Here is a 132,233-nt window from a genome sequence, read left to right as displayed (position 1 = left end):
ACTCAATGAAAGAAATCTAGTAGAGCTGCTACAGTATAGTACTCTGTAAAAGATTGTTCAGTTTTGCTGTAGTAATATACTAGTTTATCTCTTACAGCAATAATAGCCTGTGCTATAGCATTATTCCAGACTGAATTTCTTTTTGAGTGATTTAACTACTTCTCAAGATAAGTAAATAAACTGTTATACACTCATCAGACTGACTGCAGTATTGATGTATGAGTGATTGAGACTGTCTTTATTATCTTATAAAACTGAAACAGTAAATCAATTACATATTTCAACTGAGTTCACTTCATATCAGAAAGTTTCAATATCTGAATCTTTTTCTAATCAGAGTGTTATACTCAATGATCAATCATCTGATACAATTGAAGAGTCTGAACAGTTATCTCATATATTAAACTTCATTATATTCTAATATTCTGTATCATATTCAGTAATGTGACTGATTTGTTTATTTATTGAATATCATGAAATTGTTGTTATTATTTAGAGAAGATATAAATTATATTAGCAATGTTTTAAATCTGTGATATTTAAATTATTAGTCAATCTATTCAAAATTAACAGTAGTATTATCAAAAAGCATTATTAAAAAGCAATATTAAAAAGTGTTGTCAAAAAACATTATCTTTTACAAAGTGAATACAAAAGTTACTTGAGTAACTACTTTCATCTTATTCTCATTTCAAGAATCAGTTATCTCATTATTCTTCATCTCAATATTAAGATTCTTTATCAGTGTTTACATTATAAGTTGAATCACATGAGCAATGCAGAGAATATGACCTTGTTTATTATTTCAGAAATACAAAGTCAATTTTTACTTCAAGCTCTTCACTATAGTGTAGTTATTCACAGCATTATCAGTTATAATTGTAAGAAGACTGAGACTAATATCTCAATAGTTATTTTTAATCACAGTCATTAATATCTCTGTTATATAATTCTCAGTATAACTACTGATTAATAATTCAAATTCAATTAATATCTCTTAATAAGTTCAGTTCTCATCAATATAATAACATATAACTCTTATAAATGTAAGATTGTTTATACTAGTTTATACATTCACTGTGAGAGACACTCTTCAATGATTCTTCAACTCTGATTCTAGATATTGTATATTAACTTTATAGTATGTCTTAAGATTGAACTGAAGACAGAATTAATGTGAAATATAAAGATTTAAATTAAGCATTTGAAGAAGTGTTCAGAATTTGAGATTTTCAATTGATTAAAGAGAAAGATTCAGAGATATATACATACAAAGTAATTATTCACAGAAGTTATTAGATGAGAGTTATGAAATCAGAGTACTGATACATGATTATTTTCACATAATTTTCTTCAAATTAGAAAGTTAGCATTATTAAAAATCATTATCTGATAGAGTAATTTATCAGCTTAGTAGTAATTTTCTGATTATTTTTCTTTTATTGTCTGCTGTGGCGGGCTGCGCCCGATCAATCATATAGACTATTCCATTACACTTCATAGATTCTTCCATTCCCGATCGCCGATCCGCGGCCGCTATGAACGCGCGTAGCATACACTCCGATTCTCAGCCACTTCTGATCACTGATCCGCGGCCGCTATGAACGCGTGTAGTGTACACTCTGATTCTCAGCCATTCTCAATCACTGATCCTCAGCTACTACAAACATGTGTATATTCTTCCACCTTGAAGCTCCACCACGTACACCACCACATACGCGTATAAATATTCACCTCAATCACTGATTCTCGCACTTTCTCTTTCTTTCCTTCTCTAACATTTTTATCTTTGTTATATAAGACCTATCTATTATACCGATCTATTCGGCGTAGACCTCTTACATGATAAAAATGTTAGAGAAGGAAAGAAAGAGAAAGTGTGAGAATCAGTGATTGAGATAGATATTTATACATGTATGTGATGGTGTACATGATGAAGCTTCAGAGTGGAAGAATATACACGTGTTTGTAGTGACTGAGAATCGGTGATCAGAAATGGCTGAGAATTGAAGTGTATACTATATGTGTTTATAGCAGCTGTGAATTGATGATCAGAAGTGGCTGAGAATCAGAGCATATGCTACATGTGTTTATAGCAGCTATGAATCAGTGATCAGAAATGAAAGAATCTATGAAGTGTAATGAAATAGTCTATATGATTGATCAGGTACAGTCTGTCACATTAGTTCTCTCTTTCTAAAAGCAGTTTTCATCAGTCAAGAGCTGCTGTTTCAGATAATACAGAACTCAGAGTTCAGATCAGTTGATTATAGTTAACTTATTTCATCAGATATTATCAGCTGTAACTGTGAGATCTCTTATCAAGAATATCTTCAATCTCTCACTTAAGCTCATTATCTTCTTCTATGATATCTGATGACTGTCAGTCAGAAGTCAGCTGAGAAGAAAACAGATCAGTGATAATATAATAAAGCAAGCTTATATGAAATACATTATGAATCTCTGATAATGTGTTAAGATAATAGTTATAGCTATCTAGAACTTCTATTACTTTATATCTGATATGATGATAGTCTAGTGTATAAGATGAATATGTGATTCATATATTTTTAAGATTTAATTATATAAGATCTTCTATCTTATACTACTCTGCAGAATCTTGTTAAATATTTATTTAATCTTCTTAATCTTGTTTCACAGTTGTTATGAAGATCTCTGCTCAGTTATGAGTGTCTCAGAGCTTTATTACTATATTATCAGTGATCTGAATCAGACTGCAGAGATTCAGTATACACTGTGTGATCTCTAAAAGATTTAACACTTTCATGTGATACTTGTATATAAGAAAGAACAGATTTATATCTGTTAAAACAGTATCTTGACTGTTGATAGTGATCTCTACATGTAGAAGAAGATTATATCAATCATCTTATAAATAATTATAGAACTTATAAAGATAATTCTTTACAGTCTGAATTATTCATTCTGATGTATTATCAGTCTCAGAGTGATAGACAGTTAACAGATAGTGTATAATCTTGAGAACTTGATAGATTCTTATTCAGAGAGTACTTATAAATTAATGATTCTGATCTGATACTATCAATCTTGATAATTTATATATCTGATAGAATGAACTCTGTAAGAAGGCTTCAGTGACTTGTTCAGTATTCATCTTATTACAGGATTTCAATATTATATTCTTACTTAGTCAGTCAATGATAATCAGAATATTTCTGCAGTTCTTACTCTCAGATAGATTAATAGTGAAGTTAATTACTATATCTTATCAGATTCTATCAGAGATATTGAGTGATTTCAGTAGATCTTTTCTATGATTCTTTTATAAGATAATAGAAGAATAGTAATTACAGTTTTGAATGAAGTATCTGATACTGTTTAATATCTCAGATCAGTAGAATTCTCAGAAGATCATTCTATACAGTTATTTATAACTCAGATGACTGATTATATATAAATTATATATCTCTTGTATTATCTGAGTGTGTAAGAGTTCAGAGTGAGAGACTCAGTGTCATTCACAGAATTATAAAGTATTATTATTATTAATTAAGCATTCTGAGATATCAGTTCTGATATGTAGTTCTGAGAGAAATCAGAGTGCTTCTTAATATACTACTTTAGTGAGAGTCTGAAAAAGTTCATCAGTCTGAGCTGCTGTATGCCATAGTTTATTATTATTATTATTATTATTCTTCAATTATAGATGTATGCAGTTAGAGACTATGACATCTACCTGAGAACTTTAGTTCTCAGGGTTTTTTCTATGTCTGTAAAGTTAACTATTATACATTCATCAATTTCAGATATGCAAAATCAGAAAATTCCAGCCCAGAATACAAAAACTGTTTACAAATTGCAGTGTTTTAACATCTTTTGATACTTTGAAATCATTTGACAATATCATGACAAAAGAAAAGAGAAAAAGAACACAGTCTCAAAGATAGACACATTAAATAAATAGATAGAAAGAAATTGAAAGAAAAAGATAAAGAAAAAGATAAAGTAAAGAGAGACTATAATAAAACAAATTATTAAAAGAGAGTGTATAGCTGTTTTAACAGACTATATCTGATTAATTTCCTTCTCTTCATACTCAGATAATTCTGAATTTAGCCATTTTCTTATAGCTGCTTGAGTTTCTGATAGAAAGTCTATTAAGTATTTAATTCCTGTCTCAGTTGAGAATAAGAATCTCATATTTAATTGATTTAGATCATACTTCTCTTTCAATCTGGCTCTGAGACTATTGTATAATGCACAGTGCATTACAATATACTCAGAATTCTCATTTGTATTGCAGAATGAGCATTCTATTGAGTCAAATCTATCATCAAATCTTTGTATATAAGATTTGAAATAGCCATGTCCTAGTTTCAGCTGTATTATAGATGAGAATATTTTCTTTTTACATTTAATTGAACAAGATTTCCACTTGGGTTTTGTTTCAAATCTTGAATAATGTATACTCTTCTTTTGTTTCTGCCAGCTTTCATTTCACTTGTCTAAACAAGATTCTTTTATTTTTCTCTTTATAAAAGACCAGGACATAATTTTTTGAATAGATCTGCTTAATTCTGCACTCTTTTTTGCAGCTGAATCAGCCAATTCATTACCATGAATATTCATGTGAGCAGGAACTCAGTGCAGATGAATTATCAGCTTTAATATTCTTCTCTTTTGAATTTTCAAAACAGAGTTTAAGATCAGTTCAAGATTCATTTGATCATTATGAATCTGACTATTTCTAAGTCTTTTTAAAGCAGCTTGACTATCAGAGAATATCCATGCCTCTTTCAAACAATTTCCTCTTTTATGAGATTTTATTTCAATGAGTTTGAAAGCTTTCACTATTGCAAATAGTTCAGTATCAAAGACTTCACATTCAGAGCCTAGATTTCAGAAATCTGAGATAAAATTAATATTATCTTCAGTATAAGCAATGCCTGTGCCTAATCTATTCAAGTTCTCATTTTTTGAGCCATCTGAATAAACCAGAATAGAGTCTTTTATATTGATTGTAGAAATTCTCTTCAAATGCTGTTCATATTCTTTCTCTTTTGATAGTTCACTTATTTGTAAGTCTATAAGAGATTCAAGCTTTTCTCTTCAGAGAGATAACTTCTCATGATCAACTTTTTCAATATTTAAAGAAGAAAATTGATTTTTAATCAGAGAGCATAGTCTGTACAGTTGAGAAGGCATTTTCTTTGAGGAATTATTTTCATTTCAATCAAGAAATCTATTCCAATCCAGTTCATTTCCAGAGTTAATTGATGGAAATGAAGAAGAGACTCTTTCTCTGATTATATGATTTGAGCTCATCTTTACAACTCTCAGAGCATAGTTTATACAGGCCTTTTCAAATCTAATAGCAGGAGGAGGAATTGAAGCTTCAATTTCCATTGCTTTAATAGGAGATGATTTGAATGCTCTCAGAATTCTTCTCAAGACTCTGTTTTACAGACTTTGAAAGAGTTCAGTGAAATTCCCTTGATTATTTCATCAAACTTGAACTTCATAATCAGCTACTGATGTAATACAGGCTATATATAACTGTCTCATAGCCTGAAAGAATAGACCTCTCTCTGTATTTGATAGTCTGATTATGTTGTTCAATAGTCTTTCTGCCTTGACAGTTCTTTGTTGAATGTGATATTTAAAATTCAACTTGGAGTTTAACCATACTTCTAATCATTTAACATTTACACTGGGTTTAATCTCTCTATTTAAAAGAGTTAGAGATAGTTCTTTCTCATTGAGTCTAGAAAAGAAATGAATTAACTCAGTTTTATTCATATCAAATTGAATTTGATTGATATCTGCTCTAACAAAGATTTCCTTTACAGCTTCTTCAATTACTTTCAAATTCTCTTTGATAGTTTTTGAGCTGTAGACTAGACCAATATCATTCACATAACTTGAAGATTGCACTATTCTCATATTTCTATTTTTGAATAGATATGCAGTGTATATTGCAAATAAAATGGGTGAGATTGAAGATCTCTGTGGTACTTCTATTTTTATCTCAGTCTTGTCTTGTTTCATTCCATCAAAGGAGAGTTGTATAATTCTTTTAGACATAAAACAGTTAATTCATTTTATTAGAGAAAGTGGCAGTTTTAATATCTTCAATGTCTGAATTAACTTTGACTTTGAAACATGATCAAATGCTCTCTTTATATCAATAAAAACTGCAGTTGAGACCAGACTCTCATGCTTTGCTATTTGAATATCATGAACAACTGAGAGAACAGTGTCAATTGCAGAACACTGTTTTCTATCTCTCATTTATTCACTGAATAAAAGAGAATCATCTATAGAGCTTATAAAAGATAGTCAAGTAGCTATTATCTTTTCTAAAACCTTTTCTAAACAGTTCAATAGAGATATTACTCTATATGACTTAGGAATTGAAGTTTTTCTATTAGGTTTTGCAAGAATCACTCCAGTGGCTTCTCTTCAGCATTCAGAATGATATTCATTTTTCAAGAGATTGAAAAAGAGCTCAAAATATTCATTCTTTAAGTAGGAATATGTATTTTGAATAATCAAGTGATTAATTGAATCAGGATCTGCAGCAGTTTTAACAGAACTTGAGAAGATAGCTGACTCTAATTCATCTTGTGTAAGATCAGGCCATTCTCAGTCATTTTCATCAATATAGTTGAGAAGTGATATATTCTCTTTCTCTGAATCTGAATCTGAGTCTGATGAGTTCTGAAAGAGAATTCTTATGAAAGCTTGACATTTTTTCTCAAAAGAGTTTGCTGTATATGATTCATTCTGAAACTCATATTCTAAGGCTGAAAGTTTTGCTACACTTCTTGTTTTAGTATAGTTAAAAGCTTTAAAAATTTCCTTCTCTTATGCTTCTTCAAGAAATTTATTTCAGCAGTCTGTTTTAGCTCTTTTGATATCTGAAAAATATTCATTTCTGACAGCTTTGAACTCTTCATCAGATATTACATCATTTTTTCAATCTCTTCTAACAGTAGCTAATTCTTTTCTTTTAGATGAGATATTCTCATTTCATCAAGGTTTTGAATACTCAGAAGATTTTCTTTTTGAAATATTATCTCTAACACTTGTTAGAATAATAGATGTAATAAGCTTCACTCTATTCTTAAGCATTTCATTTGAGATATCTTGACCAGAATTTCAATATAGCTCATTCTGTCTTTCAGATTTTAGCAGTTTTATACTTTCTTCAACTGCTTTTCAATCAGCTTTTTCAAAGTTATACTGATTAGAGAGAAGAGGATTTTCACTCATTTGTTTTTCACTCAGTTCAATATCAAATTGAATAATCTCATGACCTGATCCTGATGTCTCATTTGAATCAATAAACCAGTTTACAAGTCTTCTTTCTATTAGATTTTGTGATATGAAGGTTAGATCTATAATAGACTTCTATTTCATGCCTTTTCTAAAGAATGTTTGTTGATCAGACTTATTAATCAAATCTATTGAATGCTCAAAGGTTCATTCAATCAGATTATCAGCTCTCACTGCTCTCTTGCATTCTGAATTCTATCAGAGATAATGCGCATTGAAATCTTCTGTAATTATAGAGTTTCTTGATAGAGTTATGTTCAGAAATCCTCTATCAATTGTTCAGATATTGTTATTTTCCTTCAATGACTTTTCATTATAGATATTTATGAGCTGTATAGTATCAAACTCATTTTCTTTATCTATAATATCACTCACCAGAATATCAGAGTCAGACATGATATCAAATCTTAGATTAAATTGATATCTTGATCTCTTTCTTCCATAGATCACTACTCTTGACTTTATCTCAGACTTTTGAGGTAAAAAGCAGTAGTAGCTTGAATGAGAAATAACATATTTTTACTCAGCATCAAAATTCAGCTCCTGAAGCAGTATAAAATCAACTTTTTGTTCAAATACAATTTGAAGACAAGAATAAATACAATTTGAGTTTCTATCCACATTATTTTGAATAAATGTGATTTTTGAAGAGTTTTTAAACTTTTTTTATTGTTTTTGTTGTATATTCATACTAAAAGAGAGTAGAGTAGAATCTAATCACTATCATCAGATAGTAGATTATAACTGTTCTGAAAAGTAGGAATCTCAACTGCTTGTATTATATCTAGTTTATCATCAGAGTCATTTCTCAATTCTCTAATCTTAACAGAAGTTTGAGAATTCAAGTTCTATTTACATTTAGCTGGAGAGTTGAAGTTTGAAGACTTAGATAGTTGAGAGTTTCTTCTTTTTGAGCTTGCAGTTGTGAGTTTACTGGCTTGACTCTTCTCTTCAGTTCTAGATTGACTTTGAGCTTCATCTTTTCTCCAGTTCTTTTGAGTTCTAGAAGCAAACATACATTCTTTTGAGCTAGATGCATGTTTTTCTTTGCAATTAGAGCACTTAAGCAGAGTATGTTGATAAATTTCACCTCTTTTTGAGCATGTTTCACATTTATGCTCACTAGTTTTGTGATCTCTGGCACAGAATGCACATTTTGAGTCTCTAAAACATGAGATTGCAAAGTGTCCATATCTTTGACAGTTTGAACACTGTGTTTGAGCTTTGAGATTCATTCTTGAGTCTTTGTATTCATGAACTCTCATTTTCAAATCTGCTACTCTTACTTCAGAGATCTTTGACTGTTCAAGTGTTTTTGTATATACTAGAACAGAGACATTTCTCCTGCTTTGTCTGAACTCAATTGAATTTAGTCATACAGGCTTCTTTCTCAGTTGAATAGAGTTGTATTCTTTCAATTCATTTTTGAGAAGTAGCATTCCTTCTTCACAGTCAAAAATTTCAACTGGAATATCATAAAGAATGAATTTGTCTCACTTTTCATCTCTTTCAGATAGAATTGTTATGTTTAACAAAGATTCTACTGCTGACTTTCAGAGATTCTCATTCTGAATAAGGAATTCAGCACTGAATTCAGGCATTGTAGTCAGAATGATGGAGTTTTCAAAGAATGATAATTCAATTGAAGCTATAACTGGTTTTTGAACTTCAATATCAGTTATCAACTGAGAAAAGAACTGCTGGTTAATTTCATTTCTGATTCTGAAAATGAGATTTGAGTTTAACTTGTTTCTTTGCAGAATGTCCTGATTTGAGACTTTGAGAATAAGTCTTCTATTTCTGGAGATTTGAAAGTTTTTCTCTTTTTACATTTTCTTTTCCACTTTTCTATGAATAGAGGCATGAGCAGTATTCTTCTCAGTTTTCTCAGGATTTTGAGCAGGTTTTGAGACAGCAGATTTAGAGACAGCAGATTTAGAGGCAGCAGATTCAGCTGCTTGAGCATATGTTTTCTTCTGATTCAAAGAAGAAGAAGAAGAAGTAGAAAAGAAAGAAGAGTAAACTGAAGAGTCAGTGATTGTATTAGAAATTTTCAAAGTTTTTTGAACTGTGTTTGAAATTCCAAGTTTGAACTTGATCACTTTCTGTAGTTGTCTAGCCTGAGCATGAAGAATTAACAGAACTTCTTCATTCATCTCACTCAGACACTGCTTTTCAAGAATTTTACTTACTTTTTCAAGTTTCTGTATTTCAAGAACTTGTTGTTTCTCTATCTCTTCTTTCTTTCTTCTCTTCAGAATTTCAATCTCAGGAATAGCATTTGAGAAAGCATCTTTTTTCACATCAACTGAGTGTACTTTTGAACTCATTGTTCTTACTCAATGAAAAGTTGATCAGACTAATTCAATTGAGATATTTATTAAACTCTTTTGAATTGAAAAGTTGGTCAGACTGTTTCAATTAAGAGGTTTCTAAGTCTGTTTTCAATTGAAAAGTTGGTCAGACTATTTCAAAAGAAGAATCACAGACTTTTGTGTATAAAACACCTGATTTTTTTCACACTAGTTCAGTAACTAGGTTAGATTTTTGAAGAGAATCTAATAAACTAAAATTGATTTTTAAGATAAATCAATAAAATCTTTACAATCTCTTTCTTGGGATACAGTGAGGAAAAGTATGATATCAATTAATAGTAAATCAGATAATATGACAGTTTTTGAGAGAAAAACTGACAAAAAATAAATCAATTTTTTGAAGAGAAATTGATTAAAACTATTCAATTTTATTCTAAATTATTCAATTCTCCTCACACAACAGGTGTGCAACTCAAATCAGTTAATAAAGAGTGTAAAAAAGAATTAAGTATTAATGAAAGCTCTTCAGCCACTGAAAAAGTAATTCTTACTTAAAAGAATATGAAATTATGACAGAAAACAACTCTGTTTTTAATTCTTTGTAAGAATATTGTGTAAAACTCAGAGAAAAACACCTTACTTTTTTAAGAGAAGTAAAAAACTATTTCTAAAATCTTTTTTTTGCATTAACTGCTGCAGAAGAATGAGATAGAAACTGCTAAGATATGCACTACTGTATACTCTCTATCAAGACTTTCTCTCTTCAGGGTCTTGATATTATAGAGAATATAAGTCTGTTTCTATATGATAATATAAATATTGTCAGCGGGATGTAGAGGAACTGGTTATTTATATCTCAAAATAGAAGACTTTGTCAATGATTATATCAATATAGAGTTAATTCTCAAATTCAATAGAAACCTAGTGTTGCTGTTCTCAATCCCTTGCAGAATCTATTGAATATTGAGATATTAAAACTAGATTTAATATATCTCACTGTGCAGGGATCAAAGGCTCAGTCAGACCTTGGGGTATACTGATTTTATAGTTGTCGTGTCTGCCGATTATGTATTGAGTACAGTTGCTGAGGTATCTTTTTGTACTTTTCTGTCGGGGATGGGCCAGATTGAGAGGGGTGGTACAAGGGCGAGACTTGGCGTTGATGTCCAGATACACTGAAGACAGACCGCGGAGGTTGCACTTCAGAAGTGGCCGTTGGTTATGTGCTTGATATTATCGCCGAGGTATCTTTTTGTATTTTTCTGCTGGGGATGGGCCAGATTAGGAAGGGCGGTACAACGGTGAGACTTGGCGTTGGTGTTTTGGAACATCAAAGATGGACAGGGTTTTCGCGGAGGTCACTCCTCAGATATCTCCACAACTACAGATCAGGGATCTTCCAAAATCAAGAAGATTGGTGCATATGGCTAGGTCTCTTCACCTTACAATTTGTATGGCACTTTGGCCCGGGGTTGTGGTGTGGTAGGGGAGAACGGGGGATACTCCCACACAGGAGTTTCGAACAACGTCCGGTTCACGTTTGGCTGGATAACTCCACCACCACACAGGGTATGCGGTCGGCGATGGGGTCAGAATGCTCGTATGATCGAGGGCTTTTCGATGGATCTATCGGCGGGTTCTTATTCGAAAAATCGAGCGAGTTCGTGGTGGAGCGGTTGTTATACACATATGCCATAGTTTATTCAGTGTAGAAAAAGTGAAGATATCAATATCAGTTCTAATCAGAGAAGCATGTATAATGTTATGAGTCATTCTATCTTGATTAATTAATATCTTCAGATTCAAGAGCTGATGCTCTCAGTTCATTCAGTAAGTATCTGTTATATCAGATGGCATATCTTACTCTCATTGTAAGAGAGCATCTGTCATTGAGTTCTGACTGCCAGAACAGTAGTATATTGTAAAATGAAAGCGGCTTACTGAATGATAGATGCGATGGTCTGAGTTTCTAAGCTGCTTTCATTTTACAATACACTACTGTTCTGGCAGTCAGAACTCAATGACAGATGCTCTCTTATAACAAGAGTAAGATATGTCATCTGATATAACAGATACTCACTGAATGAACTGAGAGCATCAGCTCTTGAACCTGAAGATATTAATTGATCAAGATAGAACAGCTCACAGCATCATACATGCTTCTCTGATTAGAACTGATATTAATATCTTCACTTTCTCTATACTGAATGAACTATGGCATACAGCAGCTCAGACTGATGAACTTCTTCAGATTCTCACTGAAGCAGTATATCAAGAAGCACTTTAATTTCTCTCAGAACTATGTATCAGAACTGATATCTCAGAATACTCAATCAATAATAATAATATTCTACAATTCTGTAAATAATGCTGAGTTTCTCACTCTGAACTCTTACACACTCAGATAATATAAGAGATATATAATTCATGTATAATCAGTCATCTGAGCTGTGAATAACTGTATAGAATAATCTCTCAAGAATTCTACTGATCTGAGATATTAAACAGTATTAGATACTTTATTCAAAACTGTAATTACTGTTCTTCTATTATCTTATAAAAGAATCATAGAAAAGATCTACTGAAATCACTCAATGTCTCTGATAGAATCTGATAAGATATAGTGATTGACTTCACTATTAATCTATCTGAGAGTAAGAACTGCAGAAATATTCTGATTATTATTGACTGACTAAGTAAGAGTATAATATTAAAATCTTATGATAAGATGAATACTGAACAAGTTGCTGAAGTCTTCTTACAGAGTTCATTCTATCAGATACATGAATTACTGAGATTGATAGTATCAGATTAAAACTGTCAATTCATGAGCATTCTCTGAACAAGAATCTGTTAAATTCTCAAGATTACACATTATCTGTTAACTGTCTATCATCTCAAGACTGATAATGTATTGAAATGAATAATTCAGACTGTAAAGAATTATCTTTATAAGTTCTGTAATCACTTATAAGATAATTGATATGATCTTCTTCTACATGCAGAGATCACTATCAATGATTAAGATACTATTTTAATAGATATAAGTCTGTTCTTTCTTACACACAAGTATCATATAAAAGTATTGAATCTTCTAGAGATTACACAGTGCACACTGAATCTCTGCAGTTCAATTCAGATCACTGATAATATAGTAATAAAGCTTTAAGATATCTATGACTGAGTAGAGATCTTCATGACAATTATAAAATAAGATTAAGAAGATTAAATCAATATTTAACAAGATCTCACAGAGCAGTATAAGATAGAAGATCTTGTATAATTGAATCTCAAGAATATACAAATCACATATTCATCTCATATACTAGACTACTATCACATCAGATATAAAGTGATAGAAGTTCTAGATAGTTATAACTACTATCTTAACATATTACTAGAGATTTATAATATATTTTATATAAGCTTACTCTGTCATATTATCACTGATTTATTTTCTTCTTAGCTGACTTCTGACTGACAGTCATCAGGCATCATAGAAGAAGATAATGAGCTTAAGTGAGAGATTGAAGATATTCTTGATAAGAGATCTTACAGCTGCAGCTGATAATATCTGATGAAATAAGTCAGCTATAATTAACTGATCTGAACTCTGAGTTTCATATTATCTGAAACAGCAGCTCTTGATCAATGAGAACTGCTTCTGAAAAGAGAGAGCTAATATGACAGACTGTGCCTGATCAATTATATAGACTATTTCATTACACTTCATAGATTCTTTCATTTTCAATCACTGATCTGCAGCTGCTATGAACATATGTAGTGTATACTCTGATTCTCAGTCACTTTCAATCATCAATCCACGGCTGCTATGAACATGCATAGTGTACACTCCGATTCTCAGTCATTTCCAATCATCAATTCTCAGCCACTATAAACACGCATATGTGGTTCGGAAGAACGTACGACCGTCGGATAATCACGCGGCCGCTTCCGAACTACTAGCGTACGCATACGAGTGTAAAGGGGCCATAGCATACACTAATTAATTTAGCGTATGAGATTACAATATAAGAAGCCGGCATACGCCTGTAATCATACACTGGCTTAAGCAACCTTTGAATCACATCTGGTAGCATGTCTAAAAACCAGTGAGAAGTGCAGGCTTCTTCAGAGTGTGATAATTTCACCTATGAAGCAATTTGTAGTTATCATGTCAGTGTGGTTCTAGAACATCTCAAAAGATAGTGTATGAAGAGCAGTGAGTGAAAGAGCATCTGATTGATGCTGCTTTGCTTGTTGAGGGAAAACTTCACACCCAGATGAATGCCATGTATGAGATGTGAATGAATGAGATGTGAGAAAGAGAATGGAAGCAGTGAATCAGATTCAAAGAAGTTCACTCTCTACTCAAAAGAAGGATAAAAGAGAGGATGACCACCATCAAAGTTGTACAATGATAACAGAGTGATATAGTGATATAATGATATAGTGATATAATAATACAGCAATATAGTGATATAACAATACAGTGATAATAATAGACATCATACAATCAATGAGAAATCACTGAAATAAATACCTCTTCTAGCTGATATGAACAACACCCTTCTCTGCTACCTGAATCAGAAGGTATGCAGAACCTCTCAGAGAGTTTACTTGAAGCAGTAAGAAAAGCAGCTGAGACTGCTGAACTGGAATTGAAGCTCTGTATGCATATGAGAATTCTAAATGAGATTGAGATCTTGTGTATGCAGTGGCAGGCTGAGACAGAGATCAAACAACAATTGACATTTGCTGCAGACTAAGCATTCACTATGAAGAGCTTCACTGATGCAATCATCATCATCAATAAGAATAGAGAAAACCAGATCTTAGGCCTGCAGCAGAAGATTAAATGTTTACACAGACAGATGACTACACTGAACCTGAAGATTTCACTACAATTGTTCATGACCTCTTCAGAAGTGTACACATCATTGAAGATCACTGTGCAGAATGAGAATCTGAGTATGAAATATATCAAGCTGAGAGATCTGCTGAAGTCACTAAGCTTCAATGATGACTGAAAAAATGATGCTGCAATCAACTGACTAAGTCAGATATGATCATATTATTGAATTGAACATGAACTCACAGACAGACAGTCAACAGAATTTCAACAAGTCTTAAGATCTGCCATGTTTCTACATAGAAAAGTGAAGTCATTATAAATAACTGATGAAAAGATAAATCTCACAGACCTGAAGTGATATTCATTCTCATAAATATGAAATGAGTTTTCCAAGTGAATCTTGCACAACTTTGAGAAAGTGAATGTGTGAGATAAGTGTTATGAACACTTCACTGAGTGTAGACAAGTAAGTGATCTTACATCATATTTCACACACTTCAGCTTATACTATCTTGTGTTGAATGAAGAGCTTTCAACATCTTTCTGTTTACAGATCTTTATTCATGATCTTATATCTGAGTTGAGAGTGGAATGAAAATGCTTAACCTCACAGCCAGACACAGTGAAGGAAGTATATAACATTCTCATCATATGAGAACAAGTAAGTCAATTGTGACAGAAAATACTGCAATCAAGTATGTCTCAGTGAAGAATGAATAATCAGACTTCTATAACATAAGTCACATATCTGAATGTAATGAATCTAGATCTGAATGCTATCACTAAAGCACTGAATCCCCTGAAAAAGAGATTCTCTGAGTGAAAACCTTGGTATTGCAAGCATCAAGCTTGTTTCAACTGCAGATGTCAAAATCATGGTGCAAAAGATTGCACTCAGTGTATGCAGTTAAAAAACTAGCAGAATCAGTGAGCTCAGAGGCACTTGCTGATATTCTATGAAAAGTCTTCAAAGTGAAAGAGATACTCATGTTAGATGACTCTCTGAATTCTGTGAATGCAAAGAAGAAGCAGGCTTCTGACTGAGGTGTGAGTGAGAATAAAGTGAACACTCATCTCAATGCCTTGAGACCCGAAATGTTAATGTATAAGAGACACTTGAGTAAGAATTGAGAGATGGCTGCAAAAGTGTTAGTGAACACAGAAGCTTTGACATAATATATTAATAATTATATAATCTGAAGATTGAAAGAAGTTTGCTGAGTGAAGAATCCCTGATGCATAAGATTATCTGATAACTGATATTTGATATCACCTGCAAAAGTAAGAGTTCCCTTGCACTTCAGAGAATGATCTTGCTATATTTGAGCATGAGAGCTGCAGAATGTGGAATACAATCTTATTCTTGAACTTGATTGATTTCAAAGGTTCAATCCGCAGATTCAATGATGTACATGTCATATGCAGTTGACTGATAGGAAGAAAATGGTTCATACAATTCTATCAACTGATATGAGAAGAACATTTCACACCCCTGATATAGAAGGGTTAAATCTGCTTATACATTAACAAGCAAAGAGAATGATTCACAAGACCTCATCTGAAAGCATTCTGTATGTTATACAGGACCCGGAAGTGGAGGAAATCAAGATAAAAGATATGTGGGAGAATAAGTGTATGAAGAAGCTTCTGAAGAAGTATGAGAAGGTCTTCTGAACAGATCTTTCACCAGAATTGCTGCTGAAACAAGGATTTGTACATGAGATTGACATGAGGGATGCAAAACCAGTCAACCAGAATGCATACCCTCTGTCACAAATGCATCTTGAAGAACAGAAGTGTCAGATCACAGACCTTCTAGAATGTGATCTCATACAATCCTCATCAAGCACATGAGGCTTTCCAGTCCTATTCATGAAAAAGATAAGTGAAGAGTGACAGATGTGTATCAATTATTGAGCACTCAACAAGCTAATAATCAAGAATAAATATTCACTGTCACAGATCCAACAATAGTTGAATACAGTTGAAAATGCCTGATATCTATTAAAGATTGATCTTCTCTCAGAATACTGGCAGATCTGTGTAGATGAACTGTCAGTCCTGTGAACTGTGTTTAATATGCAATGAGAGAAGTTTAAATTCCTAGCAATGTTATTTGATCTGATAAATACATCTGTCATCTTCTAAATAATGATGAATACAATTCTTCATAAATAGAATGAAACCTCATGCCTTGTATACCTTGATGACATCCTAGTCTTTTTAAACTCATATAATGAACATCTGAAGTATCTTGATAAAGTGCTTACAACTCTGGCAGAGCATAAGCTCTATGCCAAATCAATCAAGTGTGTGTTTGAAATGAAAGAGTTGAAGTTCATGAGATATGTAGTGAGTAGTAACTGTATACACCTCATCTCAGAGAAATTGAATGTCATAGTGAATTGACCGCAGCTGAGAAATGTACATCATGTATAACAGTTTCTTGAGTTGATCTCATACTACTGCAGGTTCATCAAGAATTTCAAATGAATATCTGCATCACTCTCAGATCTCTTAAGAGAAATGAATGCAAATCTGTGAAAGAAGAAGTTTTGTTTAATCATCTGAAATGCTGTGTGTGAAGAGGCTTTTCTCACACTGAGAGAATGTGTAACAACATCCTCAGTGCTTATTCAATCAGATTATGATAAATCTTTCTACATTGAGATGAATGCATTTAAATGAGCTATCAGAGACGCCCTTCTACAGATGAGTAAGAATGACAAGCTGCACCTGATGATATATGATGGTAGGAAACTATTGAGCATTGAGCTCAATTACTCAGTGTATGAAAAGGAATTACTAGTGATCAAGCATGCACTGACATTGTAGAATAGATATATTGATAATGAGCATATAACAATGATGATCATGGATCATGAAAGCCTTGTCTATCTATAATTAATAATAAAACCTTTCAAATGTTTAGCATGTTGAATCTCAGAGTTCTAAGTGTACAATCTCCATATCAAATACTGAAAGGGATTGAACACAGTGATGTTGAATGCAATCAGTCACAGACTCAATTTCATGAGTGAGAGTTCTGTGAACCAGGCACAAGGAATGTTCACATTAAACATGCTGAGAGAATGCAAGAAATCAGAATGAGTGAACATCATGATCTCTCACTTGAAGAATGACAAGATGTTGAATGATAAGTGTCTCATAAAAATAGTAGAAGAGATGCTTCTGAACTTCAAGCTGAGGAAATTGAAAAATGATGTTGTGCTTTATCATGATCTAGAATACACAGAAGCTCTCTATCTAGAATCTTCATTTAGATGTGACTTGATGACTTATATGCACAAGGAATTCAGTCACTTAGAAAGCCCTGAACTTATGAATGTACTTGAATCAAGAGCATACTGGCCAAGCATGACTGAGAATATCCAGGCATACACTCACAAGTGCCTGAATTACCAGGTTGCAAAAGAATCTAAGAAAGAGTTGAAACATAAGAAAGTATAACATCAGATGAAATGTACAATACAACTGTTCAAATGATGAGAGGTGAATCTCATAGACATATTACTGTGAACATCAAATGGAAATTGATGAATAATCACTGCTATTGATTACACTACTGGCTGGCCAGTCATGAAAGCAGTTTCAGAGGTAACAGAGAAGATGATAGCAAAGTTCCTACACAATGAGATCTATATCAACTATGAAATGCCATGTGAGATTCTAACTGATAACAGTGTGAACCTTGTGAGAGAAGCAGTGAGACATTTCATGAGCCAGTTACAGACAAGACATTGTAGAACAACATTATATCATTCATGAATGAACAGGAAGATGAAATGCTTGAATGGAATCTTGAGCAACATGCTGACAAAATATCTAGTGAGCAAGTCTATGAGACTATGAAATGAATATCTCAGGCAGGCGCTGTTGACCACACGAATTCGACAGCATGCAGTCTTCAAGCATTCATCATTCTACCTGTTGTATGAATTGCATCCGCGCATCCCGGAGAATGCTTCAGAAAAGATGAGAGAGAGAGCAGTTGCAGATGCAGCAGAAACAACAGTTGTGAACACAGCAGAAACAGCAGTTGCAGATGCAACAGTCACAGACACAGAACCAAGATTGAAAGAGATCAGCCATGCATGTGCAAAAGCTAATGAGTTACTCCTGAACTGAGCAATTCAATTGAAAAGAATATGAGACTCACTTGTTAAGAAATCAAGTCTCAAGATGGAAACATGAGTTCTCATATGCAATGAGAGTTCTGAGAAGTTTCAACCTAGATGGTTTGAGCTATATAAGATACTCAAATCACATTCTCTGAGAACATACACATTGAAAGAATCAGAGAAATGAGTCTTACATAACTTAATCAATAATTCACAACTTATAAAAGTAAAGATGCAAGATCTGAGTGAATTATGATCATCTACAGCACTATCATCAGCATTGAAAAAGAAGAGACTTATAATTGAAAAGTCTCACGAAGTAAGAGAAATCATAGACACTTATGAACCAGATAATCTCACTTATTTCAATCTTTCCATGATTACAAGGAAAGAATGAGAAGAAATGAAGAAATCAGATGAATATCACACTTCAATAAGTGATGAGACTGTAGCTGATTGTACAATAATGCACTGCAGATAGCAGATGTAACACAGTAAAGAACAGTCTCAAAGCAGCAGACTTACACATGAGTCAGATCACAGAAGAAAAAGAAATTCAGAGTTGAATTTGACTGTTTACACCAGTTCAATTGCAGAGATCACAGAGAATGAACTATCTAAAACATTCACAGATGCATGAGATCAAGTCATCTCAACTTCTGAGAATGCTCAGAGATCAGGCAAGGTTAGTTTTGATAAGCTGTTCACTGTAGTGATCTGAGTGAGCAAAGAGAGACAGTATAATGCATGAGACAGAATCATAAAAAGTTGAAAGCTGCTGAACCTAGTCATCAAATGCTGTACTATATAGAGATTGTGTAAGAGTAGTGACTAGCAGATAGAGAAAAAGTGTAAGAAAAGAAATAATAAATTGATTATCAACTGTAAGAGTTGACTGCAAAAGACAAATATTATCATACACATCTCATTCATTTTCATATGTTATATGTTTAATCTATTTTCAATGCCACATCATCTGAAAAATGTCAAAAATAAAGAAAATCTCAAAACTTGAGATCTGCAAGAGATTTGAGGGCTGCAAGCTGCTCTCATAATAATACTATGCACATCTTCAATTTCTCTACTACTCTGCATATAACATTAATGTCATTTATCACAAGATTGGCTGAAATGTCAATATAGAAATATGTATGTGTACATGTAGAGAAATTGAAGAAGAGCACAGAACCCACAAGACCAGGAGTCAGGGCAGAGAAAGCAGAGATAGAAGAAATGAAAGAAGAAGATGCAGGATCGGACGAATGACAGAAGCCATCTGAGACTGAATGCTTACAATCTGATGTGTGCATGACCTTTCCTGCAGAAGAGGGAGAAGAAGTAACAGAAGAAGCTTGAGAGCAGGAGGGAATAGTCTCAGTGATGTTGTCATCTTTGATTAAAATGACCTCTGGCACCAGAGCAACTAAGAACTATTGTTAGTGTATAAAATCACAAAAATAGAGGTAACAATTACTGAACAAACACTCACTGACCTTAGAATTGTACGCACAATTACAACATGCATGAGACTTCTCAGAAAGAGAGAGAGAGACACAGAGAAATGCAGGAAGCAGAACACAGCATGTGAATAGCTCATTTTCATGACAACATCTCAGACAAGGTGTATGAGTCTCACACTCACAGATGTAAAAGAGTATGACATCCGCATTTCTGTTCCTGAAAACACAGATATCTTTTGCCTGCATCACAAAGTCAGATAACAGATGCCAGAGAATAGGTCAATACAGATCTATCATTTCAAAGAAATTCATCAGAGCAGATGTTCCTGCAATATTAAACTTTACAGTTGTAAAAAGTTTCTTAGTATCTGTGAATATCATGACTTCATACACAGCAAAACTCATAATGATTTTTCCTAAGAACAGGAAAATCAGTGTCAGAAAGAAAAAGATGAAAAAAGAAAAAGACTTATAATCTTGATACTGTTGAAGAGAGAAGTGATTCTCTGAGATGAACAGACAATTATCTCATCATGAATATTTAAAATGAATGTAATAATCAGTGTTCACAACTGAACTTCAGATAGTTATGTCATACACTGTCTTCATGTAATAAATTGTTCTAGAGGTCAGTAAGAAAGATGAGAGTGTATACACTGAGAAATGTGATTCACTGAGCCTATGCAACATCTCCTTGAAATGAGGAGAGCTAGTAAGAAAGACAGAGATAATAAAACCAGAAGTAGCAGAAGTAGAGGTCACAGAAACAGAGGTAGTAGAAGTGAGAGAATCAGACACAGGGACAAGTGTAGAAGATTGAGAAGAAGCAGCAGAGAAAGAAGCAGTAGAAGGGACAGAAAGAGATGCTGAAGACCTGACTATATATGACACAGACAATTTCTTCATTATTGTGTCCTTCAAGTTCTCAATCAATGATTCAACACTGGGTTCACTATCATCAGTGAATGCAGATCTGTCAATGCATGATAATTCTACACAAATAAAAACAAACATATCAGTATCTGTGTCTATGCAAAATCATGTCAGAAAACATGATTAGAAACCTGCTGAGAAGAGAAACAGTCAGAGATGTATAAGAAGATGAAGAAAATGTGTCATCATTCATAGTAATACATTGTTCTGACAATTGTTAGAAGATAAACAAGTTCTGATCATATTTCACAATGTGTTACACTTACTGCTAATGAACTGCTCAGTATGAGCACTATGATAACACTTGTTATAAGAATGAGAGGCCATTGTCAGAAATGTATACAATGTGATAGATGAACAGATTGAAAGAGTTGAACAGAAGAAGAAGTAGAAATCTTGAATGAGATGATAATGTTCAATGATGATGATGATGATGAAGATGATTAAAGAATGAGAAAAGTTAGTGAATAAGTGATGTAATATAGTGAAAGTTTCTTTGTGAGAGTGTATGTGAAATGCTAGCTGAATCAGGGATAGGTCACATGATCGCGAAACACTAGTAGCGAGCTAATCTGCATGAAGCTAGGGTGTATGACATGGTCACGTGAGCGTGACTGAATCTGGTGAGAAAGGATGTGATTCAAAAGAACATATGACTGTCAGATAATCATGCGGCCGCTTCCGAACTACTAGTGTACACATATGAGTGTAAAGGGGCCATAGTGTACGCTAATTAATTTAGCGTATGAGATTACAATATAAGAAGCCGGCGTACGCCTGTAATCGTACGCTGGCTTAAGCAACCTTTGAATCACACATATATTCTTTCACTCTGAAGCTTCACCATGTACACCATTACATACGCGTATAAATATTCATCTCAATCACTGATTCTCGCACTTTCTCTTTCTTTTCTTCTCTAACGTTTTTATCTTTGTTATATAAAACCTATCTATTATACTAATCTATTCAGTGTAGGTCTCTTACATCTGCATTCTGATAACTTCAGATGTTAGAAAATTTCTTCAGAGCTATAATCAGTTCATAATGAATATTTCTGAATAAAGTTACAGTGATTGCAGTAGAGAGATAACTCTTCAGTAATCTGCAATGTAATCTGTTGATAATTATTTCATAGTTCATCTCAATATTTGTGTTGAGTTTTTCATAAATTTCATGACCTGAAATCAGATGTGAAGAATGAAGTGATTATTTATCATGATTGAAAAAGAGCATTCTGTGTTGAATTGTAAACAATGTAGACTTTGTGATTTATAGTAATTTCTTAAAGAGTTTGTGAATCTTCAATAAAAGTAAAAGAAGTGAAAGAAGTGAATTCAGAAAACATGATAATAATTTAAGAAAGATAATAATTTATTTTCAATAACTAATCACTGATGTGTGTAAGAAGAATTAATATAAGAGAAAATAATCTTGTTTCTTAGCTTAGTTATAATTTTAGTACTAACTCAGATTGAATATCATTGATATATAAAAGTAAATAAACAATCTTGATTAATCTCTGTCATATTTCTTAAAATATATTAATATTGTGAAAGAGAGTGTTATCAAATTATGTTATCAGATAATATCATTAAAAATATATTAATATTATAAATATCAATGTTGAAAAAATGTTGATACTTATACATTATAGTGATTTATGAATCATGATAGTTAAATATATATACATATATATATATATCATTTCTGACTTGATTACAACTTGTACAATAATTTTTGAAAACTTAAAATCAATTTTAATTATTAATAATTAAAAACTTAAACTTATAACTAACTAATATAAAAAGAAAAAAATCTACTCTTTCTCTTTCTTATTCTTCTTATTATTCTTTACAATTCACTTTTTATTCTTCTTCTTCTTCTTCTTCTTCTCATCTGAGATAATAATCATCTCAAAATCTCTCTTCACTGCCTTCTCAGAGAAGAGTTCTCACTACTTTCTCTCAGTCAGATTAATCTACATCTCAAAATCCTGCATTTTCTGATCTACTGTCTCAGGTTTCATCTCAGTGATAAGCAGATTAACATGCTCAGAGAGTAGAGCTGTCTTCTTAATATTCTGAATCATGAAGTGTATTCAAGATCTGAATAAGGTCTTAATTCTCTTCTTCTCTGCCAGCTTCTGCTAATTAATTAGAGAACAGAAGTATTATTAAAAATTATTATCTCTTAATAAATAAAAAACTTATCAGTTTTAACTTCTTTATCTCTTACTTTAACACTCTCTTAATCTTCTTCTGTTATCACTTATTTACAGTAACACTCTTCTTCTCTCTCTCTCTCTTTATCTTAAACTTAAATCATTCTCAGAACTTCTTCTGATCTTATCACTACTGTATAAGACTCTTCACTATCTTCTTCTTCAATCTCTTACAGGCAGTATCATTCATATTATTTCTATACTTAGTTCAGTTTAAATCTATCAGAAGTATTACTTAAAATTGTTATTATTCTACTCTCTTATAAAGCCTCTTCAAGGTATTATAATATGTCTTATAATCTGTCTTCTCTTACTTGAATATCTTCTTCTTCTCTTTCTTCAATCTGTGACAGTGCTCACGCGCCTTGGTGATCCTCAGGACCGCAGAATATTTGAAGAGAGATGACATGATTAGTTTCAGTGAGTATTGAAAAGAGATAAAGATAGAAGAGACAGTCAGAAATAATATAATAATAATAATAATAATAATAATAATGATAATGATAATGATAGTGATGATAGTAATAATATTAATGATGATAATAATAATAATAATAATAATAATAATAATGATGATAATGATGAAAGAGAGAGTGTATTGAAATATATTACTAACTTATTAAATATAAAGAGATAAAGAAAATATTAACAGCTTTCAGAGATATACAGAAACAGCTATAGTATTGCATAGTAACATTATCTTCATTCAATATATACAGTGTTGATATTCTTTATATGCAGTTATTATATAATCTATATCAGAAATATATGCAGAAAACAGATCTTTATTGCTAGAGAGAATAATTGCAGTGATTCTCTATTTTCATATTATAAAGATAAGTTATTCTCATTTCTTTCTTCTCTCTTTTCTCTTCTTCTTCAACTCACTACTAAGTTCAAGCCAGTATGAAAACTATTAAAACACTCTTAGAAACTCTTAAATTAAAGAGTATAGATTAATCAAATTTTAAATACAGAAGAATTAAATTATATTTAATATTACTAATTATTCATCTCTTCTTAATAAAATCACAGTCATATCTAGACTGACCGTGTGATCATGTCTGAAACCAGAATCGGATTTTTTGATAATCTCATTATCAATTCAACTGATCTTATTACACAGTTTTAATATTAGATAGTAGTTTCATACTGTCTCAGTGAGACTTACTGTCTACTCTTATCATATTTTTTAAATGAGATCATGATTTTCACTTCTTAATTTAAATTATTTTTATTGCTTTAAATGACTTTAAATCTTATTTAAGCATTATCAAAAAGTGTTACTTTTTAAAAAATTAAAAATAGTCTAAAAAAAACCTTAAAATGTCTAAAAATAGTAACTTTATGCTAAGAATGAGACTAAATGAGATCAAATGAGATCACTTTCTCATTTTTTTCAAGTCATGGTCTCATTTTAAAATCTGATATATAGTCACTTTGCATGTTTTTTTGATAGTCAGTCTCAGCGGGATTCACGCCAAGAAATGTATGAGATCAGATTAAATGAGATTAAATGTGAAATTCATAATCTCAGTAGTCAGTCTAGTCACATCTTTCTCTTCTTCTCTTAAATGAAACATGATCTGTGAAAAGTGAGTATTATATCAGATTATAATGATTAATACAGTCTCAGTATGCAGAGCTGTATACACACAGCACATGCTAAACTGAGAGACTGTGTGAGTTATAAATCAGTGTCAGTATCTCAGAAAGAGTCATACAGTATAAGAAAGCTGCAACTCTCAGTTATATACACAGAGAGTGAATTATTACAGTAAGTGTATATACATTGCATAAAAGTAACACTTTTTAATAATACTTAGTCTCTAATATTATGAAAATAGAGTCTCTCTGTGAGATCTGTTTTTATCAGAAGTCAGAGAATCTTATATTTCTTAAGATTATCTTCACTCATCTTATCTGTGAAATCAATGAGAGAAATTATTAATTTCAGTGTTCTACTCTTAATATTATTCAAGTGACAGCAGAGTTCACTCTGATCACACTTTTTAAGTGTATGTTTTCTAAATATTCATATTTATACAGATATATACTGATTATTTATTAGATAATGTTAAGATAATAACTTATCACAGCTGTGTTACTTTTACTGTGAGAAATACACAGTTAGTGATAAATATTATAAAGACTCTGAGAAGTAAGTATTTTAAAAGTGCTGCAGCTCTGTGATCTTGATTTTTTTTATTTTTATTTTTTATTTTTTTCTTTTTCTTTTCTTTTTTTTTCTTTCTCTTTTTTTTTTATTTATTCTGATTTTTTCTTGTTTTTATTTTGTTTTTTATTTTTTATTTTTTTTTTGTATTTTATATTTTTTTTATAATTAAAATTATATGAATTATGATCTGTGTTTAGAAAAGTAATAATATTTAATAATACTCTCTATTGAATTTTCAACAAATGAGTACTATGTTATGATATTATGTAAGTGAGAAGTGATTTCATAATTTCATTTAATATTATTCTCAATAATAAAATCAGAATGAAAATGTAACTAAGAATTTAAACATATTCTTTATTCAGAACTAGATTTTTATTTAAAAAGTGAATCTGAGATCTTTAATATTTGAAATAATGTGATTTGAGATTAATGTAATAAATATAAATTATGATCAGAAGTAATACTTTTAGATAATATAATAATTATAAAGTTTAATTCTGATCTCAGATATAATTACATAGTTAGTCTAACTATAATACTGTGTCTATACTTATATTTAAAAGTTTCATATTATTATTAGATATAATTATATCAATTATTAAATATGTAATTGTATTCTTATATATCTGAGTGTTAGAACTCTCAGATCTTTCATTAATATTCTCTTATAAAATCTTTATTACAGAGTCAGAGTGACTGATGAGTAAGCTTCTATTTAAAAACTCAGTGTCTGCTTAACTGTGTTTTCTCTTTCTTATATGTTATTATATGTTCAGATATCTCTTAATAAATAATTATTTCTGATGAGAAGATAATGTATAAATAATTATTTTCTAATAAGAAGACAATGAATGTTTTTATAGTGTAAGAGATTTACACTGAATAGATCAGTATAATATTGATAGATCTTATATAACAAAGATAAAAATGTTAGAGAAGAAAAGAAAGAGAAAGTGTGAGAATTGATGATCAAGGTGAATATTTATACGCGTATGTGGTGGTGTATGTGGTGGAGCTTCGGGGTGGAAGAATATACGCGCGTTCGTAGCAGCCGAGGATCAGTGATCGAGAATGGCTGAGAATCGGAGCGTATGCTGAATCTGTGAAGTGTAATGAAATAGTCTATATGATTGATCAGAGTGGCGGCCGAGGATCGGCGATCGAGAATGGCCGAGAATCGGAGCGTACATGAAATCTGTGAAGTGTAACAGAATAGTCTATATGATTGATCAGGCGCAGCCCGTCACAGTAATGAAACTATCAAAAAATCTAGTTCTAGTCTCAGACACGGTCACACAGTCAGTCTAGATATATCAATCTTGATTGATTAGTAAACTGATGATATCTTCATCTATACTCAGTTTCACAAGCATTTTTATTCTTCATAATGAGTAGAGAGTGAGATTGAAAGTATTAAAATATATAGAAGCATCTAGACTGACTGTCAGAATCATGAATTTCACATTTGATCTCATTTAATCTGATCTCATACATTTCTTGGCATGAATCCTGCTGAGACTGACTATCAAAAAAACATGTAAAGTGACTATATATCAGATCTTAAAATGAAATCATGACTTAAAAAAAATAAGAAAGTAATCTCATTTAATCTCATTTAGTTTCATTCTTAGTATAAAGTTACTATTTTTAGACATTTTAAGATTTTTTTTAGACTATTTTTAATTTTTTAAAAAGTAACACTTTTTGATAATACTTAAATGAGATTTAAAGTCATTTAAAGTAATAAAAATAATTTAAATTGAGAAGTGAAAATCATGATCTCATTTGAAAAATGTGATAAGAGTAGACAGTAAGTTTTACTGAAACAGTATGAAACTACTATCTAATGTTAAAATCATGTAATGAGATCAGTCAAATTGATAATAAGACTATTAAAAAATCTGATCCTGGTTTCAGACACAGTTATACAGTCAGTTTAGAAGCATCTAAGCATTCTTTCAGTGCTTTTATATTTAATTCTGTAAATGTTGAAATTATATGAGTTCTTTGTTAAGTTAATCATTGAATTTCTTTGTATTAAAGTTATTAAGTTACATGCATATCAGCTATCTATTACTGTTGTAATTTTAACATTACTCAGAGTCACTGTAATATCACTTCTATACTCACATTTAAGAGTTCTTTTATATTGTTATTAGACATGTCATTCATTGAGTGTATAATATCTATGAAATCTTGAAGAAGTATAATTATATGAATATCTCATATATCTGAGATTAGACTGGCCGCTAAGATCATGAATTTCATATTTAATTTCATTTGATCTGATCTCATACATTTCTTGGCATGAATTCTGCTAAGACTGACTATCAAAAAAACATGTAAAGTAACTATATATCAGATCTTAAAATGAAATCATGACTTGAAAAAAATAAGAAAGTAATTTCATTTAATCTCATTTAGTCTCATTCTTGGCATAAAGTTACTATTTTTAGACTATTTTTAATTTTTTAAAAAGTAACACTTTTTGATAACACTCAAATGAGATTTAAAGTCATTTAAAGCAATAAAAATAATTGAAATTGAGAAGTGAAAATTATGATCTCATTTGAAAAATGTGATAAGAGTAGACAGTAAGTCTCACTGAAACAGTATGAAATCACTATCTAATGTTAAAACTGTGTAATGAAATCAGTTAAATTGATAATAAGACTATTAAAAAATCTGATTCTGATCTCAGACACAGTCACACAGTCAGTCTATCTAAGATGTTAGAACTCTCAGATCTTTTACTGATATTCTCTTATAAGATCTTACTCTCTTTATAAGATCTTGTTACAGAGTCAGAGTGACTGATAAGTAAGCTTCTATCTGAGAACTCAGTGTTTACTTAACTGTTTAACTGTTTCTCTATTTCTTATATATTGTTATATATTCAGATATCTCAATGAGTAATCATTTCTAATAAGAAGATAATATATGAATAATCATTTCTAATAAGAAGATAGTGAATATTTTTCTAGTATAAGAGATCTATGCTGAATAGATCAGTATAATATATAGATTCTATATAATAAAGAGAAAAATATTAGAGAAGAAAAAGAAAGAGAAAGTGTAAGAATCAGTGATTAAAGTAAATATTTATACACATATGTAATAATGTATACAGTGAAGCTTCAAGATGAAAGAATCTATATATATTCATAGCAGCTAAGAATCAGTGATTAAGAATGACTGAGAATCAGAGTCTATATATTCAAGAATGAAGCAGTTAAAATCTGTGAAGTGTAATAGAATAGTCTATATAATTAATCAAGCACAGCCTGTCACAACTATGTATATTATTATATACATGTATAAATATTCACTCTAATTGCTGATTCTCATACTTTCTCTTTCTTTTCTTCTTTAATATTTTTCACTTTTATATTATAAGATCTATATATTATACTGATCTATTCAGTGTAAACTTCTATATTATCTTTTCTTCTTTATTTTAAATATTATCTTCAGATATTTTATCTGCTGATCTGATATTAATAATTATCTTATCTGAATAATAAATACTTAAGTATTTATTATTCTCATCATGAGAATCAGCTTTATTAAACTGTTAAGTAGATCAGAAACTTGACCTGACTATATCAGAAGCTATATTCAAATCAGCTTTAAATTAAGAGAGTGTTTCAGAGTATTTATTAATGAAGCTATTAAATGCTTCAGAAAAATATTCACTGATAGAGTATAAGTATAAAGCTCCAGTGGCTGAATGGTTAATGCGGCCACCAAGTAGCGCCTTGGCGTGAGAAACCAAGGTGTGTGAGTTCGAAACCCGCAGGGGATACATTAAATCCGGAACTCAAGCACCTCAGGTTTCTAATAAATACAGAGGTGTATAAATTGCTTCAATAAAATCACTCTATGTTCCTGAACTGAGAAGTTATTATCACATGTATTTAATTGTCACTTCTTTGTATTTCCTATGTTCTTGTTATCTTGACATGGTCTCAACACCTGTATTTCCTTCTGTATAATCAACACTTAGCCTGTATTTAACATTATGCAAGGACTCATCATAAGCTTCACTTGCATATGAGTATAATGAAAGAATAATAATAATAATAATAATAGTATAAGTATAAAGAATTATTATTAACTGAATCAGTGAGTTAAATATAAGATTATAAATATATATATAAGTAAGATTATAATAAATCTATTATTTTAATATTTATTTATTAAATTCTTATTAATATTATTCTCTTTTTCTTACTTTTTTTTTTTTATAATATAATGTGTTTTCTATAAGTTAAGTAAGTAGTAGTATTATTAATTAATAAGATTTTAAACATATTAATACTGATAGAATAAGACAATTTTAACATCTGATAAGTGTATTAAATGAAGTAGTAGTTAAAATAATAATTATATTAATAAGAAATTCTGAATTAGCAGTAATTTTACACAAAACAGATCTCATAACCTGTAAAAGATGTAAAGCTTACTTGATTGAAAATGTTACTAGCTTATGAGAAGTTATATAATAAAAGAATTAGTAAGTCAGATTATATAATCTGATATTTTTCACATTATTTCTGTTATCTCAGTAAGCTCAGATACTTCTTCAGATATTCATTGCTGTTTTAACACTGAATTAATGATTATATTATAAGCTAATCTCAAATAAGTAATAAGCTAACTTAAATAGTAAAATCAGATTATATAAGTGATAATATCTTACAAAGTATCTGAGAAGAAACAGTTTCTAATTATTAATAATATAGAAAGAATTTACTCAGTACTCTGAGTATGAAAGAGAATTTCAACTTAACTTCATAGATTCATCATTTCTATATTATCTTGAAATCTTAGAATAATAATGTTCTTATAATGTATCTGATTTTTATATTTATATTTCAAGTTCTTAGAATAGAAGTATTATCTCAAAGTTGATCAGTGTGTTTTTGAACACAGGAATTTTAATTCAATTTCTCATACAAAAAAAAGCTCTTAGAAATTCTGAGATCAAAAAATATAATCATTTTCAAGAGTATATATCTATCTTAAATATAGATTTTTTTGAAATATTAAAGAAATATTTCTATTCTTCTTCTCTTTAGCTATAAGCTAAGGTGATTTTCAAATCTCAAAGATATGTGAATATATAGTAATAGAAAGTCAAAGTTAAAGAATCTGAAAAATCCTTGTAAATCTCAGGAATCTTCATTGAAGATGAAACCATTTCTTCTCAGATCCTCTGGCGAGGATTGCTCTGAGCACATGACTTGTATCAAAAGTAGGTTAGTGTCATGCTGGATTAACTAGTTAATAATAATGCTGCAACCTGTTCAAACCGAGCCAGAGGTCTGAGCCCGCTGAGATAACATTTCTGAAAAGAATGATTCATTTTCAGATTTTTTGATGCTTGGTCCTGAAGACCAGACTAAATAGAATCAAATGTGAAATTCATGATCCCGCCGGCCAGTCTATCCACAGCTTATTCACCATTATATTAAGATTTACAATTCAGTGATGGTGTCACTGACTGGCACAGTTGAACAACCATAACCCGGTTGTATAATAAGCCCGGACATGCTAGCTTGATCCAACCTGTTGTATTTTTCACCAACTTTTTGCACCGCTCCTGGAACTCTGCCAGTACTGCTTTTGTGCACCCTGCTTCCCCGGAACTTCGGGGGTACATGGGAATCGTCCCTGCACGGTTCCAGGCACACAAGGAAGAGAAGAGTGAATAAACTAGAATTTATTTTGTACGGAATAAAAAAATATTTTTTTAAGAAAGACGTTTGTAGCCTTCAAGCATGAGTAAGGCACCAACCATCCTCCCTAAATGAATTAAATAAATGACAACAATCAAGAAAAATACAATTCCAAGAAAATATTATCAAATTCTCCCAACCAGCCCCAACGCCGAGTCTCACCCAGGGCTAAAATCCCCAAAAAAAAAGAGAATACACATAAAGCCATCCCGTGGGAGAATAAATAAAAGAAAAAGACGTAAAAAGAATACAGAATCCAACCAACATTCTCCCAGGCTGTCTGTAACACCACCATAAGAATCGAAATCCCAAGTACCCAAACCACCGCTCCCTAAACACCATTTTGCGCATTCTGCTGCTGCACACCTACCCCAACCATCTTCCGCAATTCATACTCCTTCGTAAACTCACGACTCAGCGAACCTAGATCCTTGACAAGTTCGTGGCAGGCTGTGATGACGGCTTCCTTAGGTGTGATTTGACCATCGGTTTGTACGCGCAAGATGAATTTGGGGACTAGGGGATGTGGGACCTGCGGCGATATTAATATACGTTAATTTCATAACAATGATTGTTCAAAGGCAATAGAAGACCTGGGGGCGCGGAGAGGGAATATATATCTACATAGATGAACAACATACCTTATAGCCTGAGAAAAGAACGTGGGAGCTATTAATGAGACGCGAGCGGATCATGTTGCCAAGAGTGTGGTCTTCTTTGTGGAAGGTGAAAATAGCGGTGGACGGGATACCTGATGGGCAAATAAAATAGTTGAGTCACGTCGATTAGCCATCGCTATTCTGTGGGATGAATATAACAATGGGGTGGGAAGGAAAAGGCAAAAAGAGACTCACGGGTATCCACCTCAACCTCGACCTTCTTCTCACCCGGGAGAAGAACGAAGGATTCAAATCTACGCGCGAAGTAGAGTGTTAGCTTCAATAACGCGATGTTCGAGAATAACATGAACAGAATATCAAAGACATAGAAGTGTATCTAGCCAAGACTAGCAACCGAAAACGTAGAAAAAGGAGAAGGATCCGAGTGCAAAACGTGAAATTGACAGCAGAGCAGAGCAAGCCACCCGAACCTAGGCACCATATCCAGATGCGGACGGACTTTGGTCTTGCATGGGTTGTGACGGTAACTAGCCGCCGAGGAGTCGAAGAACGTCATGGCGCGTTCCCGCTCTGGATCAAGCGTTTTGTGGTGTTGGGTTTCCATCATGAACGCTTAGGGCCGATAAAGCTATTGAAAGAGATGAACGAAGAATGAAATTCGGGATATGAGGGGGACTCAGGGCTGAGGATAGAACAGAGCAATGATATAAGAGAGCATAACAGATGCGCGGGAGGTAATAAAAGGGGATAATGCAGACATGGAGACGAAGGAGAGGAAGGAGGGATGACAAGACACAGGACACAAACAGGCTCTTTTTGCTGGCTGGGCAACTATGATGGATCCTCCAGCAGCATCGAGCAGAAAGTTGAGAAAAAGATGGAATGTTTCATTCATTCCTCTCCAACTGCATGCTTGTATTCTTGCTCTGTGTGCTTCTCTGTTTTTTCTGTCTCCTCTGTTTCCTCTGCTGCTTTCTCATGTTTCTTTCAACCACAAGCAGAAAAGTATGTTGAACATGACATGAGCTGGGTCTGTTCAAGGGGAAAAAAATATAGAAATATCTCACCTTTCAGGGGCATTCATCTTGAATCAGAGCAGTTGCAGCCAGAAATATTCCCAGATGACGACACACCTCCTGGTGCAAACAGTAACAAAAGTATAGATAAAACCACTCTGCTTGGGGCTGTTTGTCAAGAACAGTTCAGGAACTTCCCCTCCCCTCTTCTTTTATGTGTGTAAGTAATGGGGGTGAGTGTAGAATACAAAAAGAAAGCACCTCCTGCTTCAAAGAAAACAGAAATGCGGGTATCCAAAAACATACAAAGAAAATGAAAAGGAAAGTAAGAGGTGGATTTCAAACCAGAAGAGTGAAATGGATGAAAAGCGAAAATGAAGAATGTAGGGCGTATTCAAGAAGGGAGGAATACGTTACTGCAGCACGGTACATTAAAAGTGGAATAACACGGCCGGGGTATAGCTATTGTATAAAATGTCTTAATATTATCAATTTGATATCGAGTTGAAGTTTCTCTCTGCGGCTCTGGATGCGGCGAAATTGCAGATCACGTGGGGTGACTAATTTGGAGCTCCACAGAGACTTCTTGACACTCGGATTAATATATTCTCCGTATTAAGTTACTAGCTGAAGCATAATTACGTCTTTTGATTTCCCTCGGCCGACCCGCAGCTTCAATATTTCCCCTTTAGGAAATTCGGATTCCAGAAGCAGAATAGATACTGTGATCTGTGATACCTATCTATGTAACAAAACATCTCACAGGACGGAAGAAAAAGGGCTCTCTTTCTCCAATCTTAAAGTTGCTTGGATACGAACACTTCTATCTAACATTGGTCAATTGGCAAAGATCCATTTGCTCCCCAGTTAAGAGCCCGGCCTAGATCCGGAACCAACCAGCAGGGCCACCGCCTCAGCTGCAGGCCGCCCCGCTCATTGAGTTCCCGATCATCGTGGAGCGTGAAGAGTTGAGTCAGAGACCCCCGGGGCATCCGTATTATTAATACCATTATCAATCGCTGACTGAACGGCAGAAGCATCCGAACGTTGCTCCCTCTGCTCTCCTCCCCTGCGATATGCCCCACACTTAAACACGTTCCAATACTCCATGAGGGCGCCGAAGTGTATATAAACGGGGCACGCGTCCGCTCTCCCCGGTTTCCAGTCTACACGTATCAAAACCCCTACATAAAACGCAGGCTTCATACCAGAGACCAATACAACGAAACCGAAGAAACCAAAACAAAGGGAAGTGATACTTTTACTCGACTATCTAACATGCCGACCCTTCAAGACCTCCACCCCACCCTCCCCGCCAACTGCCCCGCTATAATTAGCGCGCCAATGCTCTTCATCGCCTCCCCCAACCTGGCCATCTCCGTTACCCGTGCCGGAGGCCTCGGCTTCATCGGCGCCGGCTTCGACGTCTCCAAGCTGGAGAGCCTCCTCACCCAAGCCGCCGAGCTCGCCTCGGCCTCCTCCTCCCCACCCATCCCCAACTATAACAAAGACGACCCCGCCACCTCCCCGATCCCCATCGGCGTCGGCCTGCTAAGCTGGGGGCGCAAGCCTCGACCAGGCCCTCCCCATCCTCGCCAAACACACCCCGGCCGCCCTCTGGCTCTTCGCCGCCCACGACCCAGACCCCGCAGCCAACTACGCAGCCTGGGCGCGCGAGGTGCGCCGCGCCACGAACAACCGCACCCGCATCTGGATCCAAGTCGGCTCCGTCGCCGACGCGCTCGAGGTGGCCGACAAGGCCCAGCCGGACGTGCTGGTCGTGCAAGGCAGCGATGCGGGCGGCCACGGCCTAGCGCGCAGCGCGAGCATCGTCGCGCTCGTGCCGGAGGTGAAAGACGCGTTGACGCGGGCTGGGCATGGGGGGATACCCCTGGTGGCGGCGGGTGGGATCGCGGACGGGCGAGGAGTGGCGGCGGCGCTGTGCCTGGGCGCTGCGGGGGTGGTGATGGGGACGCGGTTCCTGGCGTGTGCGGAGGCGGCGGTGGCGCGGGGGTACCAGGCGGAGGTGTTGCGGGTTGAGGATGGCGGGGTGAACACGGCGCGGACGACGGTGTATGATACCGTGCGCGGGTATAATGAGTGGCCTGCCCGGTATGATGGGCGCGGGGTGGTGAATGACACGCTGCGGGATAATGAGGCTGGGATGGATGATGCGGAGAATCAGCGGTTGTATAAGGAGGAGATGGCGAAGGGGGATGAAGGGTGGGGGCCTAAGGGTCGTATGACGACGTATGCGGGGACTGGGATTGGGTTGGTCAGGGAGGTTAAGAGTGCGGAGGAGATTGTGAAGGGGGTGGTGACGGAGGCGAGGGGGATTTTGGAAAGGGTTAGGGGGAGGTTGTAAACCCTGAATTTGCTAGCTATTAACTAACTATATTTAATCATCATGACGCATTTATGCATGTGTCTGTTCGTGTGTTGTCGGAGCTGTGAATAATTCCAATTATAATTACCTATAGTTATGTATATGATGATATATATGATCCAAATTAAGAGGAAAATGAAGCAGAGAAAATAAGCAATGCCATCTTCAGAAAGCCAAAAATAAATAAATGGAATAAAATACGCAGCAATCGAACGACAAAACAACAATCCCTTATTGTATAATTCCCTCAACAACGAAATCAGCAAGCAACCAGGAACAGAAAATAAACCCAAATTGACGAAAAACGGAGAGGTACCAGAAAGGAAACCAAGATCCGTGCACAAACTGAAAGAAGGGGGGGAGAGCATAATTACACCAAGATGTCATTCGCAGCAAAGCGAAAGAAAAATAACATAAAAATCAAGGAGGGCGCAGAGAACGAAGACACCAAGCAAGCTAGATCATCCCAAACGCGCAAGAAAGGGATATTAAATAGGTACGTAAGTTATGTGTGTATGTGTGTGTGAAGGGGATAGATGTAAAGCAGAAGATCAAAATCCAAGGTGGGTAGGCAACGTAGGTAATGCAGGTAACTCAGCTTCGTCCTCATGGAAATACACCACTCCTTTTTGTCTTTTCTCCCGCATCCATTCACCAGCTTGTACTTATCCGCCCGTTCGTGATTATTCTCCCGATACCTCACATTGCAAGCCATGCCATATCATCACGTACCATTGTCGCATCCACCACATATTCATTCCCCATTCCAATTCCAATCACGGGGAATTCGGCCCTGAACCAGGAAACAAATCCCCCAACCCTAACCCAGACGAGCCTGTCTTCTTAAACCGCCACCCACTCTTTTTCTTCTCCCGATTCTTCATCATCTCCGCCCAGGCCGCTTCCTCCTCCTCATCATCATCATCATCGTGATGATCTTCATCCTTCCCACCTTGCCCACCGTTCACACTCGCATTCGTACTAGCCCTCAGCCCGCTAACAGGCCTTAACCCACCGACCACATTCGATCCCTCTGTCGCCACCCGCGGCAGGTGATACGGCTGCTGCATACCCATGCCATTGCCACCGATGTTTGAAGTGAGAGACATCTTCCGCGACTCCGCATCCGCCCACGGCCGCAGCGTCGAGGCGGTGAACGTCGACGAACGCGCCATCGCGTTGTCCTGCGGGGGCTGTTGCATTGTCGAGACGGGGCGGTAGCGGCTTGCTGTGCCGACGTTGCTGCGCTCGGAGGGGGCGACGGAGGGGGTGTAGCCGGGTCCTGGTCCCGGGCCTAGGTGTGGGTGTTGCTGTGGGAGGAAGGAGGATTGTCTGTTATTCCATTTGGGGTCAAGGAGGCTGAGGGTTCTATGGTCGACTTGTGGGGGCCCTTGCGGCTGGGGTTGGTTGAAGTTGAGGTTTGAGAGCATGGAGATGGGGCGGGCCATGGATGGTCCGTTAGGTGGGGTAGAGTTATGAGAGCCAAGACCCATATTCAGTGGCATTTGCATGCCCTGCATCTGCATCATGGATTGCATCCATTGGATCTGCGTCTGCATCATCTGGGTCATCTGCGACATCTGGTCCGGTTGGCCGAACCCTGGCGGTTGGCCTGGTGGAGCGCCAGGAACGTTCAAGAACTGTTGTTGCTGGGGAAGAGGCATGGTATTATTGTGCTGTCCGTTCAGATTCATACCGAGCAAGCTTCCTGGGGGCGCATCATATGGACGAACCGCATTCGGGCTCCCTCGTCTCATCGCCTTGGCGCGCTCTTCATTTGCGATTACTCCCACTAGTCCGCCGGGGGGGAAGCCAGGCGGTGCGCCGTAGACAGATGGAGTCCCTCCACCCATGGCCAGGGATTCCCGGTGCGATGGGTTAACAAGACCAGCGCCGATGTTATATGGATCGCGGGGAAGATTTCGTGCAAATACTGGTAAGCTAGTGCGACCTGTTTGCGTTCCTGCTGTAGGTTCAGCGGCAACGGAGGGCGGGCCTTGAGCGAACGATAGCATCGATGCACGAAGATTAGGATTTGAGATCGACGGGGTGAGATGTCCCGGTGGTCGAGTTTTATTTGGGAAGCCGTGCGCCGCAAGAATGGCAAGAGGAATATCATCATCGTCCTCTCCATCGCTGACTTTCCCGTTGGTCGTGGGCTCTGGTGCCAGGAAGGAGCTCCGGTTTAGATTGTTCAACGAAGCTGCACGGGCTTTGTCCACACCATTCTGGTCCGAATCGAGTGGTTTTATTGTCTCTCCCGTAACCTTCATCATTTGCTGTCTGTAGACTGACAGATGAGCTTCCTGCTTCTTCCTTTGCTTCGCCGCCTCGCGAGCCTTCTCCACCTCATCCTCTTCTTCCTCGTCATAATGATCACTATCGTCATCCGAATGGTGGGTGTCGGAAGCGTTACTATTCTTCCTCGTCATTTCTTTCTGCTGTCGATACCGTTCAAACTGAGCCGGAGTCATGACTTTCGTGGGTAGCTGCCTCTCGGAGTTGTTGGCATTCTCCTCGTATCGTTCAGCCAGACTGGCCTCGGCAGCTAATGCAGCTGCGAGGTGGGATTCTTCGTCTTGTAGAACTGGTCGGCGGGTGATTTGTTTCACGTTATTACGCTGCTGCAGTCTGTTCTCCGAGAACGGTAGAGGATCAGGAAAGTCACCGTCAGGTGAGAATTCGGCGGTCATCCGTCTGTGTGCAGATACTGCATTTTTAACGATCTTTGCGTCCTCATCTTCCACCGCAGCATTCCGGTCAAGCTGTACGGTGTTTCTATAGAACCTAGAGGTTGAACCAGTGTTGTATGTCGGCGAAAGACTGCCGTTAGTGTTCGGCTGCACCGAGGTTCTTACTCGAGAGGCGGGCGGGCGGGATATGATATCATCGTCTTCCCTACTCATTAGGCCGTCTCGTGAATTCTGACTTTCATTTGTGCGCGGGGAGGGTTCAACATCTTTAGAGGGAACAATTCGGAGAGGAGTGGGATGGTTCTGAGTGTCATTTGTAGGTAGTGGCGGAAGTGCTGATGCGGACCCCTATTTTTGGCCGATTTATGTATTAGCACTCTAGCGATCAACCAAATAAATAAAATAAATAAATAAAAAGGATAAAACAAAGAGAAAACCCACCCGGCCAAGCGGACTTGGTGACAATGGTTCTTTCTGGACTTCCTTCTCCTTGTCAAATCCATCAAACATATTCCCGAAACTTAACGAGTCACCCATATCCAATTCTGTATCTGGTAACCTGTGGGGAGTGGCAGTACTCGTAGTACTGGTAGTCGGCGCACGTTCTCTGGCAGTCGCAGTCCCCCTAGATCGAGGTGTGGTGGCCTCCAGGCGTTGTAGCGACTTGGAAGAAGAGGATTTGGTTCCGAAGGAGAATGTCCGACCAGCCGATCGAAAAGAGAAGAAGGAAGAGTCATGCACGGGGGGGGGGGGAACATCTTGGATGGGGATATCGGTGGAGCTGGGTAAGGTAGAGGAGGAACTAAACTTGGCGGAGGAAGCAGAGCTATCGTACAAACGACCGGTCGAGGCAGAATTGTTAGTGCCTCTGCTTCCACTTAAACCAGTCAATTTCGTGACTTGTGCTCCTCCACCACGTAAGGGATCGCTGGGATTCGGGTTGACATACCGGTTGTCCACGGGAGAGGGATGGTCTATGTTTGCAAAAATGTTATTTGCGTAGGGGTCCTCCGACAGACGTTTATTATGGCTGCTGTTGCTGGTACTGGAGTTCAGAGTGGTGGATCCATCGAGGGACTTTCTAGCAGCACCAGGACGCTCAAAGACCCTGAACGAGGGCTGGGGCGTCTCATCCAAGGCTTCCAAGGCATTTCCAGAAGATTTCCGCCGAGCAAAGCCCTTGGGGAGCTTGATCGGCATGGAGAAAAAGGGATCCGGAAATGCAAGTACAACAACAACACAACAACAACGGCGGCTCTCTTGAGGTCCTGGATGGCCTTTTGGGGTGGCTTGGAGTTGTAGATCTATCTATCCTTCGTTCCTGGTTCCCAACTCAATTCGCTTGGGACAGGGTCAACAACCCACGCCCGGGACAATAAGAAAGTTACTTTATCACCACGACATGGAACAAAGAGAGCACTGTCAAGAGGGGAATCTATGCACAAAGGTATAATAATAGCAATGGCTGTTAGATAGAAATGTACCGGTTAGAAATGTAAGGGTTGAGAAATATTAAAAATAGAAACAGACAAACAAGAAAAAAAAAAAAAGAAAAAGAAAAAAGAAACCGCACAAAACGTAGGTGTTAACGAGGACTTCGAGAATATGCCAGCTTATTTTTATTTCTTTTTATTTTTTTTTTAGGGAGAGAGAGAAGAGAAGGATGATAGAGAAAGTCAACAGCATCGTCTATACACACCTCTTATCAATCTTATTTATTGCTGCCCTCCCAGCAGACACAGACCCAGCACCAAAAATAACAAGACAACCAGCTTCCCACAGGTATTCACGTGCCTGCAATGTACACAGTCAGATGAACAGGTCTGCAATGTAGCAAAGCTTTGTTGCACACGGATGAGGGAAGAAGGTAGGACGAGGGCGCCGATCGAAGAGTCGAGGGAGTCGAGTTGGGGAGGGGACGATTTATTTGGCTTCGTGTACCTGCGAAAGATCGTGATTGGGGGAACGCCAGCAGCCAATGGGAGGGAATGAGAGGGTGAATTAAGAATGAATATACACAGAGAGAAGAGGGGATACGGATGGAGGGAATGAAGGAGAGATGAAGATGAAGATGAAGATGAAGATGAAGATGAAGATGAAGATGAAGATGAAGAGGAGAAGTGAAGAAGTCGGAGAGCAGGTTGGCGATGTTTGTCTTTCGCAGGCGATGCTTCTGGCCCGATCGATCCTGCAGCGGCGGCGGCAAAAGGGCTGGCTTAGCTGGACAGTGCACAACAGATAAGTTTGGAATTGAAGGCTGAAATAAATAAAATAAATAAAATCAAATAATCAAATAATCAAATAATCAAAATAATCAAAATAATCAAAATAATCCAACAAATCGGTGAATTCAATCAATCCATCCGCGTGTAAATGTTTTATATAAAATTTATGAAGGTCCTCTCCTGCCTTTTCTCTCTCTCTCTCTCTCTCTCTCTCTCTCTCTCTCTCTCTCTCTTCTTCTGCATCATCTCTTCTTCTTCTTGTTCCTCTACAAGGTGGCGATGTCTCTGCCCAGTCGAGCTGCCGCCGTCCCTCTCATCGCCGACTAGGCTCCATCTAGCCCCGTCCGCTAAGCAGGGCCAGCACCACGCTACCAGCATCCTGCACCATGGCAGCGTAACTCCTCGATTCCTGGCTTGATGACTCTCTATATTATTCCAACCGAGTTCCCCACCCACCACAGAGAGACACAAACCATATCCAGAGACATCAGTATCCGCGCAACCCTCCCTCCGATGAGAATATGATCGCCGGGCCGGGCTGTCTCAGAAAAATACTCTGGTTCTCGTCCTCGCTGAGCCTCCCATCCCATCCATCCATCCTCTCCTCGACAAATCGGTTGGTGGGTGCTCCGGCTACTGCAGTCACGTGTTCCCCATTCCAACCTCGCTAGCTCGATTAATATAAATAGATTGCATAACTACGTAGTTAGTTAGTGTAGTGACACTAAAAGGTTATTATTATTACACAATCGCCCGCAAGCTGCTTACTTCATCTCGTGGTCATTCCATTTCATAACTGGGTTAACAAAAATGCCCACCCTTTAGCTTCTGTTCATTCGAGAAATTCACGCGCCATGGGTCGCTCGCTGATGCGGCAGTGACCGGAGATGATGGACTTCCTTGGCTCCTCCTCTTTCGCAAAGCAAACCGCGTCAGAAACACCTTCCAACCCACACTGAGGTTGCCGCGCATTCACCAGATTTCGGTACCGACCCGCGACCCGAGCCAGTCAAGTTTGAACATTAAGACTTAAGCTCATCGTCAAGTTCGGTCCTTGTGTGGTAGTTGAAGAAACCCTATGCCTTCATATGCTGCGAAAAACCGTTCCCGAGAAAGTCCCTGTTCCAGAGGTGCACAGCTAGAGAGTGGAAGAGGGTCGCGTGCTTATTTACATGGAGCTTATTCACGGAGAAACCTTGCATGATCGATGGGATCATCCAGTGACCAAGGGGAAACATTGATTTGTGCTCAACTGAAGGCGATCATTGCGGTGCTGCGGCAGCTTCAGCCAGGCCCTTCAGACTCATTCATTCATTGGCATGTGTTGGATGCCAGGAAATCTATATCACCCAATTTGCCTTTGTTTACTGACAAAAAGTTGTTGGATCCATTACTGGTCGACTTTTACTTGACTGTGTCTTTGAGGCGATGCCATCAGCTGGGCTGTTCATGACTGGTTTTCCACACCACACTGCCTCAACAGAAACTCCCCGGTTAATTGAAATACAATGACCCCTATCGAGAGTTTTGCCTGATGGTGGAACAATCATGCTCACTTACGGAGACTTGCACCGCGGCAACATCATAATTTCCCGCACAGATCCGCCGCGTGTCATGGGCGGTACTCAACTCAACAGTGGATGGTATCCCGACTATTGGGAGTATTGCAAGGCTCTATACCCGTCTCATTATAATGGGGATTGGCGCAATACCTGGATACCAAGAATCGTGGAACAGTATCCAGAAGAATTTACTGCGTTCTCGGAATATGTCATGCAGATAGGAGCTATATGAGTAGAAGTGAGAGAGGGTAAGAAAGAGCAGGTGGCTGAAAGACAGCTTGATCGCCTACGTAATACTCCAGCTTCCCAACAAATGTCCTGAACTGATGAGAAGCATCCATGAAGAAATACTAGCAAAGCACAACGACATCTAGCCGTGCACACTTGATCACTGAAGCCCTCCATGGGATGCTGGTACTAGATGTACTGCACAATCTGGATTGCCCCGTGGTCCAGGTACTGAAGGTGAACAAGGCGATGAACATATTCCATCATCCGCTTCTGGCATTGTTGGCTGGTTGTCTAGGATATCTAGAATTAACACCCTGCGGCAAGACTAGAGACTAACAAGATAGGGAAACAAGCGCTCACGGCGAGGGGGCCCTGGGTAGGAAAAAGTAACAGGACCTCATGCTTGAGAAACAAGAACCCCGATGTCGACACATTTAGCTGGCAAGCACACTTGAGTTGAATCACCAAAGAATCGATGACCAAGAAAACTTTTTTATTGTTCATTGAAACAATTACTGCACAGATTGAAGAGGACAAAGGGTGATTGACTCCGATGGTGTCTCAAGTCCCCAGGAAGCGCTAGATGCGAGGATTCGGGGGTAGTGGTGTCCTCCGGGAAAAAAAAAAAAAAAAAAAAAAAAAAAAAAAAAAAAAAAAAAAAATGAGAAAACAGATGACTGACCACTACGCTTTAAAATTAGGCACCTCTCAGTGGTGATATTCTGGGCAACTAAGAATCTAACTGATTGGCCGAGCACTCATATTAAGGTATTCTGTCCTCTGACATTGAGAGAATGGCCAAAAATTTTGTGGCATATAGATCATCAATCGCGATTGCAATTTATTTTATATATTCGAGTCTCTCATACATGGAGTGAAGAGCAGGGTAAGGAACAGAAGGGCTATATTGATTATTGATGGATGGAAGTACTAATAATATTGAATTTCTTAGTTATCAATCAGGATTCTTTCTTACATTCAAGAGAGTGATGTTTGAAAAGAAGAGGGATGGTCGTTGATATTTTGATGAAATATAACGCTACATTTATTGATTGATTGGAGAAGAAGGAATTGTTTGAAACAGGAAACACAGATTTCTTATTGGAAAGTGGATCAGAAAAAAAAAAACAATTCTTAGTTATACATCAATGATGATGAAATTCCATGAGGAAGTAAGTAACAGGCTAACAACATAACATAAACATAGCATCACAGATGGGCATACATGCATACATGAGGACGAACATACAAACATACAAACACAGATCTCATACTCATCTCATCTCACACATGATTTCACAAAGTACAATCTCACTCATCCACAGGCAAAATTCAACGATAGTACCCGTCAATCATCATCGGAATCCCAAGCTTCTGGTGAATCCTCCTCTTCAAATGCCACCACAGCGAGCGCCTGAACCGCAGCCCCCATTTCCGCACTAGGCGGTCAAACGGTTCGTATTTGTCTCTGTCCTCGCGGACGCTGTCATAATACACCGGGTCCGTGATCAGATGCCCGACCGCCATTCCGAACTCACCCGTCTCGAGCACCGGAAGCCCCGCGGGGAGGAGTGTGTCCCAGTCTTCTTCGCTTTGCTTTTCGATCTCGGCGGCGGTCATGGGCTTGTTCTCATCCGATGGAAAGGTGGAGGCGGAGAGAGAGCCAGAGGTAGAGCGAGCGGTAAAGCCGGAGATGGAGCCAGAGGTAGAGGCAGGAGTAGAGGCGGGGGTAGGCGCAGGGGCACAGGCAAATGCGGAGACAGCGTCATATTCCAACCGGCGTCGCCTCGCCGCCGCGTTCAAGCAGACACCCACATAGTGCATGTCGCGCAGGACGTTCGAGCTCTGCCGGTTCAGGAACTCGGGGTACTCCTGGATGATGCGGCAGATTTCCTTCTCGAAGACGGACTTGCAGCCATCGCGGGCCCATTCGCGCAGCGTCTCGCGCCGCATGAGGTCTGCCGTCCTGCTGCCGTCCGCGTACGTCCAGAGCAGCGAGTGCATCCAGTAATATTCAAACGCGTTTCTGCGCTCCAGGTCGGCGCGAGCGGATAGTCTTGATTTGTCGCTGGCTCTGCCTTTGCCTTTGACTTTGAATTTGTCTTTGAGGGACTTGGCTTTGGGTTTGGCTTCGGCGTTGCCGCCTGCGTTGGCGCTCTCGCGCTCGCGCTCGCGCTCGCGGTTGCTATCGCGAACCAGCTTGATCAACCCGTCGATGACGTACCAGTCCATCAACTCCGTGAATTCCTCAGAGTAGGTCTCGACGCGCAGAGCCTTGAGGTTGGGCAGCGTGCAGAAGGGGAGGATGGGGACGTCATAGTCATGTTGACAGGTGGAGCGGGCAGGCGCAGGAGTGTAAGCCGTGCTCGGCCAATCGAGCGTATCGATCCAGTTCTGGCCGTCACTCTCGCGCTCCAGCAGGCGGATGAGCAGACTCTTGATCTGCGTGCCGCCGCGGAACAGGCTGACGAGGTTGCGTACTTTCTGCCACAGGCAGAAGAGCTCGCCCACGTCGTTCGGGTCCGGCGAAGGGATGTTGACGATCACTTGGTCGAACTTGTGGAATGCCATGCTGCCGAAACCGCGCGTTTTGGCGCTGGCGACGCTCTTCAGGGTCCAAGACACAGGCGGGCTTGGGCAGTCCGCTCCACCATGGTCGAGGAGCCGATGTTTGCGTCTGAAGGAGACGGTGCAGAGATCGGCAGTGGGGCGGTAGACTGGGTCGATATCGAACTCCAGCGTACCGCGTCGGTGGATCACCTCATCGATCTCGTCGTGCAAGAAGTGGCTTGCACGGAGGATGCTGAGATCGGTATTGGAGTTGCTCATGTCTTGAGCAGGGGTTGGGACCAGTTCAGCCCAGATCTTCTCGCGCAGCTCGTAGGGCAAGCGCGCGAACAAGCCGAGGTTTGGCATGGTGGCCATGTTTCCGACTTGGATGTTTTTTATTGCTGTACTGAAGTGTACAGTGGATAGTGGATGCTGACGGTGCTTTCAGAGTTCACTTTCAAAATGTTTGTGGATAGCCGATTCGTGGAGTAGCCTTAAATGCTCTTGAGGCCTGGTTGGGGAGATTGTCTTGTTGTGAAGTAGCAAAGCTTCTTTTTATTTATTTTTTTATGGCAAGCAGGCAGTTCAGTTCTATGAGCAGGCTGGTTTGTATGTAGGCTGGTGGAAGGAAAGCTTATCTGATCAAAACTTATGTCTCAGCAGGACAAGAAGCAAGAAGCTTAAAGCAGAATATATGGAGTGGGTTGTAAGATGGAAGAAGAAGAGGGAGCAGACGAGCAGCCGGGAGAGCATTTATATAGCCCGCCGTGGAGTCTATTGCCCCAGGGCTCCATGACTTACCATTGGAATGACGCAAAAATTAAATGTCGAGGAGAGTTCTATATAGATTTAAGCTTGATGGCGTCTGGGGAAGCCGTTGGGCTCCGAAAGCTTCCCCTTAAAGTTACCGAGTTTTGGGCAACTTTATTCTGTTTCCCCCTACGAATTCTCGCAGGGAAAGGAGCAACGACTGGATCCTGCTGGACAGCTCATTCCCCTTCTGGAGCAAACCCGAAGCATGTTGTATTTAGCCTTGCGAAGTACGTTTCTATCGAGGAATATGCAGTCGCCGCTCCCCTAATCGGGATATACAAGGCCGATGATATGCAGGAGAGTGTTTAAGACTATCTAGCCAGTTCGGGCATGTATAGCTGTCAGGTTTCTTATTTCCTCCAGTTCCCTGGACGGTTCAGGGAACGTACTGCCAGATGGGTGGCAATCAGATTGCCCCCGACAGAAATGTCGACATTTTTGTTCCTGTGGCAGAGTGCACACTCCGAGGGCCCCTGGCGGGCAACACAGGTTGGTATAGTAGGAAATGAGATCGCGAGAGATGAGAGAATGGGCAGACGGAACGAGGAAATGAACGATGGGCGGGGAGTAGGAGGGATATATTATCAGTAGAAACGAGTAGAGTAGTGTAGTGTAGTATATCATGCTATATTAACTCCTGCTAGAGCTGTTTTCATCGAAAGAGCGCCATATCCTATACAAAAAAAAAAGAGCCATCTCAACCGCTCCAATGAAGGCCACAGCCCCAGATATCGCACCCAGATAGCCCAAGTAAGGCAAGACATCGACGCTCAGGTAGCAGGAGTAGATGCTGTAACTAGCAGAGTAGGTAGACCGTGTCGTGTCGCTATGGTCAACGTCGAGACATCCTGGTGAAGAAGCCCGCTTCGTCTGCACCCATACGTCTGGTTGTAGAACCCCGGGTAGCCGTGCACGGCTCGATATTGGGGCATTTGGGTTTCTAGGCGCTATAGGAAGTCGTAGCTAGTGAAAGAGTCGCTGTCAGCGAGCTGGCGATCGTATTTCGTGCTGATGCCAGTCATTTTGACCTGCGTATGGCTGTTCGAAGAGAGCGGAGAGACGACGGACGGTATTTTTGCGTCCATTAATGGTGGGATTGAATAGAGGGTGCCTCTCCAAGAGTTGTATATACGATCTTTCGCGGCTATCTAATAACACCCGATATAGTAGGCAGTTTTGACGGGCTTACCCTTGAGGTTGTCGCGGCGTGTTGCTGGAAAACCACCACCGGCGTACTTAGGGAAGCAGCGATCTGAGCTGTCGATGAATGAGCAGGCGATAGGTATAGCCTAGAGAGAACGAAGGGATAGTGAGATAGGCTGCGATGGGATAGGGGACGCGCAGTGGGATTGATACAGGCAAAGTTAGGCCCATGTGGAGTGGGATAGCATAGGACACATCCATCCCACAAAAGGGCGAGGGTCAGTCGCTATACATGCTCGGATAGTCGCCAACGATCCCCATCTGCCTCGAGAAGGATGGAGCGTCCACTCCCCTTATCAGGCCTTCACAACAATCCCGCCTTCGTTTGAGAGATGGATGGTACAAAGCTTATATCTATATGTCTGGCTTTTACTCGGCTGAGATGCAGTCTTACGCGCCTCATCATCCCCAATGCAGGAAATGGGAAAGGTATACAGCCAGGTGGGGTCTACTTGCAAGGGATACCGTATAACGCCGCAGCGCGATTGCATGGTCTCAAGACACTGATAGCTACCACACTCTAGGCTATACCAGAAGTGAATGGTATGAATGGACAAGGTCACTTCTGGCGATAACACTAAAGGACAAGCAACGTTTTCCCGGCAAGCATCTGAACGTAGGGTTGGGTATCAAAAGTATTAAACTTGGTAGAATGAGGATAGAAAAAGAACAAGGAAATGGGAAAAACCTGCGAGAGGAGAGGCTCGGAAGACCTTCTCTGGCTTATTTCAATGTAAAAGAATATCATAAGAATCCTAGCAGCTTCGGACGATACATTGATTCATCACTAGGTATTCCAGAATACACAACCTCGAAACATAGCTCATACCGAATACTAGGCAGCGCAGGTAGATCGAATGCACGCACTTACACGCTAGCATATCTTCAAAACATTTGGTCAATAACCTTCATACTATCTTGCTGCAGCGCTGTATGGTGCGCATTCAACCCCCCAATAAGCGCCACGCCAGGCGGAATTCTAACGTCTCGAATGCCAAAGCAAGCAAACGCAATAACCTTCCTTAGGGCAGGACAGGACTTGAAGATGGAAAGAACAAGAAAATCATCCGCAGACGTGTGGAACGACATGTCGAACTCTTTCAAACAGGGGTATTTGTTATGAGTTGCGTCGAAGACGGCAGACATTGACTCGTGCGAAATGTGTCGGCAGGAACAGATGTTGAGCTTTTCGAGGAATTTCCCGGAGTGGTCCATGAGCGCTTGAAAGCCAGCCGAGGCTAGGCCGATGGGGGTTTCGGGGCCGTCGGGATTCTTGTTATCCACATCACGAGTGCTGGAAAGATCCACGTTGGTGAGAGGCGGGTTATCCCAATCCGTGAAGAGGCGAGCGTAGGCTGCATCGGTGCAGATGCAGTTGTCCGCGAAGCGCAGTTTTGAAAGCCTCTTGCAGCGTTGATGAATCATGTCCAAAACGGTGTCGTCGGCGTTTTTGAAGCCGCTGAGCGATAAGGTCTTCAGATTAGGCCCGAGTTTGTCGACTACCACCAGCAGTGCTTCGGAGGATGTCTCTTTGAGCAATTCCAAGGATAAGTGCTCTAATTTCGGGAGTTTTGAGATTGAGCTGAGCGCATCGTTGCCCAGCAGCCAACAGGTTTTTAGCTTCAGGCGGCGTAAGTTCGTACAATGTTCAACCATCACAGCTATCGACTCGTCATCCAACGAGTAGTCCAAGTTGGATAATTTGAGGCTTTCAAGTTTCGAGCCATATGCTTTGAACAATTTCTGCCAGCCTTCATTTGAGATGAGGTTGGATGCGTCAAGATGGATATGTTTGACGTTTTTATTGTGGCCCATCATGTACTCGAGCTGTTTATCTTTTAATTGACCAGCAAAGCGAAGATTGACCCTTTCGAGGAATGGCATGGTAGCGAATATCTTTTGAAAATCATTCTCTTCCAGTTCTGTGGCCCTGTTAGCTAAGTTTTCTATACTCTTTCTTTTCTTTTCTTTTCACTCCTTATACTCTTAATTATAGGAGAAAACGTACTGCCAGAGTCATATATATCAATGACAGTGACGTCACCTCGGAGGAACAGGTCAACCGTTAAAGAAGTCAATGCCCGTCGTTTGGACAAAATGTGGCTAAGCCTCAAGACAAGATCAGGAGGGAGGTCACCAAACTCCTCGATATCTTCGATGTGATTGGCAACTTGCTATATGGTACCACATAAATCAATCTACCAGCCCTGTGGCAAGAAACACGGAGAAAAAAATGGTGCACCAGCATACCTTAATGCAAGCCTCAACAAGGCTCGGAGCGCCAAGCTGTACAATACCATCCAGGATCTTGCTAACATTTTGACGTCGGCCCCGTTTATTCTTATTAGCAAGGGTCTTTCTGCTTTGCTGGTCCCGGAGATCCTCCCGTTTCGAACAAGGGGCGCAGAGAAGACCACCCTTTGCGCCTGCTTTAGAATATGTAGTAACGGTGAAGCGACTTTTGCAATACTCGCAGTTCTCAAGTTGGCCAGGAAGCGCGTTACCCGATTTCCTCCCGCTGACCATGGAATTGAAGATTCTTGCATCGTCATTTCGCATGCCTTGCGCTTTCTTCTGCTTCGCGGCGTTCATAGCCTTAAGCGTGGCCTGTGACTTGCGTTTCCTTGTCTTTGCGCTCTCCACGGGAACATCGGGCATTTCTTCATCTTGCTCGGCACCTGCCTGGCTGTTGTTATTGTTGTCTCCAGTGTCATTTGTTTGCTGTTCATCTTGTTGGCGGGCTTCCCTCAGGCGCTGCTCGTAGTTATTGCGGATTTCTGCCGCAGAGATATTGTTGGACTATGGTAGGGGAAAATCAGCTAACCTGTCTTCCAAGTACAGTACATGTCTAGAAACAGATACAATCAGATATGGGTAGAACATACCGCTAGGAAATCTGTCAAGGCAGAATGTCTTCATAAGAAACGGTGAAGTTAGTAATTAATTGGCTCCGGGTGCTGGTCGGGTCAAGGAGTCTATTGTAACCACTTACGGCCCCCGGATATTTGAACGTTGTGGTCTTCGCGCCCTTCAAGCTGTTAGCAACCATTACCAGTGATCTCATTAAGCACATCACCAGTCAGAGGAGTCACATACATGTTGAAAACCGGTGATTAATATCCAGTATTTGCTGTTCTAAGTCTCCTGTCGTCAGGTCGGTGTCTGCCCCTGTCTGAAAGGGGTTTAATTGAAATACTCCCTGCACGTGACTTCGTGCCTCGTGTTCCTCGACCACAACGCGTTGCTTCGGGAACGAATTCAGGCAGCCACGGTGTCTCAAATTGGTCTATTTACGCTCCTTTTTTGTGCTAGATCTATCTGTCTAGTGCAATTAGAAGGAGAGTCGCTGGCGCCGGTACGGTGAGTCATTGGATAGTTCGTATTCAGGTTGTTGCGGACGGGAGGAGAACGAACCAGGTCTTGCCAGTGGAGCAAGCTTCCATTCTGGCCAACTTTGTAGACAGGAGGCTTGCCAAACCTTCGTCTGTCAGATTTCAAGGGGTGAGCGTGAGCCAAGAACACCACCACGGAGACGAGCCTGATTAACACAAGGTCGTGTTGTTATTGAGAAGGTGGATAGATTTCTCAGCGGTTGAAGCCAGTCGTTTCCCCTTTATTCACCTTGCACTGCAGAAGTGGAGATTTTCATCCATACTCGAACGCTTTCAGTTTACAGACCTCCGCGGTACACCGAGCCTTCGAAGCAGTCTCGGCTTCACATTGACAATTCAGCCTCATCCTTAATTCTGTGGACCTGTTGGTGGACGTCATGGCCAACGACCGTCCGCCTAAGGGGGGCATGCCCTTAGGCCTGGCTACAAGTGAGTTCAAGTTTTTGACTTTTTCACGATATGTGCACAGCTAATCATCTGGCAATGTTATTAGATAAATACTCAACCTCATTGAGAAAAAGAGGCCCAAGCCAACAAAGTCGATCCTCCTTGAACCTCTCTGTTGCGGACTCCGCTGCTAGCGAGAGTGACGACTCCATTAACGAACTCCTGAAAGCCCCTCGCAAGCGAGCGAAAGTATCAGATCATGATCGAACCAACGATAATACCAGCAGGCCAGCGGTCATGGTTGCAGTCTCGATAGGACATAAGCCCTCATTTGGCTCCCCTTCATCCTCAACGGATGCAGGTGGAACGAGCACCACAACCGGAGACTCTACTCCTGCGACAACCGCAAATGTTACCCCAGCAGAGCCTATCAACCCTATCAAAAGACGTGTGAACGCAACAGCCCGTTTTCAACAACTGCGGTCAAGTGCATTTGGTTTGATGAGAGGCTCAGGGGGTGCAAAAGGTGCTCCCAATTCTACAAGTACAGATGCTTCACCCGACGAAAGCGCAGATGAAGCCCTCGCTCGTGCCCTTCAAGCGGAAGAGTACGGTGACTCTAACTTGGACGAACCGACATACTCCCTCGATAGTAACCAAACTTTGCGGCCAAGATTAAACGCTACCCGTTTAACTCGAGGAAGGGCTACTCAGCGACCTCTTACGCTGGCCTCGAACCACGTTCATGCGAATATGAGTAGCGCAATACGGAGCGACACTATCCCTGACAGTGAAGAATCTTCTCTGTCGGAACTAGATTCTGATCTAGCCAGTCCAGATATCAGTGACTCTGAAATTGAAAGTGCTTTAAGTGACGAAGATTCCAGTGACGAAGACTCCAGTGATGGGGATTCCGCCCGTAGGACCACCAGACCCCTACGACGTGTAGTTATAGCTCCAAGGCATCGCCGCGTTCTGATTCGGCCGCGGAACGCTGAAGAAGCGCGATTAACTCCACGAGTAAGGAGTTACCTTCCCACATGGAGTCTCGTTTCCAAGCTGACCAAGATATAGGCTCTCAGGGAACGAAGGAAACTCGAGCAACAGCATCCAATTATCCAAACGATGTGGGACGATCTTAAAAGTGCCCCTTTGATAACTCCTACTCCAGCCGCACAGCCATCCGGCATTTCTCGAAACTTGAAATCGTTTCAGCTGGAAGGCTTGAATTGGATGATACAGCAAGAAAAGTCACAGTGGAAGGGCGGGCTCCTCGGCGATGAGATGGGAATGGGAAAAACAATCCAAGCAGTCTCCCTGTTGATGTCTGACTACCCTGTTGGCAAGCCTTCGTTGGTCATCGTGCCCCCGGTTGCTCTGATGCAATGGCAGTCGGAGATCGAAGTACGTTTAAACCTCCAGACCCCTTGCCCGATCCCTGCTAACGTTGGGCTTTGCTCTAGCAATACACGGATGGTAAATTGAAAGTACTTATCCACCACGGTTCTAACTCGAAGGTCAAAAATCTTTCAGCAAAGGAGCTGATGGCCTACGACGTGATCATGATATCATGTAAGCGCTGTTCATCACCTGCAAGGATTTCTTTTCGTTGCTGATTATTTTTGATAAGATGCTGGGCTTGAGTCCATGCACCGAAAGGAGGTAAAAGGATGGAAGAGAAACGATGGTCTCGTGAAGGAAGATAGTATGTGCTCTGAAGCCCCTGAATCTTCTCATCGGAGTACACATCCTTACAGGTTTAGGTGTCATTCATTCTATTCACTATCATCGCCTGATTCTCGATGAAGCTCATAGTATTAAGGTAAGGAGTCTCCTTGTAATAAGATATCTCGAGTCTTATGACCCGCTAACTTTACCCCAAGCAACGTACCACTAGTGTAGCAAGAGCTTGTTTTGCATTGAAGTCAACCTACAAATGGTGCCTTTCTGGTACTCCAGTTCAGAATCGAATTGGAGAGTTCTTCTCACTTCTGCGGTTCTTGGAAGTCAAGCCATTTGCATGCTACTTTTGCAAGATGTGTCCATGTCAGGAATTGCATTGGTCCCAAGATGCAGAAAAGAGATGTACACATTGTCGCCATAGGTACTTTACTCCAAACCCTTTCATCATAAGCATGTTCGGAATTCTAACATCTCGCAGTGGCTTCAGTCATGTTTCCATCTTCAACCAGGAAATTCTCAATCCAAGTAGGTTATTTCGATCCTTGGAGAAGGTACTGGCTAACATACTTCAAGTCACCGAGTCAAGACATCCCGCAGATCGGAAGGCTGGCCTTGAAAAATTGAGATTCATAACCGACAGGATTATGCTCCGTCGAGTTAAACAAGATCATACAGCCTCGATGGAGCTCCCACCCAAGCGGTATGATAATAACGGAGCCAATCTTAATTATACCTACAACCGGTCGCTAACATGTGCATAATTTAAGGGTTATCCTTCATAACGAATTCTTTGGAGAAATCGAACGCGACTTTTCCTCTAGCATTATGACGAATACTGTTCGGCAATTTGACACATACGTCAGTCGAGGCGTTATGCTCAACAACTACGCGAATATTTTCGGTCTCATCATGCAGATGCGCCAAGTTGCAAATCACCCCGACCTGATTTTGAAGAAACATGCTGAAGGTGGTCAAAACGTCCTTGTTTGCGGCATCTGCGATGAACCGGCGGAAGAACCAATACGGTCTCGTTGTCGCCATGAATTCTGCCGACAATGTGCCAAGGACTACATTCGCTCCTTTGAAGATGGACGAGAACCCGACTGTCCACGCTGTCATATCCCGCTTTCTATCGACTTCGAGCAGCCTGATATTGAACAAGAGGAGGATCAGGTCAAGAAAAACTCCATAATCAACCGCATCAAAATGGAAAACTGGACGTCATCGACGAAGATCGAAATGCTGGTCTACGATCTCTTCAAGCTCCGCAGCAAGAAACAGACGCACAAGTCTATTGTCTTCTCTCAGTTTACGTCCATGCTCCAGCTGGTTGAGTGGCGTCTGCGGCGGGTGGGGTTTAACACGGTCATGCTAGACGGAAGTATGACGCCAGCCCAGCGCCAGAAATCCATCGAGCATTTCATGAATAATGTCGATGTTGAGGTGTTCCTCGTTTCTCTTAAAGCCGGAGGCGTCGCGTTGAACCTTACAGAAGCATCGAGAGTCTTCATTGTTGACCCGTATGTATTTCCCGTCGCACCCCGATATTAGTACGCTGCCTTTGCTAACAAATTCTCCCTTTTCTCTAGATGGTGGAACCCAGCTGCAGAATGGCAGAGCGCAGATCGATGTCACCGGATCGGCCAGCGGCGGCCGTGTGTGATAACCCGGCTCTGCATCGAGGATTCAGTGGAATCGCGCATGGTCCTACTCCAGGAAAAGAAAGCCAATATGATTCGGGGTACGATTAATAAGGACCAAAGCGAGGCGCTGGAGAAGTTGACGCCGGAGGATATGCAGTTCCTGTTCCGGGGAACTTGAATGGTATACCCCAATTCTGCGCTGCGTTTAAACCATGGTGTTATTGGAATGAGGTAGTTTGGGATGGATATATGTTCAAAGTAACCTTGATCTTTCTTTTCTTGATTTGCATTTAGCTAGCTATACCATTGTTAGGGTATTCAGCCCATTCATTCGTTATTACATTGCAGTTCTCCAACATCACGCGGGCAATAGCAAGCTGCTTTGCGAATCCTCGCGCGCAGCATGGCTTTCTAGCTCCATGCCGATGAAGGCGGAGTTGACATGTTTCCACAGCACGGGTTCATCGTCATCATGAGGCGTGCTTGCTATTGCGACTGGTTTGGCACGGCGATGCTGTTGCTGTAAATGGCTAGTAGCGGGGTTATGTGAGTTCGAGTCTTGTTTTGCGCGTGTGGTGCGGAAGGCGGTGAGGAGGACTGTAAGGCTTTTTTCTCCTGGTTGGGGGTTGGCGCGGGACCGGTGGACGGAGGTTGGCGTGCTTTGGAAGGCGGACTGGTTGTCGATTAGGAGGAGGGTGTGGTGGGAAGGGAGGGGGTTGAGCATGATGGATGTTCTTTTGGCTTTCTCTCTGCCTAGTTATTTATTTATTGATCATTTAATTTATTTATGTAGAACTCCCTCCGGAAGTCATCTGGGGAAATTTTTATCAGCACCAGACTAAACTAATACGGAAAGATGTCTATATGTCAAAGTGAGCCGCGATCTTCAAGGTCGAGGCTGAAGGAGCTGTTGAACTCGGCATCCAATTTTGCAACTGCGATAGTTACATACCAGACAGATTCTGGGGTAGAAATCCTTTTTTTATACGTATATATCTTTCTAGCCATTGATTTACTCTCCATGCAGGTTTCATTCACCACCGCAAAAGTTTTTGTCTTATACAGCCTGTCTCCTTAATTCTTAAAATAGCGTGCAATTGGCATATATATATATATATATTAGGTTGTAGGGGGGGGGAGGAACAGAAAAAGCCCGTTACTTATCGCTCCCTTCCCATTGGAATGTATAGAGCGGCCATCCTTGGAAATTTATTGTGCTGGACACTGATTCCTCTCATCTTATCTTCAGCAACTTCCATTCACCATCATATATCATATGGAGGGGTCCAATTATCTCAGCGGGCTCAGACTCTCTGGCTCGGTTTGAACGGGTTGCAGCATTATTATTAACTAGTTAATCCGGCATGACACTAACCTACTTTTGATACAAGTCATGTGCTCAGAGCAATCCTCACCAGAGGGTCTGAGAAGAAATGATTCTATCTTCAATGAAGATTTTCAAGATTTACAAGGATTTTTCAGATTCTTCAACTTTGACTTTCTATTACTATATATTCATATATCTTTAAGATTTGAAAATCACCTTAGCTTATGACTAAAGAGAAGAAGAATAGAAATATTTCTTTAATATTTTAAAAAAATCTATATTTAAGATAGATGTATACTCTTGAAAATAATCATATTTTTTGATCTCAGAATTTCTAAGAGCTTTTTTTTATATGAGAAATTGAATTAAAATTCCTGTGTTCAAAAACACACTGATTAACTTTGAGATGATACTTCTATTCTAAGAACTTGAGATATGAATATAAAAATCAGATACATCATGAGAACATTGTTATTCTAAGGTTTCAAGATAATATAGAAATGATGAATTTATGAAGTTAAGTTGAAATTCTCTTCTATACTCAGAGTACTGAGCAAATCCTTTTCATATTGTTAATAATCAGGAACTGTTTCTTCTCAGATGCTTCACAAGATATCATCACTCACATGATCTGATTTTACTATTTGGGTTAGCTTATTGCTTATTTGAGGTTAGCTCATGACATAATCATCAATCCAGTGTTAAAACAGCAATGAATATCTGGAGAAGCGTCTGAGCTTGCTGAGATAAGGGTCCAACGGGTAAATACAAGAAAGATGGAGACCGAATCACGTGGCGGCGGGCGGAAACGGTCGGCCCACAGGGAACAAAACTTTATATAAGAGTAGTATTAAAATAATTAATATAATAACTCTTTTATAAAATAAACTATCAAATTTATAAGAAACTACAGAAATAGTTGATTTAGAATATAATCAATCTGTATATCAAATAGCTTCATTGAGTGATAAATTGACTAAATATTGTGAGTATCCCCTCGTCAGGGAGCGAGGCCTCAAATAGCGTATTTTTCTGCCCAATTATTGACTACTTATTGGCTAGAAGTCGCTATGTAATTCAGCTTGCCTATTGGCCATATCAAGGCGGTAAGGCACGACGAGGGATGAGATATACGGAGTAGTAATATTGAGATGGCAAGACTCCCAAATGTGAGGGTCCAACCAGAGGTTGCAAGTGAGCAGTAACTTACAAATCATCTAGGGCCCGGTTATGATACCTACATAGTATTATATTATTCTGTGGAACTTGATATACGCCGCGTATAGGGTAGACCGCGGCATCGAAAGGACCAACCCGTGAAATCTTCTGATAGGAATTGTTAGGCGAACGCCCGTCTCAAATCCAACCGTTAGGAGAATTATTCCATAGGTTGAGAGAGCTCAACAAGCCATCATTATTGGAAATATCGCATACGGCGCCATCTCGCTTCTCTGAAACCCATCCATCCTCAATTCTGCCAGAGTACTCCGTAGAGTACAATGGTCGCTTTTATCCAAGGAAACGGGTTTCAATATGCTGCTAAACGAATCCAATGAGGTTGTTGGTTTTCCAAGCGGTGTCAACAACTCGCGGGGCGCCGGGAGCAGGCAAGCCACCGCTATATACTCCGACGGGTGGTCTTTTTGGCCTAGTGGTTAGAGCCCAGACCTGGTAGCTTATAATCATGACAATTCGGCTGGCTTCGTGCAGACTTCAGTTGCCCAGAGGTTGTGGGTTCAACAGCTGACAAGGACAGACAGGGTTGCATTCCTGAATCCTTGGGGTTTAACGAGGCGTGGCTTGACTTAGCAGCATGGCAGCTTGGCGGCTTCTGGGATGCTACGGCTGGTTAGTGGACACTGGACTGACTGCCTTCCTTAGGGGCTGCGTGTCCTGGAGCCTAGGCGTCTGGGCTTGGGATGTGCCCTATGATAGGGGGAGGCAGTTCTAACGGTATGCCCCGGGGCGCCGGGAGCAGGAGCAGGCAAGCCACCACTATTAAGGATGGGTGGTGGGCGCAGCTGGCAAAGGAGCCAGCCGTCTTATGATCTTTTTAACCTAGTGGCTAGAGTCTGGGTGGCAGCTAATAACCATGACAGTATTTATAGCAGTTAAATTGATACTGTGTACAGAGTACAGCTAAAAAACATATCAGATATTTGAATTCATGAAATTTGAAGCTTTAGAGTGGACAAAAGGTATCTTACTATGTAAATTTATATAATTTAGTAAGAATAATGAATAGATTGAATATTTTAATATTGAGCCTGAGATCTTATTCTTTATTAAAATATATACAGAAATCATTGTATCAACTGATTATTCCATTTTGAAGAGAGAGATAAAGTAGATTTGAAAATAATCATATTGATGGTGAATAACATTGAGATGGTGAACTCTTGTATGAGAGTATTAAGTAAAAGAGGTTTGCAAGGTAAGTGGTAGCTTACAAATCATCTATTCTTTTTTGCAACCATGTTCGGCTTCGAAAACTTAAACCCGTTCAAAAGATACGTCCGTAACCAGGCCTTCCTAGCAAAAAAAGAAACCAGAACCGGAGAAAAGAAAAAAGAAAAGAAGAAAAGAAGAAAAGAAGGAAGAAGGAAGAAGAAAGAGGAAAGAAGAAAGAAGAAAAGAAATAGAAAAAGAAAAAGAGGATATGGCGTTCTTCTTGACAGTCGGCATGCCGGGCGGCGGTACCAAAGTTTCCACCCGCGCAACCGCCGCTCTCCCGCCTCTGAAGATGGAGACCTAGATCCACCTGTTCCCCTCCGAAGCTGAAGCAACAACGGATAACTGAGCAAGCAAAACATTGCTCTTGTTTTGGCAAGCGGTTATTTCGCCTAATGGAAGGCAGGCATACCATAACTACACAGTAGTCAGGAGGATCGATCAATGATAAATAGCTCTAATCCTTGTCCCTGGTGGCTGGTGCCACTCAGCTTCCAGCTTCTCGAAACCTTATTGTTCTCTTCCGCCCCTTTTTTGGCAGCAGAGCAGGCAATGTTTGTAAGCGAGGCCGTGGGGGCAAGTTCCGCCATAAGCTTTGAAGAATCATCGGAGCAGACGCAGTGCAGTAGTGAGAAAGAAAGGACTGGTTATAATAATACGAGACTTAAACGGGAGACAAAACAGCCACTCCAAACTCGATCGCAATGACCGATCAGATACAGCACGCCCCCTAGTTCATACCTAGGCTTGGAGATTTGATGCGCCTCTCCTCGGATAATAAAGTTCGCATTAGGCGAAAAAAAGAAAATAGGAAAAAGAAAGGAAAAGAAGAAGACTGATGCCAGTGCACATGCTAGTACGGAGTAGTTAGTTATTTGAACCGGTAAAAGAAAGCCATTATTGTTTCAATTCCTCCTCCAAAGAATCCTACTGGCGGGGGGGCGCTTGATTCGTTGATTCGCGGGCTGTCCACCCCCCTCCCGCCATGGCTTATGGCTATGGTTTATGGTTTACGCTGCATAGTAGTTAAGCTGACCCCTAAATTACACCAGTGTTACAGGCCTCTTGGCCTGCATTACCGATATCATCGTATTATTTATCGGGTTCAAACTTTCTCTCGTCCCATGTCACACTAGGCAGAGTTTCCGACCCCCGGATCCCGGCACTGTTAGTGTTGGTTTTCATTGTTTATCACCGAATATCCCGATCGATCTCTTGCCTTGATTCTCCAGGCAAGGAATTGAGGAGGAGATGGAGATGAGAACTGCACATAATCCAGCTCTGTTTCATGTTCTCTTTCTGATATCACGTGACTTTCTTTACCCTTACATGATGGCTACCTACTTCCAAGTTCTGTCGAGCTTCTTTTGCCTGCTCTTTTTTTTTAACCTGCGGAACAGCGGACATATAGATGCGCCCGTCACGCCAGGCATGGGCATCTGCGTATTATTATTATTATTATTATTATTATTATTATTATTATTATTATTATTATTATTATTATTATTATTATTATTTTATTATCATTATTATTGTCGTTGTTGTTGTTATTGTTGTCGTTGCGCAGTGGCCTTGGACGCCAGATGAGGTGGTTGGATGATCATGATTGGGCATTTATGATTCGCATCGCACACTACCACCACACTAATTTAGTATAACTAGGGAAAGATATGAAGTTTGTTTACTTTCTGGGTTTGCCTGCTCGCAGTGGCCTAACTGTTTTGTACCTTCTCACGCCAAATAGGTGCAGCGGTACGTTAGCCCCAACGTCAGCAAGCATCATACAAACACGGGATATATGAGAGCAAAGATGACGAGAAGGCTGCTTCAGCTCTCGACGGTGGAAAGCTTAAAATATTCCAGACCAGCTCCGTCTGATTCCCCCAGATTTCCACTCTTACTCAATTCCTCTCTTGTCCCCCACCACCCGAAACTTGAACCCACAGCAGCGGCTAAGAAGCCCCTTTTCCGCTCCCGTTGCAATACAGAGTACTAAAAAAGCCAACGCCTCCCACCCGCTGGACACGGGTCGGGTAACACTCGGAACAAGTCCCCCCACTCTCTGGCTCCGCTTGCACAAGGTCGTGCTGATTCTGGCGAGCTTTGGCGTAATAGTAAGAAAAGATGGCTTGAAACCCGCTTGGCCCCAGTGTCAGCAAAACTCGACCCAGCTGGGTGAGAGCCCGCGTTATATATCTCATGGAAGAGAACCGTTTATTTCTTCGTCTTTTTTTGCCTTTGGAATGGGTCTCTTCTTTTCCCCCGCAATCCTTAGCAGCGATCTTCGATGTGATTTGAAACATAGCTGAAATTCTAATGTTCATGATTGAAGAGCTGCCAGTCCCTTTTTACTTCGCTCGACTTGATTGACTGATTGACTGACCGACCGACTGCCTGACGCACCGCTTTCTTTCCACTCCCATTTGTTTGTTGTTTGATTCCTCTGGCTGCCAGAAAGCGAGCGAGCATTTATTCGTCGCCATGAATGCCGCAGACAAACTCAAAGAGGACCTGCCGGTCGCCATGGCCATGGCGGCCTTCGTGGGCATTTCGTGGTACATCGGTGCGGAATTGAATATCCGACTGTTCTTAATCTTCAAGTACGTTCCCGCTGCCTCTAAATAAGAAATTAAAAAATTAAAAAAAGGGAAAGAAAAAGAAAAGAAAAGGCCATTTTTGGGTCTAATGATCAACATTGAGCTGGTGCTGGTGCTGATACTGTACCAAAAAAAACAATAGGCGAAAACGTGGGCTGTACTTCTGGAGCTGCTGTCTCTGCTCCTGGGGCGTTATCCTCCAATCACTACTTATCATCTTGGTTGATTTTGGCGTGCTGCGGCATATGTGGGTGGCAATGGCGCTTATCTATGCCACCTGGTGGCTCATGGTTGTGCCGCAGGCTGTGGTTCTCTACTCGCGGCTCCATCTCGTCATCTGGAATCGGAAGCATCTTCGATACGTGCTGTACATGATTATCTTTACTGTGATATTTATCTCGATCCCAACGATGCTTCTTGGAATCTTTGCTGTTAGTTCTTTTCTTCTTTTTCTTTTCTTACTCTATTTTTCTCTATCACTTGCTTCAATTGAAACACCCGTTGGTAAATGATTGAAATCGAGCTAACTATGACCAAACAGCAAGCCGGCGGGAATCCAACCGTTTTACGCGTAAACGCAGTCTGGGACCGCATCCAAGTCAGCATCTTCTTCGTCGAGGAAACAATCATCTCCATCCTGTATGTTATAGAGACTCGCCGTCGCCTTGAAAACCTGCGGACCCTTGGCGAGCGCCATAACACCATCTACCAAGTCATGCACCACCTCATCTACACCAACCTCTTGGTCATCTGCCTCGACATATCCCTCCTCGGCCTCTCCTACTCGAAGCACTTCTACATCCAAGCCGCCTACAAGCCGTGCGTCTACGGCCTCAAACTGCGCGTCGAGTTCTCCATCCTCAACCGCCTCATCTCCTCCCTGCAGAGTTCCACACACCTCTTCTCTACAACGGCACCCTCCTCCCATCCGCATGCGCCTATTCGCAGCCCCGAATCGAGGATGCCCGCTCAGCGTTCTCTAAAACCAGACGAAATGACGCTGGACACTCTCAGCTTCGAACCCAGCGCGTCCAGGTCAACTTGAACCCCGACCAGGCTATTATTGGTCGATACGAACAATTTGAGGCTAACGCTCTAACGACGCCTCCATGGAATGTTAGACCAAGGGAGCGGGGGCTCTAATCCCCATCCGGATTGCTCCGAACGACCGGTTCAGCTCTCTCCATGCGTATCGAATAGTAAAAAGGTCGGCATGATACATCGTTACTTGGAGATGAAAGCCAACAGCATTCAATTAAATACGAATCGATGGAAGCTAGTGCTGAAGCTCAGTTGCAAAATCATCTTTCGTGACAACTTTACAAATACCTAATGGGATTCTTCTCGTTAACCTACTCCCCTCCCACCACCCCCCTATCCATACCACCACCACAAGCAATCAAAGCGAGGGCCACCTTCTCAACCACCCCCTCTACCCCTGCAGCAGCAGGCAACTGGGAGCGTAACCTCCCGGCCCCAAGCAACAACAACACAAGCAACGACCACAAAAACAACAACGACAACAACAACATCATCGACACGATAATGCCAAGAAGGGAAAAAGTGCCCAAGAGCAAGCTGTCAAACGCAACAACAGTAACAGCAGCAAAAACAACAACAACCCGCAATTCCCAAAGCTCAGCTTCGAGGCGCTGGGATTGAGCGGGAGCATGAAGATATTTTGTTCTGGGGCTGGTGGGGACACTGGGCAAGATGGAGACTTGGTTCTGGTACAAGGCGATTTGGGGGTGGTGGAGGGGGAGCGTGGATGAGGAAGGGACTGATGGGGACAAGGAGAAGGAGAAGGGATCAAGCCTAGATATGGAATATGGATTTTCTTTAATGTCTAACACGGTAAAGAGGGAAATATGGAAGTAGGGGTAGTTTGGGGGGATATATTGCCTCCGTACCACGGCAATTTGGGTGAACTGTATGATCAGTGTAACGTCTATATTTTCTCTAGAATATTTAGGATAGATAAAAAGAATAGATATGAATTTAATTTATGAGACTATCAACCAATCACCTCCATTTCTCGTCCGTCTGAATGGCGAACGCACCTAAACTTAAAACTTTGTTTGGTATGGCTCAAGATATTTAAATAGTTAAATATTTCAAAAATCGATCCGCCCTGAGTGCGTGGCAGAGTCAGTGTCACCAACAAATCTCCATTGATTGTTATTATCATTGTTATGATCATTATTGTCAAATGTTTGAAAATGGACGGAAGAAATAATAACTACGACGCACAATCGCCGAGAGACTGCCAGGCGCAGCTGTCATGTTGTGTATCGTCGATGTCTCAGCTGTCTGTCCCCAGCCTTGTCACTCTCTCGTCAACTCACGGTTTTTTATTATATTTTTATTATCCCTTCCTTCTCTCCCTATGTATTTCCCTCTCTTTCTTAAATAATACTTAATTAAACGCCGTTCCCATACTGTTCCTCTGAGTCCTGTGTCTATGTGTGTGTGTGTGTTTGTGTGTTGTTTCATGTTATAAGCTATACTACTACCCCATGTTGGCATCAGGTCAGGCAGACAACGCATCCATCCCACCAAACCAAGTTGAATAAAACAACCCGCAGTTCATGACCACAATTACCACCACATCCTTGAAGAACACCACCGCCACTGCCTCCCTGTTGGGCGGGATCCCCTCGACGTCCATGATTTCAACAGCAGAAAACCCGGCGACGACGACGACGACGACGATAGACTGTCCGAGCTGCGGCTATGATGTGCGCTTGGCCGACGATGATGCCCAGCAGCGCATCATCTCCGAGCTGGAGGCGCAGGTTAGGTTTTTGAACAAGAGGGCTGCGGAGACGGGTAGGTTATTTCTATCACTATAATTCTTTCTCTGTGCTTTTGATAACTCACCCATGGTCTTCTCGCAGCGGACAAACTCGCCGACTACGAAGATGAAATCCGCTTCCTCCGCTCTAAGGCAAACAACGCCGCAACCGCAACCGCAACTACGGCGCTCACAATCCCCCCAACAACACCCACCCTCCCCTCTTCTCATACGGCAGATCCCTCCATAACCTCCCAACCTCACCAGCAACAACAACAGCAGCAGCAGACTGCCACTCCACCCCCTCAATCCCGCCTAGGCACCTTCGCCTCCCTCCTCCCCTACGGCCGGCGCAACGCCCCAACCCCCCCTACCCCCCCTCCCGCGCCAAACCGCTCCCCAAACCGCTCCCCAAGCCCCACCAGCCCCACCAGCACCACCACAACCTCCCCCCTCCCATCCACCGCCAGCACCAGCACCAGCACCCCCACCGCCCTCCAAAACGCCCTAACCCGCGAACAAGCCCTGCGCAAAGAAGCCGAGTCGCGCCTCACCCAAGCCACCTCCGAGCTGGAAGAGCTCACCGCGCAACTCTTCAGCCAGGCGAACGAGATGGTGGCGCAGGAGCGCAAGGCGCGCGCGAAGCTGGAGGAGCGGGTGGAGGTGCTTGAGCGGCGGGATGGGGAGAAGCGGCGGCGCCTGGAGAGGCTAGAGAAGGCGATTGAGAGGGTAGATCGGGTTAGGGGGATTGTGGGAGGTGCGTAGGAAAGGGAAAGGAAATGGGAAAAAGGGGGGGGGGGCGGTGTTGGCGTTTGTTTTTCGTCTTGGGATGTATATTTCTGGATGGACGGGTATTATGACACATGTTTTTGAAATATTTATTAATGAGTGCTATTTGCATGACGGACGATATTTTTATTCTTTAATGGCTTAGCTAACCCCCTATTGCACTTTTTTAGGAGTATTGTATGTACACTATACTATGTATGCATTTATAGCGGTTTGGTATGGGATTTTGCGTTTCCACGTTCTTATCTACGTACGCAAGAGGAAGATATTTAATTTTGGAGAGTTTGTCTGTTCTTTCAATCCTCAGATCTTTACCTATAGTTGATATGCTCATACTTTCAAAATTGCCGAAGAATTTACCAAAGAAAGACTCTCCATTGGATAGTGAGAGCGTGGGAGGAGGCAAAAGGGAAAAAACAAACATAATCATGCTATGGGGGACATGACAAAGAAATCAAGTAGTTCGATTTATGTGGGTATCTTGCTATAAATGAACAATGGTATAGAATCATGAATTGGGAAATGAGGAACCGGATGGGTAGGTTATCAAATCCATATGGAAAGACGCGGAAATAGTTAACTAATACATCAGTGCGTGAATAGAATAGGGGATGGAGGGGAAAAGAGGCTAGGCCCGGATTGCATTCAGGAAAGGGGGAATGGGGGAACATGCTAAGATATAACCTGGTGCGGGAAGAATGCAATGCGATGTTGATATATGGAAGTATTAGGAAAAGCAGAAATGACGAACACAATGGGTATATAATACAGGGGCAAATTATGCCGAGATAGCAACGCCAACTATGCATGTACGCAATAGAACTAAACAAATGTAGTGGGGAAGAAAAAAAAGGAAGAGAGTCGAATCGAACTTAACCGCTCACGAGGTTGCCCCATCCGTTTCATTTCCACTCTTCCAAAAGGCATACTTGCCCTGCGCGGGGTCCGCATTCATCGACCACACCCATGCACACAGTGCGCCTAGCAGCCCAGCGGCCCCGATTAGAACCGGCCGCAGACGCGCACCACCTCTAGTCCGCCTTTGGGCCGACGACGAATCCGATGGTCGCCGCAGGATCCCGGAGGCAAACGTGGGCAACTTAGCCCTGATCGACGGAAAGATTCCACTACCCGACCTACTACGGCTGCTGCCGTTGCCATTACCAGACACCGTCTTCCCAATCTCCGCCCGTTCGACCTCGACGTCAATCTCAGCGATGATACGGCTGCAATGTCGGAAAATGTTGACCGCCTCAACGATGATTTGTGCCCGTTCAGAGACGGAGAGGAGATTCGAGGCGGAATGAAGCCGTGCTTTAAATTCTTGTTTTATCCCCTCGTCGTCGTACAGGTCTTTGTCGTCGCGGTGGAAAAACCAGAAAGTGAGCCCGTTCGGGATCCCGCTATCGCCGTCGCCATGCTCAGTGGATTCCGGGTTAGTCTTCCAGAAATCATGGCCCCCCGCTGCGAGTTTCGTGCGGATTCGACGTCCCCCGTTGAGCAGTATTAAATACATTATCCATGCGTAAACCATGATTAGGTGAGGGTGTTCCGCTGTGGCGGATTTGATGTGGGCTGCAAAGGCCGTTGCGGCGTTGCCGTACGCATCGTCATCATCATCCTTGTTGTTCGATGAATAGTTGTCCCTAGGGGTATCCTGGCCTGAATCCTCCGTACCGGACGACCAACCCAATGCACGCAAATCCGATCGCAACTTCTCGCTGCGTAGCAGCTCGGGGATATATAACTGGCTCAAGATGCTTCTGATTCTGCCTCTGTCGTCATTTACGAACGAATCCAGAATCTCATATTCATCTGGGCTGCTGGTGCTGCTGACGGATGGTAACTGAGATAACTGAGAAAGCCAGGCTTCTTCAAAGGCGAAGTATATTTCTGCAAAACGGGATATTCCAAACGCGTAGAGCGCTGGCGTATCAGTGCGGGGGGGAAGGCATAGCGGGACGCGCTTGGCAACCAGGCTGCCAAACGAGGTGTGATGGTCCCTGTTGGGGTGTATTAGCTTGATCCATCTTTGAGCAAGGCAAGGAGACTTTTATGGTGATTGGGTTGGAGCCTGTGAAGTATATAACGGCCCCCTCATAAACGACAGCCTTTACCTGATTGCGTCGAATATCTCCTTTGAAAGATCCTCCATAGCCCCCTTGTATAAAATGGCAGACAGCGGTGATAAATCAACCAGGTCGGCTTTTCTAGTATAATAGTTGCGCAGGCGAAAGTCTTTAGACAAAGGTAGAAATCTCTTGTTCAGCATTTTTAGATCCAGCATTCCCTTTAAGCATGAAACATTGGTCAATACGCACGGATAAACAAACGAGGTAGACTGCTCTTTTATAGCAATAGGAGAATAGGTATTCCACTATTATATCCAAGCACATGACCAACATCATGTGTTTAAGCGTGTTGCTTCCAAGGTTCAAGCGCACGGCTACCTGGTTGTTTGTATGGCAGTTACCACCGATGACTAGTTTCGCTGGTAACTGGAGGCATCAGGTCATTAGTTGTGGGCGAGAAAGGTGGTTTTTTCTAATCGTCATATCGTCATATCGTCTCTCAAATGACAGATGGTACAAGATCACAACTGCTGGATGTACCAGCTGCGATATTGTCCATATAAATAGAATACGGAAGAGGCCAGGAGCATCTTGACTGTGACCTGTTGGGTGAGGATTCTGGGCACATGATCGAGGATCTCATGGCTGCACTTCTCGCGACTGACACTGCCATTTTCGTGCTTCATCAGTGGCTGATTGATGAATTTGAATCCCCTAGCGCTACATAAGAGCATTTATCCAATGCAGATATCGCACCCAGCCGTCGTGTTGAAGACTGGTTGGTTGAACATGGTTGATCGAAACTGTCGATAGCCGAATCTGGTATATATCACGTGATATTTTCCCAAAGAGGAAATCAGGGTTCGGGAGATAAAAACCCTAGTTCCCAAGTCTCGCTTAGCGAGCCAACTAGCGCCGGAATTCCACTCTGGCTGGAAAATCCAGAGAAGAACGTCGTTGAAAACGTCCGCCATCGATCGCAATCACCCTTCGACGACACCCGCCCACGACCAGCTTCGGGACCGCATAATACCGCCAAGGTACGTTTCCTCATCAATTTCTAAGCCATCTAGGGGTTTGGAATGGCATCTAACAAGCTATTGTTGAACAGATGGTCGCCGCAAAGAAGCATATCCCGATCGTGAAGAAGCGTATGTACCCCCCAGTTTCCTCCCAGGACCGTTTAAGGAATCGCTATGTTTGTTGGTTATGGAGTTGGAATTGCGTTTGGGGGAAATGGATGTGGATGCAGGGGAATCTTGTGCGAGGAAGAGACGATTGAATTGCTGGAAAACAGTTGAACAGAGGGAGTGTTGTAGAAGGAGTACAAAGGCTGATTTAAAGGATTTCCGGGGATACAGACAAGAAGCGCTTCAACCGCCACCAGTCAGACCGCTTCAAGTGCGTCGACCCGTCATGGCGGAAACCTAAAGGTATCGACAGCCGTGTCCGCAGACGGTTCAGCGGCCAGGCTGCTATGCCAAAGGTACGATTTGCCCGCCCCCGGCTCAGACTGGCGAACATCGCCTTCCGGTCAATCAGGGACAAAGCAAGAATGAAAGAAAGATATCATCAGCGTTGGAGAGATTGGGTTCATCAAACCACCGACTGACAATTGGCGACTTGGAAAACCACATCATAGATCGGTTATGGAAGCAACAAGAAAACCAGACATATGACCCCCTCCGGCCACAAGGTCTTCCTCGTTCAGAACCCCAAGGATGTCGAGCTTCTGTTGATGCACAACCGGACCTACGCTGCTGAGTATGTTGAAACCCAACACCTGCATCGGAATTTTCAATATCGACCCTCGAATTAATACTAACACTCTCCCGTTCCTTTCAGGATCGGCCACGCTGTTTCGTCAGGAAAGAGAATCGACATCATCGCCAAGGCCAAGGCACTCGGTGTCAAGGTCACCAACCCCAAGGGCAGACTCACCACTGAGTCGTAGTCATGTTTTGTTTTCTTTTTCTTTTTCCGTTTTACGTTTATGTCTGGGGTCCGAAAGGCTTGGGATTTGGCGAAAGCATTATTTGATAAATAAAATAGCCGTTGAAAATCCTTATTTGAAAATTTAAACAACAAAAAAGGAAATAATTAACGGAAATGAAAACTGTTATTTTACTTTGTCCCCCTGTGTTTGCCGGCTGCGTATTCATTTTTGTCGTGGTTTTCCTGCTATTTTTATCGCTGGACTTCTGCGGTTCACAACGGTTTTCTCCAGACCAATCGACATCGTGTAGGGAAACCTAAATTCTTGAACAGTCCCGAGTCATACTCACCGTCGATTTACTGTGTAGTGCCTCTTCACACTCTTCTCCACTGGCGCTTATCCAAGCTGTCGTCTGCATCTAATTGCACAGGGTTAACGGGGTATCAGTATCCTCCCAGGGTATTGGGAACTGGAAGGAAGCAATCTCAGATACCCCCATCCCCAGCTGTCTTTCAGATCAACTTGTTGACTTCACACTCTAGCTAGCACACACCTGCTGTAGCTATGTACAACTGCCGGGTTGGCCGTCTCCCACCAATCACCACTTACTAGCAAAACTTTACTAGGAGTGGTGTAAGAGAACACAGCAACTCCTCCTCGCAAAACACAACTCTTAGGATTATTCAGAAGGCCCTGTTCACATCTTTTTCCTACTTCTCAGCATGCTGCACCAACCTTTGTGCGTGAGACGTGGACAAGGGGTCCCCACGATAGCATCCAAATAATTTCTTACCGACCGAACTCTTGGACTCTTGAGATCATTTCAGCGCAAAGCAGAGCGCCGGAGAACTTTTCAAGGTCTTCGTTTATTCACTGGCCATCATTCTGCTAAGGCAATATGACCCCTAGATTTATAATATCCCACTCCAATGTTCACAGGGGGGGTTGGTGGAGGGGGTTGGTCCGGTTCCAATGTGTGCTGCTGCCAGTAGTACTAGTATCTTATTTAAATGCCCTTTTATACATTATTATCCCTCTCCTTGGATTTCTTATGAACACATCTAAACCAAACATATCTACGAGAGCGCGCAAATTTCATAATCCCAGCCTGAGGAATGGGTATTCGTTGCGACACCTACGATTAAGAACAAGGATTGCATGAGAACTGCTAGATGCGTTAGACGATTATACGTCCAGTTCTAAATTAGCAGCGGGAGGCTACGTAGCTCCTAGCCAGCCAGGAAATATCCCATGCCCGCGACTTTTGGAGGATGGAATGCAAAGCTCTCTAGTGCATGGGTAGTTTTTCTCCCCGCTTTCATCATTATTCGGAAAAGCTTCTGTTTCTTTATGTTAGAATAAATGGGGGTGAAAAGAATGGGAGTACTTAAAAATGTGGTTTGGTACAAATATATATATATATTGATAAAACACACCATATTATATTCTGAGTCTCATGTTAAATATATTCCGATCCATTCCAACAAATTCATTAAATTTGAAATCCAATCCTGCCCCATTCTTTCCCCTAACCACACTCAACGGTTACCCAGAAAATGATACGGAAGGGCTAGATAATTTGGCAATATCTGTTCAGTTGATATAACGGACATTCTATGCGGATCTGCGGCGGTGGAGGCAAGCATATTTGGTCAAATGGCGGGCGCACGTAGGAGGGAAGTTTTTTATAAAGGAAGAGGCCCTTTTTGCAGGACATGATATTCCCCAAGGTATAGAATAATTGAAGACGGTGCCCACCTGGATGAGAAAGTCATTTTCCCTTCAGATACCCCAATATTCATAGTAGTAGTGATAATCGCTCGTACTCATCGGGCACTCGGGTCGGGACTGTCCCTATATTTCCCGGCCAATGGGACATGATATTGTGCGAGGGAAAGAGAGAGATCTACAAAACTATACAAGACGTGGTTGGGTTGGCGGAAGCCTTCAAGTTTCGGTCGTCTGATCATGATGTCATGGTCTCCATATTTAAGCTATTTATGGGTCCTGCACGCTAAGAAAAGCTTATCTGGAGCCCTGCGCTGCGTCATGTCCCGGCAATGTGTATGTATACCGATGTTCCCGGTACAACGCCTGTAGGGGTGGTAGTTTCATGCCATTGTTCTACTTCCATCCATGGGATGGTGAAGATACGCGAGGTTTGGATCCCGCCGGCCCCTGAGCCGCTAGGTTCATATTTTGGCTTTGAGGGATGAAGCAAACTCTGAGCGCTCCAGGGGAACATCAGTAGAGCTGCCATCTGCTCCATCTTATAACTCCATTGATGCAATTCCATCCATTCCTTGAATTGGTCTTGTGGAGCAAATTATTCAAATATAATCTATCCCCGAAATGCACAATGTTCCCTGTTTCAACTTCCATTCTTTTTCCCTTCTGTATCGGTCTCTTCAAGGCTTCATCCAAAGTCTCCCGCTGTACTGTCCTATATCTCCTTATCTCTTTTCCCGTCGTTTCCCCTCCCCGCACTTCCGTATTTTCAAACGAAAAATCCCTTAATATTATCACAGCTCTCTTTTCTTGATTTTACCTCCCCTCCCTTTGACCCAGCTCGAGTTGTCTTAACTAGCACTGGCCTCCTTTAACGGCGTATATTCGTCATGGTATCGCCGACGTATGCAGGCATGAGCGGGAAGAAGCTTTCCCTAGCAGGTTCAACCGTCGCCACCATGGCTTTTTTGCTATTCGGATATGACCGTATGTTATATGGTCGATTCTGGAAATTGACTGTGCGGAGCACTAGCTAACAGCAATCCATCAGAGGGCGTCAAGCATCCCGGATCCGGCATTCAACAATATGTATGCCGCCACCAAGGACAATAGCACATTGCAGGCCACCGTGCATACGGTATATGAAGTTGGTACGTACCACAAGAGTTCGCTCAAGCTGCACGGAAGAAATCACAAAACTAATACCGGATATAGGGTGTCTCCTAGGTGCGGTTGTCGCACTCTTCATCGTCGATCGGCTCGGTCGTCGTTGGATGATCATATCCGGTGCGATAATTATGATTCTCGGCGTGATTATTCAAGTTACTGCAATCGAAGACAAGGTTCCACTCGTGCAGTTTATCATCGGCCGTGTCGTCACTGGAGTTGGAAATGGAATTACCCATATACCATCCCCACCAACCAGGCTGAATGTTCCAAGTCCCATAACCGCGGGTTGTTGATCTGTATTGAGTGTGGCGTCATTCCCATCGGCACAGCAATTGCCTATTGGATTGACTTCGGGGCGCGTTATGGACCCTAAGACTTGCTCTGGAGATTCCTTATTGCATTCCAGGTCGTTTGTCGTTGTTGGCGTTTTCATTATAATCGGCATGTTTTATCTTCCCGACTCACCCCGTTATCTTATCTCCAAGGACAAGGTTGAAGGTGAAAGGGTACTTGCTGCCCTTGCGGGCACAGAGATTGACGACCCTGCCACCTAGCTGCAAAAGAATCTGGTCATCTATTCGATTAAATAGAGACTAAGTGAAGCTCTTTCCCCTCTGCTGCGCCTCCACTCACAAACCGACCAAAACATTAGTCCAGGTGCCACGAAAGCAGGTTACAAAGATCTTCTCATTGAGGGCAGGACTCAGCACTTCTGTCGCATGGTTGTGGGTTCCGATGTAACGCCGTCATTTACTATCTTCCAGCATTGTGAGAAGAGTCCCTCAACCAGTCGCATGACTTTGCATTGTTGATCGGTGGCGTTAATATGATTGTCTATTCCATTTTTTTTTTGCGACGTTCTCATGGTTCTTCATTGAGAAAATAGGGCGTCGCAAGCTCTTCCTTGCAGGGAGTTTCGGTCTATGCGCTGCCATGGTCATCGTATTCGCATGTCTTATCCCCGGAGATGACCAAACCGCCAAGGGCGCAATATTTGGCTTCTTCATGTACATGTGTTTCTTTGGTGCAACTTGGCTGCCTCTCCCTTGGTTATACCCTGCCGAACTTTTGCCCGGACACGAGCCAAATCCAACGTCATTTCCACCTGCAATAACTGGCTTTTCAATTTTATAGTCGTCATGATGACGCCAGTCATGGTGGTCCGTATCGGATGGCGGGCATATCCCTTCTTCAGTGCATGGAACGCTATTCTCATACCATTCATCTGGTTCTTTTACCCAGAAACTGCAGGTCGGAGCTTGGAGGAAATCAACCACATCTTCGCCAAGGGATATGTCGAGAAGATGAATTACGTCAAGGTCGCAAAGGCATTGCCTAAACTGACGGATGAAGGGGTTGATAGGAAGGCTAAAGAATATAGACTGGCTCGGCACAATCTCAGATATGAAAATGTTAAGCAAGGAAGCCTTTCAAGTTGGGCAGGTTGTTATGTCGTAACGGTAGAGAGCGCGTTCACATGGTCCCATTCTATACCCTGTGAACTAGATTATTGTTGTTGTTATTGTTATTGTTTCTGCTTTGGATATTGATGGGCTTCTCCGTATATTGGAGGAAATTTGGGAATAGCGGAGTGAAAATTACCATTAGACATAGATTTTATGATCTTATTGCGTGTTAAAAATATTCTATACCTCTCAGGTATCGTTACTGAGAAACATTCCATATTGAAAATTTCACAGCACTAGGACGGTGGGAACCTGACCAGCAGGTCCATTATCGACGCCCGACAACATATATCGAGCGGGAGTCCAAAGTGGAACCGGAGGAGGAATCCTCTACCTAACTCCATCTGGCAATTGAGCATAAAAATTGTGTTCTCCGGCATGGGGTAGGCCCGGACGCAGGATGAACAGCATGGAAATGAAGAAGATGGCGAAGTTGAAGGCGGAGATCACCACCATTCGCGAAGTACCAGTATTACCGCTCTTGCACGTGCTGTGCTGGAGGAGGAAAGTATTAGGATGCCAACACTGGAGAAAAATATTTTGATAGATATGCGCATTTTTATATAGTGGGCATGGTATCTGAAATAGTCGTAATCCAACTAGCCACAGCCTATTGATCCATCTCACGATATCCCCTTACGAAACAGCAGCACTTGTTTCGGCTCTAGTAGTAGCAATATCAATATCACCTCCATTCTCCTTCATCTGCTGCTCCTTCATATTCTTATCGATCAGCTCAGTCACGTTCACAGCGCCTAACCCCTCAACCAATGCCGAATCCCCATGCTGCCCTTTCCCAACAACTTCCTCTTCCTCATCATCCACCCAATCTGGTACAGTGGTAGGACCCTCCATGCCCTCGGGGGGCAGTGCCCAGCCAGGCATTTTACTCTTATACTTCCATGCACCAGTGACATCCGCATATGACACCGCATGCAGGAAAATTCCCAGTTCATGTACACCGGGATCGGTGTATAAATCCGTTCCGCATATCTCGCATTGCTTCCCGTTCATCTTCTCCCCCTTGCGTTTCAAATAGTCATTAACCATAACTTCATGTTCCTTGGCTAACAGCTCATCCACAACGGCAGGGTCGTTCTTGGAGACTGATTCAGGTGGTGGTGTTTGGAATGTTTGGTAACTGAGTGAGTCGGCGGGTTCGGTTTTACCCATTTTGGACAGCCGGTATATTATCTGCTCGTCGTTTTCTCCCGTTGCGTCTGCCTTTCCAAGGCTGTGGCCAAAGACTCGCCGGTTGGAATAAATTGGGTCATTGGTTATTGGATGGCCTAGGTATTGAAGGTGGACGCGAAGCTGGTGGGTGCGGCCAGTCAGTGGCAGGCAGTGAACGATACTATAGCCCTCTTCGTCTAAGCTCATAGGAATAGGGGTGGTTGCTCCTGTGGGGGTATCGGTCGGCGAATCGCTGATGTTCATTTGATCTGGTAGTGTTGCGGGAGGCGTTGCCGGTCCGGTTGACGAACCCGAGGTTTTCTCTGCTTGCTTATGCGGCGGATAATATGCAATTCTCCGGAATTTTGTTCTCGCTTCCTTTCCTGAAGCTCTTGCACGGTTTAAGCCCAGAATCGGACTGATTTTCAACATAGGTTGATCACACAACACAACGCCATCCGGGAACTTCCCTTTCACGCGTGCCACATATTCCTTGCGCACAGTGCGCGATCGGAGCTTTTCGCCAATCTGTTCTGCACCCTTGGGGTGTTTGCCGATAAACATCACCCCCGAGGTCAACCTATCCAGACGATTGCAGGGATACGGAACCCAACCATTTCCACGCTCCGCCTTCATTATCTCGAGAACTGAATTATAATTGTATCTCCCCGCAGGGTGTACAGGAACGCCCGCCGGTTTATCGATCACAATCATGTCATTGTCCTCGTGGATTATGCCGATCGGTTGACTGGTGACAGGCGGCTCGTGTCTGTGGAGTGTGTGCGAAATGACGTCCCCATTTTGGATCTTCGTATCTATTGAAACGGCCTTCCCGTTTATGCATACAGCCCCGTCTTCAATGGCTTTTTGCTGAAGATTGCAAGTTAGTACGATTTGCGGTATTTCTGAAGTGAAGGGTCGTTTAAACAAGACCCCAACAAGATTTGAGTCGCACTTATCAACATACATAATACTCCCTCGGCCTATCTCTAAACTCTGCTCCAAAGACATCTAACAGTCCTCGACCCCGCCACCTTTCTTTACAAAATGTATTATACGTGTAGTGGTATGGGGCAACTCTGCGCAAGCCTCCTTCGATGTAGTAAGGCCTAGGTAAAGGATCACAGGGTGTCACCACCACATCCGGAGGTGGTTCGAATTCTTCCTTCTTTTCCACAGGAGATGGGTGATCAACAGTTGTCAGGGCCATACTGGTAGTCGTAGGATATCGACCCCGCCGAGCCAGGCAGCCCAGAGCGCGCGGATAGGGCGCCACGGAAGTTGAAGGTATTTCGTTGGGAATATGAAAGAAAAGTAGAGGAGAGGAAGCAATTGAGACAAGGTAACGAATAAACGTGTGAACGAGCCAGCTGGGATGTATTCAGTATGGTGCAATGAGAAAGGAGAATGAACCATAGACAAAAGCATCAGAAAATACAACGGAGAAATATACTTCCGAGTTAATTGTCAAAATAAGGTTATCATGTGATCTTCGCGTCGATCAATCTTATCTTATCTATCAACCACAGAACAACCGAGGCGAGACAACGCCAAATTCCCGTTTGATAGCGCTCAGTTTATACAGCATTCGATACTCCATGGATTCGTATCATTTCATTGTACTTCGCTGTCGAAATCATAAACTATCTTTTCGTGAAGAGGAGCCGTAACAATGGCCCCGACGGAGCTAGAACTCAAGAAGCGCCGAACGAGAAAGGAGTATTTATTCCACTTAGAATATCGAACAAGATGGTGAGTACATCTCCATATAACTAGTTATCTTAATTCTGCCCGTTATCAACTCAGAGAAATTCAATTGCGTTTTGATTGGGATTAGGGGAGGAGATAAGCAGATAAAAACAAACCCCACACGATCCTACACTACTACTGCATACTAATTATTTTGAATGTTAGGTCCGACAACGATATGTACGCCCACCTAAACAATAGCATATACGCCTTTCTCATCGACTCTATTGTAAATACCTATCTAATAAACCACTGTGGGCTGGATCCTTTCTCTACTCGCTCTTCTACTCCTCCTCGCCCCTCATCCTCCAGCACCTCAAGTTCCACTCCTGCAGCCCGACCTTCCCAAATCGGCCTCGTCGTCTCCTCATATTGTGACTATTTTGCTTCCGTTTCGTTTCCAGATGTCCTAGACCTAGGCCTGCGCGTTATCAAACTTGGCAGTTCAAGCGCGATGTATGAAGTTGGCATTTTCCGCCGCGGGGAAGAGACTGTTAAAGCTGTCGGTGGATTTACGCACGTGTTTGTTGAGAAGGAGCCTGAAGTGAAGACCGGGGGCGGAGGTGGAGGTAGAGCGTCTAGGAAAGGAATGGATGGAAGGATTCGAAGCGGCCTGGAGAAGTTGATGATAAATGATGTGGCAGGATCATCAAAGCTCTGATGGCTTGGCCAAGTGAAGCGCTGTGTGGTTTGATGTAATTATACCCCTGGGCTGAAAGTGGGATATAGAAGTTTTGGCGTATGGTAATGTAATATCATATTGATACCAAAAATGGCTACATGTAAATCAATTGAAGTTAGCGATATCAACGACATTTAATACTCCTGTCTATGTATATCTATCTGCCTTTGTTGCGGCAGTCATCTACAATTTAAAGCCACCCATCGGCCTTGCGACCATGCAAGGCCCTTTGGATAAATTGTTTCCGTTTAGCTTTATCACAATAACTAACACCTAATTCCCCGGATTTGAAACGCAAAGGTATCTTATCTATTCACACTATCGTCCATAATCTAATTCTGATGTCCAAACAAAAACAAAACGAGACGGGTGCAAATGCCTCGTCTACGGAAATGCCATTGCCTGCCAGCTTCGCAAGAAAGTCAGTCAACTCGATGTTAACGTAATAATATCCTTCTATCTATAGTAGTAAAAAAACATGTATGTAAACGGATGAGTCAGATTTGGGTCATAGCGGTAAAGACAATCGTTCGTCATCATCATAACAAAATGAGTCGTTATAACATCACACACTGTCCCTTATCTCGAGAGGCTGGAAACCAACTTTCTTGTCTTCCTGTATAGAGAGGCACACAATCCAACGTGTCGTTGTGGTGGGCCGGGGTTATCGTAGCCGAAGCAAGGGAAAGAAATAAGCACGAGACGAAAAGAAAACCGGGTATTTTGGAATATCAAGCTTCCAACACTACACTGGGTATAGGTTATGCTGGCGTTCGGTAGAAACTTCTAGCGATATCCAGCGACCAAAGATTTTTTTATAACAAATGAAAGCAAGAAATATGATATGCGATTCCGGAGCTGATTAGACTGGTAAAGACAAGGCGTGCCTTTACTGTGTCGTACACTGTGCCTGTCCTCCCTCCTCTTCATCTTCATCCTCCCAGGCTGCACCTCCCTGGCTATCTTTGGATCCGAACTCCTCAGGGTTCGCTTTTGGATCATACTCGACATCATCTACTGTCTCAGCCTGGATGGCAGGGCCTGGTCCGGGAAGAATATCGCGCAGCTTTGCAAGGGCTGCGGGGTCTGAAGCCCACCCATCCTCTGGGAACTTGATTTGGACGGCCAAATACAAATCGCCTCTCGAATCAGTCTTTTTAAAAGGCATGCCCTCCCCTGGGACTTTGAGGACTTGATTAGGTCTCAAAACAGCGCCTTCTGTTTTAGGATGGGTGATTTCGATCCCTCTTCCATCGAGGTGCTTCAGCACTACGCGGGAAAAGCCGCAAAGCGCCTCAGCTAGCGTGATTTGAATCTCGGCCATTAGATCCGCACCGGCTCGTCGGAACGTTTCGTGCTCGATTTCCTCCAAGTGGAATATAATATCTCCTGGTTCTGTGTTTGGAAATTGGTCTCCCTCTCCCTCTAATACGATCTTGTCACCTTGTCTGCAAAATTTTGTTAGTAAACAAGGGTTTTAATGGTGCGGAGACGAAGGGCAAGAGTCAAAACGTACTTCGCGCCACGAGGAATATATATTTCGAGCAGCTTGCGCTCTTCTGTGACTTGTTTCCCCTTGCATTTCTTGCATTTGTCCTTCGGCTGAAAGAAGCTCCCGGAGCCTTCACACACCTTACATTCCGCCATGGCCTGAGTGACCATGCCCGGCCCAACTTGGACAAGTGTTTCCTTGTACCCTATGATTTGAAAAGTGATATTAGCGACTACATCGTCCTGCTCAGAAGAATGCCAGGATGTCTTACCAGCGCCCCCGCAAGTAGAACATTGTTTTGGTGTGGCCCTTTCTTTTCCACCTTTCCCTTTACATAGACTGCAGATGACATTTTTCGTGCTTGAAAATTTGACGGTTCGACCCTTGTATAAGTCTTCCAAACTCACTGAGTACTCTTGTACCTCGTTTTGACCCTTTCTTGGCCTGCTAGGTCTTGGCCCGCCAAATCCCGGCATGCCTCCTCCCATGTTCATTCCCCCGCCAAACATCGATGCGAGGAGGTCATCGAGATCGGGGCCGCCTTGCATACCAGCCCGTCCCGACCCGTCAAACGCTGACATTCCATGAGTGTCGTAGATGTGCCTTTTCTCATCGTCATAGAGGATATCGTAAGCCTGGCTCACGGCTTTAAAGCGTACTTCGGCCGCCTCTCTTTCATCTGGAGAGACCTTATCAGGATGGTGGGCGAGGGCTGCCTATGGGAAGAGATAGACATGTCCATTAGTTTCAGATGCACGGACAGCCTTTGAGCGTGAACCTCGTAGCTGCATACCTTTCGATAAGCCTTCCGTATTTCCTCTTTCGTTGCAGATTTGTCGATGTTCAAAACATCTGGCCTGGTTTAGTTTCGATGTCCATTACGCATGCTAAAGAATCGGTGCGAAAACTCACTGTATAAATCCGTCTCACCGTCGGCGAAATCCACTATTGCTGCGGAGTCAGTGAAATCGGTCAGGGGAGAGATATTTAAGAAGTACTTCATATGCTACGAGGTAAACAACAGTAACATAAATAGCGGAGGTAACCCACTTGTTGGTGCACCGGAAAAGGACTGTTCTCTTTGGTCTTCTGGGATAAAAAGGATATTTATACGGCTAAACGAGCGACTTGAAAACGTAGTAGACAAGCAAAATATGAGTGCCTCGTGCAAGTGATGACGGCGTTGAGTTGATAGTTGGAAAAAGTACGGAAAAAAATAAAAATAAAAAATCAGAGTTTTGGCGGCGGCGGCAAGATTTTCCTCGTCAACCCAAACACCCGACAGAATCTTGTGAATATTTAAATGAATGCGGTGCTGAAAACCCGAGTTCTATCCCACCCACAGGACTAAAATTTGGAAATTTCCTTAATTATTTATTCTAAATACACGGATGATTCAATATTGAGGGTCCGAGCGTTCTTTTGCACTCTATTTTTTTTTTGCATTGAAACTTCCATCGCGGACGATGAGACCGCGATATCGGCCAAAACTGACGATTCCGCCCTGCACATTCTGCGGCGCAAGTTTCTCTACAACAGCAGCCCGCCGTGCGCGGAAACCAAGCAAACTACTACCAGATTCCCCAGCGCGTACTCGTTTTGCCCCATCTCCTACGGGATACCTCCACCTTGGCTCCCTGCGGACGGCTTTGTTCAACTACCTTCTCTCGAAGAGAACAGGCGGCCAGTTCCTTTTGCGGATAGAGGATACGGATCAGGTTGGTTCTTATATAAGGCCTAGACGGATTTTAAGAAGGTCAACTTGTGCTAATTGTCGAAGAAAAGGACAATTGCTGGCGCTGAACAACGGTTGTACGAAGATTTACAATGGGCTGGGCTTCAATGGGATGAGGGTATGGCTCTATCTTGCTAGGAAAGGAAAGATAGCCTACAATGCTAATGACAGTATATAGGCCCTATTGTCGGCGGCCCCTATGGTCCGTACAAGCAGGTATGCTACTTCTCGCCAATTGATATGGTATGGTCGACAGCAGTTATTAATTAGTGAAATCGAGTCTAGTCCGAACGCACATCATTGGGAATATACACAGAAGAGATTCGCAAGCTTCTATCTACGAAAAATGCGTACAGATGCTTTTGCTCCCAGGAACGGCTCGATACTCTCGCCAGGCATCGGAATGAGCTGGGACTTCCACCTGGGTATGACGGAACGTGCAGGGGAATATCACCAGAGGAGGCTGAAGAACGCGCGCATAATGGGGAACCGAACGTTGTTCGTTTGCGTGTGACAGGACCATTCCCTATGTTCACAGATCTCGTATTTGGGAAAACCGGTCAGAATCAGACTGCGGGCTCTGGTCGGCTCCGCAGCCAGCAGAGTGACCCTATTTTACTCAAATCAGATGGATATCCAACATACCACCTAGCCAATGTTGTTGACGACCACTATATGAAGATATCGCATGTTATTCGGGGCACGGTAGGATGTTTATCCTCTTCGATTGAGATATATTTGCTAACAATCCATTCGTCCAGGAATGGATGGCCTCGACTCCTTTACATGTTGCGTTGTATAACGCTTTTGGATGGGAGCCACCAGCATTTGGACACGTCCCGCTCCTAACCGAAAAAAGTGGACAGAAGCTTAGCAAGCGTAACGTCGACATCGACATCTCGTTCTTCAGGGACAAAGAGGAAATTTTCCCGGAAGCGCTGGACAACTTCGCTGCGTTACTGGGCTGGTCACATTCTCGAAAGTCTGACATTTTCAGCTTGAAAGATCTGGAGCAAAGTGTAAGAATATTAAGCCTACCTGTTCAAAGTCCTCTCCCCCTTAAATACTAAGGAGCATATCATAGTTTGACCTCAAACTCACGAAAGGAAATACCATCGTCTCCTTCGAAAAATTGTGGTTCCTACAAAGTGCACATGCGCAGCGATATGCGGCTGAAGGAGGTCCTGAAGCCGAGTCCATGGTCGATCGAATTGAAAAGGCCGTGAGAACACAGCTCACAGATGAACAACTGTACGTTCCCGCATCTCAGTTCACATGTTCATACATTCTTCGATCCATCCCATATGCGGATAGCCAACCCCGTAGTTAAAACCACACTGACACCCACTCCACAGCTCCCCCTTGCTAAAACACCATACCCTCCGCGAACACATCGCCTCCATAGTGCGGGAGGGCGGAGCGCGCGGCTATACAAACGCATCAAAATTCATCGAAGAGAATAGGTCCTTCTTCGCCGCATCCCTCAACCGACCTCCCTATATTCCCACCACTCCATCTCCACCCAAAAATAAAGCTCAACCCGAAACTGAGACCGAAACTTCCACCATAATCCCTCCCACCATCACCCCAATCGCAGACCTCCACACCGCCGCCGCAGCTCTCTGCCTAGTCCCCGATGAGCACTGGACCACAGAAACCCACAAGCGAAACATATCCTACCTCCTCAGCGATATCCCAGCTCAACCAGCTTCATCTTCCTCAACTACCACTACCACTACCACTACCACTACCACTCCCCCACCACCACCACGAACATCCGCCGTCGCCGCCGAAAAGCAATTCCGCAAAGACCTCTATCACTACCTCCGCTGGGCATTATCTGGCGGAGCGCCGGGGATAAACATCCCAGCAACGATGGCGATACTAGGCCGGGATGAATGTGTCCGGAGACTGCGGGAGGCAAGGGAGTTGACTATGCCCGTGCAGCACGAGGGTGAGAGTTTGGCTGGTGGACAGGGTGGAAAACTCCCAGGGGGTGATTGGTGCACGTTGAAGGCGCAAGGCTTAATTAAATAGTGAGGTTCATAGCGGCCGGTGCTATCTACCTATTTATGTATGTATATATCCTATATAACTATTATATCATTGCTATTTTGGTAATGTATAGACGGCATTTCGATTTATTCGCTACTACGGGGAACATCTTCTTCCTATCCATACGTATAGGGTATAGAGAGAGCATCACAAACAATACTCTTCTACCTGAATCTACACAGCAGTTACTATTCCTTTGCGCAGTTCCGGATGGATAAACAAAAATGGGAACTTATGTATAATGAATTTGAATTTTTGAAAAGCTGTCAAAGCCAAATCCAGATTATACATAAAAAGTCAATGAAAACGAAGATTAAAACAACAAATAATAACAACCAAAGAATATGAATATCGACGACGATAAAAGCCCACAATATTGGAAAATAGAAAGATGGAAAAATACTCGTAAGACAATAATATACTCAAAACAAAGCACGTGGGCCGGGTTGTCAAAACAAAGAAAACGAAAATCAGTAGTGGGCGAGATGGAAAAGCACAAATATAAAGGCCACAAAACCAGACAAAAGAAGACAGGGCGAATGCAAAACCAGAATGCAGCAGAGCTAACCAACAAACATTAAAAGCTCAGGCAAAAAACCATTACAAAATACAACCCAACTCCGAAAACTTGCTCAAAACGGACAAATACAAAATCGCGAACGAGTGGAAAGAAGGAGGAAAGAGGGCCTCACCGGAGGGAGTGAGGGAAAGAAATAATGCCCAAAATAATAGGGAACCTGCGCGTCAGAAGCACATCTGTCAAAATGGGGAGCAAGGCCACGAACAGATAAAATAGACAAGCCCTATGGGGAGACTGGGTAGGAGAAAGGGGATAATATACAAGACGTTGTTGACGAGTAACGGAACGGGAAGCCATATTCTCATCATGAGCATAAATTCCGCCGAAGTTAGTCAAGAGTGTCTTATTTTAGTTACCAAAGAAAAAAAGCATCCCCAGCCGGCTTCATCAAGGCGTTTTCACATCGGAAGGCATATATCGAAGGAACTCGTTTCAACATCAGGGCATGATGTAGCCATTCGTTAATAAGTCTCCATGTCGTCAGTCCATCCATCGCTGCCAGCGACTCTCATAACCTGGCCGTTCCCCTCACTGTATTGCTCTTCCATGCCGACGCCACGAATCCCCTTGGCCTTTTTTCCAGCCATGGAGTCTGTGGCTCCACTGTGCAAATCGTGCCCTGGCCACTTACCCTGAGTGGCTCTCAATTTGGCGTAATAAACGTCTGTGGCGTCAATCTCGGGCTCAGACTCACTGTCGTATGTTTCCCAATTTTCAGACCCTGATGTGGCAGTTTGTATAGTGGAAGTATTCGATATTTGTCGACTAGCTGGTCGTGGAGGAGGGCCCATTGGCTCATGCTGATGCGGTTGTTGCATATAAGGTTTCGGTTGATGCTGCAGCTGCGGCTGTGATTGTTGCCTTTGATGGTTGTAATAGTTTGGATTTTGGACACTGGCAGCTGGGTTGAAGGACTGTGCCATGGAAAGCGATGAGCCGGGCCTGTAATGGGACATTGAAGAGCTCAGGTAGGAGCGCTGGTTTCGATCATCGTAAACGTCCTCTGGTGTGATTGACCTCACATAGGAGTTTGATAATGACAAAGCGTCGTTGCCATGTTCCGCGTCTGCATAGAATGAGTTCTGGGGGGTTTCCTGCCGCACAGAGGCATTGAGGTCTCGCATCTTGGGAGGAGGAGCACGCGGAGGTGGCATCTTGCTACGGGCGCTTGAGGAGAAAGACTGAGGTGGACGGCGATCGGGTGAGTTATTTCCATGTGGCATATTTGCAAGAGGAGCGCGGGATGGAATTTTCGTAGGTGACTTATTACCGTTTCCGGCGGCTGGGTTCTGGGCATTGCGTTTCAGGGTACCACTCCTCGTGGGAGTCTTCGCATGGGAAGGAGGCTGTGACCCTCTTACAGATCCTCCACCGCGCATCGAAGATGGTGGTCTCACTGAGTTTGCACGGCTGTGTTGAGGCGGCCCACATGGCGTTTTTGATCGTGGTGGGATTTTCGCTGGCGCGGGAGGGGCGATTTCATCAAGATATCGCTCTCCGTGAACGAGGAACGGCCTCCCATACTCGTCTTCCCATTGTTCGAGGACTCTGCGCAGCTCTGTCTCGACTTTTGGTAGCTCTTTCGCGATCTTCTTTCTCATCTTCTCTTCCCTTAGAAGCCTGGTGGGATCTCGGCGTTCACCCTTATTGCCGCGAGCCATGAGCCGAGAGGCATCTTGGCTAGAAGCCGCAAGGCTATCACGTTCATGCACAAGAGTGCGGTGCTTCTCGATGAGTTCAAGCGTGGGGGCACGTTGCTCTCTTAGTACTTCGAGACGTTCGATTTCTGCTTCGTGTGCGGCGAGTAGGGCATCGCTGTAGACATCTGAAAAAGCAGGCGTAAAATCAAGCATCTCTTCCTCAGAATAGTATAAACCATCCCAAAGTTCCTGGAGCCGGCAACGAGCATCTTCTACGAACAGGTGAAGGTTTTGCCTTTTCAACTCATTCAAGCGGCTCAGTTCATCTTCAAACTCATTGATCACCCTGAGGCCACATCCACGATTTGCGGCTCGGAAACCTTTCCTATCTCCTTCCTCAACACCTAGGCGATCCCATAAGGATTCGACCGCAGTCCGCAATTCGTTGAGTTTCCGCTCGCGCCCGCGCTTTTCGTCAATTAATTTATCCCGTCTTTCCCGTAGTGACGAAAGGTCTGATTCGTGCAATCCTAGCTGTTCTGGCGATTCGCGATAGTATTCAACAATGGACGGTTCAGTTTGTGCTTGAGGAGTGCCTAGCTCCGCCCAGAGCTTTACTATTTCTTCCGAAATATTCTGGACTACTTGAACACGACGAGTATATTCTTCATAAACCCTGGTGAATTCATTGTCGAGGGCTGACGCATATGATGGCGAGAGGTCAAAGGTGGGAGGAATAGAAGAACCGTCGGTGGTTGGAGGGAGCGGGACCTTCACGAATGATGGCTCAAGGTGAGAGGAATATGACTCAAGTGCTTGGACGAGTTCTGAAGGAACAAAAGAAAAAAGCTATCAGTTACTGCTAGATGAACAACTAATTAGGAGAAACTCACTTTTTATTTGCTCAAATCTTTCGCGATGTAATTTGCTTATGATAGTATATTTCTCCTTCAACACCTTTAGACAGCGATTGAGCGGAAAAGTAACACGAAGATCTCCGCCATCTATCTGATGATCATGTTTAGTGGAGTCATCTAGTGATGCTTCCATTTGTTTTATCAATTGAATTGTCTGTTGTGCCTCATCAATCATGTCACTTTTCTCACTATTTGACAAACAATTAGTAGGAGCGCACAAGGCATATTTTACCGTGGTCTCTTACCAATTGACGCGCCTTAAATGGCTCTGGAGGGTGTCTGATAGGGACGCGAAAAGCTATACAAGCATATATTAGCACCAATCATCCTGTGGCTGATTTGAATACAACTTGCTCACCTCTTGTTCTCGTGACTCGCGATCATGGCTAGGGACGCCTATCTCGTCAAATAGCCCATGTAATTGACTGACGATCGAAGTGACCTGAGTGGTCAGGTAGCCTGTGTCTATGGCCATTGCCATGAAGCAGCCTTATGGCGACCCCGCGCAACAGATACCAGTCGCAAATAAAGAGGAAAAAAAAAAGTCGCCCTTAGATGACTCGTTTCGTGAGGACGAAAACAGCAGAGTAGCGGTTCTTATGCGGATGTTGGAGTTTGAGAAAACGTTTTAACGAAAGCGCAAATGAAAAACGACAGTGAACGAGAAACTCAATGGCACCGCGATAAGGAATCGTGTTCATGTTCAGCACAAATGCGACATAATACGGAGGAGAAGGGCGACCTCCAGTCTGTCTGGAACTGCGGATGGCGGAGATGGAAAGTGGCTCGGTTTGACCTTATCCGTTTGACCAAGCTTGGATGCGGCGCATTTGTTGACGCTGCGAATCGTTGGCACGACAACCGCTGACTAAGTTAGTTTACCGTCTTCGTTCTGCGGAGCGCCCCACGTCACGTGACTGATACCTCATCGAATCGTTTGCTTCCTCTCATACAATTGCGCAGCTCAAGTCCAACATCATTTATTTATCAAGCTTCATTTTTTTCAGGAACCAGCTATTATTTTATTTAAATCCAGTATATCATGATTAATTGATTGAAAATATTAGTTGCCTCGTTCTCCAACAACCTCGTAACGATATAGTGGCATTGTCAGGCTACTCTTGCAATAACTCTCTGCCCACCCACCATGGAGGCAGCCAGGCAAGCTTGGGGTATGTTCTCCCGTATATCCATTCACAATGACTTGAAACAGCAGTAACAAGAAAATATAACAATCCTTAAGAGCTTGAAAACTCCCTTCAGCTCATTGACCCACACCGCGATGCGCTCTACAACTACGACCCCGCCGCCCATTCCGCCCTCACAGCTCAAAGGCCCTGGTCAAAGGACCCGCATTACTTTAAACACATCCGCATCTCTGCCGTCGCATTGCTAAAAATGGTCATGCACGCGCGCTCCGGCGGGAGCATAGAAGTCATGGGCCTAATGCAAGGCTACATCGCCGCCAACACCTTCATCGTCACCGACGCCTTCCGCCTTCCAGTCGAGGGAACGGAAACCCGCGTCAATGCCCAGGAAGAGGCAAATGAGTATATGGTCACCTATCTACAGGCATGTCGGGATTCGGGGCGACATGAGAATGCCATTGGTTGGTATCACAGCCACCCGGGCTATGGGTGTTGGCTGTCAGGCATCGACGTCTCGACACAAGATACCCAGCAGAAATATTCCGATCCTTTTGTGGCCGTTGTGATAGACCCCGATCGCACGATCTCGGCCGGCAAAGTTGAGATTGGCGCCTTCAGGACGTTTCCGAAGGACTATACGCCGCCTAAGAACGAGCATGAGGACGACGACGAGTACCAGAGCATCCCGTTGCATAAGGTGGAAGATTTCGGCGCGCATGCTGCCCAATACTACTCACTAGAGGTCTCGCATTTCAAGAGCACGCTTGATACCAAAATACTTTCGTTGCTGTGGAATAAGTACTGGGTTGCGACGATTAGCCAGAGTCCGCTGTTTACAAATCGCGAGTATGGGAGCAAGCAGATTCAGGACCTGGGGCAGAAGATGAAGAAATCTACTTGGCACATTGATCATAATTCGTCGCGGGGTGGTGGGGGTGGCGGCGCTGCGTTACTAGTGAAAGACCAGCAGCTGGATAAGGTGGTTAAGGAGGGACAGCGGATTGTGGGCGACGAGCTGAATGGGCTTATGGCTGCTGAGATTAAGAAGGCGTTGTTCTATGGCGTGGGACAGGGTAAAACGAAAAGCGCCTCAGATGAACAGGCACTGGAGGCGTAGCGTTTGTTCAAGACTTATTTCCCTCTTTACAGTGCCACCTATTTTATGACTCGCATTTTTCCATACCAGTTTTGTTCTGCATGTAACGCATGTCTGCGCTTGCTCTAATGACAACTTAACGCCATGACAATAGAGTTGAAAATGTTCTTTTCTGCTCAGAGGTCCCTTTCATGCTATTAGTTTGGTCAGGGTTTTCTTAATATATCCATCACAGGTGGGAATTTAACTTCTCTTGTTCGACTGAACGAACATGCATCAGCTTCAGGGTGTAGAGGCAGAGCCTTATGGACCGGCTACCCCATAAAACCTACGGAAAAGAAGAACCTCTTTGATATTCATTCATTCATTCCATTCATCTCGACTTTTCTTTTCAGCTATCTAATTAGCTAACGCTTTCAATATAACATCACATTAAAGCCCTTTTCCCGTCTCAAGGTATACATCAATCAATAATCAAATCTTCAACGAAAACAATGCTAGTTTCACACATATATAACCCCGCCCATTTATTTATTACAAAAAAAAAAAAAAAAAAAAAAAAAAAAAAAAAAAAAAAAAAGGACAATCGTATAAAAGGGAATATAATTTAAGGAGAGTAGGACGCTAGAAAGAGTGAGAAAAACGCAAACATGAGTGAAAACCTTTGGCATACACCGGAGAGTATATAGAGAGGCGTCAATCAGAAAGTAGAAAGTAGATCGTACCATGTCATTTCAAAGAACAGAAGAGAGGCATGAATGGCATTTCACATCATGCGGCACATAGTTATATTAGCCTGATGTTTGGGCGCGGGCGCGGGTGCAGACGCAAGGAAGGAAATCCTGGACCATAGGCATCGCAATAGGCCGTCCATGATTCTAGACGTATACGTATTCTCGACAGCACTATGTATATCGAGAAATTGCCATTTCTAACAAATTGGCTTGAGAGTGAACAACTCATTGCTCCTTACGCCACGTGTTGGCGCCTGTGTTGGTCCCTGATGGTGGAGGGGATGGCAGGGGCGTGACTGGCGAGGAGGAAAGGGGTATCGCAGTTGTGAGGGGTCTAGGAGAGCTGATAGAAAAGGACCTATCATCATCACCTCTCTGCCTCTGCCCGGACGATATCTGGACCCCGTCCTTTTCGCTCTCCCTTTCCCCAGGCGAACACAGACCATCCTCGTCTTTCCTCGGGCTGATCGAGACCTGTATCGTGGTAGTTTTCGACGAGGTATCCGGCGACTTGAGCTCCTGATTATGTTGCGTTTGTCCGGGGTGTTCCACAGTGTCAGCGGCTTCCGCGGCGGTTATCGAGCTTTGGCGGGAAAGTGTCTCGCCTCCGTAGTGGAATGGGGGGAAAAGGTTTGGGAATAGCATGGAAAGTGGCGTGCGGAGCATGGGCAGGCATGCGCAAATTATAGAGGTGTTGGCCTCGACCAGCGCCCACAGCAAAGCGCTAACTGTGTCTGTACTCCGGTCATGGGCTTTTGAGCCGCCGATAATGGTTGTCATGCGTATTATTGATATTATGCAGACGCTGTTTTGTGGGAAGTGGCGGTTAGAAATACTAATAATGATATGTCTTTCTTTTATCTCGGTTTTCCCTGGATGAACCAAAAGGGGAAATAGTAAAAAGGAGTTTATGCTCACAATATTCCCAGAGCAAAAATGCCCATTAAGGCATATTTCTGTCGGGGAGGAAGACGTAATCTATGAATTACCGGCATAGGAAGAAGAAGAGTGACAATATCGCTGCTTGATGTTGAAATTGCATTTGCAAACCAATGAGCTGTAATGTTTATGCATTTGCCTGGGATTGCCATGTCGAAGTTTTTCTCGACGGGTCTGCATTCGAGAAGGTTTGCCACGACAGAGGCGATGAAGTAGAGAACGACAAATGTGAAGACGATGTTGACTGAAATTTGAAATTTGCGCGTGGCGAAGAGGCGCCGGTATAGGAGGAGAATCGACATTTTACTGAAATTCAAGGTGAATTTGTAGCCGAGTTGCACGGCCCAAAACAACTAGATAGTCTATTTGTTAACTCTACTCTTATTCCATTTCATTTTCAAACCCTTCATTTGGATCCGAACTTGTGAAATTAAAAGCTCACCTTCATAGATACCATCTGCTCATATGTTGTCAGCTCATCCCACGGTTTCCCGTAGCCGTAAGCAATACCTAGCATCAGGTTAGTGTCCATTGATCTTATGAAGGCCATCCGCGCATAATTGACGCCTACCAACAAGCGGGAAAGTATTCATTGCAATGCAACAAATCTATCCATTAAAATCAATCAGCATTCGAATGGTTGAGATTTCTCTGTGGTAGGCAACGCAACGACAGCAGTATAGTAGAGAACGCCAGTTTGGAATAGAGGATCGGTAGCACAGACGAAAAAAGAGCCCTGTACTTACTATAGCAGCAATAATACAATAATCGTCCCATACCAAAACTCTAGCCAACTTTAGGCGGAAGTAGATACGATTGACGACCAGGAGGATAGCGATACTGGGCAGCAGGAGAAGCGGAACGACAACATTGGTCATCCCGGCGTGGAATGTCTGATCCCGCCGAGTGAGCTCATGAAGCTCACTTAGGGGAGCCATTCCGACGTAGCTGGAGTCTGGAATGGATGCTCCTTATATAAATGGTGAGCGGCGAGAGGTCGGGGATAGGGGGAGGTTTGTACCACGAGCGACCAATGGCTTTGACAAACTGCGGATGATGAGCGGACAAGAGGGAAAGCAGAACGTGTAAAAATCCTGCACGAACAATACGGGTCTTCTCAAGTTGCTCACAGTTGCGATGCCAATTACCTCACATCAAACAATAAGAGGTATATATAATAGGGAGATAGTTGCTACGGCCAGAAGGGTTAAGTGAGGAGGGCGGAATGGATGGCTGCTTAAGCAACACTGGAGTAACGTAACCGTCAAAACACAACGCTCAATGCTTGCTATGGCTGGGTGGAAACCACGACAGTGAAGATGCAAGAACTGACAGAGAAGATAGAAAAACACACAAATAGAGCTTGAATTAGCCGCGGATGCCGCCGAACTCGACGAGCGAAGGAGATCAAAGCGACCTTATATAGAAGGCTGCTGAAGAGGCTTCACCATTCCTAGCAGCAATGCTAGGCTCCGGGTGTCAGATGCACCATTAGACGCCATACCGTGGAGCAAGGGCATGTAATGTACATCATTATGTGTGAATGTGCAGAATGAAAAGACCGTGCAGAAAAGGTCTCAGAAAAGGGATAATAATACTGACATCGTCTTCAACGACGCAAACGACCTGCAACGTCCGCAGGAGATCCAAAATCCGATATATATATACATATATATATAATCGCACACCAGCCATAACCATGTCCCTCCCTCTTTTTTCCCCTTTAATCATGAATGAACCGAAAAAAATAAAAATGAAAAAAGAAAAGAAAAGAAAGGGAGGGAGGGGGAGAGAATAGAGCAACCACACAGCCCATCGTCCAAAACAAGGACCAGTCACTTCCATAATTCACCATGTAATCCGTAGGCTGCGAACGATCGCCTCCTCTCCAACAGCTTGGGCGAACCAGAAAATCACCCGTTCACTGGCAGTTGACAGATTGACAGATTGACAGCAGTCCGGATCCCGGAGAAAGAACAGGGAGACCCATGATTGAACGAACATGTCGAAACAAAAAGAAAAGAAAGAATAAAAACCAAGCTTTAGCCACTGTTCCGCCTGCCCACTCTTCTGTCAACGAGACAGGCAAGAATTATGTCAGTCTATACAGCGGTGCCATGGACGCTGGACGGAAAAGGGTGTCACCGTGAATGGATCGACCATTTCAGTAGAACGCCGCCGGAAAGCCAGTCTGGTCATTGCGCATTCTTTCTGGAATCCTGGGCGCCCGTTTCTTAGGAAACCCCACAGCGCCCGCAGAATCTAGTTGCTGCTTCCTGGATGATATAAAAATAAATAAGTGCTATGAACATGCACGTATGAATATGCACGTATGGGGGATGGCTTGGGAATATATCAAATGTGGGGACATATCCGGCGTCCGCTTCCTGATGTCCCGCTCAGAAAAATGGGCAAGAAGTAAATGCTACTGAGTATGGGACGGCAACTATCTGACTAAGAAACGAGTCTGCCTGCCTGATTGCCTGTTACTTGGGAGGCATTTAATTCTGCCTGGATAGAATGTGCTGCACAAAGAAAGGCAACAGGCAGACATGCACGAGCAGAACAGGATGAAAGATGCGGATTGGCAAGGGGACGCAGGCAAATCAATCATCTGCTTTGTTGACAGAACAAAGAGGTGAGCTTTTTGGAAATATAGAGATTTCATTGGTTTGTTGGTAGCAAGGCTCCATGGAGAGGTCAAGGCAGCTCGTAACAATTTGGAAATGATAGACGTTCCGTCGAAGTGGCCTAAAAGAGAATCCGGTGGAGTTGGCCAAGTGGGTCTTGTCCAGCTAAGGTTAAGCACAGAAATTAAGCTTATTTGTGGCAGCGGGACTCCACTCCACCAAGATGTTCTTCGATGCGATCAACATTACATTACATATATCTGCCAGACTACCCTGGGTACCTCTTCAATATCAAAACGAAAGAACCACTACACCGAGCACCCGATGCGAGTTATCCATATCTCGATCCCCATCATGGGGAATAAGAATCATGGCCACACAGTTCTACCAGGCCTCCAGCCAATTTCCACACATCATTTGAAAGGCACAGCTCAAAACAGGACCCCCCTGTATAACATCACCCTCCCACTGACTTAACAATTTTGACCCAGCAATTTATGAATAGAACAAAGTATATTTCGACCATGTCTGGATATTATGCGTTATATGTATATACACAAGTTAACCAAAGCTGAAAATCAGAGAGCATTGATGTACAGTGCATACATACATGGCACATGAGCTACGTATACCACACGGCGCACCGTGAGCCCCTTTTCTGGGCGTCTTTGTCTTCATCATGCTGGGCCGTTGTGATCATTGAGATTTTCTCGAACAAGCCGCTTAAGAGGATCGATATGATATCGCAGAATAGACCACATCTCAATCAGGAACAAAAGATGTACACTCGAAACCAACCATTTGCTGACCGCAGTCCTTCAGGTTCCAGATATGGGGACCACCCAATGGTAACACTAAGCAAGTCCGTAGGGCTTCCAGCCAGAACGGCGTAATTGGACTTCTAAACATCCAAAATATCCAAGACCTGCTCTTCTTTAGGAAATGACTTCTCCAGCATATCTATCTTGCGGCTCAACCTTGACGCGTTCGCAGAAAAAGAATAAATATCACAGTGTGTAACGACAAAGCTCTCCCTTTCCCAGCGAGATCCTCCCGTCCTGCTCTATTTCACTTCCAGTAACTCGCAAGCACCCAAAGCAAACCCAACACGACTATCCCAACAGCAATCTTCCCTCCCCTCCGCTCCCCCTCCACCAAATACCCCCGCCCCCCAACCATCGTACTCATTACTCCATAAACCCCGGCAAGCGGCCAAATGGTCCACACCCACCCCGTTAGACGCCCCAGCAGGCCCCCTTCCCCCTGCCCTGCCGCCTGCCCCTGCTTCTTAACCCTAACCTTCTCATAAACGTCCGGCAAATAAGTGGCTCCATACTTCTCGCGCAGGCCCTCATACCACTGCCGATCGTAGATATCCCAAAACTCCTCCTCCGTGTAATACGTGTGCGCGTAGAGCCACTTTGTCCCGCGCAGCGCGCGCACCTTCTGTTCGATTGCGCGATTAACCTTGACGAAGGCGGCCGTCGTGGACGGGCCAGGACACCAAAGGCCGACGTTTATTTGCATTTCGTCGGACTGTGGCGCCGCCGCCGCCGACGACGACGAAGATTCCGACGCCGAATGTAGTACCCACTTCGGATGCATTGAGCCAAAATCCGTTCCCTGCCCCCGCCCCCGCTCCCTCCTCTGTAGCCGCAGCGGACACAGCCAGAGCGGGAAACACTCCCCAACCCGATCCCCCACCCCTTCCTCCCGGCGGACAAACTCCACAAACTCCTCCGCGGCCGCACCATGCGGCAGCGCCAGGTCCTGGATGATATACCTCTGCGCAAAGCCGCTGCGGTGCAGGGCGTGGTACATGACTCTGGTATGCATGAAGCCGTCGAGGAGCCAGCGCATGGACGCCGTGAAGGGCACGCGGAAGTATTTGAACGCGTAGAACCCGGTCCAGAAGGCGCCACGGTCGTAGCGGAAGAGGTAGTCTGTCAGCGGGACTGTTTCGATGATGATGGGGCCCGCTGCCGTCGTCGTCGTCGTCGACGGCGGCTGCGGCTGCGGCGGTGGTGATTTCGCCACTACTTCCTCCGCATGGAGATAGAACCACGGGTCGTGCGCGCGCGTGAAGCGCTGGATGCGCCCGTCGGGCGCGGTGATGGCATCCGTCAGCCGGCCCGCGACCACCACGCCCCTATCGGCGCTGAAGAGGATGGCGTCGACGTAGTCCACCTCGCCGGGCGGGCGGGCGGCCTGGGCCCGCACGGTCTCGACGGCGTCGTGCACGCTGGACACAGGCCAGTATGAAACCTCGACGAAGGCGCGCGCGTCGATGAGCTGCAGCTCGAGCAGGGTGGTGATGCCCAGCGTGCCCATCGTGCCCGCGGCGCCGTGGAAGAGATCCTCCGCGTCCGCGTCCCCTGCGAGCTGCTTCCCACTTCCACTTCCCACACCAGCTGCTGCTGCTGCTGCTGCTGATGATGATGATGATGATGATGAAGAGGAGGCAACAACAACGGCCCCATCCCCCTTGACAACCTCCACCCACCGCACCGTCTCATGAAACATCCCATACCGAAACGAGCTGCTCTCCCCGCCCATCCCCGCAAACCCGCCACCGACCGTAATGCCCGGAAACTCCATGACGACCGGCGGCACCAGCCCCGCCTCCAGCGTCGCCGCCACGAGCGCATCCATGGGCACGTTCGGCTCGACGAGCGCGGTGCGGGCGAGCCGGTCGATGCGCAGCACGCGGTTGAGTGAGCTGGTGTCGACGAGCCGGTCGCGCTGGAAGGAGGTGGGGCGGGTGGTGTTTGTGGAGCCGTGGTAGATGCGGAAGGGGGTGCGGGTGGAGTGGAAGCGGCGGACTTGGGCGGAGATGGCGGCGACGGCGGCGTTGTGCTCGTCCATTTTCTTTGTTATTGTCGTTGTATACGTTTTTATATAGAATATTTTCTCTTTTCTCTTTTCTCTTTTCTTTTCTTTTCTTTTATTTTTATTTTTTTTTTTTTTTTGCCGTCTACTTTCTATTTATTTTAAATACCTTCAGGACCCCCATTGGTAATATCCCATGGATATGCGGCGGAACGTTCGTCGTTCGTCAGGGTGTCGTCAAGCTTCCCCTGCTAGAGGATACCTTGGAGGCACGATTAAGACACAAACAACTCAGCCCCAGACGCAGGCGGCAGTCCCTCCCAGCTCACTTGCAACCGAAGTAAAGAACTAGTTAATGTACAGCTGAAATCAGCTCCGATTATTATGTAGTGCTGTTCTGTTCAATGCCAGCCATTCCCGCGGCCAGGGCGATAACTGGTAACATAACATGGAGAAAAGGGACAGAAATGACGGCATACACCCCCGCAAGAAAGCTAACCTAGGTATTATTACGCAAACACTTACCCAGATGCCCAGTTAAAGGTGGAACAAGCAAAACAAAGCAAAGCAAGCAAATCAAACCAGAGTTTTCGTGCATTAAGTTAAAGCAGCCAAACCAGCCAAGCGAGCAAGAGGCCACCAGCAGCAGCCTTCAAGATTCGCTGCCATTATAATCATTACATGGTCTCATCAATACGGAGTAGAGGAGGATTGCTGATGTTCACCATATTCCATAGCATAAGCAATATCAATAAAATGCATTGAACTCAAAATAGACTAGTTATATAGTACATGGCATCCTACTTAGCAAAAAACCAATAATAATAATAATCAAAAACGTAATCAGTAAAAAAAAAGAGAAAATAAACAGTAAAGGAAAAAGGAGCTTCTATATATAATATAGTAGAGGCCCCCCCACGCAGGTAACTAAAGATCATATAACAAAAACCAAAATACTCGCTCGATAAAAATCAAAAAAAGTCAAAACGCAACAAACAAACAAAACATAAGCTCGCATCAATGACAAAAGAAATACAAAAAAAAAAAAACAGAAAAAAAATAGCTACGTGCCCTGGATTAGTAGTAGTAGTGCTCAAAACATCACAAAACAAAGGCGACCGAAACTATTATGCACACACGGATGGCAATTTGGATTTGGGAGAGGAGAAGGACTTGGGAGATATAGGGAAAAAAAAGACTTAACACAAAAAACATAACCGCACGCGAAAAAAGCAAGGTGGGATAGATGGGTAATAATAGGTAAGGTAAGTAGGTAGGTAGGTAGGTATGGTAGATGGTAGGTAGATGGGGAGGAGATTCGGGCTGACCGCTTTGACTCTAAAATAGAACGTGACTCGGACGAAACATAAAAAAGATCGAGGAAATGGAAAAAAGCAAAAATTTAACAAACGAGTGTGGGTTTCTCCATAACCAATATGGACGAATAGTTGGGATAAGATCGAAGCAAGTAAGAGAGGGGAGGGAGGAGTAGGGGGAAATGGGGCAATGAATGACTCTGAGCAACGATTGACAAGAAGACAAAAAAGCAGTGTTATCAGCTGAATGAAGCAACAAAACACTGCACGACCACGAAACAAAAAGGCTAGCAATACCAGATTAATGCAAAAAATTGCCGAAGATGATGATCAATGGAGGTATCAAGGCAAAAAAAAAAAAAAAAAAAAAAAAAAAAAAAAAAAAAAAAAAAAAAAAAAAAAAAGGCGTATATATAAGAAGAGAAGAAAGGGGGATAAAAAAAACACTAAAAATTAAAGGGTTCTCGGAGAGGGATGAGCAAAAAGGGGGGAGAGATAGAAACACGCAGGACCAGCCGGTGTAAACATGCTGTCTATGCCAACAGCCCATCAACAAAGTAAAACCAACCAGACCGGACTCCTGGGTGCTCTCTTTAAAAACTAAATAGATAAAGGGATCAGTATGGAAGAAGACTCAAAAACAAAAAAGACGCAGAAACACGCAACAAAACCAGAAAATAAAAAAAATGAAGTAAAAAAGTCCCAATAACGGGGGGTAAGGAACGGGCAAATCCGTGGAGAATGCAGTGAGATGCTTTGGAAATCTGATCACCCAAATACAAATAAGACGTCTAGTTTCCGATGCGAAAAACACCTTACCAACCTCCGTTTGCCTTACCCTTACCTGTCCCCGAAACCTTTTCCACAGTTCCCGTATATAAAATGTCTCCCAATGGTTTCACAAAACATAACGAACAATGCGATTTAAAGAAAGCGAGAACAAAGAAAAAAAGTGGTCGAAAAATTTGTAGATTCGCGAGCGGTTGCTATGCCACTTCTGAATCTAAAAACCCGTGCCAAAAAAAAATAAAAATAAAAATAAAAAATAAAAAAATAAAAAAATAATAAATAATTCGTGCAAGTATAGAGTCCGAGAATCCGGTGAACACCGCAGTGCCCACCGGAAGTATAAGGAAAGGAAGTCCAAAAAGGTAATTAAAACAGCGGTATGCGGTTGGATATATGCACGAATAAAACCGAGAGTTAAAATGAGCAAAACGAGGGTAAAGAAGTCCGAAGAGTCAGTTCGGTCGGCGTCGATTAATATGCTGTTCCAACACTTGCAAGGCCTTGTGTGGGCATGGGGTCCAGTGTGTGTTCCGAACTGCTGGTCACCATTGAATCCTCATATCCCACCAAAGCCTGCGAGTGAAGCTTGAAGGACTCGCCCATGAGCTTGGTGATCCTGTTGAAGCAAGTAATTAGCAACTGCCACGTTAAAAACCAAGGGATAAAAATTAAAAACCCGAACTTACCCCCAAACGACTACGCCGTCCAGTATGTTGCCCCACACACGGGCGACCGTAGAGCTGAGATTCGACCCGCAGGCATCAACAGCATCATCATCGAAGAGATTCCGCACTTTGTTGTAGATAGCCATCTCAGCTTCAGTGGCCTGTTCGTCGTCATGTTCCAGACGGTAGAGCCAAAGGCTTAGAATCACCATCATATCCAAACCACAGAGAGGGTGTTCCACACTCCAATTAGTTGCGGAAGTTTTCGCAACCCAATTGATGCCTTGAATGGCAGCTATTTCAATGCATTCAAAGCATTGTTGGATGACCTTGTTCATCTCTTGGGATCGTTTGACTTTCTCACGGGCGACAGTCATGGCAGCGGCAACTTCGTAGGACGAATGGTATCGAAGGGCCTCTTGTATCGACTTCAAATCAACTTCAAGTCGAGCACGAGTATTCCGATAAACAGCCATTGAATTGAAGATTAGCGGGTGGCTGTTTTGCGGGGTACTGAGTGGAGGAGCGATCGTTTCAGGTTCACACAGCTCAAGCGAGCTCTCCCAAGTTTCGATCGCAAGTCGTAGCCTAAATTCGGTTACAACATCTTGAAGAGCCTGGAAGCTGCGTTTGTGGGACCAGACTTGGAGGAAAAGAGCATTGATCATTACGCGAGTAGCAAATGCGCTGTATCTTAAGGATTCGCCACGGAAAAGGCTATCATGGGCTTCTCGGACTGTGACAGGAGGCGAGGCTGAGTTCAGGCTTCGGCGCCACGCATCTTCATTCGATATCTCGAGGTTCCACATTGACTCTGAAGAGGGAAGCTCCAAGGATTCAATCTCATCGAAGCTAATAGCTGGTGTATGATTGAACGTAAGTGTCAGCATTCCGAAGAAGATATACACAGCGTAGTAAGTTCGTCGGCAACCTTCATCCTCGATCCATTGCTCGCGGGTTGGTCGTGCGCCTTCTCGAGCATCTATACGAAGTTTCAACTGGTAACGATTACCCGCAACCATCTAGATAAAGAACGATTAGCAAAAACAAACAACGAAGATTAGTAGGGAGGGGGGAAGAAAGAAAGTAGCTTTACATTAGCAAGCAGACTCTTGATCGAACAGGTCCATTCTAGACCTTTCGGATCACCACTCCAGCTCTCGAAGATCATATTCAACAGAGTGCTTTGCATTGCCCAGAGGGGACATTTTCTCGAATCGAAATTCTCTTTATGTTGCAGGAACTGATTAACAAGAACCTTTGATCCAATATGAAGCATGAAGGCATGCTCGCGTTCAAAAGTGTATAGGGCGCCAATGGACAGCACAGCAAGAAGCAATGGCGGCGAAACCTTGGATGGAGAGAAGGACTCCTGATGCAGGAACGGTAGATGATGATGATAGAGATTGAAATACGTAGTCAAATACCGATTTAGAGCAGCTGTTGACGGTAGTTGGAAGGTATCAGGGAGAGAACCAACGGCGTCATTACTCTTGACATGTTCAATAATCGCATCTCGCTCAGCGTCGTTTGCAATTTGGGGAGATCTGGGTTGCTTTAAGGGTTGGCTTGGACCAGGCGATCGACGATAGTTTACCGGGGACAAGGGGCCAGTCATCGAAGGGAACGGTGAAAGAGCATTGGGCGTCGAGTTGCCCGAAACCGGGAGAGAGTTGACCAGCGAATGTAATGCAGGTGTCAGGCCGTCGGTACCCATGGCATGTCTGTCGAGAGAGGATCTGTGGTGATGGTTGCGATTGGAGTCTTGGGATGTGAGGCTTGACGATATCGAATGCGACTTGATATCTGGCGTCGACATGAAAGCATCCCAGGGCATCTGGGGCAAGGTCGCGTTACCGGACAGATATGCAACGGAAGGCTCGAGAATGACGGCACGATCGGGGGAAAAGGTATCGCGACTATCGTCACCATGGTTTTGGTTGGTGGCTGCCGCAGCGGCCTTGTGTTGGAAGTCTGTCATTAACATCGCAGCAGTTTCAATGTCAACCATACCGTCGCTGCTTGCCTCAATCTGTCCCAGAGCGGCAGGGTCTATTGTGATGGACGGCTTCGATGGAGCATTTGATGTTGTTGACGCTTTTTGTCCACCACGTCGACGGCCCTCCGTTACAAGCGGAATACCCCCATCCTTAGCATGGACTGTTCGGTCATGTCGAAGGAGCAGATCCCTTCGAACAAAGGTGCTCCGACATTTTAAGCATTTGAAAGGTCGTTCTTTGGTATCTGCGTGGGTGATATATTGTCAGTTTATTTCCGATATATTAAGCTGCACTAGGCAGGCGAGGGTCCGGGTAAAGATATAGGATATTGAAGCATGATAAGGATTGAGAGTGTGTCCTTAAGAAGAACAAAGAATAGGTTCAGTTGCGGTGGAAGGAACCCCGACACCGTTGTTCCCGAAAGGGGAAAAAAACACACAAAAAAAAGGGAGCGCAAGCTGCCTCAGATATGCCAGACAGAACAAGAATATTTTAAAAAAAAAAAAAAAACCCAACGTACGTGATCGTTCATGGCGACTGCGATGTTCACTTCTGCTGAAAGCACGATTGCAGAACTGGCACTTATATTTCTTCTCTGGAGCAGCCGTAGCTTTCTTCGCTGGCGGGTTACTACTCGAGGCGGTGGGGGCCATGGCTCTGATTCTTTTTCTCTTCTCAACAGAGCGTATATGAAAAGGGCAGGACGACGGCGGCAGAGGAGGCGGAGGCGGGAGGATGGATATATGGATATTAAAGGCAGGACGAGAGGGACGGGAGGTCTACCGGTCGTTCTGCGCTTTCACACCGTGTCTGGAGCGGGCGGGATGGTAATAGAGGGGGGGATGGTAGAGATTGTCGGAAACCAATCATTCCTTGGGGTCTGCACTGCGGGAGAAAAAATATATATATTCGAATTCGATAGGATAGCGAGTGGAATAAGTATGATGATGGGTTTGCTTTGTTGGGCTTTAAGGATAGATAATGAATAAATAAATATAAAAGTAAAATAAAATAAAATAAAGAATAATCAAATAACCGACGGGTCCAGCCACGGGCTGATTTTGTCCCCGATGATGAGAGAAGCGGAGGGAGAACCAGAAGAAAGCAAAGTCAGAATAAGAGTGAGGAGTTTTTCTCGATTTCCTTTTTTTTATGGGTTTAGTTTCTCAGATGTTGAAATCGAGAGCAGTAAAATGCAGCAAAAGACACGCGGATGATGATGATGATGATGGGGGGGGGGGGGGAAGGGGGCTGACTGATTAGGGGGAGGAGGGGGAAGGGGGAAGGGAGGGGGGTTAAGGTAAATATAAATTATGGGCAACACCAGCAATAAGATGCAAAGGGGTGGTGGTAGGGAGGAAGTGATATATAGCGAAATATCGGAGGGGAAGATATGTTGAATGGAGACAGGAACAGATAGATGGAGTATGGGGAAAGGAGGGGAGGAGGAGGGGGATAATGGAGAATGGAAAGAAGAAGAAGAAGAAAAGAAGAAGACGAGAAAAGAGGAGAGGAAGAGGAAGAGGAAGGGCCAAAAATAATAATAATAATAATAATAATAATAATAATAATAATTTAATAACGACTGGACCAAGGCGCGGGAATGTGGGCGAGAGAGCCGTGGAAGTCGTGGCTGCAAGGCATTTGATGCGGCAACAAAAACGGAGAGGGAGCAAACAACCACCACCATACCATACTCCTCCATACTCCGTACTGTAACACGTACTATCTATCAACGAGGGGCTTCGCGTCTCCTCCTTCTTTCAGTCTTTCTTTCTTTCTTTCACTTTTGCCAGCGCAGTCAGCCAGCCAAAGTAAAAAAAAAAAGGGGTGGGGGAGCAGCCATTGGCGTGTTGTGAATGTGCTACTGCCACTGCCCAGACCACCAACCGCCACGACCCGACCGCCTTCCAACCACCCCCGCCGCCGGCCCCGCGCCGCCGCCATTTTGCCAGGTCGATGGCTACAATGCCTGCGCGACACAACACACACACAACAATCCCTGGACAAACCGCCCCATACCGTACTATTACGCGGCGTAGGTATGGTATTATTCTTTGCGGGCTGTTTAAAAAGTATTTTAAATATAATGTCATACCCATACATACATGGATAGGATAACATGCACTCCCGTTATGGGAAATAGATCATCCCTTTCAAAGACTATCACATCACAGCCCGCAAGCATCACTTCCCACGAATTAAATACCCACGCTAGCCCTGGCCCCACAACGCTTGCGCACTCCAGCTGTTTCGGCTCCCCGGGGCCTTCTGCCACGGCCCAGTCCAGAATAGGGCATAGGCGTCCTTTGAGGCAGGCCCCCCCAGTCCCCGTTTGGGGGCACAGCGGACAGCGATTTGAAAGCCACAGGCCCGCATTTGGGATCGGGTTGGTACTGTACGGAGTACCGAGTAACATTGGAAAACTGCCTTGGTATGATATTCTTGCTTCCTTACCGATTTATTAATTATTTCCACTCACCGACGACCACCGCACAATACACACACGTATCTTGAACCCCTCAACCACCAAGGCAGTTAAAATAATAATAATAATAATAATAACTTAGAAGGAGGGGAGGTAGCCAATACCTCCCTCTGATAAATTCTTAATCAGCCCTCACACTCACACCACCCACCTCGTAATAAATAAATAAATAAATAAATAATAATGACATATAACGAATGAGCAAGGAGTACGCAACCCAAATACATGTTGCGGTTGGTGGTTGGCTACAGCCCACCAGCTCACCAGTCACTCATCCCGGGGGCCCCGCCGTCTGTCGCCAACAACACACATTCCACGCGCCCTCCCTTGCCCCTCTTCGCCCCTCAGAAAAAAGAAACCGTTAAAGAGAACCCTGGTGGGCACTTTGGCAGTGAGTGAGTGGGAAGGGGGGTAGTTAAGTTGGCACTTGGCAGCTCCAAGCCCACCTCATTCAACTCATTCTCCAAGACTTTCTCCAAACCCCTCGGTCGTTGTCGGTGTCGTTGCGTTGTCTGCTTTGTTGGTTGATCACTCACGGCCGAATGCCGCTAAACGTAATAATAATATTAATATTAAATAGCAACATGGGTCGTTCCAAATGTTGTTTATGTTTTTTTTTTTTTTTTTTTTTTTTTTTTTTTTTTTTTTTTTTTTTTTTTTTTCCCCTTTGGCCGTTTTGAAGGGGGGATTTATATTCTTTTTAATTCTTCAACATTCATTCTCTGGCTGGCCAGGTTTCTCTCCCTTTTCCTTGTTCTGTTGTCCAATAATACGGAGTACCGGGTTTTTTATATACAGCGTGCTTTATATGTACGGTGATTACCCACAAATGAAAGAAGTAAAACAAAAAGCACTCTCTTTCTTTCTTCCCTTTCACTCTGAGAATAATTTTAAAATGCCGGCTGCCTCCTGTCTCTCCCAACCTGTTTGTTTGAATAAATAAATAAAATAATAATAATAAGCAAAAACCGCCCCTCTCCCACCTGTTATTATTGCTATTGTAATCTAGGAAAGTACCCTGTTTGTATTTATTTCCTGCCAGGGTCTTTTTTTTTCTTTGTGTTTTTTTTTTTTTTTTTTTTTTTTTTTTTTTTTTTCTGGGCCTTTCTTTCACACCCCCCTCCCCTAGCAGAAAAGACAGAGAGGGGCAATTTCCCACTCAACAAGCTAGCCCAATAACACCCTCGCGAATAACCCATAGTTAACCCAGCGCTAGTCCGCGCCGTTTCGAAAATAAAAAATTAATAGTAACAGGTTTTTATTTATTCCCAGGAGGATTGACGCGTCCTTGCTTTCGTGCGGTGTTGCGGTGATACATGTACGGAGTACATACATACATTCCCATTATTCCCTAGGTCGCCACTACACTACACTACTACACTACACACTACATTACACTACGGACGGTGAACCCTGTAGGAAATGGGGAAGCGGGAAAGTGGAGCGCGAACTAAATCTCCCAGCAACCAGCCGGCTGGGGACCGGAAGGTAAGCTCAAAACCCCTCCGGGGACCCGGGGGGGGGGCAGTACGCTGTAACTGCGTAGTAGTTATGTAAAGCCCCGCGAGGGTGAGGAGGCACTGCCTGAGAGGGAGGGGGGTTATCGGGAGAAGAATCTCACAGAATGTTCTTTCTGATAATGTAGTTAATAATAACTTAATTGCTGCTTGTTAACTTAGCCTGTAATAAGCTGCTCAGGAGAGGGAGAGGTTTGGTTTTGAATGGTTCGGGTATTACAGCTGGTTGTATTAATTATATTATTATTTGAGAGTTGGGAGGATTTTACCTATGTATGAACAATGGAACGTCTCGGCTTGGCTGGCTTCATCCCATCCCATCCCCAGAAAGGAAGTGCTCACCAGCCTCAGAGAGAGACTGTGAGCCATACTATTCATTATTATTCATCCTACATTTCTCGCCACGGGCCGAGTCGGGAATTGAATGAGGGGCCACTCAATGTGGCAGATACATATATATACTCAGTCAGCTGAGGATAGTCAGAGAAGACCATCAGACAAACTCGCAGAATCAATTGAATTGCACACACTCACCACTCACTCCTCCCTTCCATCAAGCAACTGGAAAACATAATATTACAAGATCTATCTATCTATCTGTAGGGGGATCCATCTACATTGTTACTACTACAGGGTACGCAGCGTACATTATTATTACATCTTCTTCTACGGAGTACTCCTTGTTTTATTACATCTCATTGACCGCCTTCTCCCATTCCATCCATCCATCCATCCATCCATCCATCCATCCCTCTATCTCTATCATAAACCACATATTCCGTAGTACAGTACATACATACATACATACATACATACGTACATACGTACATACGTACTCCATAATCTCTCATTATTAGTCGAATCGCTGGCGTGAAGGGAGGGGCGAAACTACTTCCCGCCGTTCGCTGTGAAAATTCACAATTCATGAAAATGATTGGTATCCAGCAACCTGCACCAACCGCCTCACCTTTTCACCTCTCTCTCACTCTCATGAGAATAATGTGACTCCAGATTTAAGCCAGTGGTTTGGCTGTGAATTCTGCATGTTATTTTTTAATTTTTTAATTTTTTAATTTTTAATTTTAATTTTAATTTTAATTTTAATTTATTCTTTCGTGTAATGCACATTTTGATGAAAACACACAAACAAATATGCATAACATAACCCCACCAGTCAGGCCAGTTCACTCTCTTTCATTCCTCGCTCATTGACTCCCAACTGGCCAGTTATGAAATTCCTTCTTGCAAATCATATTTATTATTGTTATTATTCTCACCAGATGGGATGTCACTCAGCTCAGTCAGATCTCCAACTTTAATTCTTGCTTTTTTTAATTACTAGTTAACTACTAGATTATATACGACTGAATCATTTTTGGCGGCGATTCGAGACAAGCTGGCTGACAATTCCCACAAAAGAACAAACAATTTTTTTTTCAAAAAAAAGAGTTTATCCTGGCGGGGACGGAGATCTGCAATATCGGCAACCACCAATAAAAAAACATGAAAAAAAGACCAACGCAGCACACAACAGAAGATAACTTCCAGGTTCCTGTACATACATTGAACTATCTTCTTTTTTTTTCTTTTTTTTTTTTGGCTCTTCTCCAATCCCCCTCCATCCGGCTCTCCCTCCTTCCCTCCCGCCCGCCCGCCCGCTTGCCGAACCAGGCAGCAGGGGAGGAGAAGGAACCCCCCCTGAGGCCCTGGCACTGGCAGAGAAACATCGGCCCCACCCACAATAAAATGATGGAACAGTGGAAATTCTCCGTTCGATTCTCTGGATATACGCTGTAATAATGGATCTATTCCAGCCTGTCTACGGAGTACTCTAAAAACATTACATATTATTAATAAGTAATCCAGTAGTACGTAACTAACTACTTCTGTCAAAGGCTTCTTGAGAAAAGAGTTCTCCATGCCATGCATGCCCCTCCAGCCAAGTTGCCGGACTTTACAGAAAGAAAAAAGAAAAAAAAAAAGGAAAGAAAAAGAAAAAGAAAAAGAAAAGAAGATCAACATCATTAAAAACCCAAGCTAAAAATCAGACTGGAGCAAGACAAAGATCCCGGCCAACATGCCAGCCTGCCAGGTGGCAACTCCGTACCTGAACAGAAAAATGGGCTTATTCATGACTGCATGCCACTAAAAACTTATCCTAGGCTTCCCTTAATAAAGAGAGATGGTTTCCACAGTTTTAGCTTAACTAAGTCACCTAACTCACTAGCTAGCCAGCTGTTCCCTGAGGTGTCCTTCCTTGAATCCTTGGGGGGACCCGGGGGGCGGCCAGTGCAGTGGCCAGCCGGCGGGCGCGCGACGACACATCAGCAAAACTAGTTAAGTTACCGAGTTTCGACGCGGGCTTTAACATAAAAGAAATACTATTTCTTATTATTTATAGTATTATTAAAGAATAACGTTGCATACAGAAACAACCAACTCAACTGTTGCCCGGGTCTTCTTCACCGCCGCTTCTGGGTTGTTCCAAAAAGGCGGAGAGATGCTTGAGAAGTTAGAATGGAGAAAAAACGACACCGCACAGAGAGGCGGGACGAGTTGGGTATGGAAGTTGCCAGCGGGGTCGTCGTCGCGACCGGCTTGAGAATTATTATATTGTTATGACTGTTATTACTATTGTCTAGGGTGGGTATAGCTGCTCGGTTATGTATTTTTTTTTTTTTTTTATCATCGAACGAATGCGAGTTTTGAAGAGAAGAGAGCTGAAGAAGAAGAAGAAGAAGGAGAGGGTTTTTTTCCCGATGTATCTAGATGGAATGGCGGGGCATTGTGAATCGTTGGTTAAATGAAGATTGGATAGTTACGTATGCATGCGAGCGATGCGGCCGCGATGAAGGAAGACCCCCTTCAATAATCGTAAAGACTTTCTAACCACTGCTTATTACTATATTTCTTTTTTAACTACATACAAAATCTAGATCTTTCTCTTTTGCTTTTTTCCCTCTCAATGGGCTTTTCCTCACAGTTAACAATATACTCCGTATAATAATAATAAAACCCACACAAAGAAAAAAATCCCAAAATCGCCCACCACCCCACCCACCAGGGCCACCACCAGGGCCACCACACCACCACACCGCAACAACAACAACAACAACAATCACCCCCCACCAGCCCACCATTCCAACCCACCAGCTTCCTACGCTGCGTACGCAGTATGTTACTACTACTGGACAGCCCATCAAACTATCCTAGCTAGCATGATACTAACCAAACCTCCCACTAGCCCCGAACTCAACTGCTGCCACCGTGAATTCCAACCAAGGTTTCTTGGAAACCTCCAAATCCCGAACTAAAACTCTCTTAAAAAAAAAAAAGAATCCTTGTGCTGGGTGGGGTGGTTTTCCGTAAAAACCACGGAAGGATTTCAGGAACAGGAACAGGAAGAAGGAAGAGGGGGAGGCCAACAAGTTCCCCGGAAACGAGTTGGGGGGGTAGGGGGGTAGAAGAGGGGAATCCACAACATTCTGGTCTGGGCCCTGACTTTTTTTTTTTTTATCGTTTCGAGGCGAATCTTATTTAGTCTGAAAGAATTGAATGGAACGGAATCATCAAAGAAGGGCCCCTTGCCTTGATCTGCTGCAGTCGGAGAAATAGAATTGCTTTTGAGAGGAATTTATTCTTGATATGCGCTGTAGGTACGGTACTCAGGAGACATACGAAACTGGTTACTCAGCTCAAATCAGATGGTCTCAAAGTTATTATGCTTTACTTTACTTCTTCAATTTTTCTTCTACGTACTTTCTCTTAATTCTCTTGCTTATCCCTAATCATGGGAAGCTTGTGCTTATGTTCCATTTTAACATTACTCTCTCAAGATATCAAACAGTGACGCTTGTGACAAACAGACAAAAGCTAAAGAAAAATTTCAAATACTACAGACTCTGTGATAACAAATTGAGAGAGAACAGAGAAAACAAACTCAAGGCTGAATTTCAGAGCAAGGAGTTATGGGTGGCCAGTCAGAGAGATTCATCCTCATATTCACCAGGGAGAGAGGGGGGGGGGATTTGAATAATAAAAAATGAGCAACACCAGGAGAACAACATATCATACCATATTTCAATGATCAGAACACTTGAACACACACACACACAAACCCCCTGCAGCCCCATTCACGCCAACCCTTCCTCTCTGCTCTTAACAACCTCCTTACTCATCTTATACCCCGCATCATTACCATCGATAATATTCTTCTCCTCCAACCCACTCAGCAGATCAAGCACAGAGTCCCGACAGCTATACCCCCCAGGGTATCCATGACCGGGGGGGGTAGCCGCAGTTTTGGCAAACGGCGGCAATCGCGCTGATCTCTATGGTATCCACGTCCACGTCGCACGGGTGGACCATCGCCGAGAGATTCAGCAGCTTGTAGGCGTCGAGGTTTTTTTTCCATCTCGAAGAAGCGGTAGTTGCCTGCGCAGCCCGCCGTTGGCCTGGAGAATGAACTTCTCTGCCTCGCTGGGCCCGTCGACGATGAAGAGCAGCCAGTGCGTGGAGACGCCGGTGTCCTTGTCCCCTTGTAGATGGCGGCGTTCAGCCCGGCGGTTGCAGGCATGTTTGTTTGAGAGTCGCCAATCAAAGCCTTGTTGGAGGGTAGGCAGGTCCTTAGAGCCCCGGGGGGGGGGGGGGGGGGAAAGGGGGGGTGATAAGTAAATACCGTCGAGATGGTGCGGTTGCGAGTGCTGCGCCGCACGTACACGGATATTGTATCAAAGGCGAGGAGGCTGCGCCAGACAGAATTACATAAATGAGCCGTCAGTCTGACATTCGAGAAAAACCGAGAGCGTCGAGAGAGATACTTCCACATAGATCCAGGAGGTTTTGACAAGCCTTTATAGAACCATTTACTAAGGGTTACGAAACAAAGGAGCTAGGGTTTTCATTCGGGCGAACGAACAGTCCCCTCTGGCGATACGCTGGACAGCCTTGTGAGAAAACCTTCCAACAATCAAGCATTCGTGTCAATTTAGGGTCGTGCATACATATCCAATTGCGTAAATCGTTAAGCGTACCTTCCATGTTCCCTGCCGAGTTCGCGATGTTTCAGCGCTTCTGTCCTCGGAACTACTCGCATCCAACCAAACCGGCATTATCTCTCTTCTCCAAAGTGGGGGAGGGGTTAAAGTAAATACCCCTTGTGAGAGTTCTTCGGGGGGGGGAGGGATATCCGGGTCCCTCTGCAAGGACAATATAGTAATGTGCATGTGTGAGAGAAGGCTCATTGATTATTCGTTTGCCCGTCCCGTACTCTATACGTCTGAAGAAATTGTTTCCATAGGAAACTCCAAAATCGAGTTGCGGAGACTTTCACGAACCAATGCCAGAAATGGTCACTTTAGCAAGCTTGTACACAGTCAGTCCACCGCGAGATCTGGGGCTGGCTCCAGGTTCAGTGATTTTGCTATGTCCGCTGTCATATCCATAACTCTACTGTTGGTCAGTTACATTAGCTAAAGGTAATGCCAACTCCGAGTCAGGTGTAGGATGGGGTTTTTTTTTTTTTTTCGTCGATTGCATCGATTCCACTTTGGGAGGAAAGAGTCAGCTGGTCTTGAGTGGCAGCGAGAGCAAAGAAATTTAGCCTGTTGAGGGAGGGAGGATCTTCTATGATTTAGAGGTCTTGTGAGATCCACGGAGTAAGTAGAGGAGAAGTGTAGACTCTGCCCAGGTTAGAAAATAGAAAATTTAGAAAGACTGTTTGCTGGACATGGAGTTTTGAAGGACCCGCTTCCTTCTGTTCTCCACCACCAACAAATCATCACTTGGTTAACTATCACATGTCTAATCCCGAGGAACATATTCTGGGCAAGCACTTTGGCACAAGAAGCACGATAGCCCAAGAAGCCCTGTTAGTTGGACACAAACCAAACAATCTAAAATCATACCAAAAATAATTCGGTTGGCTCATAGCAAAGCCCATCGCGCCTTGAATTGAAACTGCTTCCGCGAGTTCACCTGTTCGGGGAGGCTTTTAGATGTTGACGGGGATACCATTCAGGCATTCACAGACTATCCGTGTCTGGGTTTGGGGCCATCTGTAGCCCCAGGTTTGCGGAGTTTTGTTTGGGTATTTTGCCTCCAGCTTGGGAATATTCCCAGGCGCCCCCTGAGCAGCTGAAGTCCCCCTTTTAAGCTACAAATACCCAGAGCTTAGACAGAGATAGCGCCGGTCACCCAGGATTGGTCTCACAACTCTTTCAATGTTAGTTTCAGAGTGTCTAATTGAAGAGCAGCTCCATCAGAATCCACAGAAAGCATCATGTGTCATGAGTATGTGGGTGCAGAGCCAGCCAAACTAGTTGATTAGGTATTATCAATGGAGTGATGGTTGGCTGTTAATCATCAGTTAGTCTGTTCTGTTCAGCAACAGAGAGAGAAAAACTTACAGATTGCACATCAGTTCATAATCTCCAGATATAGTATTCAGTGCAACAGGGCTCTTTCAGTTCAAGAGAGCCAGTAACTTGTGATCTTATCTTGACAGGCACTTTCATTCTCAGAGCATCAGTTGCAGTTGAGCAGCAGGAGTGTATGTAATTTTTGATTATGTGGAAAATGTTAATTTCAACAATCATTATCTCTTTCTTCCTCAATGTGGAGTCTGGTCTGATTAGAAGAGTCAGTACTGCATTTCAGAATGTTCTCAAGAATGGATTTTTCTTTTTACCATGCACTTACCTGAACTTGACAAGGGAATGTCTAGATCTATGAAGAGTATTATTGCTCACATCAGATGTCTTCCCATTCATCAAAGTGGCAATACAGGGAGAGGGTAATAACAGGCCTATATATGCAGATAGCCATGTTTGTATCCCGATAGCAAGCAACATTCTATGGATAAATTTTCCATACTGGGACCTGTGTGAGCAATGTGCTATAAACCCCTAGATGTAGATAGAGATGCCTTTGACACCTGGGATCTTGGAAATGTTTTTTCTCAAAACAAAGTACTGTAAACTGGTTAGCATGGCCCATAGATCATATAAGAAGCGCAGGAGTGATATTCTTACCCCTATGTGAAGCAGCACCGGTAGATTAGATTGACTGCCTGCCAGCGGAGCGGGAGAGCGAAGGGAAGGCGGAGCGGAGTTTCAAGGGCATCGATCATTCGATCCTGTTTCGGCAAATTTGGGAGTTAATTACGACTCTGCCGTTCAAATTTGGCCCTTCTCATTCCACAGGTGTGTCGCATGTCTCAATCGATAGATATTATCCATGTTAAGTCATCTCATGGGCGCAAGACTTTGCCTGAGAAACAAGGGCGTGGAAAGGCCGGGAGGCGGGGGATATATCCGACCTGATGGCTCTCCCCTTTCTACTCTTAATTCATCACTAAATAATTACATATCCATAATAAAAGACAAGCAAGCCAAGTATATCCACCTATACATGGCAATCCACCTAGGTAGATTCATAGGCGAGGGCACGAAGTTGATAGTGTCAATCCGGGGTTACTGGAAACTGCCCCCTTTAACTCCGGTGGGGGCTTAATAAATTGCTGGCGGTATGGTATAACTACGGGAGTACCTAGAATTTTCTGGAAAGCTCACATCTTCTTTGAACAATTCGGGGTAAGGGATAGAATGGGCAGAGACTCGAGAAGAAAGACGCTCGTTAGTGCGACGAAATTTCGATCGAATTAGGTTTAACTAACGAGCCGAATTTTCTCCAAATATACGGGATAATTTTATTTTCCTTTCTTTTCCTTCTATTGAATTTCTATACGGAGTAATCCATGTTTTTGTGGCGCTTCTTATTTTATTTTTATTTTATTTAGTTTGTTTTAGCTGCTTGAGCAGGCTCATTTAACTACCCCAGTTTCTCGTGAGATGCAACTCTCCCGGGGACACAGGCAGGAAAAGATAAAAAAAGTCTTACAGCTCACACAACTTTTCAAAATTCCACGGCGTAATTTTGGTCTGTGAAAACTAACTACGTTCTTCTCTGCTCCGTAATTTCTGCTCCAAATGCACTGCGAAGGAAGTCGGTCTGTCGCATGCCACTCGTAACTATTATTGAATCACGTCACATCGCGGAATCCTAATCTGCAGGTGCAGCAGCAAAGCAACAAATGAGAAATCTTGAAAAGTGCGGCAGGGGCTTGGTGTTTTCTTCTCTCTCCCCCAATTCTTGGGCGAATAGATTGCGTCGCTTTACACAGAAAAAAGCCCGCCAAGGATACATAAAGTGAAGATTGGTTGCAATAATAAAATGCTGGAGGCTCCGGACCCTCCGCCAAAGCCACCTGTTTCAAAAGGCCCTAAAGAAGACAATGCGCAGCCTTGACAGCGGGCAATATTTTATTTCTGCACGTGTGGATATCGATGTTCAAAACATATTCCAAGGCTTTGTTTGGTTAGCTAGCCACAGCAAACTTTTTCGGGAGAAATCTGATGGAGCACATCTAATTGACATCAGATACAGCTCATTGTACAGTACAATGACGAATGAATATGTCCTCCGTATGCACAGAGGATATGCTCAGGGGGAGAAATATGCCAAAGTGGTAAAACTAAAAAAATAAAGCGAAAAAAAATACCCCGTCCTCCACCCGGCCTGGATGGAGGTAATTCATGCAGACCGCTTCCTCCCGTTCCATTTCTGTACTTAAAAAGCAGAAAGGAAGATCAAACAGCAAAGTTGGAAACTCCACATGTGTACTATGTACTCTATAAGGAGCAAAGAAACCCAAATCTATGGAAGAGTCCAACACACCTCTAGTCTAAAAAAGTTACATATTCTACCTCAGTCCATGCAATTTGGTGGGCCGCGGCCTTATTCTAGCTCCGGTTGCTCGCAGATCCGCTCTGTATTTCTCCATTATGTACCCCAGAGGTACCCGACGGGATTTGTAGGAGAGGGGAGGATCTGTTGGGTTGAACCATAGCCAACTCGCTCCGGCCACCGTCCGTTATTCAGGAACCGGAACAGCGGTTGTTTACAATGTTTAGGCGACGTGACGTTAGGCTAGAAGTGAGGCTAGTTAGGTATCCTACTGCTACGCTACCATATCATATAGCGGCGGTCGGCACAGGTTGGTGCAGAGAGACGTTACATTCGGGTCTGCCGAAGCTGCAGCAATGGATAAGATGAAGGGGGAATACATAACTCGTGGAAGAGGCATGTTTTGGCATGCCGTTTTTTTTTTTTTTTTTAGAGAGAGGAAATATGGGGAATCGAGAACGAGTTTCATGTCGAGTGAATACGGGCCTCGGCGCATGCACGGTGGCTGCATACGAGGCGGCGACGGCTGCAGGGCGGCAAGACTCGGGAGATGGTTGGCAAGGATTATACGTACTGATTGATATCTTTTCCTGTGAATAGCCGTTGATACTCCGCGTTTACATATGACAGCCGCATATGTACTATATGTATGAAGTTAACGACATCAATGTGCGGAAAGGCAATAATAATAATAACCCGCGGGCTGGAACACAACGTCGGGAGTTTTATTTTTTATTTTTTATTTTTTATTTTTTTTTTTTTGCCCTGGATGTAGCGCAAAACGAACAACCCTCCCGAGAAATTCGTTAATATCAACTTTACAATGTTACAATGCCTCGGAGAAACAAACAGTACCACGCATTTCAAAATGTACTGCATGTCGCGACTTTCATCCCGAACGACAGACAATCACAGCAAACAAAAATGAAGAAGAAGAAGAGCACTCTTCCCTTCGCGTCTGCTGCTTCTCTCTAGGCTCTAGCCGCCCCAACCCCCGAGCACATTTTCCAATACCGATCCGGGGATGTAGTAGGACCAAGCAAGCAGGCCAAAGCCCTACAGCTAAACTCCTCCCCCCTAAATTTCCCCGCGTATCCCAGCAAAACACCCATGGATCCGCCAGATACTTTTTCATGAACTCTTCAACATACCTGCCAAAATGGATGGAAACAGAAAACGCCCAGATCGGATGCAGCGTTTGTTGTCATGCTCGTCCCGGGCGGCCATGCATGGGCCATTATTATGAGTATTGATTGATAGGTACTGGGCACTAGGCAGTTCGCCGGGGTCCTGGGATCAGGGATCGTGTGCGCAGTGCGAAACGGATGCACTGAGCCGATGGGATGGGGATGGTGGGGCCGTGGCCCGTGGGATGGAATGATAGAACTCTTAAACATATGACGATCTCAAGGAAGTTTCTGCAATGCGATTTCGACGTCGTGTGTATTCTATTCTTCAGGAATAGAGTGGAAAGGACAAACGCGGGCGCAGGCACGCGGGTCTGTACTGTACAAGCGTTTGATGTAAAAGCAATCTGGAGAAAGGAGAAGTAGGACCACGGGTATAAGATGTAATATTTAAGCACTCTTGGTCTAAAAAGAATTTACCTAAAAGATTCCCAGGCCAATTCCGAGCTGAGTTTGAAAGGAGCCGTCTTGAAGCACAACATAGACTGCATCCACGGCCATAATATAACTTACACATAAAATATAATAATATACAGAGTGCGAAAAACTCAGGTCCATCGAAGGTGAACCCACCCCGCTATGAAACTGTTTAATGCATCGGACAAATGCCCTTCTCACGTCCTCAAACAACTAAAAACCTCAACATGGCCTTCGTTTTATATATATCGTTTCTAGCGCAAAAAAAAAACCCCTCAGCCACGAACTGACACAGCTCTCCTTCATAAGATTAAAAACACATATGGACTACATGCATGGAGATTACTTGCACGGCTAGGGAAGTCAGTTGCGTGGTAAATATAGACCTGTAACCACCTAGTTAGGCTGGTCAGGCTGGTCAACCACATGGCAATTATTATGTCAGGCCTTTGACTTATGCAGTCTGAATTTGATACTCCCGTCTTTCTTCATCTCCCGGAAAGATATAGACACCATGGCCCATGTGCAAGACTATATATAGTATACTCCGTAGTAAACCCCTTCCCTCCCGTCCACGCCATTCAGCAAGTGCATGCATGCACCCTCTGTTCCCCCGGGGCTCCCCGCTATTATCATTTCATGCGATAAATTTTCTATCTGAAGCTCTCTCTTTACACTCTCCTTTCCCGTTATCCGCTATCTGCGAGCGAGTACTGGAGAATGGAGTGGAAGATAAGCAAAAGAGATAGAAAACCCCAAAAAAAAAAAAAAAAAAAGGCTCATCTCCGTGAGTTACAGAGCTTTTATTAGCATTTTGAATATTTATGCGCTGAAGTTGTGAAAAGTGCAAGGTCTTTCACTCTCCTGCACACATTCTCTCCCTCCACCCAATCCCTTGCCCTATCCCATCTGGTGTCACAGCTCAGCTGGGGATGAGAGGTCGTGAGTGGCTAGGTGACTGGTGACGGCGGGGCGGCACACCAGCTCCAGCAGGTGCTTCCCCCCTAGTTAATAATGTCTATATTAAGCGGCAATATACCCGTGGACCCTCAGGGTCAGTAAACTTGATTTGTTAACATTGGAAAGGCCTGCACGGCTAAAGAGGGAATAGAGAGAGGTAATGATTCAAGGAGAGAGTCCTGTTGATTGTAGTAAAATATATAGACTAACTTAGTCAAAGTCAGTTGAGTTGCAACACAAACTTTAATTTTTCCCTTGCTTGCTTCTATTTCCCCTTCATTCCATTCCATTTCGTTTCCTTTTTCCTTTCTGTTCCCTTCAGGTAGTTGGTAAACTTAGCCCCTTCAGAGCCTGGGGAACAAAAGCGCGCACTCTTTTATCTCCGCTCTCTCTCAACTGACGGGCTGAGATTGGGGGGTTTCCTTTCCCAACGGGGTTGCAGCAAATCAACTGCCGATCATTGGCGAAATGGATGAAATCCTGCTGTAGTTTCTCATTGGATGGATGGAACTTTTTCGAGGCTGAAGGGCGAGTAAGAACTTATGCAGAAGGGTTCTTGAAGGGATACTCCGTAGTTATGGGAAGAGATATATATATATCTCTCTCTCTAGAAATGTGATTGGCTGGACGGTGAGAGAGGGGAGGGGAAACAAGCAGAGGGTGAAGAGGCAAGGTTGATTGAGGTGATGGGAAGTTGAAGTGAGTTATTTGATGCCAGCTGATGAGAATAATGATAGACAGATTGATATTGATTGATATTGATTGATTCAAACTACCAAACAGCAACAAATGACTGTGTACGCTGTATTATCAAATACCTAGTTATAGATACGCACGTCCACTAAGACGCGTAGGGAGACAAGTGTCGCGGCAGTTCATTATTATTGGCGCCCTTGGGGCGTATGGTACGATATTACGGTAATTTACTGCTCCATAGGCCTTGTCACTGACAGTCTGAGAGATAGGAACGAAACGGACCGAAAAGCATTCAAAGCAAAGGAGTAAACACTGTCAGCTGTTTGAGCATTGAGCACAGCTAATAATAATAATAATATTAGAATATCAAGATGTTAATTGAAGAGGAATAGAGGAATTAAATGAGAAGCCTTGTCGCCTACAGCAGTACTCCATCGTTACCCGGCTTATTGAAATATTCAATTTGATATTGGTTAATATAACTCCGTATTATTGATTTCAATTATTGCTGCTGGGGAGTATCACCAAGGCTTGAATCTTATATTCTTTTTTTTATTTTATTTTATTTATTTTATTTTATTTTATTTTTTATTTTATTTTTATTGTTTGAATTTTCTTTCTTTGAAAAGAATCCCATCTCTATATTGATCAATGCTATTGCATTGCTCTTGCAACAAGGCACCTCCTGCGTACTGCGCACATCTTTGCATGTGGGATGACATGTGACATGGGAATCAAATAGGCTAGGGATAGGGTACAGAATGGTCCAGACGGGCGATGCGGTCCACCTGTTTTGCTGGAGGCTTCAGAGACTGGGTTAGAACTTAGAAGTTACTTAAGTAGTTAGTTAAGTTAGTAACTAGTTAGTTAGGTAACTAAGAACTAAGTTAACTAGTGGTTAGCAACTTTCATAAGGGGGTTTTGCCCATAACTAACTACCTATGTACTCCGTACTCCGTAAGCCTGCCAGCTGAGTTGAGCAGAGTAAAAGAAGAATAACTTAATTAATAATAATAATCATGTGTGCCTCCCAAGAACCAAGGTTCAGCAGCATCAAAGCTGTATTGTCATCCTCCAAGAACTACGCTGCGTAATAATAATAACAAGCTGGCTTTGTCGTGTACTACTACTGATGCTGACACCCAATCCACACATAGTTAGTTATTTTCAAGACCTTCATTTTCATCAGCATGTTCAAGGCCAGTTTCATCATGGTCATAGAACAATTAATTTATCTTTTGTATGAAGTGAGGCAGATCTCCTTCTCCTGTGTTCCCCTCCCCTCTTCCACTCCCCCCAAGCCACCCCCATAACATAGCCCATCCCATCATCACCCTTAACTAACCCCCAGAATCCTCCCCTCCCTTCTGTCCCGCCCTTGTCTCCCTGCGCTTGCTAACCAAAATTCCGCGCTGACCACACGACGCTGCGTAGGAAACCTCTGACCTCTGGCGCTGACCTCTGACACTGGCCCGGCCAGCCATCTCTGCCTTCTCTTCTTCCTCGCTTCGTCTCTCCTCTCTCTCTCTGATCCTCAACGTCCCATTGCATTGCACTGTTGTTCACCATCCTTCGACCAACATCTTCCTCGATTCTGTCGTCTTCTTGATCATCTCGCTCTCTTCTATCTCTCCTCTCCTTTCCTCTCTGCTCCCGTTAACCAGACTCTCTCTCCCTCTCCCTCTCCCTCTCCCTCTCTCTCTCTCGCCTTGGCCCCTCTCTAGAAAGTTCAGACCCAATCCCGACCTCCCCACGCTTGCTCCTCTGTCAACCCCACCTCACTCCTTTTCGCAGCCCATCCGTCGTACAGTCCCGTCAAATAAAACACCATTGACTTCATTATTGCTATTTCTCCCAGCCCAAACTCTAACCTCGTCTTCGAATCCCCTTCTCATTCTCTAGTGTTTTGAGTCCTCTTTTCGCTACTCCCTCTTTCTTGCTTTCTCTCTTTTCTACCCAGTTCACTCCCCGGTAGGACCATTAGATCTTCATATTCTCTACTTGGTGCCTCCTTTTTTTGTGTAGTGTGTCTGTGACCTACTATCAATCTTTTCATTCCGTCCGTCCACGAAGTCCTGTCCGACCCCCCCCGTTTTCGCCCTCGAACTGCTACGCTCCCTTTTCCCACACCACACAGAATCGAAGTTGACAGCGAAAACGAATTCGTAGGAACAAGAGAAGGAAAGGAAAAGAGAGGATCTGAAGGGAAGAGCCAGCAAGCCTGAAACACTCCCCGTTTTTACACCTTTATCAGCCGATAAGAAGCCAGTCAACCCCCAAAACAACTAAAACAGCCGTTCACGACGATGCGATAGAATACTCTCTGCGCTTCTCTCCAACCTTCAACCTTCCCCCGGATACTCCCCCTTTCTTTTCTCCACTTCCCAAGGGAAGATATCAATCAAACCATGTACTCTTCTCGATCTACTATTCCGCTAACGGCCAACTCAAAGCCCGTTTTGCATGCGAAACCTGGCACTTTCGCTGCTGCTTTCCACTACACTGAAGACGAAACGCCCTCCCAGGACGACTCTCAGTACCACTCCACCAACGACCACTCCTATCACGAAGACATGGCAAGACATCATGGAAACGATGGATATGTTACGAATAATAACAGGGGAGCTGAAGAAGGTACTGTCTACTTTTCGATGTTTTTTTGCACGTTTCGCTTGTATCAACCCTAGATTTATTGCTTCTATTAACAGAGTCAAAACAAAAACAGTATATAACTCTCCAGGAGAATCTCAGCCTGCGCTATACGTTCGTGCTCTCTACAACTATACCGCGGATGACCACACGAGTCTCAGCTTCCGCCAAGGTGACATTATACAGGTACTTAACCAGCTGGATACTGGATGGTGGGATGGCGTCATGGGCGATGTGCGCGGCTGGTTCCCGAGCAACTACTGTGCAGTTGTAACAGACCCTGATTCGATAGGATTGGGTGGTGGCCATTATGAACATGAAGGCGCTGACACCAGCGCTGAATCCGGCGCTGACGACTACGACGACGACGATGATGATTTGGACTCAGAAGGGAACCCCAAGGATGAGCCGTCAATCCTCCCCATCGAGGGAGCAAGAGGCTCGGAACATGAAGAAGCCGCCTTCTGGATTCCACAGGCCACTGCTGACGGGCGGCTATTCTATTTCAACACTTTGACTGGTCGAAGCACGGCAGAGCTCCCGTTGGAGTCACCCATGTCCGCTACAGACACTGGCCCACGCGATCGGACGAATATATTCGTTCCTGAACAGACCCGACCCCCGCCAGAGCTGATGGTTGGGGGGATTGATCGTGACGAGGATGATTATGATGGTTCCGGATCGGAGGCTGAAGGTGAATCGTTAATACGCTCGTCACACGACTCCGAGTCACGGCGCCGACGGTCGTTTATTTCAGACGGTGTTTCCCCTGCCACCTCGCTAGACTCAATAAATACAGAGCCCATAGGGAAACCATACTCTGAGTCCAAACACTCACGACAGTCACCCCATACCAGCAGCAACCAGTTGGCTCCCAATAATGGTATGATCTCTTCTGCCCAAGCTGCTCACTTTGACCGACTCTGCGCTCAATCTATCTCATCCACCATTCCTCGTCATTTCCTCGATGACCGCTTGTCTGCACCTCTTACTTGGAATAAGCTCGTTGGAAACATGCGCCAAGCGATCGATGCCTACAGGCGTGCGATTATGGAGGGCCATCGTGCACAGTACGTGAAACGTGCTGAGGATATTTCGGACCATCTCAGGATGCTACTTGCTGCAGGCTCTGACACAACTGATAATCACTCCGGAAATCCTTCCATAATCTCCACAAACAAAGCATTGTATCCGCATTTCCGCGATATGATGTCCAAATTCTCGAAACTCGTCCTTTCGTCCCATATCGCTGCAGCCGATTGGCGAGGGCCTGATTCGGATGCCAAATGCCTGCAGGAAGCCGAAGGCGTCTTGCACGGTGTCTATGGCTACGTTGAAGTCGCAAAACAACAACGAGGCGACGATATTAATCGTCTGGTTCCTGGATTTGTACAGGGAAGCGCCTCGGGAGGCCATTGGCAGAATAACAATGTGGGAATTCGAAACTCTACTTCATTTTTCGACCACGCGAATCGAGAGTCAGGACTGGAGCCAGCTATGGTTCTTGATTCAAACATCGTTGATCGAATTGAAAGTCTGAAGGATATGCTTACTGCAAGCGCCCGAAGATTGGAAGAGAAGCTATCTCTGTCCGAGAAGACCATAACTCCAAGAATACACCTGGCGATCGCGGATGCAGTTTGCGCTGCAGGGTCCAGAGTGGTCGAATGTTTCCAACCGTGGATATCGCTTGTGGAGTCTATTGATCTTGCTCCCCTCGAACGGAGCTCCCAGAATCCACAGCTCGTCGACTTCAGCCTCCAAAAGCAACGTGCATATGACGGTGTTGCCGATTTAGTCCTAAGTTGCCAGGCTGTTTCTGCGCCTTTGGCTGATGAATGGGCAGAATTGAGAGGTGATACTCTCGAAACTCGACTGGCCAGTGTTAGAGCGGTTTCCCGCCAGCTACAGAATTACATGACTCAGATCGGGTTCTCTCTCACCCTGCTCCTCGAGCAAGCTCCTTCAGAAGCGCCTCCAGCTCGAGACATTGGTAGTGGTGGCGGCCCGTCAAACGTTCCCTCAGGGTCTATCGGAGTGCCCTCGTCTTATCCTCCAGCTGATAGGCAGCCGGTAAAGAGTCGAGCAAATATAGATAAAGCGCAGCGTTTCTTTGGTGATACCATCCCAACTGAACCAGCAGTGCCATGGTTTTTGAACATTGACCACGAATCAGAGGTTTTCTATGACAACAAGGGAGATGTACCGACGCTCAAGTGTGGCACTCTGGCCGGGTTGGTGGAACATCTCACGCGCCACGACAAACTTGACACCTCCTTCAACGCGACTTTCCTACTCACATACCGCTCCTTCACAACCGCATCTGAGTTGTTCGAGATGCTGGTACATCGTTTCACCCTACAACCACCTTACGGACTGGATAAAGCAGATTTACAGACTTGGACTGAACAAAAGCAGGTCCCAATTCGGATTCGAGTGGTTAATATCATGAAAAATTGGTTCGAGAATTACTGGATGGAACCCAATGATGACGTAAACATACGTCTCCTACAGCGGGTATACGCATTCGTCAAAGATTCGGTTGGCAAGACAAAGACGCCTGGCTCCCAGCAGCTTTTGAGCTTGATTGAACAGCGCATGCGTGGCCAAGACACCTCAGCGAAGAGGCTTGTCCCTACCATCAGCGGCAACGCACCGCCATCGATCCTTCCCAAGAATATGAAGAAGCTGAAGTTCCTGGACATTGATCCGATGGAATTCGCGAGACAGCTTACCATCATTGAATCCCGTCTCTATGCCAAGATCAAACCTACAGAATGCCTTAACAAGACATGGCAGAAGAAACTTGCACCCGACGAGCCTGATCCGGCAGCCAACGTAAAAGCGCTGATTCTTCATTCGAATCAATTGACTAATTGGGTCGCGGAAATGATATTGCATCAGCAGGATGTGAAGCGGAGAGTAGTTGTCATTAAGCACTTTGTCTTGATTGCAGAGGTATATACCCCGCCCTACCTTGAGAATCTTTTTTCATTTGTCTGTGATGTGAGTGAGCTTACGTTAACTAAAAAAAACCAACCTTTAGAGATGTCGCTCAATGAACAACTACTCCACATTAACGTCAATAATATCAGCCCTTGGCACAGCACCTATCCACCGACTGAGTCGCACGTGGGCCCAAGTTAGTGCCCGCATATCGGCAGTACTTGAGAATATGCGCAGGCTTATGGCCAGCACGAAAAATTTCGGGGAATATCGCGAGGCTCTACATCTTGCGAATCCTCCTTGTATTCCCTTCTTTGGTAAATTTTTACCCCTTTCATCAATCCTGTCGCTTGTTATCTGGTTTTTTTTGTGTGCCAGGCTTGGCTTTAGAAAGGCCCTTCTTCTGTTAACACCAAGTGATATAGGCGTTTACTTAACGGATCTTACGTTTATCGAAGACGGAATCCCATCTCTGACGCAATCGCATCTGATCAACTTCAACAAGCGAGCCAAGACAGCCGAAGTTATCCGCGACATCCAGCAGTATCAAAATGCGCCATACCCATTCCATCCCGTCCCAGAGCTCCAGGATTACGTGCTTAGCAATATGCAGGCAGCCGGCGACGTGCACGAAATGTACGAGCGCAGTCTCGAGATCGAGCCGAGAGAACGCGAAGATGAAAAAATAGCGAGGTATGGACGAATGAATGACGCTTCTGTTTTTGCACTTATGATTTCTACGTGAATATGGATGATATGTTTTTCTTTTTTTCTTTTTTTCTTTTTTCTTTTTTTCATTTTCATTTTTCATTTTCATTTTCATTTTTTCCCCGCTGGACCCTTGATTCTTACTATTTCACGATCCGATCTATCTCCTCCCCCGAATCCTTGTTCCCCCTGTCTGTCCCGAAACCCCTGTCATGGTCACATTGGGTCATTTCCCATCTTTGCCCTTAGTTTTCCTTCTTTTAGGTTCAGCCTTAGCCCGCCATCTTGGGTGGGCGGAGATATTGTTTTTTGGGGGGCTGGCTGGCACGTGCGCTAGTGCAGCAACCCCAGCCAATAACAAGCGAGTATCCCCAAAAACCCGGGTTAGGCAGCATGGAAACCTTGTAAAGCAGCAGCAGCACACAATCCAATTCCCCCCGCTCTCATCCAGCGCGCCCTCCCCTCCGTCCCCTCCGTCCCCTCCGTCCCCTCTCAACCATATAATGACTTTAAATGAGCGAATGAGAGTGACAAAGTCTAGAACGCACCCATTCTATTTCGCGCAAATTGGATAAAGTGGATTGGCTCCAAGTACGAAATGGAGGGGAGATTTATCCCTCCCTTTATATATTTTGTGTTATGCGCGATGTCCAGTGTTTGTGCTTGAAAGAAACCAAGGCGCCAAGCCTGGAATAATTATCTCTTGCAATTCATACCTAACCTACCTTCTTACTCTGACATTTTTTGGTTCCATTTACTTCGTTGCCGTTTCCTTGGCTTTCCCTTTTTTTTCCCCTTCTCCCCTCTTCCTTTGCTTTGGCCATTCATTCTCTCCTATTTGCAAAATGACCGAATTCCTGCTGACTCATAACCCTCTTCGTTTCTTTTGCTTTTTTCGCGCGTAGATTGCTTTCGGAATCGGGCTTCTTGTAGCCTCCATCTACCTAAACGCTTCCAAGCGCAGGGGCCCTAGGGCGCGGCGCCCCGCCGCCACCCCCGCTCCCATGGCACCATCAACTCCCCAGCCCTTGCTTGGCCTACTCGCTTTCTCTTGACTACGACTACCTCTAGACCCGATGTTGATGGTGATGGATGGTAGGCGGGGCGGGCCGAAAGAAATCTAGTTGCATCGCCCGTTTTCAGCCCTCTACTTGGCAGCCCGTGCCGCCACTCACAGTTACTCCAGACGTCCACGCATCGAGTCGTAGTAGCTGTCATTTTGCTTCCGCCGTCTAACGCTAAAGCTCTGGTGGCGCTTCCCATTCAGGTCAACTTCATCCAACATACTCTTTACACTGGATGAGCGAGAGGATCAGCCACCCCTTTCGTCACGTTGGCTTCGTGCTAGGGAACTCGAAATGGGATCCATCCATCCATTCCTCCCTCGCGGGCATATTTCATCTCTCGCCCGCTCTTGGGGGAAATAGATGTGCCTGATGATGGCGGTCCGTCTTTCTGATTCCGCTCTATGTATCCGTCTGTTTCGAACGAGTTTCCGCAAACCAGTTCACCCAGGCTCGTCGGCGGCCCTTCAAGTGACTTATATACTATACTGAGTATTCATTGAGGCTGAGGAGGGCCATACCAAGAGATCTTGGGCATCAAACACCATCCGGTGCTGTTTGTCAATATTGATAGCAGAAGAGCAACGCACAAAACAATTATCACTTCGATTGAAATTAATCAGTGCGAGAAAATGGATAGGAGTCTGTGACCACTGGCTCCTACCAGTTAGTGTGATTCTTCGGGAGATGGTGTCCTGTCTCGTCTCGATCGATGGCGTATGAGAGGCGGCGGAATCGGATGAAAAGAGGACCATCACGAGCTATGATTTTGCTCGGGTCATGAAACTGTATGTCCGTGTTCCGTGACAGCCCCACGGGACGGGACGGGATGGGATGAGTTGAGGGCGTGAAGTTAACTCAGCGACGGATGGGTCAGGACTATCCCCGCCGCCCGTTGTACATTCTGCATACCACATGCATATGCAGGTGTTGAGGGACGACAGCTACCTTCTGCTGTCAACGTTATTATGGCGTCGTTCCGCAGTTCATCTCGCACGGGGGATCCATACAGTCATCTTCGAATCCCCCACTTCTGCCATTTTTCCCTTTCGCATCTTGTTAATGGATAATAATATCATATTCCATTCCGTGCAGTTTCCTTCTCCTTTTTGCTCGGGGCCTTTTTACCCGCTGGTCGGCATTATGCACTACGGAGGGGTATCTTATCTCTTAATGGAAGCTGTTTTTTCGATTTGTTTTTTGAGCATATATATTTTTGTTCCTGGAATTGATAGAGAGGTCTTTGTCTGTCTGTCTGGTTGTCTGCCTGGTTGTCTGTCATGCATGTTTGTAAACTGTTATAACTCTTGCTCGTGTTTGTTTAAGGGTGGAACGGCTTTTCTTTATATCGTTTCTATTTCTCATATATTTATCTCATGTCTTGGTTTGTGCAATGCTCCGTTTCCTCTCTTTCTTCTTGTTGCTATGCTCTATACAAGCCCAGTTTACATGCTATGCTATGCTATGATATGATATGACATGAAATGATATCTCTCTACACATACATCCCCTTCATGTGTTCCTGTTTCCGTTTTCTTGTTTATTTCATTCCCTTGATTGCACTTCATAGGGTCCAGGGGGGGGGGGGGGGGGTGATTAAATGATTGTAGAGAGAAGACACGGAGTATGAAAAGGATTGACAGAGACAAAGAAACCCAGCTCTTTTCCAGTGCAGGGTGCGTTGTTCCTTTTGGCTAGGCAGTTAAGTTACTACTTTCCTTCTAGAATCACGAACTACTTTCTTACCTGCATGGGGTGGGGGGATGACAAGATGACGACGGATGACAGTTCGCCATGTTTCTCTTGACGGCCTTGCTCTGTCAGCCCTACCTACATACATACTATCAATACATCTAAATGTTATATACCAACCATGCCCTAACGGATATGGATGGGCAAAGGTGGGATGGAAATCTCGACACGAAAAAGCGGCTGGGAAACGATATTAACGAAACGAGGCTGTAGGGGGAGCCTGTGTTCATAACACACACACGAGCACACACATATACGAGAGTAGAGATGAGGGATGACAGGCAGACAGGTGAAATGGAAGTGGGTTTCATTGATTCGGAGTGGATGGATATGGGCGGTTTTCTGACTTCGTCTTTTTTTTAATTTTTTTTTTTTTTATTATTTAATCTCATCTGATGTTAATAATGAATATGTAATCCCATCCCTTCCCCTCCCCCTCATCCCCCCCCATCCCATCGCAATCCTCCTCCTACCCTACAAACACACCCCAGTCTACCTCGCCCAGGAACCTACCCCAGTACATCATTTCTTAAATGCTACCTACCGTCCCTGAACCCTGAACCCTGCACGTATAACATCGGATATTATCATTAGCGGATCTCCGCTCGTATCCTATCCGGCCGAACGGCCTTCTTTTTACTGTTGGGAACCAGGTCCTAGCCACGCTTGGGCTAGCTGGGGATAGATGTGTCTAGGGCGCAGTAGCGTCTGATTTCCCCGGTCGATCCACCGCCCGCCGGCATATGCGTCGCTGCGGTGGACATCCGGCGTAGTTACCAAGTTACCATGCCTTGACGGTTTCTTCGTCTTCGTCTGTGATTTGTTTGGGCGAGGAGCTGCTTTTGGGTGGTGGGATCGTTTGGCGGCTTACTCCGTAATATTGCGGATGGGATGGGGAAGAAGGCCTAGAGCTCTGATCTCGTTAGTGCGGTTCTATCCCGTGAAATTAGGTCGTGCAAGGAAGTGTATGTATGTACTACTGTAACATGCATGTATTCCCCTGCTGAAGGTCTGAGCCTGTGATCTAGGAAGGTGGGCAGGTGAGGTGGATAAAATGCCAGGAACTATTATTGGGCATCTCAAACTCGCTATTCAACTATTTATACAGAGGAGGAGCTATAATTTGCCGCTGCACATCTGCGCTCTCGCCGTCTTCAAGGAGGTGATGTTGAGAATGGGCGTCTGGCATGTTGACAGGAACCGAGTCCCTGTCGCTGATTTTAGAAGTCTGGACCTGTGCAATCAGCTCAAGGTTGGAGGCGATCCACGAGGTTGTTACCCCGCTTGGGTGATGATATATCCTCTTGTAAGGCATGGTTTCCAGCCATCTCCGCCTCCTCTGTGGAAGGGAAGGGTGTTTCCAACTCAACATGGGCAAAGCATCTTCTATCGGTTGTCGGGCGTTGGGGATTAGGTGAACGATGTGGAGTAGCTGATATTTAAGCGTACTTGTCGCAAAACTCACTGGTGAAATATACCCTGCGAGAGAAATAGCCGCTGTGTCACATTTTCCTTCAAGATTGTCTAGATGGGTCTGGGTGGATGGGAGAGGGTGAGCGCGCTGAATAGCCATTCAACGCTTCCGCCCTGAGATGTTGTACTGTAATATTGAACTCTAACATCCCCCCATGAAGAAAAGAAGCTGCACGCTCTACCTACGTTGTTTGGCCATTGTGCAATTCTTGCCACTTGGTATTTTAGCACCACAGCGCTTCGATATCTGCCTCATCACATCCGTTCGCATTCGTCTGCTCAACTTCGTCCAGAGCCCACCGCATACGTCCCTCCGATGAAGCAATGAAGCAGAACACAGCGGCGGGGTAGTGCGTGCTGGGGAGCATAGCATAAGTTGATGAACACTTTCGTTGGTCCTGAGGGTGAGATCACTGTCCTTCCCAACCTTTGACATCAGGTATCGAAAACGGCTGGGTCGAAAGCGTTCACAGCCAGTTTCACCGACCATACGCTCGCGCCGGGAATAGCTATATCTGAGATGTATGATGCGTGCTGCCAGGAATCCGGGGTGCAAGAGATTGTGAAAAAGGAAATTATGTGTGTATCGAAAAAAAAGATTCGTGATAATTATTATTTAAGATAGGGTAGAAGCCGCAATTGGGCTCATCCCGGAATTGATAGGGGCGCAATGGTGGTAGCTCCTATGCATATCGTTAATAGCACCAGAAGAACTCCGCCATACAATTTAAAACCAAGCACAAACAAAACATGATGGGTATTGCATGCGTCGTCATGAATCATCCCAGCAAACCCGGGGTACGCAACTCACATGTAGTCCGTATCTACCCCTCCTTCATTCGTCCGTTCCCGAATCAATAAGAAAACAACAAGTAGACCATACCAGAAACGGGAAAAAAGAGGAAGGGAAAAAGAAAAAGCCTCTCACTTTCCCAACGCCAAAAACAGGCGATCTCCAACATCACCTACACCAGGCTTAATCATCCCGTTCGCGTTCAACCCTGGATCAACAGCGCCCAACCAAATATCCACCCCTTCCGGCCATTCCTCCGCTGCCCGCTTTGCTCCGTCTGCACTCGCCAACACACTAAGAACCAATACCTTCGCGACCCCCCATTCCTTCAAAGTCTGAATCGCAGCCGCACAGGTGCCTCCTGTCGCGATTATCGGATCAACAATGATGGCAAGAGTAGCAGCGGAGGTATTCTTTTGCGCGTCTTCAGGAGAGGGCTGGAAGGGGAGGTTATTGTAGTATTCGACGGGGTGGAGGGTTGTTCGCTCGCGGAAGAGTCCCAGATGGTGTACAGCGACGGGTGAGGGGAGGAGATCTTGGATTGCTAGGTGTGTGGAGAATTGTTAGATTGGTGGATCTTTGGGGACATATGACTGGGCTGAAGGATTTTAAAAGGAAGAGGACGCGATTAAGGAAAGGGGATTTGACACACCCTGAACCATCCCCAGGCCTGATCTGAGAATTGGGACAAGCGCGATCTTCTCCGGGGTGATGGTTTCTACTGGATACTCATATCCAAGAGGCGTTTTCCCCTAGAACATTTATGACATCAGTATTGGGAGAAAGGGAATAAGATACATTGTTCTCCCATCTCATCTATTTCCTTTGCTTTGCTCCTGCTCTCCTTGTTCCATCTCACCGCTCTCATTTAGATAAGGTAGTCTCGGGAGGGAGTAAATGCTCACCGTACCACTCGAAACGACTTGCAAGCTGGTACCCAAGGCCTCACAACCAAGTATCATAGCAATATCATTTATTAACCTGTTCGTGTCCTTAGAGCCCGTGTTGATCGAGCGCAGCTGAGAGAGCTTCGCACGCAGACAAGGGTGCTGGGAAACACGTATGTTACTGGGGAGCGGGGACGCCATGATTTAAATTTATTTTTTTAAATTTTTTTATTTTCCGCAGCCCTTGGGAAATATGGCAACAAATGGTACTTATGAGCTTGAGCGACGATTCATTGACTCTTGCAGAAAATATAAGGAGAGCGAGAAGTGAGGGGTTCCGACGCGGCAATGTGATGCTTGGAATGATGTAGTTAGATACATACAATACATAGTTACATCAGATGCTTATCTTATCGCGCAGAGCTCTGTAAAGTACGGTATCAGGCCGGAGACAGAGCCGTCATTTGCCCACACAAGCTACATTTATCCTTGAAAAGCGGGTATCAGCTCCGCTTTCGTGTACCGAATATTACCGTTAGCTCAGTCACGTGGTATACTAGGTTAATTTTTTCAATATCAAACCTCCAACCTGGGCAGATGTCATGATGTCATCTATACCTGACATTAATGCAGTTCTCCATGAAAAGTTTTACAGAGAGAAGCCTACGCCGTGCGAAATGGCGTAGCAGTTGGCGTGCGCTCAGGTTTTAGACAATAAGGTAATATTCCTCGTGATTGTCAGAAGTTCGGTTTGCTAATCAAGTCGGGGTTCGCCGAGTCATTTCTATACTTCCATCCAACTACACTTTTATTGATCGCGCTAATGCGTATACATAGAAAGTTCTGAAGTGAGAAATAATTTGTCAATTTTGATATACATATGATATACTTCAAGCATGGATGGCGAAAATTCCACAGTTGACTTTGACAGTTCGGCCCGCACACAAGAACCTCAACCAGAGGCCCAAGAAGACCAGGAATTGAGGCGTGGTCCAAGTCTTGAAGAAGAACAGTCAGGATGGAGGGAAGAAGAACGCAAATCGGAAGAGGGCCGAATTGCAGATCTCACTGAGCGCGCTATCCCGGATACCCGCGAGGACGCGGATGAGGAGCTGCAAAGAGAACGCACGCGTGAGGAGACTTTCCGGAGAGATATAGAGAGGGATGGATCCCTTACTGAGCTTGCCGTACCTCCTCCCGTTGAACGCGTGTCATCCAGGCGGGGCGACTGGGCAGCTCTCGAGAGCGCCGAGTCTCGGGTTACTGCGCCGCCCCCTCGCGTTGATCGAGTTGCTGGAATCGAAGCCAAATTGTCGGCGTTTGCTACCCGCCTTTATACCGTCTCCTATCTTGTGCTTTTCTCAATGCTAGGAGCATTGGCTCGGATTGGGCTGGAGTGGTTGACTACTTATCCTGGAGCGCCGTTGACCACCGGAGTTACCTGGGCAAATGTTGGAGGATGCCTCTTTATGGGATTCCTAGCTGAAGACCGAAAGCTGTTTCGTGAAGAATGGGGACAGTGGAAGCGAAAGCATTCGAGACACAAATCTAGCGCGTCAAATGGCCCGATTTCCCATCCATCTCCTCATTCTCACTTACCGCATCCTATGAAACTACTCCGCCGGCGGTATTCGCGTTTCCATACCCTCCACACACCACAACATCCACCTCCAGAACAACAGCCCCAAGCTCCAGAACAAAGCGACCTAAACGAACAAAAGGAGGAACCGATAACCCCGTCACTGGAACCCGCCTATTCCCTCCAGACCCACAAATCTATCAAAAAGACCATTCCCCTCTACATCGGCCTCACAACAGGCTTCTGCGGCTCCTTCACCTCCTTCTCCACCTTCATGCTCGACGTCTTCCTCGCCCTCGCAAACGACCTCCCAACTCCAGGCCACCCATCATCCCCCCTGTCCCGCAATGGCGGATACAGCTTCATGGCCGTGCTTGCCATAATAATCTATACCCTCTCCCTGAGCATCGCCGCCTTAATCCTCGGCTCCCACCTCGCCATTTTCATGGACGAGTACACCCCCGTAATCCCCTACGTTTTCTCACGAAGATGTCTCGACCCCATTATCTCCTTTCTGGCCATCGGCTGCTGGCTGGGCGCCGTATTCCTCGCCATCTGGCCCCCGGACCGCGATCTGGGAGTCCACGAGCATTGGCGCGGCAGCGCCGTGTTTACCGTCGTTTTCGCGCCGCTGGGCTGTCTGCTGCGCTTCTATGTGTCGTTGCTGCTCAATGCCCGCATCCCGAGGTTTCCCTTGGGAACGTTCACGGCGAATATCTTCGGGACCCTGGTACTGGCTATGTGTTATGACCTGCAGAGATCGACACATATGCTTGCGGTGTCTGCTTCTTCGTTTTCCTCCGCCCCTGAGGCTGCTGCAGCGGGCGCGGTTAGTGTGTCGCGTCTCAGCGGCTGCCAGGTATTGAAGGGCATTATGGATGGGTTCTGCGGGTGTACGACGACGGTAAGCACGTGGGTGGCTGAGCTGGATAGTCTTGAGCATGAGCATGCGTATGTTTATGGCTTGGTTACACTTGCTGTTGCCCTGGGCCTTTTGGTTGTCGTTGTTGGGTCACTAAAGTGGACGGTTGGTTTTGGTCTTGCGGTTTGTTGATGCCGGGTTTAGATGCGTTAGATATATACAACAAATCCTAAACGGACGTTTTACAGATATCAATCAGTATATTATTGTACCTTGACGTCAGCTCTCGTGTAAATACATGTGAATGCATATTAGAACTAACTTTCCGATGGAGAAAAATATGGCAGTCATCCAACCCAACGGCCATCAAATCTACGAAGCAAACATACCACAAAACCGCGCCTCATCCCCAATAAACAGTCGCAAGGTCTCGGTGTTAATTTTGACAGCAAGAGTATATAGGAGTGATATCATCAAAGATATAGTAAAGGTAAGAACGTAACCGGAGGGGGGGGGGGGAAGCCGTACAAAAAAAATATCCATTCCAGCGCCATTCCCAATAAGATATACAACCACAAGCACCCCCATCCATATCCGTCGTTCTCAATCATAATCTCATAACCCAACCCAACCATCGAAAGAGAGAAGCAAAAAGACGACACCCAACACGAACCAACGTTTCCGTTACACTATCAAGTCTTGCATCGTATTGCCAAAGCCAAAGCCATTCGCACTGGTGCCGTTCCGAGTCGACCGACTCGGTATCCCATCAATAGCTCCCGAAGCTGCCAAATCGTCATGCTCACTATTATAGTCTGTACCCTGCTCCCGGTGTTTCTCAGATTGCCGTAGTCGGTCTTGCGCGGTGAGGGCTTCGCGACGAGCGGCTTCAATGGCAGCGTTGCGCTTTTGGGCGGCTGTGGGATTTTGTTGGTTAGTTTATATTTTTCATAACATGATGGGTCTCAAATGGTATGTGAATGTTTATTTTGTTTTTACATATTTAAATTTATTTGATTGAGCTAGAGAGGGATGAGTGGGCTTGAGGCGATTTTTGTGTGCGACATACCTTGCCAGAAGTACCAGTAGAGAAGCATAGTTACTATCGACAGGAGGATGAAGCCAAACATAATACCTAGTTCTGCCCCGATGGATGGTACTGGAGTGTAAGGAATGGGGTGGATGTCACCAGGCCTGAGAGAATGGACTGTTCCTGGAAAGCCGTTCATTTTGATCTATCTATGTTTCCTCCTTCTATATTTGTGTGATGTTGTACCCTTTATGATTGCCGTGCAGGCCGTCTCAAGATAATTATGTATATCGAATGGCTTCGAGAATGTTTATACGTGTGATACAACAAAGGTAGGCAGAGGAGGGTGAGTCCCGTTGGTAACGTCTCGATAGCGTGATGTGCAAAATTTCTGATAATAAGATAGATATACACTGGAGGTTAGTATTTATAACGAGGAATGGAATGTTTCAAGTTCAAACAAAGAAACCAAAGATGTAGGGGGAGTTCAGATTGCCGTAAACTCAAATAATTCAAGTAACCTTGGACAGACTGATGAATGCGGAATATCAAAACACTTGCCCGACGGGATTAAAACAATTTTCCCGTACCGTATCTCAACCCAATTGTTTCTCTTCTTTATTTCTCGTTCTTCCAAGTTCAATCTTCAACCCCAACCCTTAGGTTCTTGAATGAGATAACGAAAATTCGCTTGCAACGCAAATTCGTGATTGGGGGCTATGATATGGTGGGGTGTTTGCGCTTATTTCTTAGGGTAATTGTGATGCGCAGGGCACTACTCGTAGGATGTGCAGACAGTTAGCTGGTGAATTATCAAGAGTAGTATTAAAACCAGATTGGAGTTCCTTTCTTTTGAGCGAAGATGAACACTGATGATTGAAGATTGGATGGTAAGTGTTCAGACAAAGGAGGTTGATGTCAGTCTGGGGCAGCGGTCTGATCGCGGGAATGAGTCAGCAAGCCTAGGTTCTTCCTGCTCGAACGACATCCAGGAAGCAGAAAACTTGACCTCGCTAAGTGCGCCACTTGACCTCGTTATGTAAGCTGACCTCGCAAATGTGGCCCGTGCCACTACCTGACCTCGCTCAATACATCTTTTCTTGTAATTTGAAACCACTCAATTATTTACCATCAATTCTACAATCAATTCAAAATCAATTTAAAATCAATTTAAAATCAATTTAATACTGAAATTATTTTTAAATTTAATAATAAAGTAAGTATTTATATAATTTACACTGAATTGATTATCAATTGATTTTCAATCAATTGTTAATTACTGTAACGTGGCGGAACCGAAGCGGTGGCTAGTCAGCAGCATCATATAGAAGTAGTTGTTTGAGAAGCTGTATAAGTGAGCTTGACTATCTTGCTTGAATAGTGAGCTCATAGGCTACAAGATTATTGCAAGAATATCACAGATATGATACTTAGTATACTAAGAAGATTGTATAAAGTATGCAGTAACTCTCATATATATTTCAGTAGAAGAAAAAGACAAATCACTGACTTCTTTGATAAGAAGTCAGCATCTAGCTATTCTATATAGATAATGAGTGAATACTCTTCTCTTATTTCATGAGTGAGAATAGCTGAAGTAATATCTCAGCAGTGTCTCATTATTAAGAAAGAGTAATCTGTTAATCTTATATAGAAGCAGAGTTCTCATACTTATTAATCAGATCTTTCTATGATACATTCATATAATATTATAGAGTGATTGAAAACTGGTTCAGACAGTCTGCAGAATAAATGAAATTATTTATATAAAAGTAATAAGCTGTGTGAAATTATAATAAGATCTTGATATAACTGAGAGTATAATAATACTCTTCTCTTTAAGAGTATAGTCTCTATACTCTTAAGATTACTGAATTAGAAATTATCTTTATTATATAGCAATGATTGTTAACTGATTAACAGCATATGTGCTGTGTATAATATAAAGAAATAGATGAGTTTTTCTACTAACTGTGTAGATCTTTCTTTTCTCATCTTTATTCAAATCAAACACATGATAAGTGAGTTTCTTATATATTGATTTGAAAGATGAAAAATGTAATTAATAAGTAACTCACAGATCTTTCAATATATTTCATTCTATATATGAAATTCTCTGCAAAAGTGATGTATTTTAGAGACAAAGTTAACAGTTATAACAGAATTTTTTTGAAAAGATTTCTCTTCTTTATAATACATTTTTCTCTCTCTCTTCTCATCTGTAATAGTGAGTGTATAAGAGTATCATTCTTGAAGAATAGTAGAGAACTTATTCTGACATTTTCTAGTAAGTAAATGTCTTTATGATGCAGCAGCAGCCTTCATAACTGTCAAGAAAGTCAGATTAAAGATGACAGTGTCAATGAGCTGTGAAAGTACTACTCTTATTATCATATCTTCTTCTG

At 43.5% G+C, this 132,233-nt stretch overlaps 37 protein-coding genes across 45 annotated transcripts; 18 read left to right on the top strand and 19 right to left on the bottom strand.

Annotated features, from left to right (window-relative positions):
- Window positions 1-9,146: 9,146 nt before the first annotated feature.
- On the bottom strand, window positions 9,147-9,650 carry BDCG_16322 (uncharacterized protein; the record flags this gene model as incomplete). The annotated part of the gene is made up of 2 exons (XM_045425573.1): window positions 9,147-9,296; window positions 9,513-9,650. 2 exons carry the CDS (start codon window positions 9,648-9,650, stop codon window positions 9,147-9,149), a joined length of 288 nt encoding a protein of 95 aa, XP_045279536.1.
- A 1,256-nt stretch (window positions 9,651-10,906) lies between these two features.
- Window positions 10,907-11,347, top strand: BDCG_16321 (uncharacterized protein; the record flags this gene model as incomplete). The annotated part of the gene is made up of 1 exon (XM_045425572.1): window positions 10,907-11,347. One exon carries the CDS (start codon window positions 10,907-10,909, stop codon window positions 11,345-11,347), a length of 441 nt encoding a protein of 146 aa, XP_045279535.1.
- Window positions 11,348-14,413: 3,066 nt separating this feature from the next.
- BDCG_16320 (uncharacterized protein) lies at window positions 14,414-14,665 on the top strand (the record flags this gene model as incomplete). Its single annotated transcript, XM_045425571.1, has 1 exon — window positions 14,414-14,665. One exon carries the CDS (start codon window positions 14,414-14,416, stop codon window positions 14,663-14,665), a length of 252 nt encoding a protein of 83 aa, XP_045279534.1.
- Window positions 14,666-31,138: 16,473 nt separating this feature from the next.
- Window positions 31,139-33,299, bottom strand: BDCG_01341 (DNA-directed RNA polymerase II subunit RPB11). The gene is made up of 4 exons (XM_045416844.1): window positions 32,860-33,299; window positions 32,027-32,085; window positions 31,814-31,923; window positions 31,139-31,704 (listed from the first exon to the last, which is right to left on the bottom strand). Exons 1-4 carry the CDS (start codon window positions 32,874-32,876, stop codon window positions 31,504-31,506), a joined length of 387 nt encoding a protein of 128 aa, XP_045272482.1. The 5' UTR covers window positions 32,877-33,299; the 3' UTR covers window positions 31,139-31,503.
- Window positions 33,300-33,431: 132 nt separating this feature from the next.
- BDCG_01339 lies at window positions 33,432-40,071 on the bottom strand (the record flags this gene model as incomplete). 3 transcript variants are annotated; one of them, XM_045416841.1, is made up of 4 exons in its annotated part: window positions 33,432-38,235; window positions 38,329-38,764; window positions 38,837-39,352; window positions 39,587-40,071. In XM_045416841.1, 3 exons carry the CDS (start codon window positions 39,085-39,087, stop codon window positions 35,971-35,973), a joined length of 2,952 nt encoding a protein of 983 aa, XP_045279533.1. The 3 variants fall into 3 exon arrangements, with proteins under 3 accessions (XP_045279533.1, XP_045279532.1, XP_045272480.1); XM_045416840.1 differs by having other exon boundaries at window positions 33,470-38,235; window positions 38,329-39,322; XM_045416842.1 differs by lacking the exon at window positions 39,587-40,071 and having other exon boundaries at window positions 35,971-38,235; window positions 38,329-38,713; window positions 38,837-39,087.
- On the top strand, window positions 34,087-35,173 carry BDCG_01340 (oxidoreductase; the record flags this gene model as incomplete). The annotated part of the gene is made up of 2 exons (XM_045416843.1): window positions 34,087-34,350; window positions 34,388-35,173. The coding sequence occupies 2 exons, from the start codon at window positions 34,087-34,089 to the stop codon at window positions 35,171-35,173; spliced, it is 1,050 nt and encodes a 349-aa protein (XP_045272481.1).
- Window positions 40,072-41,660: 1,589 nt separating the features above from the next.
- Window positions 41,661-41,906, top strand: BDCG_16319 (uncharacterized protein; the record flags this gene model as incomplete). Its single annotated transcript, XM_045425570.1, has 1 exon — window positions 41,661-41,906. The coding sequence occupies one exon, from the start codon at window positions 41,661-41,663 to the stop codon at window positions 41,904-41,906; it is 246 nt and encodes an 81-aa protein (XP_045272479.1).
- A 1,044-nt stretch (window positions 41,907-42,950) lies between these two features.
- BDCG_01337 (uncharacterized protein) lies at window positions 42,951-45,183 on the bottom strand. Its single transcript, XM_045416839.1, has one exon. It carries the CDS (start codon window positions 44,828-44,830, stop codon window positions 43,238-43,240), a length of 1,593 nt encoding a protein of 530 aa, XP_045272478.1. The 5' UTR covers window positions 44,831-45,183; the 3' UTR covers window positions 42,951-43,237.
- On the top strand, window positions 45,167-45,577 carry BDCG_01336 (uncharacterized protein; the record flags this gene model as incomplete). The annotated part of the gene is made up of 1 exon (XM_045416838.1): window positions 45,167-45,577. The coding sequence occupies one exon, from the start codon at window positions 45,167-45,169 to the stop codon at window positions 45,575-45,577; it is 411 nt and encodes a 136-aa protein (XP_045272477.1).
- BDCG_01334 (DNA repair protein Rad7) lies at window positions 45,483-49,859 on the bottom strand. The gene is made up of 6 exons (XM_045416837.1): window positions 49,568-49,859; window positions 49,464-49,499; window positions 49,357-49,384; window positions 48,722-49,270; window positions 48,480-48,645; window positions 45,483-48,393 (listed from the first exon to the last, which is right to left on the bottom strand). Coding segments are annotated over exons 1-6 (1,818 nt in total). The 5' UTR covers window positions 49,570-49,859; the 3' UTR covers window positions 45,483-47,356.
- On the top strand, window positions 49,729-54,616 carry BDCG_01333 (adenosinetriphosphatase). Its single transcript, XM_045416836.1, has 11 exons — window positions 49,729-50,292; window positions 50,357-51,270; window positions 51,325-51,654; window positions 51,714-51,822; window positions 51,881-51,955; window positions 52,014-52,072; window positions 52,134-52,354; window positions 52,412-52,458; window positions 52,507-52,633; window positions 52,701-53,453; window positions 53,523-54,616. The coding sequence occupies exons 1-11, from the start codon at window positions 50,241-50,243 to the stop codon at window positions 53,752-53,754; spliced, it is 2,919 nt and encodes a 972-aa protein (XP_045272475.1). The 5' UTR covers window positions 49,729-50,240; the 3' UTR covers window positions 53,755-54,616.
- BDCG_01332 (uncharacterized protein) lies at window positions 53,317-54,381 on the bottom strand. Its single transcript, XM_045416835.1, has one exon. The coding sequence runs from the start codon at window positions 54,298-54,300 to the stop codon at window positions 53,935-53,937; it is 366 nt and encodes a 121-aa protein (XP_045272474.1). The 5' UTR covers window positions 54,301-54,381; the 3' UTR covers window positions 53,317-53,934.
- A 4,228-nt stretch (window positions 54,617-58,844) lies between the features above and the next one.
- Window positions 58,845-61,973, top strand: BDCG_01330 (uncharacterized protein). The gene is made up of 3 exons (XM_045416834.1): window positions 58,845-59,954; window positions 60,094-60,382; window positions 60,493-61,973. Exons 1-3 carry the CDS (start codon window positions 59,836-59,838, stop codon window positions 60,994-60,996), a joined length of 912 nt encoding a protein of 303 aa, XP_045272473.1. The 5' UTR covers window positions 58,845-59,835; the 3' UTR covers window positions 60,997-61,973.
- A 79-nt stretch (window positions 61,974-62,052) lies between these two features.
- BDCG_01329 (uncharacterized protein) lies at window positions 62,053-64,556 on the top strand. The gene is made up of 3 exons (XM_045416833.1): window positions 62,053-62,780; window positions 62,849-64,072; window positions 64,138-64,556. Exons 1-2 carry the CDS (start codon window positions 62,540-62,542, stop codon window positions 63,508-63,510), a joined length of 903 nt encoding a protein of 300 aa, XP_045272472.1. The 5' UTR covers window positions 62,053-62,539; the 3' UTR covers window positions 63,511-64,072; window positions 64,138-64,556.
- BDCG_01328 lies at window positions 63,813-66,369 on the bottom strand. Of its 2 annotated transcripts, XM_045416831.1 has the most exons (3): window positions 65,856-66,369; window positions 65,652-65,794; window positions 63,813-65,537 (listed from the first exon to the last, which is right to left on the bottom strand). In XM_045416831.1, the coding sequence occupies exons 1-3, from the start codon at window positions 65,940-65,942 to the stop codon at window positions 64,415-64,417; spliced, it is 1,353 nt and encodes a 450-aa protein (XP_045279530.1). In that variant the 5' UTR covers window positions 65,943-66,369; the 3' UTR covers window positions 63,813-64,414. The 2 variants fall into 2 exon arrangements, with proteins under 2 accessions (XP_045279530.1, XP_045279531.1); XM_045416832.1 differs by having other exon boundaries at window positions 63,824-65,537; window positions 65,652-66,369.
- On the top strand, window positions 66,348-68,614 carry BDCG_01327 (50S ribosomal protein L32e; the record flags this gene model as incomplete). The annotated part of the gene is made up of 6 exons (XM_045416830.1): window positions 66,348-66,398; window positions 66,467-66,646; window positions 66,718-66,757; window positions 66,968-67,092; window positions 67,249-67,370; window positions 67,452-68,614. The coding sequence occupies 6 exons, from the start codon at window positions 66,348-66,350 to the stop codon at window positions 67,558-67,560; spliced, it is 627 nt and encodes a 208-aa protein (XP_045272471.1). The 3' UTR covers window positions 67,561-68,614.
- BDCG_01325 (pseudouridylate synthase) lies at window positions 68,143-74,492 on the bottom strand. 3 transcript variants are annotated; one of them, XM_045416827.1, is made up of 4 exons: window positions 74,047-74,492; window positions 70,430-73,949; window positions 68,979-70,299; window positions 68,143-68,882 (listed from the first exon to the last, which is right to left on the bottom strand). In XM_045416827.1, exons 1-2 carry the CDS (start codon window positions 74,287-74,289, stop codon window positions 72,543-72,545), a joined length of 1,650 nt encoding a protein of 549 aa, XP_045272470.1. In that variant the 5' UTR covers window positions 74,290-74,492; the 3' UTR covers window positions 68,143-68,882; window positions 68,979-70,299; window positions 70,430-72,542. The 3 variants fall into 3 exon arrangements, with proteins under 3 accessions (XP_045272470.1, XP_045279526.1, XP_045279527.1); XM_045416829.1 differs by lacking the exons at window positions 68,143-68,882; window positions 68,979-70,299 and having other exon boundaries at window positions 71,699-71,942; window positions 72,043-73,949; window positions 74,047-74,482; XM_045416828.1 differs by lacking the exon at window positions 68,143-68,882 and having other exon boundaries at window positions 69,616-73,949.
- BDCG_16318 (uncharacterized protein) lies at window positions 70,252-70,994 on the top strand (the record flags this gene model as incomplete). The annotated part of the gene is made up of 4 exons (XM_045425569.1): window positions 70,252-70,257; window positions 70,322-70,421; window positions 70,486-70,627; window positions 70,847-70,994. The coding sequence occupies 4 exons, from the start codon at window positions 70,252-70,254 to the stop codon at window positions 70,992-70,994; spliced, it is 396 nt and encodes a 131-aa protein (XP_045279529.1).
- BDCG_16317 (uncharacterized protein) lies at window positions 71,580-71,990 on the top strand (the record flags this gene model as incomplete). The annotated part of the gene is made up of 1 exon (XM_045425568.1): window positions 71,580-71,990. One exon carries the CDS (start codon window positions 71,580-71,582, stop codon window positions 71,988-71,990), a length of 411 nt encoding a protein of 136 aa, XP_045279528.1.
- A 120-nt stretch (window positions 74,493-74,612) lies between the features above and the next one.
- On the top strand, window positions 74,613-75,828 carry BDCG_01324 (acyl-CoA thioester hydrolase). The gene is made up of 2 exons (XM_045416826.1): window positions 74,613-74,831; window positions 74,994-75,828. The coding sequence occupies exons 1-2, from the start codon at window positions 74,752-74,754 to the stop codon at window positions 75,487-75,489; spliced, it is 576 nt and encodes a 191-aa protein (XP_045272469.1). The 5' UTR covers window positions 74,613-74,751; the 3' UTR covers window positions 75,490-75,828.
- BDCG_01323 (DnaJ domain-containing protein) lies at window positions 75,208-78,355 on the bottom strand. Its single transcript, XM_045416825.1, has 6 exons — window positions 78,053-78,355; window positions 77,915-77,947; window positions 77,796-77,854; window positions 77,274-77,718; window positions 77,027-77,207; window positions 75,208-76,958 (listed from the first exon to the last, which is right to left on the bottom strand). Coding segments are annotated over exons 1-6 (1,278 nt in total). The 5' UTR covers window positions 78,054-78,355; the 3' UTR covers window positions 75,208-76,399.
- Window positions 78,151-82,088, top strand: BDCG_01322 (glutamyl-tRNA synthetase). The gene is made up of 7 exons (XM_045416824.1): window positions 78,151-78,720; window positions 78,783-78,855; window positions 78,916-78,953; window positions 79,023-79,442; window positions 79,499-79,756; window positions 79,822-79,988; window positions 80,093-82,088. The coding sequence occupies exons 1-7, from the start codon at window positions 78,469-78,471 to the stop codon at window positions 80,772-80,774; spliced, it is 1,890 nt and encodes a 629-aa protein (XP_045272467.1). The 5' UTR covers window positions 78,151-78,468; the 3' UTR covers window positions 80,775-82,088.
- Window positions 81,018-84,744, bottom strand: BDCG_01321 (microtubule associated protein). Its single transcript, XM_045416823.1, has 4 exons — window positions 84,288-84,744; window positions 84,175-84,227; window positions 83,906-84,117; window positions 81,018-83,839 (listed from the first exon to the last, which is right to left on the bottom strand). Exons 1-4 carry the CDS (start codon window positions 84,408-84,410, stop codon window positions 81,834-81,836), a joined length of 2,394 nt encoding a protein of 797 aa, XP_045272466.1. The 5' UTR covers window positions 84,411-84,744; the 3' UTR covers window positions 81,018-81,833.
- A 156-nt stretch (window positions 84,745-84,900) lies between these two features.
- On the top strand, window positions 84,901-86,680 carry BDCG_01320 (COP9 signalosome complex subunit 5). Its single transcript, XM_045416822.1, has 2 exons — window positions 84,901-85,101; window positions 85,173-86,680. Exons 1-2 carry the CDS (start codon window positions 85,077-85,079, stop codon window positions 86,192-86,194), a joined length of 1,047 nt encoding a protein of 348 aa, XP_045272465.1. The 5' UTR covers window positions 84,901-85,076; the 3' UTR covers window positions 86,195-86,680.
- A 50-nt stretch (window positions 86,681-86,730) lies between these two features.
- Window positions 86,731-90,569, bottom strand: BDCG_01319 (uncharacterized protein). Its single transcript, XM_045416821.1, has 5 exons — window positions 88,593-90,569; window positions 88,418-88,454; window positions 88,289-88,356; window positions 87,826-88,199; window positions 86,731-87,712 (listed from the first exon to the last, which is right to left on the bottom strand). The coding sequence occupies exons 1-5, from the start codon at window positions 88,782-88,784 to the stop codon at window positions 87,133-87,135; spliced, it is 1,251 nt and encodes a 416-aa protein (XP_045272464.1). The 5' UTR covers window positions 88,785-90,569; the 3' UTR covers window positions 86,731-87,132.
- Window positions 90,399-91,116, top strand: BDCG_01318 (uncharacterized protein; the record flags this gene model as incomplete). Its single annotated transcript, XM_045416820.1, has 2 exons — window positions 90,399-90,484; window positions 90,506-91,116. 2 exons carry the CDS (start codon window positions 90,399-90,401, stop codon window positions 90,951-90,953), a joined length of 534 nt encoding a protein of 177 aa, XP_045272463.1. The 3' UTR covers window positions 90,954-91,116.
- BDCG_01317 (FAD binding domain-containing protein) lies at window positions 90,613-94,983 on the bottom strand. Its single transcript, XM_045416819.1, has one exon. It carries the CDS (start codon window positions 93,339-93,341, stop codon window positions 91,545-91,547), a length of 1,797 nt encoding a protein of 598 aa, XP_045272462.1. The 5' UTR covers window positions 93,342-94,983; the 3' UTR covers window positions 90,613-91,544.
- A 43-nt stretch (window positions 94,984-95,026) lies between these two features.
- Window positions 95,027-99,611, bottom strand: BDCG_01316 (C2H2 finger domain-containing protein). The gene is made up of 4 exons (XM_045416818.1): window positions 98,596-99,611; window positions 97,172-98,319; window positions 96,097-97,097; window positions 95,027-96,026 (listed from the first exon to the last, which is right to left on the bottom strand). Exons 1-4 carry the CDS (start codon window positions 98,726-98,728, stop codon window positions 95,882-95,884), a joined length of 2,427 nt encoding a protein of 808 aa, XP_045272461.1. The 5' UTR covers window positions 98,729-99,611; the 3' UTR covers window positions 95,027-95,881.
- Window positions 99,612-105,804: 6,193 nt separating this feature from the next.
- Window positions 105,805-107,315, bottom strand: BDCG_01313. Of its 2 annotated transcripts, XM_045416817.1 has the most exons (2): window positions 106,901-107,315; window positions 105,897-106,825 (listed from the first exon to the last, which is right to left on the bottom strand). In XM_045416817.1, the coding sequence occupies exons 1-2, from the start codon at window positions 106,906-106,908 to the stop codon at window positions 106,309-106,311; spliced, it is 525 nt and encodes a 174-aa protein (XP_045279525.1). In that variant the 5' UTR covers window positions 106,909-107,315; the 3' UTR covers window positions 105,897-106,308. The 2 variants fall into 2 exon arrangements, with proteins under 2 accessions (XP_045279524.1, XP_045279525.1); XM_045416816.1 differs by having other exon boundaries at window positions 105,805-107,273.
- A 300-nt stretch (window positions 107,316-107,615) lies between these two features.
- Window positions 107,616-109,689, bottom strand: BDCG_16316. Of its 2 annotated transcripts, XM_045425567.1 has the most exons (5): window positions 109,399-109,689; window positions 109,112-109,215; window positions 108,780-109,051; window positions 108,488-108,707; window positions 107,635-108,433 (listed from the first exon to the last, which is right to left on the bottom strand). In XM_045425567.1, the coding sequence occupies exons 3-4, from the start codon at window positions 108,929-108,931 to the stop codon at window positions 108,503-108,505; spliced, it is 357 nt and encodes a 118-aa protein (XP_045279523.1). In that variant the 5' UTR covers window positions 108,932-109,051; window positions 109,112-109,215; window positions 109,399-109,689; the 3' UTR covers window positions 107,635-108,433; window positions 108,488-108,502. The 2 variants fall into 2 exon arrangements, with proteins under 2 accessions (XP_045279522.1, XP_045279523.1); XM_045425566.1 differs by having other exon boundaries at window positions 107,616-108,433; window positions 109,112-109,689.
- Window positions 109,690-110,749: 1,060 nt separating this feature from the next.
- BDCG_16315 (uncharacterized protein) lies at window positions 110,750-111,408 on the bottom strand. The gene has a single exon (XM_045425565.1). It carries the CDS (start codon window positions 111,334-111,336, stop codon window positions 111,100-111,102), a length of 237 nt encoding a protein of 78 aa, XP_045279521.1. The 5' UTR covers window positions 111,337-111,408; the 3' UTR covers window positions 110,750-111,099.
- Window positions 111,409-111,600: 192 nt separating this feature from the next.
- BDCG_16314 (uncharacterized protein) lies at window positions 111,601-112,553 on the top strand. Its single transcript, XM_045425564.1, has one exon. The coding sequence runs from the start codon at window positions 112,169-112,171 to the stop codon at window positions 112,376-112,378; it is 210 nt and encodes a 69-aa protein (XP_045279520.1). The 5' UTR covers window positions 111,601-112,168; the 3' UTR covers window positions 112,379-112,553.
- Window positions 112,554-115,166: 2,613 nt separating this feature from the next.
- Window positions 115,167-125,313, top strand: BDCG_01311. 2 transcript variants are annotated; one of them, XM_045416814.1, is made up of 6 exons: window positions 115,167-115,332; window positions 115,520-116,719; window positions 116,811-119,692; window positions 119,781-119,997; window positions 120,106-120,373; window positions 121,294-125,313. In XM_045416814.1, the coding sequence occupies exons 2-6, from the start codon at window positions 116,494-116,496 to the stop codon at window positions 121,319-121,321; spliced, it is 3,621 nt and encodes a 1,206-aa protein (XP_045279518.1). In that variant the 5' UTR covers window positions 115,167-115,332; window positions 115,520-116,493; the 3' UTR covers window positions 121,322-125,313. The 2 variants fall into 2 exon arrangements, with proteins under 2 accessions (XP_045279518.1, XP_045279519.1); XM_045416815.1 differs by lacking the exon at window positions 115,167-115,332 and having other exon boundaries at window positions 115,361-116,719; window positions 121,294-123,584.
- Window positions 124,301-125,167, bottom strand: BDCG_01310 (uncharacterized protein; the record flags this gene model as incomplete). The annotated part of the gene is made up of 2 exons (XM_045416813.1): window positions 124,301-124,683; window positions 124,864-125,167. The coding sequence occupies 2 exons, from the start codon at window positions 125,165-125,167 to the stop codon at window positions 124,301-124,303; spliced, it is 687 nt and encodes a 228-aa protein (XP_045272460.1).
- A 288-nt stretch (window positions 125,314-125,601) lies between the features above and the next one.
- BDCG_01309 (uracil phosphoribosyltransferase) lies at window positions 125,602-126,558 on the bottom strand (the record flags this gene model as incomplete). Its single annotated transcript, XM_045416812.1, has 3 exons — window positions 125,602-126,014; window positions 126,123-126,222; window positions 126,376-126,558. 3 exons carry the CDS (start codon window positions 126,556-126,558, stop codon window positions 125,602-125,604), a joined length of 696 nt encoding a protein of 231 aa, XP_045272459.1.
- A 400-nt stretch (window positions 126,559-126,958) lies between these two features.
- BDCG_01308 (chromosome condensation protein) lies at window positions 126,959-129,293 on the top strand. The gene has a single exon (XM_045416811.1). The coding sequence runs from the start codon at window positions 127,254-127,256 to the stop codon at window positions 128,988-128,990; it is 1,737 nt and encodes a 578-aa protein (XP_045272458.1). The 5' UTR covers window positions 126,959-127,253; the 3' UTR covers window positions 128,991-129,293.
- Window positions 129,294-129,482: 189 nt separating this feature from the next.
- BDCG_01307 (uncharacterized protein) lies at window positions 129,483-130,027 on the bottom strand (the record flags this gene model as incomplete). Its single annotated transcript, XM_045416810.1, has 2 exons — window positions 129,483-129,715; window positions 129,868-130,027. 2 exons carry the CDS (start codon window positions 130,025-130,027, stop codon window positions 129,483-129,485), a joined length of 393 nt encoding a protein of 130 aa, XP_045272457.1.
- Window positions 130,028-132,233: the final 2,206 nt, after the last annotated feature.

Source organism: Blastomyces dermatitidis (genome assembly GCF_000003525.1).
Source record: "Blastomyces dermatitidis ER-3 genomic scaffold supercont1.1, whole genome shotgun sequence".
In the NCBI taxonomy this organism is placed as follows: Eukaryota; Fungi; Ascomycota; class Eurotiomycetes; order Onygenales; family Ajellomycetaceae; genus Blastomyces; species Blastomyces dermatitidis.
Note: the sequence above shows the minus strand (reverse complement) of the source record. Positions and strands in the feature narration are given on the sequence as shown.

What these genes read in the sequence shown, in the direction of transcription:
- BDCG_01321 (XM_045416823.1), bottom strand. Translation starts at nt 84,410, where the DNA reads ATGGCAATGGCCATAGACACAGGCTACCTGACCACTCAGGTCACTTCG. An exon ending in CATTTAAGGCGCGTCAATTG is followed by an intron (nt 84,118 to 84,174) that starts GTAAGAGACCAC and finishes TTTGTCAAATAG; the next exon opens with TGAGAAAAGTGACATGATTG. An exon ending in AAGATTTGAGCAAATAAAAA is followed by an intron (nt 83,840 to 83,905) that starts GTGAGTTTCTCC and finishes TTGTTCCTTCAG; the next exon opens with AACTCGTCCAAGCACTTGAG.
- BDCG_01316 (XM_045416818.1), bottom strand. Translation starts at nt 98,728, where the DNA reads ATGGCCCCCACCGCCTCGAGTAGTAACCCGCCAGCGAAGAAAGCTACG. An exon ending in CAGTCGCCATGAACGATCAC is followed by an intron (nt 98,320 to 98,595) that starts GTACGTTGGGTT and finishes TCACCCACGCAG; the next exon opens with ATACCAAAGAACGACCTTTC. An exon ending in GACGGCGTAGTCGTTTGGGG is followed by an intron (nt 96,027 to 96,096) that starts GTAAGTTCGGGT and finishes TTGCTTCAACAG; the next exon opens with GATCACCAAGCTCATGGGCG.
- BDCG_01333 (XM_045416836.1), top strand. Translation starts at nt 50,241, where the DNA reads ATGGCCAACGACCGTCCGCCTAAGGGGGGCATGCCCTTAGGCCTGGCT. An exon ending in TGGTCTCGTGAAGGAAGATA is followed by an intron (nt 51,956 to 52,013) that starts GTATGTGCTCTG and finishes TTACAGGTTTAG; the next exon opens with GTGTCATTCATTCTATTCAC. An exon ending in CCAGGAAATTCTCAATCCAA is followed by an intron (nt 52,459 to 52,506) that starts GTAGGTTATTTC and finishes ACATACTTCAAG; the next exon opens with TCACCGAGTCAAGACATCCC.
- BDCG_01328 (XM_045416831.1), bottom strand. Translation starts at nt 65,942, where the DNA reads ATGATGTTGGTCATGTGCTTGGATATAATAGTGGAATACCTATTCTCC. An exon ending in TCTACCTCGTTTGTTTATCC is followed by an intron (nt 65,795 to 65,855) that starts GTGCGTATTGAC and finishes ATGCTGAACAAG; the next exon opens with AGATTTCTACCTTTGTCTAA. An exon ending in GAGATATTCGACGCAATCAG is followed by an intron (nt 65,538 to 65,651) that starts GTAAAGGCTGTC and finishes ACACCCCAACAG; the next exon opens with GGACCATCACACCTCGTTTG.
- BDCG_01317 (XM_045416819.1), bottom strand. Translation starts at nt 93,341, where the DNA reads ATGGACGAGCACAACGCCGCCGTCGCCGCCATCTCCGCCCAAGTCCGC.
- BDCG_01319 (XM_045416821.1), bottom strand. Translation starts at nt 88,784, where the DNA reads ATGGCTCCCCTAAGTGAGCTTCATGAGCTCACTCGGCGGGATCAGACA. An exon ending in GAATACTTTCCCGCTTGTTG is followed by an intron (nt 88,357 to 88,417) that starts GTAGGCGTCAAT and finishes ACCTGATGCTAG; the next exon opens with GTATTGCTTACGGCTACGGG. An exon ending in ATTTTTGCTCTGGGAATATT is followed by an intron (nt 87,713 to 87,825) that starts GTGAGCATAAAC and finishes CCCACAAAACAG; the next exon opens with CGTCTGCATAATATCAATAA.
- BDCG_01332 (XM_045416835.1), bottom strand. Translation starts at nt 54,300, where the DNA reads ATGCTCAACCCCCTCCCTTCCCACCACACCCTCCTCCTAATCGACAAC.
- BDCG_01320 (XM_045416822.1), top strand. Translation starts at nt 85,077, where the DNA reads ATGGAGGCAGCCAGGCAAGCTTGGG. An exon ending in GGCAGCCAGGCAAGCTTGGG is followed by an intron (nt 85,102 to 85,172) that starts GTATGTTCTCCC and finishes ACAATCCTTAAG; the next exon opens with AGCTTGAAAACTCCCTTCAG.
- BDCG_16314 (XM_045425564.1), top strand. Translation starts at nt 112,169, where the DNA reads ATGGGGATGGTGGGGCCGTGGCCCGTGGGATGGAATGATAGAACTCTT.
- BDCG_01324 (XM_045416826.1), top strand. Translation starts at nt 74,752, where the DNA reads ATGGCCCCGACGGAGCTAGAACTCAAGAAGCGCCGAACGAGAAAGGAG. An exon ending in TTAGAATATCGAACAAGATG is followed by an intron (nt 74,832 to 74,993) that starts GTGAGTACATCT and finishes TTTGAATGTTAG; the next exon opens with GTCCGACAACGATATGTACG.
- BDCG_01341 (XM_045416844.1), bottom strand. An exon ending in CGAGGTTGAGGTGGATACCC is followed by an intron (nt 31,924 to 32,026) that starts GTGAGTCTCTTT and finishes TTTGCCCATCAG; the next exon opens with GTATCCCGTCCACCGCTATT. An exon ending in TTCTTTTCTCAGGCTATAAG is followed by an intron (nt 31,705 to 31,813) that starts GTATGTTGTTCA and finishes ATATCGCCGCAG; the next exon opens with GTCCCACATCCCCTAGTCCC.
- BDCG_01337 (XM_045416839.1), bottom strand. Translation starts at nt 44,830, where the DNA reads ATGGCCACCATGCCAAACCTCGGCTTGTTCGCGCGCTTGCCCTACGAG.
- BDCG_01323 (XM_045416825.1), bottom strand. An exon ending in TTCTACTTGCGGGGGCGCTG is followed by an intron (nt 77,208 to 77,273) that starts GTAAGACATCCT and finishes TTCAAATCATAG; the next exon opens with GGTACAAGGAAACACTTGTC. An exon ending in TATATTCCTCGTGGCGCGAA is followed by an intron (nt 76,959 to 77,026) that starts GTACGTTTTGAC and finishes AAAATTTTGCAG; the next exon opens with ACAAGGTGACAAGATCGTAT.
- BDCG_01308 (XM_045416811.1), top strand. Translation starts at nt 127,254, where the DNA reads ATGGATGGCGAAAATTCCACAGTTGACTTTGACAGTTCGGCCCGCACA.
- BDCG_01322 (XM_045416824.1), top strand. Translation starts at nt 78,469, where the DNA reads ATGAGACCGCGATATCGGCCAAAACTGACGATTCCGCCCTGCACATTC. An exon ending in CCTATGGTCCGTACAAGCAG is followed by an intron (nt 78,954 to 79,022) that starts GTATGCTACTTC and finishes AATCGAGTCTAG; the next exon opens with TCCGAACGCACATCATTGGG. An exon ending in CGCATGTTATTCGGGGCACG is followed by an intron (nt 79,443 to 79,498) that starts GTAGGATGTTTA and finishes CCATTCGTCCAG; the next exon opens with GAATGGATGGCCTCGACTCC.
- BDCG_01311 (XM_045416814.1), top strand. Translation starts at nt 116,494, where the DNA reads ATGTACTCTTCTCGATCTACTATTCCGCTAACGGCCAACTCAAAGCCC. An exon ending in ACTTTGTCTTGATTGCAGAG is followed by an intron (nt 119,693 to 119,780) that starts GTATATACCCCG and finishes ACCAACCTTTAG; the next exon opens with AGATGTCGCTCAATGAACAA. An exon ending in GAAGATGAAAAAATAGCGAG is followed by an intron (nt 120,374 to 121,293) that starts GTATGGACGAAT and finishes TTTCGCGCGTAG; the next exon opens with ATTGCTTTCGGAATCGGGCT.
- BDCG_01329 (XM_045416833.1), top strand. Translation starts at nt 62,540, where the DNA reads ATGACCACAATTACCACCACATCCTTGAAGAACACCACCGCCACTGCC. An exon ending in CAAGAGGGCTGCGGAGACGG is followed by an intron (nt 62,781 to 62,848) that starts GTAGGTTATTTC and finishes GTCTTCTCGCAG; the next exon opens with CGGACAAACTCGCCGACTAC.
- BDCG_01325 (XM_045416827.1), bottom strand. Translation starts at nt 74,289, where the DNA reads ATGGCCCTGACAACTGTTGATCACCCATCTCCTGTGGAAAAGAAGGAA. An exon ending in ATAGGCCGAGGGAGTATTAT is followed by an intron (nt 73,950 to 74,046) that starts GTATGTTGATAA and finishes TGCAATCTTCAG; the next exon opens with CAAAAAGCCATTGAAGACGG.
- BDCG_01313 (XM_045416816.1), bottom strand. Translation starts at nt 106,908, where the DNA reads ATGTGGAAGTATCTCTCTCGACGCTCTCGGTTTTTCTCGAATGTCAGA.
- BDCG_16316 (XM_045425566.1), bottom strand. Translation starts at nt 108,931, where the DNA reads ATGTTGCTTGCTATCGGGATACAAACATGGCTATCTGCATATATAGGC. An exon ending in CATTCCCTTGTCAAGTTCAG is followed by an intron (nt 108,708 to 108,779) that starts GTAAGTGCATGG and finishes TCTTCTAATCAG; the next exon opens with ACCAGACTCCACATTGAGGA.
- BDCG_01330 (XM_045416834.1), top strand. Translation starts at nt 59,836, where the DNA reads ATGAATGCCGCAGACAAACTCAAAGAGGACCTGCCGGTCGCCATGGCC. An exon ending in CGACTGTTCTTAATCTTCAA is followed by an intron (nt 59,955 to 60,093) that starts GTACGTTCCCGC and finishes AAAAAACAATAG; the next exon opens with GCGAAAACGTGGGCTGTACT. An exon ending in TGCTTCTTGGAATCTTTGCT is followed by an intron (nt 60,383 to 60,492) that starts GTTAGTTCTTTT and finishes ATGACCAAACAG; the next exon opens with CAAGCCGGCGGGAATCCAAC.
- BDCG_01334 (XM_045416837.1), bottom strand. An exon ending in CGTTCAAATATCCGGGGGCC is followed by an intron (nt 49,385 to 49,463) that starts GTAAGTGGTTAC and finishes TTTCTTATGAAG; the next exon opens with ACATTCTGCCTTGACAGATT. An exon ending in CCTTGACAGATTTCCTAGCG is followed by an intron (nt 49,271 to 49,356) that starts GTATGTTCTACC and finishes CCCCTACCATAG; the next exon opens with TCCAACAATATCTCTGCGGC.
- BDCG_16315 (XM_045425565.1), bottom strand. Translation starts at nt 111,336, where the DNA reads ATGCAGCCACCGTGCATGCGCCGAGGCCCGTATTCACTCGACATGAAA.